The 144179-nt window shown below is 39.0% G+C and overlaps 1 protein-coding gene across 3 annotated transcripts; it reads right to left on the bottom strand.

Moving 5' to 3' along the window:
* Positions 1-63726: 63726 nt before the first annotated feature.
* LOC149190684 (cell division control protein 2 homolog A) lies at positions 63727-113720 on the bottom strand. 3 transcript variants are annotated; one of them, XM_089412239.1, is made up of 9 exons: positions 113455-113720; positions 112369-112446; positions 111877-112061; positions 104037-104157; positions 98675-98833; positions 98385-98548; positions 98148-98235; positions 64298-64351; positions 63727-64173 (listed from the first exon to the last, which is right to left on the bottom strand). In XM_089412239.1, the coding sequence occupies exons 2-9, from the start codon at positions 112375-112377 to the stop codon at positions 64084-64086; spliced, it is 870 nt and encodes a 289-aa protein (XP_089268365.1). In that variant the 5' UTR covers positions 112378-112446; positions 113455-113720; the 3' UTR covers positions 63727-64083. The 3 variants fall into 3 exon arrangements, with proteins under 3 accessions (XP_089268365.1, XP_089268364.1, XP_089268367.1); XM_089412238.1 differs by having other exon boundaries at positions 98675-98848; positions 113455-113715; XM_089412241.1 differs by lacking the exons at positions 63727-64173; positions 64298-64351 and adding an exon at positions 82112-82141 and having other exon boundaries at positions 98675-98848; positions 113455-113712.
* Between the last annotated feature and the right edge of the window lie 30459 nt (positions 113721-144179).

Here is a 144179-nt window from a genome sequence, read left to right as displayed (position 1 = left end):
ACTGACATTATCACAGTGTGCCACAATAAGGAATGCCTCGATGAACTTAAATCAATTTACCACACCAAGGTAATACTTTTAAATTTAATAATTTTTTAATTTAATCATTTCATCTTTGTTGCAATGTGTAGTAATTGGTGCTCCATCCTTTGACAATTTCTTTCTATATTATCCTATTGTGGTGCGTCCAACAAAGGTATGTGTCAGTTCTTGGGTTTCAATTATACGCCAACAAAATTGTGGAAGAAATGTCAACATATTGTGGTGTTCCCAACAATGGCATGCGCAAATTCTTGGGTTTCAATTGTACACCAACAAAACTGTGGAAGATTTTATATATATTAAGTTAATTTACTTCCAGGCACCCTAGAGCTTTATTTATTTGGAAGTCACCAAGGTGTTCTTGTGTCGACTCCCTAGTAAAGTTTATATTATTTTAAAAATATAATTTTTATTGAGTGAAAAACATGTCCTGTATCTAATGCATTCTTGTTAGGCACCCTTGTGATCACTTATTTTTGGAAGCACCGAAGTTTTTTATTTAAAAATTATATTTAGCATTTTTTGTATTAATAAATAGTATCGGTGGACATGATTACAAGCTACTGATGCTTAAGTTTAAATGATATGAATTGGGGTATTGGAGATGAAGTGTCTTGTGTATGCTATATAAAAATATATATAAGGAAATATTTTCATTTTTATAATAATATCGGATATCGATAAGGAAATACTTTTATTTTTATAATAATATTGGATATCGATATTGTTATGTAAAGATGCCCAATGGCGTTCATATGAATTACCTTGATAAAGTTATATAAAAATATGCATTCAAACCATTTTTTTTTTCAATAATATATGATATTGGTCTCTCCTCGATGTTTCTATTACTAGGAACACATCGGAGTGTTCTTATGATGGTGCCCCAATAATGTTTATATTGGTTTTTAAAAATAATTTTTTAATTGAATAATCAAAAAATGCCTATTATGTTCGATGCATTCTTGTTATGTGGCCCAGTGCATTCATGTTTTGCTAAAGCACCGAAATATTTTTTTAAATGATATTTTTGTATTTTGATATTTTGATATTCGTGCACATGTTTAATGAGGAGGCATCAGTCTCTTATGTAACTAAGTGCTTTGATGTGTTGTTCCAATTTGTAGCGCGCCAATGAAAACATATGCTAAGACCTGCGGTCATCCCCCTCCTCTAGCAACATATGCTACATAAATAAAGGATGGATAAATTTATTTTTATTTATTTATTTTCGGGGGTGGGGTTCTGTTGAAGCCCCGAAAATCGGGTCGACAACAAGGGGGATACCCACCCGGTCCGGACCTTGGTTGGCAGCTCCTTATCCGTTTGGTATAGCGGGTCCGACTGGGGATAATGGGACCAGTTTCCCAATCTAAGGCTGTGTGTGTGTGTGCAGAGTTGGATGTTGCTGATCTAAGAATACTTTGAGGCTAATCTAATTCAAACTTTTAAACTAAATCTATGCTATTGTAATCTAATGAAAAACAGCACATCTAATCTATGCTAACCGGGGTGTATTTCTTCTATTATGCGATCTAAAAAGATTTCAGACAATAACTGGTAATAAAGATCATTCAGCTATCATAAGAATAGAAATCAATTAAGATGAACTACTTTGCATAAAAAGTTAAGCAAAACAGTTGTGAACAGCATATCGCATAATAAGTTATTCATATATCAGACATAAATAAATGGCTCCACCGTACAAAAGTGCCAAATGGTAACTCACACATTCATGCAATAACATATAAACAACTAAAGCTGTATATCACTTTAAGAATATAAGCAGAAATGGCCAAGAGATAAAAGTACCATTTATGACTGATCCTACTCATAAGCTTCAAGCAACAATGATTTATCTCTCCTTGCTCTAACATCTACTAAGAGTACAGAAGTGCAACATCAGTAGCAGATATCAAATGCAAACATTAATAAACCTTGATCCATCCATTCATCAAAACCCCCTCCGAGGGTGCAAAAGTGCATGTTCTGAGGACAAGTTTTTGACAAATTTCTGGACCCTTCTCCAAATGCATGAGAAGGGTTTAAATACTGCTAACTAATTAACTTAATTACATAAGTTTAGGATACGGTTTAAATGACCGCCCTTCTTCTAAAGCAAAACTATTTCTAAAAATTGAATCTAATTCCTAACTATTTCTGCATTTGCTCCTTAAATGTTGCGAGCATTCAACATTCGCCTGGGAAGAGTCGGTTGGTTGCCTTCTGCTTTTGTTTGAGTTATGAAAATAGAAATGGCAAGCGCTGATATCACTTTTTAGTACACTAGAAGATATTTTTGAGAATTATCTTCTGGTTGGGCGAATTTACTGCGTATATACTTGGCAACAACCCAAATTTCCCTCAAACTACTTCTGCTTTTGCTATTTCGGGCTTTTCTGGTGCGTTTTCCTTCTTCAGCGCCTTTTTCCTTTACCGGGTAGAAGTTTCAGGATTTTTTGTAAACATGCTGCTTTTGTGAGCTTTCTGAGCCTGAATGTTGAATCACCTATCGACCTCAGCATCTGTTGAGTGATACTCTCGAATCTGTGGTTCTGTTGCATGCGGTATCTGTTCATGAAGGCATCTCTTCTCTATTCTCCGAGCATTGACGCTTTCCTCTTTTCCTTAGATGTTTCCTGCTCATTGCTTCATAATGTTTCCTGTTTTTCATTCCTGCAGTTCACGCAAAGGAAAAGAGTAATGATAATAAATACTGATACGAAAGCTCTAACCTCTATGAATGTATAAAATCATGACACCCATCGTGAACTGACTCTTCGAAAAACACAAAACCGTCCTTCATTAACACTTTGGCATATGTTCATTAATTTCTTTTAAGGCGCGCGCCTAATTTATGGTTTACGGACAGCTTTCCTTGAATGTTGAGCCGAGGAAATTTGCAATGGGCGATAGCAGCATCGCGTCATCGCATTACCTAGATATGTCATCGCAAATTTTTTCAGATCGGATTATCGCAGATAGCATTTATCGCAGATCGCAGATATCGCTAGATCGCAGCATCGCGGATCGCAGATATCGCCAGATCGCAGCATCGCGGATCGCATGAGTCATTAAATCATTGTGTGCTGCTTATGCGATATTACGATATGCGACGTCGCACATCGGCCGTCGGAGATTTCTTAAGATTTTCATCTAAGAGCGCTTCTTAATGTGTGCGATGCGGTGAATTTCGCGTCGCTTCTTCGCAGTTTTTTATTATGCACATAAGGGGATGTTTTATCTTCTCCACGCGATGCGACATAATTTCAAGGAGTAGAATACAAAAAGTTTTATAAAATGTTTTTTGGATTTTTTACTAAGGGTCCCCATTTGCTTAGTGTTATTGCTAATACTAAACAAAGAGGGGGGTTGTTGGTGGCCACAACAATGGCGATTCACTTGGAAGAACCAGTTATCTCTGCTTTTCTATTGAATTTTTCTAAACTTTCAAAACAGAAAAATTTTCATAAATCTAAGCTTTGTTATGGATAGATAGAGTACATTATGCCTTATCCTATCAATGATATTTTGTTTCAACCTCTTTCTATTCTAATTGTTTGCTTCCTCAGGCTTGTCCTTGTACTTACATCAGCCACTACTTGGTCTTTTTAAAGATAAAATAAAGTCTTCTCTGTGTGCTGGCTTTAAAATATGCTCATTTGTCGTAGGTAGAGCCTCTGCTGCCAACAGGCGTCCATAGCCTCGACAGGGTTACCTGTTACCCAGCAATGATCCTTTATCCCGCTTAAGGCTATCTACAACCTTCGAAGAAAAATCCACATCGACACTTTTTCCTTTTTTATTCTCAAAGAACAATGTCTTGGTTTGGTAGCCAAAATTATGACACAGTCATTCACTTGATTTACACTTTTGCTGAACAAGCTGGCTCGTGATGAGACCCCTTGTCTTTTGATTACAACAATCTTGAGTCGTTGCCCTGTTTTGGTGGACAGTATTGGCAAAGTCAGCAAGTTATAATATCTGTGATCATGATAAGCCGGCTCGGGATGAAACCTCTTATTCTTTGAGATATGGTGTTTCTCGGATTGTTCCTCTGAATGCTGCGATTTTCTTTAGCGGGGAGGAAGTCATTGTTTTTCCTTAAGAAAACTCTGGACGACAATAATAGAGTTTGAAAACAGCAATCCTACAGAGAAGCCTTATTTTTCTATTGATACCTTTCATTGTGCTGATATAAAACAATTCCTTCGCTAAAGGTTGCTTTCATCAAATTTTTTGAAGTTGAAGCTAGTATCATATCTAGGCTAAAGTTTTTAACTGTATCTGTCAATAATAAAAATCAGATTTTCAAAAAAATTTGCTACTTATACAAGCGAAAACTCAAAATCTGAAAGAGAATTGGTGTCTTTTCCGTGAATACTTGTAGTAACCACTTACAACTGGTTTTATTATGAAAAAGAAAAGAAAAACTATTCTAAAAAATAGAAGAATAATCTTCTATGGAAAATATATTTTAAGGATTTGTCCATTAACAGGCAAAGAATCCCTTCTACCTGCTAAATCCCGCAACACAAACGTTGATGGACCTATGACTTCAACAATCTGAAAAGGACCAAGCCACATCTTTTGAAATTTCGTATGTTTGCTCTTTTCTTCATGAGCCTTATCCCATTTCAAAACTAAATCTCCCATCTGAAAACTTTTTCTGGTCATTATGCTAGAATAAAAAGAGGATTTTATTAGCGCTTGGTGATGAGCATGGGTTTTCTTAGCTTGTTCTCATCGTTCTTCTAATTTAATTATTTCCATTTGTCTTAGTTGTAGGGAGGAAGTAGATACTTCATTGATGTATTGTACTAAAGACAAAGAGGGAATGACTAAAGGAGTTGGAAGAACCACTTCTTTCCCATAAACTAAATTAAAGGGAGAAGTGCCGATTGAAGCTTTCTTCGTTATTCTATCTGCCCATAAAGCATTTACCAAAGCTTTGTGCCAATTCTTTTGGTTCTGGTCAACTGTTCTTTTAATAATCCTGATTAGGTTTTTATTTGTTGACTCAGCTAACCCATTACCTTGCGGATAGTAGTTGGCCGAATATTTCAGTTTGAACCCTCTTTTAAGTGCAAACTCAGTCATTGCATTTCCAGAAAAGTATGATGCATTATCAAACATTAAAGCCGTTGGCAATCCAAACCTAGTGATTATAAATTGATCTATGAATTCAATAATATTTTCAGATTTAGCTGTCTTGAGAGGAACTGCTTCTACCCATTTAGTAAAATAATCTATTGCCGTGAGGATGTATCTATGCTGCTTAGAAGAGTGAGGAACGATCTCACCTATTACGTCCAAGCCCCACTGACTAAATGGTTGCTCGATGTTTACCGGCTGTAGTGGCAGGGACGGCTTCGTTTGTCTTCCAGCAGTTGCTTGGCAGACTTGACATTTCCTTACGTAACTGTGAGAATCTTTGAACAGCGTAGGCCAGTAATATCCTGCACGTAAGATCTTATGTGCAGTAGCATCTCCAGCATAGTGTCCGCCTGCTGGTCCGTCGTGGAGTTCCTGCAAAACTTTTTCAGCTTCAGTTTTCTCAAGACATCTAAGAAGAACAGAATCATAATTCTTTCTAAAAAGAACATCATTTATGAGCTGATATTGTTTAGCTTTCAATCTCAGAGCTCTTTTCTTAGTGTGATCTAGGTGTGATGGAGCATATCCGTTCTTAAGATAATAAATGATGTCAGCATATAATGATTCTGCATCGTTTAGGCTTACCTCATACAGTTGTACCTGTTCAGATGAATTTTCGGAAATCTGCGATGCTCCGGCCCACATTTTGCAGAAGCCTTGACCTCTTACAATGTTTGCTGGCTTGATCTCAAGGTCGTATTCCTGTAAAGCAGTGATCCAATTTGCTCTTTTCTCACCCACATCCTTCTGTACTAGAAGATTTCTTACCGCTGGAAACGGTACTATGATCTTAGTATGGGTTTTAAGTAGGAAAGGTCTGAAATATTTGACCGCTTTGAAAACAGCATATGCCTATTTCTCCACGTCTGAATAGTTGAGCTCAGCACCTTGTAAATTTGAGCTAAAAAATGCGATTGGAGCTTCCGCTTTTTCTTGATTTGCTTGAGTTAGAATCGCAGCATATGATTTCTCTAAGGCAAATGTGTATAAGATAAAAGATTCTGAAAAATTCGGGGTTGCTAAAGATGGAGCATTAATGATAGCTTGTTTGATCAGGTTGAATGCTTCATGTTCATCTTGACCCCATTTAAAATTTGAATTCTTTTTAATCATGGTTTGCAAAGGAGACACAATTCGTGAAAAATCTGGGACAAATCTCTTTAAAAAATTGATTTAACCAAGGAAAGATTGCATGGCTTTTTTATTATGAGGTAGGGATATTTCAGAAATTTCTTTGATTCTGTCAGGCTCGATGTGAATACCAGATTTTGACACTATGAATCCTAGAAGTTTCCCTTCACTTAGTGCGAAAAAAGATTTCTTTGGGTTAAGTGAAATCCCATACCCTAAACATCGTTGAAAGATCTGTTTTAAGTCTCTGAGATGGTCGCTTCGCTTCTTGGAGTACATTGTTATATCATCTAAATAAATTACTACGGATTTATTGACTAAACCCTTGAATGCGATGTCCATGGCTCTCTGAAATGTAGCACCGGCATTGATCAAACCAAATGGCATCTTCCGATATGCGTATGTGCCCCATTTAGTTCTGAATGTGGTTTTCAACTGATCATCGGGATGTACTAGCACTTGATTATATCCTGAAAATCAATCCAAGAAAGACATCAGTTCTGAGCCTGCTACTGCCTGTAATATCTGCTCCATAGGTGGGAGAGGAAAATTGTCTTTTAGACAGGCTTTGTTGAGATTCCGAAAATCGATGCAGCTTCTAATATCTCCGTTTTTCTTTCTAAAGAGTACCATATTGGAGACCCATTTGGAATGTCTGACAGGGAAAATTATTCTGGCTTTTAACAACTTATTTAGCTCGGTTTTTATCTGATTTTCTAAATTGGGGTGGATCTTTCTCAGTTTCTGTTGGACAGGTTTTTCGTAGTCAATCATAGGAATAGTGTGCTGAATGATAGAAGTGTCGTATGTTTTCAGCTCATCGTAATTCCAGGCAAAAACATTTTTATACTGTCTTAAAAGACGAATATATGCTAGTTTTTCTTCAGGGGCTAAGCCGATGCCTAAATTAATGTTTTGTGGTTTATCATCGGTTCCTAGGTTTACTAATTCGTAGTTCAGAGTTGAACTGCAGAGCTTTGAATTGGCAAACCTTTTAAACCGATTTTTCAAATCGTATAAGTCTTCTAACTTAACCACTGATTTAGGTATAGCATTATCAGTGCCATTTTGTTGTATTTGTCGATCGTGATGGTCTTCGTCAATTATCTGATTGGAGTAGGATCCTTCGGAAGTGAGAAAATTTACAATATCGGGATCGTCATTGAATACTCTCCAATTTGTAATGTTGTCAGGGATGGATGGTCTGAAGATTAATTCTATTGAGAATCTATCTGGAATGAACTCTTCGGAGGGAATAAGCCTAGAGGCTACGTTAGCCAAAAGGTCTGTGCTTGCGTTTTGGAGTCTCGGGATTGACGAAACATTGAACGCTATGAAATGCTCAGTCAGATCTTGCACTAAAGATTGATAGTGTTTTAAATGACTTGATAGGCAATGAATAGTATTACGTACCTGTTTGACGACGATCTCAGAGTCTCCGAAGACTTGAAGATACTTGACATTCAACCCGATTGCTTTGTATAGGCCTTGCACCAAGGCTTCATATTCTGTTGTATTGTTTGTGCAATCGAATTCGAGTCTGCACGTAAGCATGGTCTTATTTCCTTCTGGACTAATCAGAACGCATCTTGCTCCTGCTCCTTCGTTAGATTTAGAGCCATCAAAATATAATTTCCAAAACAAAGATGTATTTATAGGTTTATCTACAAAATTAACACACTTTGAATTATCAGTTTGGGAAAAAAATTCGACTTGGGACAAAACTGAATTTTCTAAGTAAGGTGATGTATGAGCATTGAAATTGCCGAGAAAAGAATCTACCGAGTAATTGCCTATGATACTGCTGTTATACGCTACTGCTTCATTTTCTCCCTCCAATTCCATTACTATGTACTTCTGGTGTAACTCTCGTTCAACCTTTATTTGATTCGGTTTACCATTGTAGGGTAACCACATGTGTGACCAGTCGGTTGAAAAGTATCCATGGAGTTTCTCAGACCAATCCCTGCTAAGAATCAAGCCATAGAATTATGGGATATCAGCCACTAGAATGTCAATAACCTGACATACTTTTGGGTTGGATGACAATCTTATGGTTACTTGATTAAGTTCACCAATCACTTCGACTTGAGATCGATCAAGCTGAACTATGCGCACTGTGGATTTTTTTGGTTGAACATTTAACTTGGCACATATTGATCTGGGTAAAATATTCGTTGAAGCACCAGAATCTATCAAACAATTGTGCACGTTTTTATTGAAAATTTCATAAGTGAGGAGGAAAGGGGGAGTGTGAGACCTTGATCTCCCTCCAATCAAGGCGATGTCATTTGGATCAATCTTATTGATCATGTTGGTTGGAGGTTTTCCCATGTTGTCGGAAGCTACAGCTGTAGGCAAAGGTGTAATAGGCACGGCATGTAATTCTTTCATGATTATCTTCTGTTGATGTTTCAATTTGCTCAATTCGTAAAGGGTAATATTAGCCCTAGTCTTTTTCATGTCGTCCATAATATTGTATTCCATTTCATCCGACACTATTAGTGTTTTTGATGGAGTTGTCTGATCTGATTGGACCGGGCTAGGTTGAGTCGCTTTAGTGGTCGTTTTTTTTGTTGCGACTTTATCTTTTGCTGCAGAGCTTGTGCTCTTCTGCTTAGGGGTAGTTTGGGGAGGATCAAGTTGATTTTTGCTTCGAGTGCTAACCGGAAATGCTTCTTGATCTTCTTCTTGTGGGAGGATGAAATCCCACATTCCTTGTAATTCCACAACTTCTTTGTCATCAGTCTGCCCTTCGGTGGTACTTTCTTCTTCTTCCTCTTCTTCGGATTCGACATTTGAAATAGCGTTGGGTGGTTTTACATCCATTGAAGGACCTCTTTTAAAAGCTTTGTAGGGCTTTTTCGAAGAAGTTTCTGCTACTTGTTTTTTTATGTCAATCATCTCATTGGACATGGTTATTAATACTTTTTGCAATCCTTCCAAATCGAAAGGGTCTTTCGTTTGTTTCTTCTTGGAGTCTTCCTTGAAGGTGACTTTTTAGACTTGCGTTCCTCTATCGCAGATCTCTTTTCCAGGGCTATTACGCATTTCTCTACTGCTATCGCCTCTGTCAAGTTTTCAACTAAGGTTGTTTTATTTGCCCTATCCACGAAGATTGCTAAGTTTGATGGTAAGGCGGTAATATACCATTCACATCGTACTTCTTCGCTGGGTTGGGAAGCAGTGGGAATTTTGTTGAGGATCTTATTGAACCGTAAATTGAAATCTTTGATGGGTTCTCTAGCCTCGGCTTTAAGATTGGATAGGTCATTGATTAACGTTGCCGTTGATCTGTCATCACCAAACTTGGTAAGGAATTAACTTTGGAAAATGTCCCAACTTGTGATGGACCCGGAGGGTAATGAAAAATACCATGACCCGGTTGTTCCTTGCATTGTGTAGGGAAAAAGCCGAACAACAGCATCTTCGTTAGTAACTCCGTTGAGATTGGCAGAAAGCATGAAATTGTTAATGTGTTCTTCATCTAGCATGCCTGTTTCTGGATTGAATTTGGGTAGCCATTTCTCAGGATGGGTCGGTATTTGACTCAAGGGTGGAGGCATTAAAGTTGCCCCAGGATTATTCCATGGAGACTGGGCCATCGTTGAGTTGCTAGTGAATGAAAGTGCAGAAGATGATACCTGTAGCTGGGAAGATGAAGATACTATGATCGTAGATGATTGAAGAGGGGTTGTGGGAGTTCCAGTAAGCGGATGGATGATGGTTTGGAATGAAGATGCGGGTGGCTGACTTCGCGGTGAGGGAGTTGAAATGGAGGATGTAGATGAAAGAGTCTCGCTGTCAGACTCTTGTGGTGTTCTCCTTGCTCTTTTCCTCGTGAGGAGAGGCAATTCAGTTGGTTGGATGCCAAATTTTTCACTCTTTAATCTAGTCAGGGGATGAGCAGGATTGTACTGCGAAGTCACGTTGCTTTGAGATTTATCAGACCTCTGAGTAGAAATGGAAAATCCCTGGAGTTTGTGAATCATAGTTTGAACTTCAGGGGGTTCAATGGTAGATTGGTCTGAAATATTAGGTTGTGTAGCAGCGGTTGATACTCGAGCGACTTCTGACTCTGGATTTAAGCGTACTGGGGAAGTCGGGGGAGTTGATGAGGGCGATTTACTCTCAGAATGGTATTTAGATTTTGATTTAGGTGCCATTCATAGTTCGGCCCTCCTTCTAGCGCCAAATATGTTGAAGCCCCGAAAATCGGGTCGACAACAAGGGGGATACCCACCCGGTCCGGACCTTGGTTGGCAGCTCCTTATCCATTTGGTATAGCGAGTCCGACTGGGGATAATGGGATCAGTTTCCCAATCTAAGGGTGTGTGTGTGTGTGCAGAGTTGGATGTTGCTGATCTAAGAATACTTTGAGGCTAATCTAATTCAAACTTTTAAACTAAATCTATGCTATTGTAATCTAATGAAAAACAGCACATCTAATCTATGCTAACCCAGGGTGTATTTCTTCTATTATGTGATCTAAAAAGATTTCAGACAATAACTGGTAATAAAGATCATTCAGCTATCATAAGAATAGAAATCAATTAAGATGAACTACTTTGCCTAAAAAGTTAGGAAAAACAGTTGTGAACGGCATATCGCATAATAAGTTATTCATATATCAGACATAAATAAATGGCTCCACCGTACAAAAGTGCCAAATGGTAACTCACACATTCATGCAATAACATATAAACAACTAAAGTTGTATATCACTTTAAGAATATAAGCAGAAATGGCCAAGAGATAAAAGTACCATTTATGACTGATCCTATTCATAAGCTTCAAGCAACAATGATTTATCTCTCCTTGCTCTAACATCTACTAAGAGTACAGAAGTGCAACATCAGTAGCAGATATCAAATGCAAACATTAATAAACCTTGATCCATCCATTCATCAAAACCCCCTCCGAGGGTGCAAAAGTGCATGTTCTGAGGACAAGTTTTTGACAAATATCTGGACCCTTCTCCAAATGCATGAGAAGGGTTTAAATACTGCTAACTAATTAACTTAATTACATAAGTTTAGGATACGGTTTAAATGACCGCCCTTCTTCTAAAGCAAAACTATTTCTAAAAATTGAATCTAATTCCTAACTATTTCTGCATTTGCTCCTTAAATGTTGCGAGCATTCAACATTCGCCTGGGAAGAGTCGGCTGGTTGCCTTCTGCTTTTGTTTGAGCTATGAAAATAGAAATGGCAAGCGCTGGTATCACATTTTAGTACACTAGAAGATATTTTTGAGAATTATCTTCTGGTTGGGCGAATTTACTGCGTATATACTTGGCAACAACCCAAATTTCCCTCAAACTGCTTCTGCTTTTGCTATTTCGAGCTTTTCTGGTGCGTTTTCCTTCTTCAGCGCCTTTTTCCTTTACCGGGTAGAAGTTTCAGGATTTTTTGTAAACATGCTGCTTTTGTGAGCTTTCTGACCCTGAATGTTGAATCACCTATCGACCTCAGCATTTGTTGAGTGATACTCTCGAATCTGTGGTTCTGTTGCATGCGGTATCTGTTCATGAAGGCATCTCTTCTCTATTCTCCGAGCATTGACACTTTCCTCTTTTCCTTAGATGTTTCCTGCTCATTGCTTCATAATGTTTCCTGTTTTTCATTCCTACAGTTCACGCAAAGGAAAAGAGTAATGATAATAAATACTGATACGAAAGCTCTAACCTCTATGAATGTATAAAATCATGACACCCATCGTGAACTGACTCTTCGAAAAACACAAAACCGTCCTTCATTAACACTTTGGCATATGTTCATTAATTTCTTTTAAGGCGCGCGCCTAATTTATGGTTTACGGACAGCTTTCCTTGAATGTTGAGCCGAGGAAATTTGCTATGGGCGATAGCAGCATCGCGTCATTGCATTACCTAGATATGTCATCGCAAATTTTTTCAGATCGGATTATCGCAGATCGCAGATAGCATTTATCGCAGATATCGCCAGATCACAGCATCGCGGATCGCATGAGTCATTAAATCATTGTGTGCTGCTTATGCGATATTGCGATATGCGACATCGCACATCGGCCGTCGGAGATTTCTTAAGATTTTCATCTAAGAGCGCTTCTTAATGTGTGCGATGCGATGAATTTCGCGTCGCTTCTTCGCAGTTTTTTATTATGCACATAAGGGGATGTTTTATCTTCTCCACGCGATGCGACATAATTTCTAGGAGTGGAATAAAAAAAAGTTTTATAAAATGTTTTTTGGATTTTTTACTAAGGGTCCCCATTTGCTTAGTGTTATTGCTAATACTAAACAAAGAGGGGGGTTGTTGGTGGCCACAACAGGTTCATAAAAGCCTTTGTTTCAAAGTATTATCCTTGTAGTGAAAGGTTAAATTTTCTATGGCTTATGAATTCCATACCACTGGCTTGGTTACTCTTAAAATGGGTCCAAATCAAACATTTATGATGAGAGATGGCACATAATAAGTGGCAAGTGTTAGATAATTGTTAATAAATGCACATGTTCTTTTGAAATTCATAATTTGCCATATGTTAGGTTCCCACCATCACTTATAATTTCACTTCACAAAAATGGAAGTGTGGTGTTAATCACTTTAACAAGGTCTAAAGGCAAGAGCTCTCCCTAGAGTTGTGATTGTTTTGATCCAAGTCACATTACGCCAAGTATGCACACCTAAAGAGAGTTCTAATAATTTTACTATTGTAATGTGCAGGTTGCAAATGCATGCTACATTTAATTTTCCTCTCATAAATGAGAAGACTAAGGACAATGAAAGGATTAACTGCTATCCTTAGGTTTTCTCTCCATTCGTAAGGGAACAACAATAAAATAGGATCAATGTCAATGGCAATGAGCCTACTACACCAATTTACATGAACATTCTATGGTAAGTGGTAAGGAAGGAGAGGCACCTGAAATACCCGTGGGACTGCCACGTGGTTCATAGTGGTTTCATACACACCACTTTTTGGACCCCCCATCTGCGTTAACCTTCAAGAGGTCGAGGGGGGCTAAACATCGTTCCATTCCATTGATTTTGGCGGGGATGGTCTCATTCGTCCAGAAGTGTTATTTCTTTATTAAAAAACGGCATAACATACCTTTGCTAATTTTAATCAAGCTTTAAGGATAATAAACAAAATAATTTAGGCGGCATTTTGGTTGGTGTGCCCTTTTGAGGATTTTTTTCATTTATTTTTCTTTAAATACTTTTTCTTTTATTCCTATTATCATTTTTCTCTATTTTTCTTTTTTTTTCTATTTTTTTATTTTCTTTTTCTTTTCTTCTTTTTCTATTTTCTTTTTCTTTTATTTTTCTTTTTAACAGCGAAACAACTCAAAATGAAAATTAATTTACAACGTCTCACTGGGATAAATGGCTAGATAATCATACCTAACATGTGATATAACAATTTGAGATCTATTTATATAATGATTGTTGAGATTCTAAAAAAGAAATTCTAGGGTTTTGGAGTTGAACCTTAGTAGAAGTAAAAAGCTCTGATAAATGATGACAATATGATGATTTGAGATATGTGTAAGATTGTTGAAATCTTAATTTTGGTTAGGATTAATGTTTGATTGAAAATATAGGGTTTGCAACTAACCCTAGTAGAAGTTGGTCACGTTAATGACTAATTTGTGATTGGCTTTGATTGATTCTCTTGTATAAATCTAGGATTTGTATGGAACCCTAGTGGAAATGAAACCCTAGTGGAAAATCTAACATATGTATTCTGAAAGTTGTTAGATGCCTTGTACATCTATATTTGTTTGAATTGTTTCTAGGGTTTGCTATTGTTGTAGTAGGGTATGTTACACCTTTGAAAGAAACATTGAAACCCTATATGGAATGAAAGTTGTTATGAAATAGTCTAGGGTTTATGACAAAGCCCCTAGCAAGAAGTTGAAGAGTATATGTCTCTTGTTTGTAATTAAGCTTGGGTATCTGATATGTATAAAGTCGAAATGCTTTCGTGATTTGGTTGTACTTGTTATCTAAGTTGTGTAGGTACACAATATTCAATATGGTGAAGATGCTCGTTGATGTGATAAGCATGATGGGGACGATGATAACTCTAATGAAAATGTTGAAAGCCACGAAAAATTCTTCGATAAAGAAAAGAAGAAGTTGGTCTCCTTAAGGAAACCTGAATAGAAGAGATCTCCCTAATATTAAGAGGGAGTTTGAATAAAGAGATGCTCCCTGATTGAGAGGGAGGGCATAGCTTGCTTTTGGTTGAAGAATGAATTTCGTAGGATATGTTACTGCATGAGAAGTAGAAAAGAAAGTGTATTATTGAGGAATATTTTGTCATAGATTCAGTTAATAGTCCTACTATGAAAAATTGAGAAGAAACATCAAGTTGTCTGAAATACCTCGGAGGTTTGTATTTGATTATGTACATATGAAAGCATATTATTGATTGGGGTTGTGTTTATACTTGTGAATCTCTCGAAGGTTTGATAGCATGTTGGTTACCAATCAGTTTGATTGGGAAAGATTGGTCATCCTTGATTTGTTGGTTCAAGGATTTTTGAGGCTTTGTGAGTGAGGCATTTCCTGGGAGGATATCTGGTCAGCACGTTGTGTTGATGTCTAGGTCCCCAGGTTGGAAAGGTGGTGTTGATTATAGAGCTCTGTTTTTTGATACACACCTGGATCTTTGGAGCTATGCCATAAATAGAATTGGATTCCCCTTTAGGAAAATAACAATATCTATAAGATCAACTCTCAAACTTCTCTATAATTAAGATTCAAGAAAGTTTTCCGCTCTTCTCATAATACTATTCACTAAAATATCAATCTTCATGATTTTAATTTCTTTACGACAATCAATTAAAAGTCATGTAAATTTCATTGTAAATGGAATTCTCACGTGACATTTCCCTAAATTCACTACAAATCAGAGAATCTATGCGCAAGTATTTTACTCTCTTTTATCTTTATATGAAGGATATATTTAAAAATATATATATTGAGTGCACAATAACTTGGAGTGTGTACTTTTATTAAAACAAAACTTGATATTTCTACAAAATTGTTCAATCAATTGTACATTTGATGTATAAGTACTCACAAATTTGCTTTGCAGTCAACCCTTTTCTTCATTGTCAAAAAAGTAAGTAGTCTCAAACTTTGCAGTCAAACCTTTTCTTCATTGTCTTAATGTCTTATGTACTGAATGGGTTCAATTTTGTTCTTTTTTTTGCAACAAAACAATTGAAAATTAACATTTCGTAGCTTAAATAGCTATGATGCACGTTGTTGTGGGTATGGTTCCTTCTACGATGTAATTATGTTCATTTCTTTTAACATCTCCCTATACACATTTTTGGACATTCCTACCAACATCTACTTGGTTTCCCCTCATTTGTATTTTGAAATTCGCAACCTTCCTAAATAATGAAAAGCACAATAAAAAATACTTAAATCGACTTGGTTTCCCCTTATTTCTCTTTTGGAATTTGCATGATCTTCCATAAAAAAACATATTCAACAATCATACTTTTTAAATGATATTTTTTTGTTATTGTAACTTTTTGCTATTGCAAATCTCACAAGGCGGTCATTGCTTTGAGAGCACTTCCTATAAAAATATGACCACTATAAAGTCTTTGCTTGTAGATTTCTCTTCTATACGTCACCCATCCAAAATTTGGCAAAATAATGGAGAAGGGTTGAAATTTTAATTTATAAACATAAATTTATAAATAAATAAAAAAAATCCCCTTTTTTCTTTTCTTTTATTTTGTATATTTTGTCTCATTATTATTTTATTTTATGTTTTCCCTTTTTTTTTTACAGTGGGAAAACCTATCATAAACGTGCACATTACCTCACTTTAATAGTACGCATTTTCTTATAAGAATGCTAGTTTTTGCTAAATTTAAAAATGCATTGCTATAGAATTTAAATCACAAAATGCAAATATAAACCTCTTCAAAAATTTAATTGCAAAGGTTTTGCATAAAGGACGCAAAAATGGAGGCCAAGCTTCAACCAATTTAGTTATTGATGCACTAATCCATTTTTTATGTAAATTAGCACTAGTGCATATGAATTAATTAAGCACACCAATCACATTTACAAGCCCTTTGACATTCATTTTTAAGTTATATCATTCTATGCTTCCCAAACTTTCATTTAACAATAAACTCATAAATTGATGATGGTTTTGGTTCAAATGCAAAGAAAATGGTTTATAATATCAAATGGTCAAACCTTCAATTTCGGGCTCATTCCATATTGTTACAACTTATTCAAGTTTTCTCCCACCATTTGCAACAAGTACAAAAAAATATTTATGATTTGATTTGTATGATTGAATTTATGTTATTTATATATTTCCATTTTGAATAATTGTTCATTGAATTTTACAAGATCATGATTCAAAATCCAGTTTACTTTCCCAAGGTATTCCACGTATGCCAACATGGAAAGCCACTTTACCCTACCAATTGTAGAATGGCGTCTTCCAGAATCTAGACTCAATCAATAGTACTATGCCGTGAATTTGATCTCTTTCCTGACACCCCAGTTACAATAAATTACATGTGCATTAAATATATATATATATATGCAACTACATTTATCAAACATAACATTAATATTACCATGATAATCTCGTGCGTCAACTCAAGTAAATAGGATGTCGAACATCCTCTTGAATCCATCTCTGCATATGGATATTGTAAAATATTGAGGACAATATTTTCCTCTCTAAATAAACAAATACAAATATTTATACCAACTGTGAGACATGTCCACTTTATCTTGCCCTTCTTGACCAACAACTACCTTCACAAGTGAATACATGCAAAAGGAAGTGAGGTATTACCCGTCATGTCACAACCTCAAAAAAAATAAAGTGGAGAGCTCTCACTAAATGGGAATAATAGCCTCAAATCAAAAATAGAACAGCGATGATCTAGAGAAAAAGCAAGCGCGTTAGAAAAATATCTTTGACTACCAAATCAATCGGGGACTTTGAACTAAACTGTATACATAATACATCAAAGCACAACTAATATGTTGGTCATTGGATGTTAGTGTGCCTATATAAAAGCACAACTAATATGTTGACCATTGGATGTTAGTGTCCCTATGTGGTGAGATTAAGGGACAAGCGCCATTTGTTTACAAGCATATAAATGTGTAAGAAGAAAATGAGTTATGTTTGACCATAAACATATCTAAATTATTGAAGTTATATATGATACACCACAAAGAGTTAGTGATGTTGTAAGAGCAACATAAGAATCTGGGTTACCTTCTCTTCATACTGTGCAAATATGGATGTGTTGTTGCGTGAACCAATGCACATTTAGTGTGATAGATGGTCCATGGGTAAGAAAACATAGCCTCACATCTCTTCATTGCTCAAGTTTCCTTATTTTTGACTTGTTCCCTATATGCAATTACCTTTTTCTATGACATTAAATAAGTATATATCTTAACAATAAGTACAATTGTTCATTAATGGACTCTATATATTAATTGTTACCACACAATCAATTGTGATGATGCACTTTATAGTGTCAAGGATGACAAATAGTTATATCAGAGGAAAATCCCATGGTTTCATTGCATGTTTATATATGCCTTGATTACTATTTGTTTGACTCTTAAGCATGGACACATTCATTACTTCAATTAAAAAAAGCCATGAATAAAACATCCATAGTGAGCAAAGGAAATCATCTCAACTAGGTTATCAAAGTAAGGAATTGAATAAGATCATTGTTAGGGTCCAATCCTAACCTCTTTATTTATGTAATAAGCCCAATGAACTGAATCATGGTCATAGTTAGTTAGAGAGTAAATAAATCCCACATTAATAATTGTAAGTGGTTGACGCGCATTAGAGAAAGGGGACCACAGTTAGTTGCAAACGGGTCACAATTAATAAATAAAGTGGTTAACTAGTGTTATGCAAGGGACCACTAGTAGTTAGGGTTTTGGATGTCATTTAGTTATAAATAGTCTTAGTTAGTAAAGGAAAGATCATCGAGTCTTATTGTAATTGAGCTTTGCTTTGCTGGAGATTGCCCCCTCGAAGAGGCAAGTGAACAGTGAATCTATTTATGAATAATAAAATACTTGTTTTTTGTCATTTTACTCTGTGTTCTGGGCTATATTTCTTCGCATTTTTGGTATTCTGGAATTTCTCGTAGGTTAAGAGCATAACAAGTGGTATCAGAGCACTTTCTAGGGTTGGTTGTACCTCCAATTATCACAAAAAAAAATTAAGGCTAGAGATGTGTTTCGACATTTTTAAACCACGGGATATGTCATTGAGCGCATAAACCTGCAAATTTGGGGAGGCATGCACGCAGGAACTACAAGAGGTGGTCATGTTTGTTGGACTCCCTTGTAACCCCTATGGGTACCCCTTTGAGTAGTAGTGCATTAGACAGAACTACACACACACTACACTTCCACATACCCTTGGGTATATCGGAAGCCCCCTAGGCTCACCTGAAACCTAGCCTTAGATAATTCGTTGGTCGTCTTGCTACTACAGTACGCTAAGAACAACACTCGAGGATATTACTCACACGTAAAATACAGTAGTCGAGTAGTACGGTTAAGGGTACATTCGATCCTCCTTAGTTAGCACCTTGAAAGATTGGGCCGAGTACTATTGTTGGACCATAGTTCCCTATGCTATCTGAAGATAGCCCACAACCTTATCTTCCAGATCAGATCCAGCAGTTAGGGTTTTGTAGCCGCACTGCAAATGGCATCCAACTGTCGTCATTGTACAAATCAGATCCAATAGTTGGGATTTTGTCGCCGTCGTGCAACACATTCAATAGTTGGAGTTTCATAGTACCGATCGAACTCTTTGTGAAGTGAGGCTCACTGCTACTACAGTCTGGGCCCTACTTTCACAGGACATTGGGCAAGATCAAGTTTTCTGGAATTCAGCCACTGCAGTATTGATCAACGAGGAGTAAAATGGAAAGACTTTTGATTGCTTTTGTTTTTTTCTCTGGTACCTGCAAAACTAAAATAGATTGAACTGCAACTAACTATCTTGCTGAAATGGAAATGCGAAATTGAAATGAAAGCATGAAATGACTAATCAATTTTGCTCAAATGAAATTGCAGGAATGAAATGCTAGGCTACGCTTGCAGAATTGAAATGCTAATCTACACTTGCAGAAATGAAATTGCGGAATTGAAATGTTAATCTATGAAAGCGAGAAATGCTAATCTATGAAAGCGGGAAATACTAATCTACTTTTGCAGAAACAAAATTGCATCATGGAAATGAAATAAACTACTTAGCAGAAGGTTGTAGCAGAAAATAGAAGAAAAACAGCAATCACCAATACTCTGACGCTTCCCCGGCAACGGCGCCAAAAATATGGTGGGCTCCAGTATTGCAGCAATAATGTTGCAACTCCTGGGACTCCCTTCTTTACTTTTATCAACCTGGTAGTTCGTAACAAACTTGGAAGCGACGGTGCTGTATGCACAAGTACTAGCTCTTGTCGCAGCTGTCACTTGGTCAGCTGGCATAAGTTCGCTAGGGGCTTAAGCCAACTTCTATAGGCTCTTAGAAGAAGATTTTTAACTGATAGATGGAAGCTAACTCAAAAGAAACTGATCTACTTGCAGAAAGAAACTAAAAGCCAAAAAGTAGCAAAAACCCTAGCAAACCCTAATGTTACCAACGAGTCCTACTGATGCAAAGGAGAAGATGTAAACTATTGAAAAATATGCCATTACTCCTACAAAGGTAAAATGCACATGCCTATGCTGTCTCTATCTGAAGAACACATCCTTTTGTATTTTTGAATAAGTTATTTGAGTTATCATGCAGATGCTTTTAACTGGATTTTTACTGTGCAAGGGCGAATCAAGGAGGAGAAAGGCTTGGAAAAGGTTGGGAAGGTTCAGCAGGGGTCTAAGGAGTCCCTAACACCCTTCCGGAGAGTTTCACAAAGTTTGGCTACCAAGAAACCTCATTTGTGAGCTTCTACAGGAAGTCTGCAGGGGTTCTACGGGATGTTTCAGGAATTTCTACAGGATGTTCAGAATTTCTACAGGATGTTCTAAGGTTGGATTTTGGATGATGGGTGAGTGAAAGAGGATGCATGAATGGATAGGGAGGTAGGGTAGGGATCTGAAATGACTCAGTGACCGAGGGATGAAGTGATGAGAGGGTGTGGGAAGCTAACTTGTCTTAAAGAAGGCTGAGGCAATGGAAGAGCAAGAAGGTAGGGTTACGTAGGCAGAAAAGTAGTTGTGAGACGAGGGACCTAACTTGGAGATGGAGTAGTTGGCCTGGACGAAGCTTAGATGGATGAGAGAGTGATGGAGATGCACCGCACAGTGTATACTTAACCAAATCAACCACGTCCTGCACACAATCAAAATATTAACCAGTCTATCCTAACTGTCAACGAAACCAATGAACAGCAGTGTTATTTCTAAAGAGAACCATGTACAGCACTTAAGCAAAGAAACATTCCAAAAGATCTGAACGCATGACTAACTCCTACAAATGAAAACATTGCACCAAAGATTGCATGGGTAAGCAAACTAGTGTTTTTGTTGGGCAGCATTGTCTGCAATTCCAGCCCCTAGAAAGAGGTGAAAATGAGAGTGCAGGCAACCCTTTTCTGGAGCTTTTATCAATTCTTATCTCGTTAATCTATTCTAGACATTCGAAGCAACTCTATTCTTCAACAATGACCTACTTAACCACACAATGAAATCTAGCTCAACAAACTGCGTTTCAAATGCATACAAGGAAAATCATAATGCTGAAAGGAAAGATATCAATACAAAGAAGGAGGCCCTAGGCTCTCAGGTTGGGCCCAACCCCGAGAGCTATGGCTCCTCGAAAAAACTCAGAGCTGATATCAAATCTGACTGCTTCCCATTAAAAAATAATAATCATAAGTCAAGAGTCATGCCAATAATGGCTACAAAAGAACAAAACAGAGCTAGCAGCTTGTAGTGCAGAATGTGCAAAAGTTTTTCAAAAGTCCCTCTCGAAGGCTGAAGCCTTCACATTTATACACCACGAGGCCCTAGCTGGCCTCCTAAATCTATGGGACTTGGCTGACCAAACTGGGAGTGAACAGCTGCTTCCACAAAATCTGTTTGGCTGCCTTCTAGATCCGGTTTTCGTGGCCTTTAGAGCTCGGAGTTGGGGGTGAAGATCCCGAGGGAGGCTATTTAATGCCATAGACAACCCCCCCTACGAATCCTCAACCCAAGCTTGGTTGTCTCCTAGCCCTTGTCTGCTCGGTTTTGCTCCAACATGTGTCAAAAAATCCTGAAATGAGCACGTGTTAGCCACCTAGGAATAGTGACTACCCTTATTCGTACAAATGACATAAACATACTAAAAAATGATGCAGAAGTTATGAAAAATGAAGGATTGAGCAAGGGTAGTTAGGCCAAATGAGCCCAAAATGTTACCAAATTTGGGGCTCATCATCAACCCCCTGCTAAAATGATTGCTCATCCCTGAGCAACTAATCTAGCTCCTCGTCCTTCACTGCTTTCACCACCACTCTCACATCCCAGGCTTCTGAAGTAGTATCCTCCTCACTGTTATGGAACCCAGCCTTCCTTTCCACCTCTTCCCACTGCTTATGCTCTTCTTTTTCTGTGCTGCCTTCCATCAATCCCAAAAGCAAAGGTGGGCTTAGCTTGAGGCCAATCCCGCTGGCTTGGAGGTTCTGTATGGACTTCTTGTAGAGGGGCACCCGTACTAGAGCTTCCCTCATTCGAGTTGGAGTGTGATATTCCCTGATTTTGAGGCTGTGGGACAATGTGTTCCACCGGCGGGTGCAAGCATGAACACAATTGTCCCCTAATAATCGCTCCATATCCTCGAAATGTGTTATGGCCTGAGCCTGCTGATCCATGTATTTTAATAAAGCCTGAGAGTCAGTTGCTAAGTGTTGGTGGGCTGATATCAATGCAGTGGGGTCCCCTGGCTCTGCTCTAATCAGCAGTGGTTCATGTAACTCTCGGTTCATGACCTCTTTGACCTCTGCTGCTCTCTTTTCTTCATGGTTCAACCATGAGGTAAATGCCATCAACTGCATATCTCCCACAACTGTGTTGGGATCCCATGAAGTTACATTAGGAAGGGCCAAATTATGGAGGTAGAACTCCGATAGCTTGGCCTTGTCCTCTGTTGAACTGCTATTGCATAAATCTGTGAACTGCTGGGGGTCTTGGATTTGGGAGATACCCCTCTGTGCCAATGCATTAATTTGGAATTGCAGCCACTGGTCCCGTAGGTATAGGCCATAAGATTTGGCTGGCTGTCTACATTGTAGAGCATCCATGGCCCAACTGGCCATGCAGGCCAGTTGTGCCTCTTTTTGTTGCAACTGCTGTTTGAGAGCTTGTATCTCGATTTGTGCTTGCAATTCCCTTTCCTGTAGATGCTGGTTTAGTTCCCCAAGACCAACTTGCATTCCTTCTTTGCCTTGAGGTTCTGCTGTAGTGCCCTCTGATGTTGTGCCCCTTTCTTTCCTCTGTTCCTGTAGCTGCAGTTTGAGTTTCTCATTCTCTTCCTGTAGGAATACCCGCTGGCAGTTTCCCACGTGTTTTGCCATAGCTAATTCTCTTCTTGCCTCCTTGAGTTGTTCCTCCAAGGGGCCTATATCTGCTACTCCTTTAGATTTAGCTATCCTCATCCATGTGTGGGTTCTCACTCTTTCTTCCTCCAACGCAAAGAAAAGCGGCACTGTGAATTTCTGTGGTATAATTTTTCCAGCCTCCAAAAAGTTATAATAAGAGCTCAAGCTTGGCTGGGGACTAGGTTCCGGAATATGCTCTACCTCTTCTTCCCTCCGTGGCTCTACCCCTTCTTCCCTTGGTGGTGATGTGGCTGCCTCTCCCTCCATTCTTTCGGTCTCCTTGAGCCTGGCCAATGTTTCCTGTAGAACGGCCTCAGCATCCTGTAGAGGGGTTTTTGAAGCTAACCTTTCCATTCTCTCCTTCCAGGCAGTTGTCTTCGGGCTCCCCCACTCATAAGTGACTGATATTTTTGAGGGGGACCTCTCCCTTGGCGAGGTAGGGGTGTCTTCTATGGTAATTGGGTCGCTGGATGGAGGTTGGGGCCTGCCTGTTTTGATTCTTACACTTCTCCTTGCTTTGAAATACAGAGGGGTCTCCCTCTTTCGTTTTTCCTTTGGCTTGGGAGGGGTACTTAGGGTGGCCAGCACAGTTGCTGCCTCCCTAGCAAGGATTTCGGCCGTCTTCCCCTTCTGTTTTCCTTTCTCAGGGCTTCCTGTAGAAAGCCCTGTAGCGGCTGATTTCTGGCTTCCTGTAGAAGTCGTTTTTAATTTTCCTGTAGACACAGCTGGCACCGTTTTAGCCTGCTTGGCTGAGGGTGCTTTGTCTTTTGACTTTGCTGAGGCTGCCTTAGAGGTGCCTTCACTGATGTGGACTTGTTCAGTCCTTTCCACCCTGCTCTGTAATCTTTTCTCCCTGGGTGTTAATGTGGGTTTGTCATCCTCTGTTTTGGCAGCCTGGTGTTTCTCTTGTTTCCCCTTGTGCTCTTTCTTTGGTGCTTTGGCCATGGTTTCTCGGCCTTTTCCTTTCTTCTCTGTTTGAATTGGTTCCTTCTCCTCGCTGCTGGAGGAGGTGAGCTCCTCAGCCAAAATTCGGATGTCATCATCCTTAGTCAAATTTCGAAAGGCTTCCCAGGAGAGAGGGACGGTGTACGTGTGGAGTGCATCCTCCACGAGGAGCTTAATGAGCCCATGATGGGCTACCTGGTCTGGCGTTCCCTCTCTTAATTTGGTGGCACATTCAGTCATGGACTGCAGGAGGAAGTAAGGAATGCTCAACTTGTTTTCTGAGGGTAGGTCCATTTGGTGCCTAAGTTCTGTGAGCAGCCGGAAATGGTATCCATACACGATGCTGAATCGCCCCTCGCATGTGATATACTTCATAATTTGGAGGCTGACCTCACTCCAGAGCGGCTGTAGGCTGGCTCTTCGAACTCCGTTCTTGTCCTCTGAGAATTGCTCCTCCGGCAGAAAGAACTCCTTCTTAGCCTTCTGGCCCAGTTTTCTCTCCTCCTTATCCCAAGGTACCCCCATCGGGAGATCAGTGACCCTGCTAATGAACTGTGGGGTGAGTCTGAGGGTCAAACCTCTGAAATTGACAACGGCCAGCGTTTTTGACTTTGGCTGCAAAGCTCGCAGGAATTCTTCTGCAACCTCGTCATCGTAACCTTGAAGTTTGTCACAGAATGACATCCACCGGGCACGAGAGAACAGTTCTACCACCTCAGGGGTTTCCCGTAGCTTCTTTGAGTCTGTAGGCTCTTTCCTAATGAACCCACCCGGCATGGTAAAAGCTTGTTGTGTTGGTCTGAGCTGGCTGGCGCGTATAAAAAGATGGACCTTTGGGATTTCCTTAGACAGAGCGCAGAGTTACGCCTCTATCATGCACACAGTTGATAAATTCACGACTGTCTACAGGTGAGCCTTGACAGTGGCTCAATCATGAACCAAACCCTGTAGAAAACCCCGCATACACACTACGACGACAATTCTCATGCAGAAGTAAGACGACGCTTGCAAATTCATGCACAGACTGTAATTCTACCCTTTTAAGACGTCGACTTCACCACCCTTCGAACCAATTGCATGGGAGGACTATGTTCAGGCTTACCTCGTTCCAAACTTGCCACCTTTGACGTGAATAGTTTAATTTCCTCCGTAGCGTTGAGCTTCCTGTAGCGCAGCTTCCTGTAGAAGTCGTGCACGGGTTCTGGAGAGCGCTTCAGTGGTTCTGGGCCTTCTGTGCAACCACCGGACGTTTGAACAGGCCGAGGACTCGGAGTAACAGCCTTCAGGAAATTTCGGATGCGTACTCGACTGCAAAGCGGTTGAGGATAAATGAGTGGAGTGCCATACGCGATCCAGCCGGTGGATTTGAATCCCTGCGGAATTCGTGGCGCGGGGGTGAGCTGTCCCCGCCGGCCCGTTGGACGACGTCACCTGCTATCATTCCACTGTAAGTCTGCCTGACCGCCGAATCATTCCCTGCATATCTACCGCCGCCATTTCTGTTAGATCGCCGCTTCTCTCCGACTGGACGCTTCCCACGTGTCCATTTCCTGTCTTGTTTGACACAACCAACGCTTTTCGGATCGGACGAGACCATCGGACTGGTTGTGGTGGCCAGTTGAATGGCTACCCGACTTGCTCAACCCATTCATTTTCATATTCACACACATTTTAGAGCATTGTTCATGTAATTTGACGAAACAGGGTGAGGCACTTACCTGTGCGGCCGCGACGTTATTTTCATGCTTCAGGACGAGGGTGACGGATCCGCTTGCTGCTGCTTCATGCACAGGCACGGGAGCTCCTTCTTGCTGACTGCTGCTGGTTACGAGACCGGTTGCCTGGCTGCGGATGGTGCATGCGCCAGCTTTATGAGTTGCAGGTTCCTTCATGGTGTATGCTCTAGCCGGATCAACTGCTACAGGATTCCTGTAGGATATCCTGTAGCCGTTTCTCCTCCTAGGGTGCATGCCGAAACGGTGGAATCACGGTCACGGTTGCAGGGTCCTCGGATTGCCTTGATAAGTAGCGCATTGGGCCTCTGCATGCTTTATTCCATTTGAGAATTGTTTCTTCTGAGAATCCAACGTTCTGGTTTGACTGTGCAGGTATTTCCATTGTATGGCAGCAGGGGTGGTAGAAGGAGGCGACAGCAGTGGGTGATGGAGAAAAACATTGGTTGCATGCCTCCTGATTGGACTTCGGGCTTCACATTCTTCTACACAGTCGGTCCTGGGTCATCCAAAGATTCTACAGGAAGTTTCCTGTAGAAATACAGAACTTCCTGTAGAAAGTCCTGTAGCTTCCTGTAGAAGGCTAAACTGTGACCAAATCGTGCCCAGACCTTGGAAGAGATGAGTGTTTCTGGAGGGAGTGCTGGTGAGGTCACCTGGTAGCGTGGTAGGGACCCTTGTCCTTGAGTTGAGAGACCTCCTTTTCTGCATGGAATACCTGCAACCTGCATGAATTGTCAAATCTTGAGCCTGTTTTCCTGTTTCTGCCTCCTTCTTTTCTGTTTTCTTTTTCTTTGTTTGTTTTTTCTTTTTTCTTTTTTTTTTTTTTGGGAGACAGCAGGGGCGCCTCAGTGAGGTTTTCACCCCTACCATCTGCCTTGAGCGCCTCAGAGAGGTTTTCACCCAAGGGTCTTTTTTATTCAAAAATTTTCAGAGAGACAGCAGGGGCGCCTCAATGAGGTTTTCACCCCTACCATCTGCCTTGGGAGCCTCAGAAAGGTTTTCAACCAAGGATCTTTATTTATTTATTTTTTTTTTTTTTTTTTTTTTTTTTTTGATGCTCAGGGTATGCCCAAAACAGAGGCAGAACCCTTCTCTATGACCAGCACTGATTTTTCCACAGTTTTGATGAATTCTTGCCTCGAAAGAGGTTTCCTGTAGATCTTTAGTCGATGTCCATTGACGAGCATGGGGATGGCTTCCTCATCAATGGTCCGAATAAGAACAGACCCATTGTCATTACACTTCTCCACTGCATATGGTCCCAGCCATCTTGTTCTCAGCTTCCCCTTAAAATCCTTATGTCTGGAATCATACAACAGCGCCCAATCTCCCGGCTGGAATTGCTTGTCATTGAGGTGTCGGTCATGCCATACCTTCCTCTGAAGTTGAACCACTTATGAGTGGAGAAGGGCCTGCATTCGGTGCTCGTCTAACCCATTCAGCTGCAATAAACTTTCTTGCTGGGCATGGCTAAGATCTAGGTCCAGCTGAGCTGCCATCCTTAATGTGTTGTATTCAAACTCAATTGACAGCAAATCTCTCTTCCCATAGACCAGCTCATAAGGTGTGAAGCCGGTTGTGGTCTTCCAAGTGGTGTTGTAAGCCCAAGTGGCCTCAACCAGGCGATCTTCCCAATCTTTTTTACTGTTGCTCACCACCTTAGTCAAGATCCCTTCTAATGCTCTATTGGTGACTTCCACCTGCCCATTTGCTTGAGGATGATAGGGGGTGGAAGTCCTATGCTTGATCTTGTGATGAGCGAGTAGGTCTTCAATTAAGTTGGAGGTGAACTGGCTTCCTTGATCGGTGACTAGCTCTCTTGGGTAGACAAATTTGTAGAAGATGTTTTCTCTTAAAAACTCAGCCACCTTTTCTTCTGTTGCTGCTTTGATTGCCTTGGTTTCTGCCCACTTTGTCAGATAGTCTGTGCACACAATGATGTAAGACCTTTGCCTTGAAGGAGGATTGATAGGACCCACAAAATCCATACCCCACTTCTCAAATGGCTCAAGAGTCACTTGAGGTTGGAGAGGCATTTCGTCCCTTGGAGTCGGTTTCCCCATCCTTTGGCATCGGTCACATTGGCTGATATATCTTCTGACATCTTGATGAAGCGTGGGCCAATAGTAGCCTGCCTGTAGAATTTTGAAGGCAGTTCTCTTGGCTGCAAAATGTCCTCCACAAGGCCCGTCATGACAGGTTAGGAGGATGTCAAAGACTTCCTCCTCCCTTACACAACGCCTTAAGATCTGATCGGGGCCAAGCTTGAACAGGTTGCCCCCGATCCAAGTGAATGAGGCACTCTTCTTTACGATTCTGCTCTTCTCTTTTGAGGATAGGTGCGGAGGGAACTGTGCTGAGACAAGGTAGTTTGCTATATCAGCAAACCATGGAGAGAGTACTGAGATAGCAAACAGATGTTCATCTGGCATCTGGTCATCCACTGTTCCATCCTCACCTGCAGGTAAATCCAATCTAGACAAGAAGTCAGCAACAACATTTTCTTTACCTGGTTTGTCAACGATAGTCAAATCAAACTGCTGCAACAAAAGTAACCATCTAATAATACGAGCATTCACATCCGGTTTATTGATTAAATATCTAATTGCAGCAAGATCAGTATGTACAAATGTTTGATAGCCAGTGATGTAGTGTCGGAACTTGTTCAGGGCATGGACCACGGCCAAGAATTCTTTCTCAGTTACAGTATAATTCAGTTCTGCCTTGGATAAGTTTTTGCTGACAAAGTATATGGCGTATGGAATTTTTTGTTCAACTTGTCCTAAGGCTGCCCCTATGGCTTTGTTCGAGGCATCAGTGTGGATGTGGAAAGGTAGGGCCCAATTTGGACCTCTCAAGATTGGGGCAGACACCAACTTATCCTTTAATTCATTCAGAGCCCTCTGACAATCGTCAGTCCATTTAAACTCAACATTTTTCGCTAAGAGGCCAAACAATGGCGAGGCTAGCTTGCTGAAGTCTTTAATGAATCTTCTATAATATCCTGCCAAGCCTAAGAAACTTCGAACATCTCTTACCTTCTGAGGGGGTGGAACCTTTTTTATGAGAGCAATTTTGTTAGGATCCACCTGTAACCCTTGGCGAGAAATGGTATGTCCTAGCACGGTCCCTTCAGTCATCAAGAATTCACATTTTTCAGGACTAAGTGACAGGTTCATCTCAATGCACTTGGTTAGGACTTTTCCCAGATTGGAAAATGCTTCCTGGAAGTTGGACCCATAAGGAGTGAAGTCATCCATATAGATCTCCACCGAATCATGGACCAGCTCAGAAAAGATGCTCAAGATGGCTCTCTGGAAGGTGGGAGGAGCATTGCATAGCCCAAAGGGAAGAACTCGGTAAGCAAAGGTACCCCAAGGACAAGTGAAGGTGGTCTTATCTTGGTCTTCTGGGCTGATTTGGATCTGATTATACCCGCTAAACCCATCTAGGAAAGAGAAAAACTTCTTCCCTGCCAGTCCATGCAACACTTGATCTATGAAGGGTAGAGGAAAGTGGTCTTTCTTGGTGGCTTTGTTCAGTTCTCGGTAGTCCACACAAATTCTCCACTTCCCATTTTTCTTGGGAACCAACACCAGAGGGGACACCCACTTGCTATCCGAGATGGGGTAGATGAATCCTGCATCCAACAATCTTTGCAATTCTTCTTTGACAATGTCCTTAAGGGCTGGATTCATTCTCCTTTGAGGTTGCCTATGTTGGGTTGTGTTATATTCTTTCCACGTAGTTAATAGGGGGTTTGAAGGGCACCCGTAACCCCACTTTATGGGGTCCGGGGCAGCGCCCCGGAAAATTTTGGTTTTGGACCATATGTTAGGTTGGGCGGACCCACCTATGGTTTTGTGCATGATTTTCGCACATGTTTTTTGGACGCGATGGTTTTCGGTCCATGGTATTGGATGCTTCGGCATGTATAAATATGTATTGTAACGTTGAAAGGAACATAATGAAAAATCAAGCTGGTAGTCCCGATTTTGGGATCCAGGGAAAAATCTCTGTGCATATGTGTTTTATGGGTTATGCTCTTGCATTGTTTATTTTCTTTGTTTAAGAATTCGTATGCAGGTAATTTCTGTACAGGGTTAAAACCTACATTTGGTATCAGAGCTGTTTTGGCTTCAAGGGGACGCCTTTGCTGCTGAGGGGTTTTGCTCGGGCCTGTGGTAGACCCTGTTCAGTGGGAGATCTGCGAGATCGATTCTGGTGGTGAAAGAAGATGGCGAGCAGTGGAAAGATAGAGATTGAGAAGTTCAATGGTCAGAATTTTGAGTTGTGGAAACTTAAGATGGAGGATCTGTTGGTGGATAAAGATCAGTGGATCGCGGTAGATCCGGGTACTAAACCATCGGGAGTGACCGATGAAGAATGGAAGAAGTTGGATCGGAAGGCAAAGAGCACAATACGATTGTGTGTCTCGGATTCAGTATTGCTAAATGTATCAGGGGAAGCTACGGAAAAAGCTTTGTGGGTCAAGTTAGGGACTTTGTACCAATCTAAGTCTCTGGTGAATAAATTGTTCCTGCGGAAAAAGCTGTATAACCTGAGGATGAAAGATGGAGACTCAGTGACAGAGCATCTGAATGCGTTTAATACTGTGGTAAGTCAGTTATTATCTATTGATATTAAAATTTCAGATGAAGATAAGTGCATCAGTCTGTTGTGTTCTCTACCAGATTCGTGGGATAGTCTGGTTATTGCAATAGGTAGCAATGCAACTGCTTTGCAGTTTGATGAAATAGTCTCAGCCTTGTTGACGGAGGAGATGAGACGGAAAAATATGGACAACCAGAATGGTGATGCCTTGTCTGTACGAGGACGGTCCCAGAACAGAAACAAAAATAAGTCATCGAGTGGGAGATCTAAATCTAGAGGGAGATCTAAATCTCCAGGAAAACCTACAAAGGTGGTGTGCTAGAAATGCGGAAAGGAAGGGCACTTTAGAAGGGATTGTAAATCTAAAGCTCCTGATAAAGGAAAGGGATCTGATGATGCTCCTTCTGCAGAGGCGAAAACCATCTCAGATGAAGGTGGGGATGTGTACTTGGCTTCTTCAAGTACACATGTAGATCATGAGGCATGGTTGATTGACTCAGGTGCATCCTTTCACTTCACTCCCCATAGAGAGTGGTTATGCGAGTATGAGAAATACGATGGTGGTGATGTCTTCTTAGGAGATGATAGGAAGGCTAGAATCATTGGTCGGGGAAAAGTAAAGTTGAAGTTGCAAGGTGGAAGGGTTAGAACACTTCCGGATGTTCTACATATTCCTGCATTGGCTAGAAATCTGATTTCTGTAAGCAAGTTGGATGATGCAGGTGTAAAGACGGTGTTCGAGAAAGATACCTGCAAGATGGTTCGAGGAGCACTGATATTAATGCGGGGAGTTCGGATTGGAACTTTGTACAAGCTGCAAGGTAGCATTGTTGTTGATGGGTGCAATAGTTCTATGGTTCCTGAAAATGGAGTAGAGAATCTAGTGGTCTCTGGAGAGAAGACCATGTTGTGGCATCAAAGGCTTGGACATAATGGAGAGAAGGGCCTTCGAATACTTCATGGTAAAGGTATGGTAGAAGGTATGAATAATAGCTCTCTGGATTTTGATTTCTGGTGAAAATTGTGTATATGGGAAGCAGAATCGGGTGAGTTTCCCCTCTGGTGGTAAGAGGACGAAACAGATATTAGAGCTTGTGCACAGTGATGTGTTTGGACCTGTGAAGGTTCCATCACTGGGTAAGTCTGTGTACTATGTATCATTCATAGATGACTTCTCAAGGAATACATGGATATATTTTCTTAAGAAGAAATCTGAAGTCTTTGACAGGTTTAAAGAATTTAAGGCTCTGGTGGAAAATCAGAAAGAGAAGAAGATAAAGGTGTTGAGGACAGATAATGGTGGAGAATTTTGCAGCAAGGAATTTGAAGAATTTTGTAAGAAGTGTGGTATAGCACGGCAGAAGACTACTCCATATACACCTCAGCAAAATGGAGTCGCAGAAAGAATGAACAAGACGTTGATGGAAAGGGCAAGAAGCATGCTCAGTGGTGCCGGGTTAGGACAGGAATTCTGGGCAGAGGCGGTGGATACTGCATGTTACCTGATCAACAGATCACCTTCATCAGCGTTGGAGGATAAGACTCCACAAGAAGTATGGACTGGTAAGAAACCCTCTCTTTCACATCTAAGGGTATTTCGATGTGATGCATATGTACATGTTCCAAAGGAGAAACGAACCAAGTTGGATAGTAAATCTGAAAAGTGCATCTTTATTGGGCATAAGGATGGTTTAAAGGGTTATAAGCTTTGGAACCCAGTCACACGGAAGGTTGTGTACAGCCGAGATGTGTCGTTCAGAGAGATAAAAGATGTTATTCAACATGAAGTCCAACCAAAGGAACCTGAGAAGATAGAGTTTGAGCCAAAGGAGGAAGAATCAGACTCTGCAGCAGAGGAGGAATCAGAAGATGAAGAGCCACAAACTCCGGCTGTGAGAAGATCAGTTCGAGAAAGAAGGCAGCCAGAAAGGTATAGTCCATCTGCTTTCAGTTCAAATTTTTCTTTGTCTGTTACTGATAATGATCCCAGAACTGTGAAGGAAGCAGTGGATTCAGAGGATGGAAAACTCTGGAAAGAGGCCATGGTCGATGAAATGGCATCTTTGCACAAAAATGAGGCTTGGGATCTGGTGGAGTTGCCGGCTGGAAAGAAACCCATTGGCAGCAAATGGGTGTTCAAGAAGAAGACAAATGCAGAAGGAAAGGTGGAGAAATACAAAGCTCGGTTGGTAGCAAAAGGTTATTCCCAGGTGCTGGGAATTGATTTTGGTGATATTTTTTCTCCTGTTGCCAAGGTAACTTCTATTAGATTACTTTTATCTGTTGCTGCTGCTTTTGATTTTGAGGTAGAACAGATGGATGTGAAGACAGCATTTCTTCACGGGGATTTGGAAGAGGAAATCTACATGAAGCAACCTGAAGGCTTTGCGGTGAAGGGTAAGAAAGAACTGGTATGCAAGTTAAAGAAGTCTCTGTATGGGTTAAAACAGTCACCAAGGATGTGGTATCAGAAATTTGATACATTTATACGGGGACTTGGCTTCACCAGAAGCAAAGCAGATCATTGTGTGTATTTTAAATTAATTGGTGACCATATTATTTATCTGGTCTTGTATGTGGATGATATGTTGCTGGTTGGAAATGACAAAGAAATTATCCAGGATTTAAAGACCCAATTGTCCTCCAAATTCGACATGAAAGATCTTGGTGCTGCAAACTATATTTTGGGCATGGAAATTAAAAGAGATCGGTCAAAGAGGAAGCTCTGGTTAAACCAGAGGAAGTATGTCGAGACAATACTCCAGAGGTTTAATATGCAGGATAGTAAACCGGTGAAGGTTCCTATTCCTGTAGGTGTGAGGTTATCTGCTGAACAGTGTCCCAAGACACAAGAAGAGGAAGAGGACATGTCCCATGTTCCATATGCAAGTGCAGTGGGTAGCCTAATGTATGCAATGGTCTGTACTAGACCAGACATTGCACATGCAGTGGGAGTATTGAGCAGGTTTATGTCAAAACCTGGGAAGGAGCACTGGACAGCAGTGAAGCGGGTTTTCAGGTATTTGCGTGGCACTAGTGATTATGGTTTGTGCTACCAAGGAAGACCAGGATTGGACAGAGTGTTGGATATTCATGGCTTTGTTGATGCAGACTGGGCAGGAGATCTGGATCAGAGAAGATCTACAAGTGGGTATGTGTTTAACCTATTTGGAGGTGCAGTCAGTTGGATGAGTAAGAAACAATCTGTAGTGGCACTATCAACTACAGAGGTAGAATACATGGCAGCCACTCATGCAAGCAAGGAAGCAGTTTGGTTGCAGAGATTGTGTTCAAGTATGGGGTTAGTACAGGGAGCTATAAGAATAGACTGTGATAGCCAAAGTGCAATTTTCTTGGCAAAGAACCCTGCGTATCATTCAAAGACAAAGCACATTGATGTTCAATATCACTTTGTGAGGGATATGATAGAAAACAGAAAGGTGTTGCTGGTAAAGGTGGACACTTTGAAGAATACTGCAAATGCATTGACAAAATCTGTGAGCTCTGAGAAGTTCTCTTGGTGTAGAGAAGCAATGGGAATCTCAGGGCTGAAAAAATGACTAAGCTCTCCTGTGGCCCCCTGTGAAAAGAAAACAACAAGTGGGAGATTGTTGGGTTGTGTTATATTCTTTCCACGTAGTTAATAGGGGGTTTGAAGGGCACCCGTAACCCCACTTTATGGGGTCCGGGGCAGCGCCCCGGAAAATTTTGGTTTTGGACCATATGTTAGGTTGGGTGGACCCACCTATGGTTTTGTGCATGATTTTCGCACATGTTTTTTGGACGCGATGGTTTTCGGTCCATGGTATTGAATGCTTCGGCATGTATAAATATGTATTGTAACATTAAAAGGAACATAATGAAAAATCAAGCTAGTAGTCCCGGTTTTGGGATCCAGGGAAAAATTTTTGTGCATATGTGTTTTATGGGTTATGCTCTCGCATTGTTTATTTTCTTTGTTTAAGAATTCGTATGCAGGTAATTTCTGTACAGGGTTAAAACCTACAGCCTAACCGGTTTACAATCTTCTTTGATGTAGATGTGATGGGTACAGACTGAAGGATGGACTCCTTTCATCTCCTTATAGCTCCAAGCAAAAGCATCTAGATGACTGGCCAACAGACTACACAGCTCCTTTTCCTGGGAAGGAGATAGGGGAGATAGGGAGGAGCTGATCTTTAATGTTCTCTCAGGGCCAAACTCCACATTTTTGACTCTGGGAGTGATTGGATTGGTCACACAAAGGTCCACTAAGGTGCTGACTTGGGTATCCTCCACCAATTTCTCTAAGGACAATGCACTGGGAGGTGGATTCTGAATCAAGGTCTCAATCAAATCATCCTCGGTTTGAGGACCTCCCCTGGTGGTTTCTAGGGTGCAGAGTACACCTCATCCTCTTCTCCTTCTTCCAACCAAAGTGGTAAGTCATGCTCTAATAGAGGTTGGGCAGGAGGGTATAGGACTAGCTGCTTGGACATAGGACCATTTTTGATGGTCATGTTTCCTGCTCGGCAGCTTATGTAAGCATCCGCAGTGGCTAACCAAGGCCTTCCTAAAATAAGGGGGTATCCAGTAAGCTTTGCCTTTGGTTGAAGAACCAAGAAGTCCGCAGGGTACTCCCAAGAGTCAACAGAGACCAAGACATCCTCCACAATCCCTTCGGGAGTCACAGTGGAGCGATCTGCTAGCTGCAGGACTGTCGAGGTCTTTCTTAAGGAACCCTGAAGGTTGAGTTTGAGCATGGTGTCCCTGGTCATCACATTAATGGCAGCCCCTAAATCAATCAAAGTGTGGGGTATGATGGTGCCATTGATGTGGACATCAACTACAAGACTCCCAGGATCCAGATACTTTGGACAGATAACTTGCCCCAACATAAGATCAGACAGTTGTCCTATGACATTGATGGTTGAGGCATCTCTTTTTCGCCTGCCTGGGTGCCTGAAACACTTTTCCTTAACCAATTTGTTGTATATCGGTACATCTTTGATGGCTTGGAGAAGTGGTATTTTCACACACAACTGCTTGAGTTCTCCCAGAAGCTCATTCTCTTCTGGGTTGGGTTGTGTGGTTGTTGTTAGTCTCTCAGGAAAGGGTGGAATGGCTTTTGGTTCACTTTCCTGTTTGTCTTCCTCGTCCTCTAGGGGAGGAGGTTGGCGATCCAGAAGAGTCTTTCCAGATCGCAGGTTGATCTCCTGGATCTCCACAGCATAGGTAGGGCATGTTGTTTCCCCAGTATATACCTGTTGGGCCTGTCGGTTGTTGGGGTTCGGGTTCGGTTGAGCAGGCATTTGGGGTTGTCTTGGAGGAGCAGGAGGTAATGGTTGTGGCTGAGCTGGTGGTGGAGGCAAAATGGCGGGAGGAGTGTTGTACTGGGGCCTCCACCCCGGTTGAGGTGCATTCCACTGAGGCTGTGGCTAGACATGTGGGTGAAACGAATGAGTAGTGGGCTGAGTATGGTATTGAGGTGGGTAAGACCATGGAGGAGGCACAGACCAGGAAGGATGAGCAGGGGGACCCCAGGAAGGCATAGGAGCAGATTGGTTGGGGCTATAATAAGCTTGGGATGTCCCTTGCATCCCCTGCTGGTAAGGTCTAGGTCCATGTGGCCTCCTTTGGTTGAGGAAGTAGAGAGGTTCAGTGGGTGCCTCCGTTCCTTGGTACATGGCTTTAAGCTCAGGTAAGGTTGGGCATTGGTTTGTGGGGTGGTCCTCCTCACAAACGAAACATACCTCTACTGAATGTAATGGGCACTCGTTCTTAGGGTGCTTCCTTGTACACCTGGGGCAGAAGATGGCCAAAGCCCTCTCAGCTTCCTCTTTCTTTTGTTGGATTCGGAATGTATCAAGTTGCATGGCAATGGTCTGTCTCACCTCACTTTTGAGGTCCTCCAGCTGATTTGCAAACTCATGCTTGGAGAAAGTAGTACTAGCTGAAAGGGGGTTTCCTCTACCTCTTTTCCGGGCTGCCCTAGAGTGGTTTCTAAACACAGTCTTTATATCCTCATAAGGTAGTTGGTAAATATCTCCTCCCGCTAGCATGTGAAGGGTATCTAGAAGGTCTTCAGGGACTCCTCGGAGCAGGACCAACTTGAGAGAATCAGGGTCAAGTGTGCACCTGGCCCGTTTATAGCTAAGTTGGAACCTTTCCTCATAATCTTCTAAAGACTCATCGTTTCCCATGGTCATCCGAAATATTTCTCCCTTGGCTTCCTTGGACCTACAGTAGTCCCGGTACTTGATATTGAAAGCTTTCTGAATCTGAGCCCAAGTGGTGATACTGTTCCTAGGTAAGCCCATGAACCAGCGTAATGCTGCATCCTTGAGGGTAGAGGGAAAGAGTTTCAGTTTTTGCTCATCTTCGGTATAGTCATAGGTTCGACAAAAGACAGCAAATTCAAACAGGAAGGTATCAGGGTCTTCAGTAGTCAGTCCATGGAAGTGAGGTAAAGCGGAGGGGCTTATGTTTTTCATTTTCATGTCTCCATTGGTCTCTCGGATGGGAAAGGCACCTTCTATTCTCTCATCTTCTCTTCTATTGTCAGCCATGGCTTCAGATGGAGTGTTCTCTAACTCTTCTTCTGTTATAGGATCTTCGTATATCTCAGGAGGCTCGCCTATAGGTTCTTCTGGATCACTGTCACCAAAGAAGAGAGAAGGGTGACTCAGTGAAGTGGTGGGGGTGTTGGGTAAGAATTTGCCTGTTTTATCTCGGTTTCTACGAGGCATGAAATGGAAAGACTTTTGATTGCTTTTGTTTTTTTCTCTGGTACCTGCAAAACTAAAATAGATTGAACTGCAACTAACTATCTTGCTGAAATGGAAATGCGGAATTGAAATGAAAGCATGAAATGACTAATCTATTTTGCTCAAATGAAATTGCAGAAATGAAATGCTAGGCTACGCTTGCAGAATTGAAATGCTAATCTACGCTTGCAGAAATGAAACTGCGGAATTGAAATGTTAATCTATGAAAGCGAGAAATGCTAATCTATGAAAGCGGGAAATACTAATCTACTTTTGCAGAAACAAAATTGCATCATGGAAATGAAATAAACTACTTAGCAGAAGGTTGTAGCAGAAAATAGAAGAAAAACAGCAATCACCAATACTCTGACGCTTCCCCGGCAACGGCGCCAAAAATATGGTGGGCTCCAGTATTGCAGCAATAATGCTGCAACTCCTGGGACTCCCTTCTTTACTTTTATCAACCCCGTAGTTCGTAACAAACTTGGAAGCGACGGTGCTGTATGCACAAGTACTAGCTCTTGTCGCAGCTGTCACTTGGTCAGCTGGCATAAGTCCGCTAGGGGCTTAAGATAACTTCTATAGGCTCTTAGAAGAAGCTTTTTAACTGATAGATGGAAGCTAACTCAAAAGAAACTGATCTACTTGCAGAAAGAAACTAAAAGCCAAAAAGTAGCAAAAACCCTAGCAAACCCTAATGTTACCAGCTAGTCCTACTGATGCAAAGGAGAAGATGCAAACTATTGAAAAAGATGCCATTACTCCTACAAAGGTAAAATGCACATGCCTATGCTGTCTCTATCTGAAGAACACATCTTTTTGTATTTTTGAATAAGTTATTTGAGTTATCATGCAGATGCTTTTAACTGGCTTTTTACTGTGCAAGGGCGAATCAAGGAGGAGAAAGGCTTGGAAAAGGTTGGGAAGGTTCAGCAGGGGTCTAAGGAGTCCCTAACACCCTTCCGGAGAGTTTCACAAAGTTTGGCTACCAAGAAACCTCATTTGTGAGCTTCTACAGGAAGTCTGCAGGGGTTCTACAGGATGTTTCAGGAATTTCTACAGGATGTTCAGAATTTCTACAGGATGTTCTAAGGTTGGATTTTGGATGATGGGTGAGTGAAAGAGGATGCATGAATGGATAGGGAGGTAGGGTAGGGGTCTGAAATGACTCAGTGACCGAGGGATGAAGTGATGAGAGGGTGTGGGAAGCTAACTTGTCTTAAAGAAGGCTGAGGCAATGGAAGAGCAAGAAGGTAGGGTTACGTGGGCAGAAAAGTAGTTGTGAGACGAGGGACCTAACTTGGAGATGGAGTAGTTGGCCTGGACGAAGCTTAGATGGACGAGAGAGTGATGGAGATGCACCGCACAGTGTATACTTAACCAAATCAACCACGTCCTGCACACAATCAAAATATTAACCAGTCTATCCTAACTGTCAACGAAACCAATGAACAGCAGCGTTATTTCTAAAGAGAACCATGTACAGCACTTAAGCAAAGAAACATTCCAAAAGATCTGAACGCATGACTAACTCCTACAAATGAAAACATTGCACCAAAGATTGCATGGGTAAGCAAACTAGTGTTTTTGTTGGGCAGCACTGTCTGCAATTCCAGCCCCTAGAAAGAGGTGAAAATGAGAGTGCAGGCAACCCTTTTCTGGAGCTTTTATCAATTCTTATCTCGTTAATCTATTCTAGACATCTGAAGCAACTCTATTCTTCAACAATGACCTACTTAACCACACAACGAAATCTAGCTCAACAAACTGCGTTTCAAATGCATACAAGGAAAATCATAATGCTGAAAGGAAAGATATCAATACAAAGAAGGAGGCCCTAGGCTCTCAAGTTGGGCCCAACCCCGAGAGCTATGGCTCCTCGAAAAAACTCAGAGCTGATATCAAATCTGACTGCTTCCCATTAAAAAATAATAATCATAAGTCAAGAGTCATGCCAATAATGGCTACAAAAGAACAAAACAGAGCTAGCAGCTTGTAGTGCAGAATGTGCAAAAGTTTTTCAAAAGTCCCTCTCGAAGGCTGAAGCCTTCACATTTATACACCACGAGGCCCTAGCTGGCCTCCTAAATCTATGGGACTTGGCTGACCAAACTGGGAGTGAACAGCTGCTTCCACAAAATCTGTTTGGCTGCCTTCTAGATCCGGTTTTGGTGGCCTTTGGAGCTCGGAGTTGGGGGTGAAGATCCTGAGGGAGGCTATTTAATGCCATAGACAACCCCCCCTACGAATCCTCAACCCAAGCTTGGTTGTCTCCTAGCCCTTGTCTGCTCGGTTTTGCTCCAACATGTGTCAAAAAATCCTGAAATGAGCACGTGTTAGCCACCTAGGAATAGTGACTACCCTTATTCGTACAAATGACATAAACATACTAAAAAATGATGCAGAAGTTATGAAAAATGAAGGATTGAGCAAGGGTAGTTAGGCCAAATGAGCCCAAAATGTTACCAAATTTGGGGCTCATCAGAAGGCCATTATGAATTTTTGGTCATGCCATTTGGTCTTTGTAATGCTCCATCTACTTTTCAAAGCCTCATGAACCACCTGCTGAAACCATATCTCCAAAAATTTGTCCTCGTCTTCTTTGATGACATTCTCATCTACAGCCTAACCTGGGACAAACATCTTCAACATGTAGACTTGATCTTGCAACTGCTCTGGAATCACAAATTATTTGTCAAATTGTCCAAGTGCTCTTTTGGCATGGAAGAAGTCAAGTATTTGGGACACAATGTGTGTCGTGGAGGAGTGTGGGTTGATCCAAAAAAGATAAAGTCAATTCAAGATTGGCCCCAACCAAAAACGCTGAAGAGTTTGAGGGGATTCCTGGGTCTCACTGGCTACTATCACACATTTATCCGCAATTATGGTTGCATTGCTAGATCCCTCACTAATATTCTCAAGAAAAATTCATTTCTCTGGACTGATCTCAGCAGGCGTTCGTGGTTCTCAAACAGGGCATGTGCTCCACTCCCATATTGGCCCTACGAGACTTCACCAAATCTTTTGTGATTGAATGTGATGCTTCTGGTACTGGTATTGGTGTTGTATTGATGCAGGAAGGTCGACCATTAGCCTTCACCATCCAACAACTGAGTGGAAAACATCTATGCCAATCTACCTATGAGAAAGAAATGATGGCCATATTACATGCAGTAGACACCTGGCGACCATACTTGATTGGGACGGCGTTTCCAAATCCGCACAAACCATCAAAGCCTAAAACATTTTTTGGAGAAACATCTATCATCGCCACAGCAAAATAAATGGCTAGCCAAAATGCTAGGATATGATTATGAAATAATTTACAAGAAAGGGCGTGACAATGTAGTAGTAGACGTTTTCTCGCGCCAATTCGAGGATGAAAGCACCCTGCTATCAATCTCTTTGCCCATACCAGATTGGATTAAAGGAGGCCCGCAAGGAATGGTTTTCACACCCCTCTCTCTCCCAAATTATTAATAACTTCGAAGAAGATCCTAATTCCTCAACCGACTACTCTCGGAAGGCTAATATTCTTCGCTACAAGGATCGAGTAGTTATATCGCCGACATCCACCCTCAATACCCGCATTTTGGAAGAGTTGCACTCATCTCCAACTGCATGGAATTCAAGCTTTCAGAAGACTTATGCTCGCGCTCATCATTCTTTCTTTTGGACTGGCATGAAAATCAACATTCTTATTTTTGTAGTTGAATGTGATGTGTGTCAACACAACAAAGGAGAAATGGTCAAATTACTCGGAACCTTACGGCCATTGCCACTCCCTGCCTCTGTCTAGACGGATGTTTCCATGGATTTCATCACTGGTCTCCCAAAGTTAGGAAACAAATCCTTCATCATGGTGGTTGTGGACATACTTTCTAAATATGTTCATTTTTGCGCTCTACCCCACTCATTTACCCCAACTTTGGTGGCTCAAGATTTCATGGACCAGATCTTCAAACTGCATGGCATGACAACTTCCATTATGTCTAATCGCGACTCCACTTTCACCAGAAAGTTTTTGCAAGAACTTTTCAAGCTACAAGGCACGCAACTCCAACTAAGTACTGCCTATCATCCCCAAACCGATGGTCAAACAGAAGCGGTCAATAGATGTTTGGAGACATATCTAAGGTGCTTCACTTCAGAAAAACAGCATCAATGGGTATAGTGGCTACCTGTAATTGAATGGTCGTATAATACTAACTATCATGAAGCCACCAAGATGACTCCATACGAGGAAATGTATAGCCAACTCCCACCTTCACCTATTTCTTATATCCCTAGATGTTCTAAGGTGTGGCAGTTGATCAACTCCTACAGAACCATGTCGCCATGATAGCTCATCTCAAGATAATCTACATCAATCTCGTAGTCGAATGAAGCAACAAGCAAACCAGCATCGTTCTGACGCACATTTCAAGAAGGGGGTCAAGTATTCTTACGACTGCAACCTTATAAGAAAACATCTCTCAAAGAAAAAGGTTGCAAGGAACTAGCACCAACATTCTATGGACCTTATCAGATACTTCAGCTCATTGGAGCAGTTGCCTACAAATTGGCCTTGCCACGAACTTCAAAAATCCATCTATTTTTCCATGTCTCATGCCTCAAGAAAGTGGTGGGGAACAATTGCATAATTCAAACCAATGTACTCGAATTGGATGAGGAAGGCTCACTCTGGCTCCAACCAGAACAAACCCTCGATACTCGTGAAAGACATCTCTGTGGCTACACGATCAAGGAAGTCCTCGTCAAATGGAAAAACACCTCTCCAAAATATGCGACCTGGGAACCAGCCACTATTCTTTAGCAGTTTCCGCAGCTTCAACCTTGAGGACAAGGCTTCTTTTGATGGGGGAGGGCATGTTAGGGTCCAACCCTAACCCCTTTATTTATGTAATAAGCCCAATGGGCCAAGTCATAGTCATAGTTAGTTAGAGAGTAAATAAAGCCCGCATTAATAATTGTAAGTGGTTGACCCGCATTAGAGAAAAGGGACCATAGTTAGTTGTAAACAGACCATAGTTAATAAATAAAGTGGTTAACCCGTGTTATGCAAGGGACCACTAGTAGTTAGGGTTTTGGATGTCATTTAGCTATAAATAGTCTTAGTTAGTAAAGGAAATATCATCGAGTTTTATTGTAATCGAACTCTGCTCTTCTGGAGGTTGCCCCCTCAAAGATGCAAGTGAACATTGAATCTATTTCTGAATAATAAAATACTTGTGGTTTTTTCTCATTTTATTCCGTGTTTTGGGCTATATTTCTTCGCATTTCTAGTATTCTGGAATTTCTCACAAGTCTAGAGCATAACAATCATCCCAAGTTTTGAGGTAATAACAGCAAATCAGGACAAAGCAATGAAAACTCAAGGGACTCATCATCATCCAACTAAAATCAAAGCATAAATCAAACAGTGACCTAGTGTAATGTCTCTGACCACTTAGGAGACTTAAAACGAAGTTTGCTATCCTAGTGTGGGTCCCGTAGGCTAAAGCGGGAAAATATTTAATAAAGGGGACTTAAATTTTCTAAGGAAAACATTATAAACTCTAAAAAGGAGAAAGGGTGATATTCCCCATGCAAGCGAAAAAAACAAATATTACAAAGTGACTTTATAAAATAAATTTAATAAAGAGAGGGTGAAAAGGTGGCTCTAAGTTCATTAAAGAAGGAAATGAAAAGACTCTCATCGTTCGTGCATTTGATTTTTTAGAGAAAGAGCTCTTGAAGAGAGTTTGAAGGAGAAGATTAAGATTTTGAAACCCTAGTCACCATAGTAGACTTTGGTGTTGAAACTAGACACCCTAGTTTGGCTTTGAAAAAAGATATCACCCAAGTTTCACCACTGAGTTTCAATGGATAAAAAGATTTGCAGTGAATATTGATATTGGATGTAAACTAGCGTCAGGATTCATCACATTAGATTTAGGATTTCTACATTTTGAACTTGCTTGTGCAGTTCATCATTAGGAAAAAGAATGTGAAGAAAAATGACAATGCAATAGGGAAATAAATAAGAAATCAAAAGGAGAAAATATCGACCAAAAAGAAGATAAAAATAGAAGCCAAAGGTTAGAATTGGATAATAAGGGGACAAACAGTGGTTTTTAATTTTGGTAAGAAATAGTTATTATTTAACAAAACAATAATTATAATTAAATGAATATAAAAATGGATTACATTAGATTAAATATTAAAATTAATGAATATAAATTATTACATACAAATTAATATCAATTTTTTTATTTATTTTAATAATTAAGGGTGGGGAATATTTATAATGTATTAAGGAATATGAATTAATATGAAATGTATGATTAATGTTGTTAACATTATTTAAAATTGAAATATATATATATATAAAAGAGGTAGAGTAGGATAGGGAATGTATTATGAAAATAGGGAAAAGGGATAAGAAAACCATCAAAGATTTTTTTTTAAATGTTTTAGTAAAGAGAAGGAATTTAGGAAGTGGTAGGTTGAAGATAAGGGTGGGAATCTAGTTTTCACTAATTTTTCACCCATCATCTCTATTTAGGTTATTAGGGTGCTTGTCAATTTCAATATATTCCTTTAATTTCTTGTGGTGGTAATGGTCAATTTTAGCTAGTATGCTGACATTTTCAATACAAATGTGATGGTTTGTCTTAAGGGAGTGCTTTACAAGAGCATAGGACCGAGAACTGTTGTGTTTTATGTCAGCACAATGCTCTTAAATTCTAATTTTAAGGGAGCGACTTGTTTCACCCACATAGGATTTGTCGCAAGAACAAGGGATCAAGGCATTTCACTGATGTTTTTTTTTCTCATAAATCTTCTCTTACAAGTGATGGCCAGGGACAAATCTGGAAGTTTTGTGAATGAGAAGAGGGACCAATAAGTTGCAGACGTCAACTCTCAAGGAGAACAAGTTTCATAATTCACAAGCCAAGATTCTCATTGTTTTGAAGTTCAAATATGTAAGGCAAGCACAACTCGAGTTTCATTGTGTTCTTGTGCTACAGGTGGTCTCTGTTAAGTCGATTTTTATCCTTGGAGGGGCAACTCAAGCTCCTGGTAAAAACCTCAAGTTTCTTTACAGATGGATGAGTCTCCCATATTACATTGGGATGTGTATAGGTCATTGAGTTAGGTGCATCATTTGTGGGGCCTATTCTCTATTGTTATCAGACCCCACACTCCTCTGTTGGGCGTGGGGATTATACCTAGTGTGCGGATGTAAATTAATCTGGTTCTGAAGGTTTGTGGGCCTTATTTGAGACTTTGGTAGGCCGTATTACCACTATTGGACGTAGTTGTGATTTACACTATTGTGTGGAGGATATATGGACCGTGTGGGCCGAGTTAACATAAGGAACAAGTGTGAAGAAATTGAGTGTATCAGTTAGGATCCCAGGACAAGCTTCACTACCTGTTGTGTGTATAATCTTGGTAGGATTAGAGGTTGTAACAATAAGCTAATTCATGGTATAATTGGGGACAGTCACCTGGGAATTTTCCTTGTTGAAAGTCACGTCGGAAGTGGTCCAAACTTTGAAGAAGTGTTTTCGATCAGTATACTAGGTTCTATCCTTCTATTTTTCCTCATAAATCTTGGTGTTGTCAAATACAAAAATTGTGTGCTTCCAGAATCTATTTCCTTGTGATATTGTGTTGAGTTGGTGGTCAAAATTATATGTATCATTTCTATGTTATTTGTTAACTATCGTAAGATAACACCTACAGTGGCATCCATTTGACGTGTTTGACAAAATTTCTCGCTGAAATATTCACTAAAAAACTCATAAATTTATGGTCAATTGAAAAGTTTCCTTGTTTCTAATTTTATAGTGGTATCAAAGCCTTAATCTTGGCTCAACCATGGGTTGTTGTTTAAAAATCAAAGCTCAAGAGTTTAGTAGCATCCTAACACTGGTTACATGACATAAGAAAATCCTTACACAGGGATAACATATAAAAGAAGAAACACCTACAGAGAACCAACTTCCCTTACAAAAGAAGATATCCATGATACTAAGAGTCAGAGGATACCAGGGAGGGAAGGGGAGATAGAGGAAACACCTAAATTTGAAGGGTCATACAAGGGTGAAAGGGAGGAACAAAATTTTAAAAGCCTGTTAAAGGCAATAAATGACCTAGATAAGGGCCAAAAAGAGATGGTAGAATTGATAAAAGGGATGACCAACACAATGTCCTCCACTAGGAAGGAGCCATTGAATGGAGAAGGGTCCAACGATGTTGAGGGCATTCATGCTCGTACCCATTTGCATAGCCATTCTCACATTGCTAGTAAAATGCCAAGACCCAATATGTCTCCTTTTTACAAGAGACAACAAAGGACTTAACAGAGCAAGCTAATTTGGGAATCCCTTATACAGAGTATATGGAGCAGTACCAAGCACTGGGACGGGATTTTTGTGTTGCTATGAATTTTATTGATTTATTCCACCTTCAGTTCAAGAGCAAGCCTAAACCTTTCCAGATGATCCCAAGGCAGAATTAAGAGTCGCATTGGGGAAGGTCACCATCCCTTGTTTTGATGGGTCGTCCAAATGTTCAGCTCGATCATGGGTACAGAAATTGGACACCTATTTTCAGTTGCATCAGATGACAGAGGAGGAGGTTATCAAATTGGCCACCTTGCACTTGGATGGTGAGGCCCATGAGTGGTGGTACCATGGGTTGGTGACTATGGGCCATAACAACATCACCTCATACACAGAGTTCACTCAATGACTTATTGAGCGGTTTGACAGGAAGGATCTAGAGCTTCATTTTAGAGACATGACACAGATCAAGTAGACAAGTAGTCTAAAGGCTTATATTGCAGAGTTTCAGAGGTTGGCGGTCATGGTCACGGACATCTCAAAGGCCAAATTGGTGATGATTTTTGTAGAGGGGTTGGCAGAACCTCTACATGGATGGGTTAAGAGTTTTGAACCCACCACCCTTCGTGTGGCTATCAACAAAACTACGGACTTGCAGGACATTGCTTCTGTTAGCACTTCGTAATTCCTCCAAGCTGAGGAGAGGAACCCAGAGGTAACCACAAACCTCTTTTGGTTGAATGATTGGTCTTCTTCAACCTGAGGGGTCTCCCTCACTGAGCAGACTCAAAGATAAAACTTTTGAATATGATTTTTTGACAGAGACTAGTTCTAAAAATGTTTGATTTTTGGTATGGGGTAGTAGAGGGTTCTAGGAAAACACTAGTGATGCGATCATGACCTTCCTAGTCCAACATGCTGATGTATCTCCAACCAATTTCATGTACAGAGGCTCAATTAATATGGTTTTCGGATTGAATGACAAATCATAGTATAGTGAAGATGGGGATATCAAGACATTCATTAGAAATAGAAAAATAACTAACAGTTCATTACTACAACTTAGATAAATGACTATCAAGAAGAAAACACAAAATTGTCAAAGGCATACATATTCCATTTGCAAATTGAAATATTTGGCACAGCTAGACATGAGCATATGAAATTAATTCAAGTGTAACTGTTCCATACACCTTCAAATCAGTTTGATAAGATAACACAACAAGTATAATATATGACTAAGAAGAAACAATATCTGAAACATCTATACCATTAGTATCTCTGTAATCCATCAGAATCTCTTCAACATTCAAGCACATGCATTAACATATATCACTACAACAAACTGCAATAGTTTCCCATCAACAATGAAACCATAAACCCACCTTTTCCATATTCATTAACCAAATATATAGTTCATACATAGGATAACATCATGTCTAAATTCAATGCACATTCAATCCAACAGAGGATCGATCTAAAAACTAAAAGGAGGAAAAATGTTGTTTTTCCAAATACTTTTCCTCAAAATCATAAAACATAAAAGTGTTTTGTATCTCTAAAAAAAAAATTCTAAATAGAAAACCAACATATCTCTGAACATGATCAACATGAAGTAAAATAGTAAAAAGCACAAAGTTGCTTTCTGAGTGTGCAAAAGGTTGCGCAGCATCCAAAACTTTGGGCTTCTGAAACTAGCACATGGCGGGCTGCTGAGGAAGTGAGATAGATTCCACATATACTCCATGTCATCCTCTTGAAAACCTGACAAGTGGCTTCCCTCCAGCATGCGTGTAGTAGTGTGGGCATGGACTGCGTAGCGCCTGCGTAGCAGATTTTCAATAGGCCATATCTCCCAAACAATAATACTTGTGTAAAAAATGAAGGAGGTTATTGTATATGATAGTTTTTGAAGATAAACCTCTCTCAGTTTCTCTAAATTATTTCCCATCTTCCTAGAAAATACTCTGCAAAACAATGACTTAAAATAGAGTATTTGTGCAGTCCAAAAAATTGGCTTTGAAGATGCAATAAAATCTCCCGATCCGTGACACCTGTGCAAAATCTGGAAGAGGCTATTGTGCTCTGATCTGTGCTTAAGAAAAACCTCTTTCCGTTTTCCAAAATTCTCCTCCATGTGGTCAAAAACCGTTCTGCAAAATGGTGACTAAAACAATCAAATTCAGAGGAAATTGCATTGCAAAGTGTAGAAACCCTCTTGGCATGAGCATAAAGCATGGGAAATCATTAAAATGTTGGGAGTATAATGTCTCTTAGGTGATGTGAGGGTTGCATGTTATACATGAGGATTGTACATGTGATGAGTATAGGGGAGTGGTAGTGGTGTCATGGGGAGAGGTTTAGAACGAAGGGAGGGAAAGGAAATGAAATGTGAATAAGATGTAAATGATATGTGAAAAGTGGATAGGATGTAGATGATATATGAAGGTATGTATGAAGGGAAATAGGGAAACAGGGTAGCAAATAAAAAGAAGCATGACTTGACTGTACAAACATACACGACCATAACTCCCATTGACTGCAACAATTTCAGAATTTGAATAAACCCTTCATGCAAGACACTCAAAGATGTCGAACATCGATCTGGAGGATATCATCGCAGTAGCAGTGATAGGCTCAACTACCCCAAACTAAAAATTAAAGGATAGGAAAAAACATTTGACGATAAAACTTATGACCCTAACAGCTTCCAAGAATAAATTCACTCCTAAACCTTCTTTCCCTCAGAAAGGTAAAGAAGTCAAGCCCCTTCAAAAGGAGTGGACCGGGAAACCGAAGATGGATGAGGAGACCCAGAAAAAGCTAAGGAAGAAAACGTTGTGTTTCAACTCTCAAGAGCCATGGGCACTAGGGCACGTGTGCTAGCAAGGACAAAGTGGGCAAGGCCCACTATATCGACGTGTATTTGAAGAGATATAGTGATGATGGGGATGAGCTAGTACAGGGACATGCACAAGGACAGATGCACCAAACAACTAGGGGTGAGTCTTCACATATTGATGGCAAATCTCCTACTATTTCTTCTATGTCAAGATTCACTAGATGTCACACCTTCAGAGTTAGAGGGCTTATAGCAAGGCATAAGGTGATAGTATTAATTGATAATGGGGCTTCCCACAATTTTATAGATGCAGAGATGGTGGAATAGAGAGAGATCCCCACTTAGTATTTCAATGGATTTATAGTTTCCATTCCCAAGAAACATCAAATGGACTGTAACAGATACATCCCCAAATTACAACTCACCATGGGTAACTATAAAGTGACAGAGGATTTCTTTGTGGTGAATGAACTGGCCTTACTACATCGAGAAGTACACCACAGAACAACGAAACATGGAAATGGAGTTCAACAACCCCGTAGATGGAAGGAGTGTAGTTTTGAGGGCCATGCATCAATACCTGCCAAAGCTAGTTTCATCCAACCATATGGAGGCAATTTTGAGGCGAGGTGATATTGAGTGGGCAGTAGAGTGCCTTATTATAGATAACAGCTAGCCAGAGTTTTTGATTAAAGTTGTCATTGATGCCAATATGGCATTGTTGGAGATGGAAAATGTCCTAACCCTTGTGATGGATGAATAACCCTTTTGAGATGTTGCGCTAACCTCACTGAAGACTCTTTATGCAAACCCTAGGAGAAATTCCTATGTGCATATGTCCATGATACTCTAACCCTAGGGCAATTAATAAAGTTGAAAAAATCCTTGATGACAAGCCCTAGCTTCATGATGCCCTAGCCTTGCTAAAATGCCCATGAAACCCTAGCTCTATCTAAACAATGGATAGTTCTAGATTATTGATGCCTAATGTAATTCAATGGAGCCCTAAATGCCTTGTTGAAGGTGACCTAATCCTAATAAGCTTGAAGGCCTAAGTCTATGAATAAGGCGCCCTAGCACTGTCCAAAACATAAAATACTAAAGATTGTCAAGGATAAAATAATGATGACAGTTCACAAAATATAATTTTATTGATGGAAAAATGACCTTATTTAATGGTGGAATTGACATAGGCTCGTAGAACACATTGAGCTCTTTCCAACGAGTTATTACTCACCTTCTAACTCTTCGTAGGCTAGGATAAATTGAATTTATAAGATAGAAAAATCATAATATTTGATCAGCCGACTTATGTAGACTTGTGATCCTTGACCAAGTGACGTGACTCTTCATTACAAGCCAAAACTAGCATATATTCACGTCAAAACTCACCGTTCCAATAATCAATTCAGTGAAGAATTTAGAGATAAGAAGAAGAAGCAAGACAGGTGGCCGAGGAGGACGTTGAGATCACAATTTGGGCATTTGCAGTGTTAAAATATCTCTTAGGCATGGATCTGCACCTGTGACAAGTGTGTGTGGACAGTGATGCAAGAGGCTCAGACTTTAACCTTTTTAAAGCTCGGATTACAGATTTGTAGAAGCTCAAAGTTACAGTGCTATGGGCAGTGGCTCAGATTAGTGGAATAGTCAAAAGAAGCTCGGACCAATAATATACCTTACAATCTCGGACTTGTGGTCATTGTTTGGGCTAAATTTCAACATTGAACAAGGAACTCGGACTACTGAACAGTGAAATAAACACCTTGGAACTGCAAGTTTGGGGAGGCTTGGATTATTTGCAAAGGACATGTCACCCTTCGACCTGAGGTAGTCTCTTGTAGAAGCTCGGAGCTACAGCAATTTGGACAGACCTGGATCTGGAGTCACTCGGAGCAGTGACAAGTGTGTGGACAGCCACCTGAGAGGAGACATGGACTTGTGAATAAAACTCAGTTCCTCATACAAAACTAATAACCTCGGCAACTCGAACTATATCTCTATGGTAGCTTGGATTGTTGAAGCTCGACTCGGATTTGCAATCCAATGGACATTTGCAAAGGCATCAAAACCTGTGACCACATACACTTGTGGAGGGCTCAGACCTGAGGATGGACAGTGGACACTTACCTTTTGGAGCTTAGACAGTCTACCTGGAAGTTAGGAAGAGTGTGAAGTTGGGATAGAAATAAGGGTTGTCACAAAGTGAAGGAAGAAGGGTTAATACATTGGAGATTGGGTGCTTAAGTAATGCGTTAACAACTTCGGAGCAGTTTGTGGAGCAATTTACTGTAGCGATGTTGAAGTCATTTGGATGATGTTTTGAAGTAGTTTTTGAAGCCTTTAAAGTGATTAAAGGCCCCTTGTTGAAGTAACCTTTGAAGACTTGTGAAGGACTTGTTAAAACATCTTTGTCTACAACTGGAGCACTATTGAAGAACTATAGAAGACCCTTTGCAGCAGACATTGAAGAGTTGACACCTTGTTGTGGCAGTCCCTAGAGCATTGTTGGAAACATTCTTTCGAGAACCATTGTAGACCTCGTTGGTTGAAAACTTTGTGAAGCACTTAAAGAATTGGTTGGTGCAGACCTTGAGTAACTTATTGAAGATTCTTGGAGATCATGATGAAGCCCTCATAATGTGGCCTTCATAAATTTGTTTGGGTAACATGAAGAGTTGTGGAGACACCTTCTGAAAAGATAAAGTTGGCATTGATGAGCTAAGTGCTTTGAAGATCGATTGAGGGCATTGTTGAAGGTGAATATATTGTCAAGGCTTATTGTAGAAGATATTAGGAGCCTTAAAGAACCATTGACCTTATCTTGAAGAATTGGTGCATAGGTTTGGAGCCCTAGAGGATAGGAGTCCTCAAGAAGATTGGGTTGGAACCTGTACCAGTGAGAGGGTTGGAGCCTTAAAGGTCGGTGCCTCATAGAGACAAGGTTGGAGCCTTGGGAAGATAGGGTTTGAGCCCTAGAGGTTGGAATATCCTGAAGTCCAAGTCAGTGCTTGGAAAAGTACAGGTTGTAGCCTCGGGAAGATAGGGTTTGAGCCCTAGAGGTTGGAGTCTCCTGAAGTCCAAGTCAGTGCTTGGAAAAGTACAGGTTGGAGCCTAGTGGATTGGAGATTGGTGTCTTCATCTAGGATTGCAACCCTAAGAATTATTGTACCTGATTCTTTGTAAAGAAGAGGATTGAAGTCCTCATTATTTTTTATTAATAAAATAATTTATTCTATATTGTTCATTTTGTGTTCTAGTTATAAGTGATCTAAAAACTGGTAAAATAACAATTGTAAAAGAAATATTGATTCACCCCTCCCCCACTTAGTATTTCCAACAATTGGAATCAAAGCCAGTGCCTTCACACATAGCCTAACAGCTTGAAGGTAGATCCTTATAACATAATGGAAAATTCGAGGAAGAAGGTTTGCAAACCCATTGAAGATGTCACCTCCTCAATGGATAATCAAATTGGGAAAGCTCCATTATTCAATGGAAACTTTGAAATATGGAAGGCAAGAATAAAGAATTTATTAATTCCTCAAAGTTTTGAAGTCTAGGAATTAGCGATTACAGAAAGTGCAATGGAAAAAGAGTCCAAGGAATATAATGCAAGAGCGATAAAGGCAATCTTGAGTGGGCTACCAAATCCTATAAAGACCAAAGTGAAAAAATGTTCTTCAGCAAAAGATATGTGAGAAAAACTTCAAGATCTTCACTGAAAAGGAGCATTAATCATAACCTCCAATCAAGAAGATGATGAAAAGCAAGAAGTAAATCCAGAACCCATAAAGGAAGCTGAAAACAAAAGTGAAGACATCAAGACCAAGGAAGACCTAGAAGATGAAGAAAATGAAGAAGATTTCAAGCCAAAACTTGTAGCTGCCTAAAAGAGATACGCAGTTCGAAAAAGGAAAATGAGGAGCTCAACAAGCATGAGAAAGATGGTGACCATGACCTTGACAAGACAAGGAAGTAGTTCTTTTCAAGCTTCAGGTACAAGAAAGAGATGAGGAGCTCACCAAGTTAAAGGAGGAATTGCATCAAAACAAGAAAAGGCATCATGAAGAAGTCATCTCCATGACAAATCAATTAGATAAAGCAAAGAAAAGAGAAGAAAAATTGTCAAGACATCTTGAACAAAGACATGAAGACTTGAACAAACTTGAATGAAAAATTGGTCAATACAAGGAAGATGTCTCCTTTAAATCTCAGCTAGAAGAATCCAATAAACAAGCACAAGGAGTTGAAAAGGTGACGGAAGTTTTGACCCCCCTGGAAGAACAAGTTGGTGAAGCAGAAAAGGAAATAAATTTCATGACATGCCAACTAGAAGAAAAGGATGAAGACATCACCAAATTAACATTAGAAATCACCTCACTTGAGGCCCAATCATGTGAAGCAACGAGAATTAAGGAAGAAATGGAGAACCATCTTGCAAAGAAGGATGAAGAATGCAAGATGACGAAAGAAGAAATTAATCTCCTAAGAAAAGACACAAATCATCTGAACAAGAGTCTAAAGAGCTCTCAAACCCTAGATGACATTCTAAGTCATCAAAGATCTCTTCTTAATAAATCAGGTCTTGGTTATGCAGGAGACCCCTCGAACAGAAATGATGCAAACCCTAATGCTTCAAACAACAAGGATGTGGTGAAGCTTGGAAGAAATATTGATGTCCCTAGTTCCAGCAAAAGCAAGGAGAAGAGTCAAGATGGGATTGGAACAAACCCTACTCCAAGAAGATATGCAGATGGTATCAAGAATGCAAGAGGCAATAAATTTGATCAAAGGATCCCAAGACATAATGACTTTAGAAGAACATCAGAGAAATCTCCATCCTCCAAGTACCGAAGTATATTTTTTGGTTATTGTTATTCTTGTACAAATTTTGGGCATATGGCAAAGGATTGTAGAGCATACCACAAGGAAAAATATAATGGTCCCCATCAGTCTCCTAGAAGTAGCTTTTCAAGAAGAATTCATGCTTCTTCATTGATGAACAAGATGTAATGCTTCAAATGACATAACATTAGACATATGGCTCGTGATTGTAACTTGACTTGGGTCCCTAAACACGCTGAAAACATGACTACCATGCCAGAAAAGAAAGTCGCAAAAGTTAGGATATGCACCTGCACCTATGACAAGTGTTAAAATATCTCTTAAGCTCGGATATGCACCTGTGACAAGTGTGTGAAGGATGTAATGCAAGAGGCTCGGACTTTACCCTTTTTAAAGCTCGAATTACAGATTTGTAGAAGCTCAAAGTTACAGTCTTGTGGTAGTGGCTTAGATTAGTGGAAGAGTCACAAGAAGATCGGACTAATAATATACCTTCCAGTCTCGGACTTGTGGTCATTGTTTAACTCAGAGTACGGAACAATGACATAAATACTTCGGACCTGCAAGCTTGGAGACGCTCGGATTATTTGCCAAGGACTTGTCACCCTCATACCTAAGGTAGTCCCCTGTAGAAGCTCAGAGCTACAGTGATTTGGAGAGGCTCGGATCTGCAGTCACTCGGACCAGTGACAAGTGTGTGGACAGCGACCCGAGAGGAGACTCGGACCTGTGAATAAAACTTAGTTCCTCAAACAAAACTAATAACCTTAGCACCTCGAACTATATCTCTGTGCTAGATTGGATTGTTGAAGCTCGGCTCGGATTTGCAGTCCTGTGGACATTTTCAAAGGCATCGAAACCTGTGATCACATACACTTGTGGAGGGCACGAACATGAGGTTAGTTCCAGTCTTCGCAGCCTGTCACCAGGGATCAAAATGGGCTCTTTCTATGTCTGGTTTTCAGAGATGTTTTGCACATGATCTTCAGTGCAAATCATATCCTAAGTATTTCCATTAGAAGAAGCTTAGAAAAATATTTCCAACGGTATATCACACTCCCGTAATTGGTTTCTGGATCAAAAGATATGATCGAAATGAATGAGTGATTCTTGGTTATGCATGTTTTGAGGTCAGTCGCTGCACACAATGACAAGTTTAGTACAAGATCAATTTCTGAAATAATGGTAAGGAATTTTTCGAAAGTGGAAGATTTTTTTGTCCATCACATACCAAATAACAAAAACCTCCTTCAGTTTATGCACAGGTGCTACTATGTGGGAGATATGCAGTGATATTTGGGGCCTACATTAAAACAAAGCAAATTTTTCATATTTTTTATTGTTTTAGTCATTTTAGTGCGGTGCCACTTTACAACAAATGGAAAGTAGTTTTGAAAAACCCAAGGAGGTTTTTGTTAACCACGAGCCATATAACAAAACCTCTTTCAGTTTATTCACAGGGTCGTGAATTTGAATATGTGACTAGATCTTTACAGCTCATTTTGACAGATTTAAGTTTTTAATGATTTTATGTTTTAAAGATGATTTTGTGGCACAGATTCCGAGCAACTGAAAACGAATTTCCAGAATTTGAGAGAGGTTTTTCTCCAACATGACCTTATCTACAAAAACCTCTTTTAGTTTTGTAACAGGTGCCATGGTTTAAGATATACGAGTTCATCTTGAACACCTATTTTCAAAAATTCGATCCAAGTTTAAAGTAACTGATTCTATTTTGAAGAAGATGGTTGAACTCAATTCCCTTAATACAAGGATGAGTTAAATGTATAAATTTTATGAATTTCATAGTGTAGAGGTTCGATTTTGGCAGCAGAGAGGTTGTCTTGGCTTTGTGTAGAAATTTTCTTGAATATCATTTTAATAAAACAGTCTTTTGCCCTTTAGATCTAGGATTCATCACGGTGCTGATGTTTAGTATGTTTTTCCTGTAATTCATTTACACATTATGTTTTTTCTGCCTTGTTACAGCATTATCTAAGTAATATGTTAAGAATTCATCTGTAATGATGCTCCTTTCATGATGATTTTGTTGTTAGTTGTAATGGTTGTCTTAGCAGAATTCATCCTTGGCTAGATGCTCTGTTTTGTTGAGCAACCTCGTGATTCTCTTTCATCTAAAGTTGTTGTTGCAGATTCATCCTTTCTCTGATGCTTGCAGGGCAGCGGGCTTTCTCCCCTATACTTCACTTGGCTGAACATGGCACTTAATTTGCCCCAAGTTTGCCGGGAGAAACTGACATTGATTCCATAGTCCAAATCATCATTTCTCTTGTTGTTTCAACCCAAAACAAATCCAATCAAATCCTTTGAGCTACTATACCTAGCCTAAAACCCATATTTGATTTAGTGATCTTGACTGAGTTTCACAAAGAGAGAGCCCTCTCCCGACCTAGTAGAGCTAACTACCAGGTTAAGCGTGGTTTAATGTTACCCTAGACCTGCCTTCCTTCAGCCTGAGGTAGATCCAGGCTCTAACAGGTTGGACAGTGAACACTTACCTTTTGGAATTCGGACAGCCTGCTTGGAAGCTAGCAAGAGTGCAAAGTTGGGATAGAAATAAGGGTTGTCACAAAGTGAAGGAAGAAGGGTTGATACATTGGCTATTAAGTGTTGAAGTGATGCGTTAAGATCTTTGGAGAAGTTTGTGGAGCAATTTCTTGTAGTGAGGTTGAAGTCATTTGGATGATGTTATAAAGTAGTGTTTGAAGCCTTTAAAGTGATTAAAGGCCCCTTGTTGAAGCAACCTTTGAAGACTTGTCAAGGACTTTTTAAAACATCTTTGTCTACAATTGGAGCACTATTGAATAACTATAGAAGACCCTTTGCATCAGACATTGAAAAGTTTACACCTTGTTGAGGCAGTCCCCAAAGCATTGTTGGAGACATTCTTTCGAGAATCATTGCAGACCTCCTTGGTTGAAAACTTTGTGAAGCACTTAAAGAATTGGTTGGTGCAGACCTTGAGTGACTTATTGAAGATTCTTAGAGATCATGATGAAGTCCTCATAATGTGGCCTTGAAGAATTGTATTTGGATAACATGAAGAATTGTGGAGACACCTTCTGAGAAGATAAAGTTGTCATTGATGAGCTAAATGCTTTGAAGATCGATTGAGGGCTTATTGCAGAAGATATTGGAGCATAAGGTTGGAGCCCTAAAGGTTGGTGTCTCGTAGAAACAAGGTTGGAGCCTTGGGAAGATAGGGTTAAAGCCTCGTTACATCCAAGTCAGTGTTTGGCAAAGTACAATTTGGAGCCTAGTGGATTGAAGATAGGTGTCTTCATCTAGGGTTGGAGCCCTAAGCATTATTGTACCTGATTCATTGTAAAGAAAAGGTTTGAAGTCCTCGTTATTTCTAATTAATAAAATCATTTATTCTATATATTGTTCATTTTGTGTTCTAGTTATAAGTGATCTAAAAACTGGTAAAATTACAACTGTAAAAGAAATATTGATTCACCAACCCTCTCTGTGTTTCCAAGAAGAGCAATGGCAACAGCACCTAAACAACATTCAGGTATTACTTCATAAACATCATAAAGTTTTTGTTGACATTCCTCTAAGCAAGCCACCAGACAAAGGTTTTGAACATGTCATTGAACTTGAGTAGGGTGTGGAGGCAGTGATAGCCACTCCCTATAGGCATCCCAAGGTCTATAAAGATGAGATAGAGAAGGCCATCAACGAGTTGTTGAGGATGGGCCATATTCGACCAAGCTCTGGTTTGTTCGCTTCTTTGTTAGTGATGGCTAAGAAGAAAGATGGCGCCTTGCGGATGTGTATCAACCATCGAGCTCTCAACAATAAAACAAGCAAGAACCAATATCCTATTCCCATGATCGATGAACTGATGGATGCTTTGAAAGGGGCCAAATATTTTCCAAATATTGATCTTTGACCTGGCTATCATCATATCTAGGTTTGGGAGTAAGATATCCCAGAGACAGCGTTTTGATGCCACTATGGGCACTAGGAGTTTTTGGTTATGCCATTTGGGCTAATAAATGCTCCTGCGACTTTCCAATCTTGTATGAACCATGTGTTCAATAACCAGTTGCAGAAGAATTTGTTGGTCTTCTTCAATGACATTGGTCTACAGCAAGAGATGGGAAGACCACCTAACGCACTTGGACGAGGTGTTGGTAATTCTGGAGAAGGAATTATATGCAAAGGAGTCCAAATGTGATTTTAGCACATGACAGAGATGCTCTATCTCCATGTTAAATTTGGCAACTAGGGCCAAACTCCACATGGGTCATCTTATTTATGACAACGAATATTTTTATTGGGTTCCTTTCTCCGAGAAGTGTAGGATTGATCTAGAGATCATTCGATTCTAACATGTACAAATGAAGTTATGAATTTGTACATTCAATCTGGGATGGGTGACCTCCCAGGATGTCCTGGTTACCGGGTGCAAGCGCCGAAAGTGATGATTAACGCTATGTGATTCATTTCACTAGTTTCAATCCCACTTCTTCACCCCTGTGAGCATCACCCGGTGCAATGAGTGCTAAGTGGACTATTCAAAAATCATGAGAAATTAGTTGATTACAACTACCTCCCATGGAAATGGTCATAGATAAATAACATTCTTAACACAATTGAATCCCAAAAATGATATCTAATATGGACAAATTGTCAAGGTCGGCCAGCAAACTTATGTAGGCTCAAAGCCCAACAGTGACGTCTATTCATCCTCAACGTTTGCTATAAACACATGATGCCACATCCTCATTTGGACACACTCATCTTCACACATCTCTCTCTCTCCTCATCTGATTGGGTATGCATTTCTAGGCAACATCTCTCTCCACACATGCGAAAGAAAGAAGGGCAATTTACTGTTTCAGCGTTGACCAAGTTTGACCGAATTTTCAGAGGTTGTTTTTTGGTTGCATTGACCAAGCGTTGACCTGTTTTGCAGCGATTTTGGGTGGAGGAATTTTGTCCCAGCAGGCCGCATTTCTGGGCACAAAAATTGAGGCAATTCGTTGATTTTTTACCAACATTGACTGTGGTTAGGGCTGACCACAGATTGACTATTTGACCAAATTTTGAATGGGTTGATTTCGAACTATTTTGAGGGTTGTTTCATCTTGTTGTTTGGAAGTCGAAGTTCACTGAAGTTGATCAAATCTTTGAGGGTCAAATCTGCCCTATTGACCAGTGTTGACTTTTCTGATTAGGGCTCTTTTACTGATGTTATAAATTATTAGAATTTGTAAATTGTACTCTCTCTCTGCTGAACTACTGAAGACTAAAAGAAGAATTGATCAAGGGTTTCCCCACATTGGGGTTTGTCCCTGGCTGGGGCCACATCTTGTGTCCTCTTGTCTTGGCTTGACTTCTACTTTTTATGTTTATGTTCTATCTGCACTTTACTATCATGTTGATGTGATTGCTAAACTGGATATTGATATTGGGCTAATAAAGATAATGAAGTAAAATTGCTCTAAAGCATAGAACATACCATTGTTGCCTAAAATTAATACTCTGGCATGTGATTGGTCGTGATGGGGTACAAGTGCATCAGGGGAAAATATGAGCAATCACTGTGGGTGCCCCACCCCAAATAATGTCACGGAACTGAAGAGCTCACTTGGTCTTTGCACTTACTAAAGGAAATTTATTAAGTGGTTTTCACAGTTAATAGCTCCTCTTACAGAGCTCACTAAGAAGAGAGCATTTAGTTAGTTAGAGAAAGAACAAGAAACATTTGAGAGGATGAAGGAGTTGATGAGCACATGCCATGTGTTTGCTTTACCAGATTCCACCCAACTATTCGTGCTGGAATGCGACGCTTCAGGGACAAGAATAGGAGCAGTTCTTATGCAAAATCAGCACCCCATAGCGTTTGAAAGTCGCAAGCTTAGATATTATGAGTTGCACTATTCGATCTATGATAAGGAGATGTTGGCCATAATGCATGCATTGGCCAAATTCACGCAGTGTCTAATGGAAAGCATATTTAAGGTAAAAATTGGCCATAATAGCTTGAAGTTCACCATGGCGCAAAAGGCACTGAGTGAGATGCAGTAAAATGGATTAGCAAGTTGCAGACCTATGACTTTGATATAGAGTACGTCAAAGGTAAGAACAACATAGTGGTCGACGCACTATAGAGAATGCCACCCACCTTCTCACTCATAGAGATCACTGAAGATTAGAAGTTGTTGCTACTGGTGGAGTATTCGAGGAATAAATTTGCTTGCGAGATTCTGGAAGGGTTGATCCTTGATGACAAGTATCGAGTTATGAATGACATTATTTACTATAAGGATCGAGTATATCTAGTGTCAGAATCAAAACTCGAAGAGAAAATTATGCAAGTCCCGCACAGCTCACCCTTAGCAGGGCATTAGAGATATTTTAAGACCTACATGATGATTAGGGAGAGGTTCACCTGGAAAGGCCTCAAGATCGATGTGTTGAGGTTCGGAGTGCAACACTTGCTAGCAAAATAAGGCAGAGCACACCCATCCAGCCGATTTACTATAGCCACTCCCCATCCCAGAGCAAAAGTGGGAGAGCGTTTCCATGGACTTTATCACTGGCTTACCTCCAGCCCAAGGGAAAAGAACACATATATGTAGTGATAGATCGACTCACAAAGTTTGCTCACTCCTTTGCCATATCATCAAAGTATGCAGCATCACAAGTGATAGAGTTATTTTTCAAAGAGGTCTTCAGATTACATGGGTTATCGAAGACCATTATCAGTGATAGAAATAGCAAATTCATGGGCGGCTTCTAGCAAGAGCTTTTCAGACTTGTAGGGACAAAGATGACTCCGAGCACCAACAACCATCCAAACAATGATGTGCAGAGCGAGATAGTGAACAAGTGGTTGGAAGGCTATCTCCGAAATTATATAATCGGCCAACAAAAGGCATGGGTAAAGTGGTTGCATTTGGGAGAGCACTGTTATAATACCACTTTCACATGTACATTCGCATGACTCCCTTCAGAGCATTATATACATTTGACAACTCGACATTTGCAGACAAGATATTTGGGGATATGCGGGCACCTCTGACCAAGGATTAGATTCAAGAGAGGCAAGACATTTTGAAAGCCCTCAAGGTCAACTTACACACGGACAAGAAACAACAGAAATTGTATGCAGACAAGCACAAGGTTGATCATAGCTTTGAAGTGGGAGACATGGTAAACCTATGTCTTCAACCCCATAGGCAAACATCATTAAAAACAAAGGGAGTGAAAAAGTTGAAACCCAAGTTCTACAGGTCATTCGAGATCTTGAGACGAGTTGGGGAAGTGGCCTACGAACTCGAGTTCACTGAAGGATGTAAAATTCATAACGTCTTTCGTGCTTTGTGCGTTAAAAAGGCCCTAGGGCAACATGTTGTTACATATGCAGAACTTCCACCATTAGACAAAGAAAATCTTGGTTCCGGAAAATATCCTAGAAACAAGGGAGAGGAAGTTGTGCAATAGGTCAATAAAGGAGGGCATGATAAAGCAAAAAGATCTACCTGTGGAAGATGCCACCTGGGAGGGTCAATAAGTGCGCAAATATCCTAAGTTAAAATTGCTCGAGGGAAAACAATTTTGGGCAAGGAGAACTGTAATGTCCCCGACCACTTAGGAGACTTGTGACGAAATCCGCTAGCCTAATGTGTGTCCCATAGGCTAAAGCGAAGAGATATTTAATAAAGGGACTTAAATTGCCCAAGGAAAACATTATGAAGTCTAAAAAGAAGAAAGGGTGATATTCCTTAGGCAAGTGAAAAAAGTCACTTTAACTTTATAAAGAGAAATATCGTAAAGTGACTTTATAAAGTTAATTTAATAAAGGGAAGGTGAAAAGGTGACCCTAATTTCATAAAAGAAGAAAAATGAGACTTTCATTATTCTTGCATTTGAGTTTTTTTGGAGAAAGTGCTCTTGAAGAGAGTTTGAAGGAGAAGCTTAGGGTTTTGGAACCCTAGCCACCATAGCAAACTTTGGCGTTAAAACTAGACACCTTAGTTTGGATTTAAGAACGAAATCAGTCGTATTTCACCACTGAACTTCAATGGAGAAAAGGATTTGCAGTAAATATTAATATTTTGAGGCGTTATCAGTTAATTTTATTCACTGATGTTTTTTACATAAATCTTATCTTACAAGTGATGGCCATGGAAAAATCTGGAAGTTATGTGAATGAGAATAAGGACCATTGAAAGTTGCAGATGCCAACTCTCAAAGAGAACGAGTTTCATCATTCACAAGCGAAGATTCTCACTGTTCTGAAGTTCAAATCTGTAAGGAAGACACAGCTCGAGTTTCATTGTGTTCTTGTGCTGGAGAAGTGGTCTCTGTTAAATCAGATTTTATCCTTGGAGGGGCATCGAGCTCCTGGTCAAAACCTCCAGTTTCTTTACAGCTGAACGAACCATATTTTCTTGGGCTGTTTACAGGTGGGCTGAGTTAAGCATATCATTTGTGGGGCCTATTCTCTTTGTAACTGGACTCCACACTCATCTGCTGGACATGGGGCCTGTACCTAGTGTGTGGATGTCAATTAATCTGGTTTTGAAGGTTTGTGGGCCTTATTTGAGACTTTGGTAAGTTGTATTACCACAGCTGAACGTAGCTGTGATTTACACTATTGCGTGGAGGATATATGGACCCTTTGGGGCTAGTTAACATAAAGAACAAGTGTGAAGAAATTGTGTGTATCATTTAGGAGCCCAGGGCAAGTTTCACTGACTGCTGTGCGTGTAATCTTGTTAGGATTTAGGCTTGTAAATCTTGCTGCTGTCAAATACAAGAAACTGTGTGCTTCCAGAATCTATTTCATTGTGATATTGTGTTGAGTTGGTGGTCAAAATTATATGTATCAGCTGTATGTAAATTTCTGAGTAATGAATATATCAGATTGAACTCTTTTGGGGCTTCAATGGTATGTTATTTGTTCACTGTCGTAAGATAATAGCTCCAGCAGCATCTATGTGATGTGTTTGACAAAATTTCTAGCTGAAATATTCACCGGAAAACTCAGAAATTTGTCAATTGGGAAGTTTCCTTGTTTGGAATTTTACACCTAGTTATAAGCAATCAAGTGCAAGCAAGACATTGATGATCAAAACAAGAGCATTCAATGATTGCATAAGGTTTGTATTTAAGATAAGATGCCCTCATTGTTTTACTGTGTGCCTTGAAAATGAGTAAAAAGGGGTATTGGTGTGAAACAAAATTCATGTATATGGGAATATGCTACTTGGTTTATTTGTGAATACAAAAATTTGCAGGCAAAGCTTCATGGAATCAATGCTGAAATGAGGGTCAATCATGACACCACAACCAGACATTAAGAGGATACTGGGAACAATTCTCCACCAAATAGACCACGAACTATTTTCATTGGTAAATGATTTGTTAGGTGAAGGGACTATCAAACCACCTAATTATCAAGGCTAGAACCAATGGGAGATTATTATTCACTTTTTGGAGAGGGTATTGGAAAATTCAACAGAGAAGGAAATACAACACTTGGTTTATTTAGAAAAGCAAAAATGGAGAAGGAAAGCTTCAGAATCACAACATCTCAACCAGATGTTAATAGGAGATCGAGAACAAGCAAAGAGCACTTTGAGTACTTGCAACACTCTTCTAGATCGCGTCACCATTCAATCACAAACTATCAGTGACTGTGAGGGAACTTTCAACAAAGGCAAAGTTTAAATAATCAAACAAGCTCTTGCCCATCTAATCCTTTAAAGAAAGCCAATCACTTTAGAAAACATGCACCTAAACTCAAAGGAACAAATCTTCAGGGAACATGCTCCTAAACTCAAAGGAGCAACTCTTCAGGAAACATGCACCTAACCTCAAAGAAGCAACTAACAGTGTCAACGCTTTTAAAACTTCACACAACTTGCTCATAACCAAAACAACTTTAGCAAGAAGACATGTCAATCACCAATGAAACAATGTAAGAACCTAAATTCATGCAGAATTGCTTACACAAACAAGAGAATGCCATATCCGTGGTGGAAAAAAAATGATCACCTACTTAGCCAACCTCTTCTGAAGAAGCGCAGGATCACATGAAGCAACGAGCAGGGATCATCCCCATCATTAATCCAAAGAGCTCAATAATGCAGTGATACCCATGAGCAAACAACACCAACAATGAGCTATCCATGTAGATCAAGATAATCACAGTTACTTCATCATCAATGCAAACATATAGTGCATGAAATCCATTGAAGAAAAGACAACAATATCATAGAAGATACCCTTATTCTCAACAAGGCACCCTTAGCATTCATTCAACAAGGAATACGATGTCACTAAAAGCCTTTGTAAAATCATCACAAACAAGCAGGTTTAAATTTTGAAATATAACTGGAAAACAACTATGCCTCCCAATCAAAAACATACTTCAAAAACAGAGTCACGAGGATATATCATATTGCAAATTTTAACAAGACTTCTTGCTCAGCAACAAACATCATTTATATACAACATTTCACCTTTTTCTATGGGCTGGACTTTTGAGAAAAGTTTTGTGGTTAGAATCCAGAATAAGCATTCTCATTCACAGTTCACCATTGGAACCTTGAATGATTCAAAGCAAGGGTTCCATCACCATTGAGATGTTATCATCAAAACCAGCATAAAAACCTCTTGAATATCATATCCTCTACACATCACCATAACAAGTAAATACTCGCACTATAAAGCATAGAAAACCAGATTGCACAATATTATAAAATACCCAGTCAGTAACAACAGATGGCAAAGAATTTCAAATGATCAGTCATATTTGACAATCGTAAACAACTTAATTTCCAAATAAAGTTTTGTTCAATAGTCTTGAAGAACTAGAACCACCACAATCCAGCTACACCAAAGGTGCAAATCCTTAACAAGTGTGGCAAAATATTTAAAAAAAAACATCGTATACTTAATCATGTTACTTATACAGGTTTCCATCTAGTTTACCAGCCTCCAAAGAGCAACTCACTGGTGAGATGATGCAGGCTACGCTACAACAGGCCAATAATCTTTTTATCCCCACAGCTAATATACAGGTCAGGGTACAAAACCTAGATCTTTGAAATACTCGTGCTCCAGAGCACTACGAGCAGTGATGCGTCTACTGGGCTCCAGGCACAACATTTTCTGGGAGGGAACATGGTGGCAGAAAAACAAAGAAACAAACAGCAAAGTTGTCAGCATTAAGAAAAATTGTTACCTGACATCCTTTGATCATATTCCAAAGAACAAAGATAATGTTTGTCCTCACCGAGAGAAGATCAATTCCTGCTGGCTCAAGACCTGGAACCACAGTTGCCAAATCCTGTTGAATGCAAAACAAGTGAAGAAAGTTTTAAATCATGCATCAATATCACCATGTCTCCCATATGTATTTCAAATGGAAATAAAACTTGAATGTCCACTGAGTTCAATAGAAAAAAAGTAAATGTTATTGATGGGATGATCTATGCAAGAATAATCATAGAGCTAATTAAGATCAATGATGCTTGGCCAAATTAAGATCCCTGCCGAGTGTTGTGCAAAAGTTATGCAATACAATGGAACCCCAACTTCCCTCTCTTCAAGCCCATAACTTCACCCCAACTTCCCTCACTTCTGAAGATCTTGCAGTTTCACCTTGTATAAGGCCCAAAACATGATGCATAGTCTTAATCATTACTCCTATCAAGAAGCCCTCTTCTAACCTCCTCTAACAGGGGACTGGCAATTAATTTAGGAAATCATCATTTAATGCAGTGCAGAAATTCCATTATTTGCATTCAAAGGGGAGAACATGCAACTCACAGATGCATCAAACATGGAAAATAACACTGGGAGCAGCAGACTTGTGTGAAGTTCAAATGAACTAGAAGCCCAACATGCCCCTCATAGTCATTGCTCTATTTATGGAACAATTTACTAGTAGAATAGTATTTCATTTGTCACTTGGAACAGGCATTGAAAGTCAAGTGGATGGATAAGCTCTTCTGGGACTCCTGGACTGCACCTTTTTGAAAATCGGTAAGGTGGGACCTCCTGGAGAAGTTTTAAGTTAGTAAGACTTTGTTTTGTTTGGCTAGCGTACTAAGGGCCATCTACCATTATTGAACTATTTTTTAAGATCCTTTAAAGTTTCAAGTAAAAAGGAAAAAGAAACGGCTGCTCTTTTCCAGCATACTGGAAAACAGCCAAAATAAGAGCAATCTCTGACTGTCCAAAAACACCAAAAAACTCATTTCCAAAATTCCTACACCTTTGTCTAACTGCAAACACATCTGATGTCAATTGGGTCTAGCTCCACTGTTAGGTGGAATGATTGTTATCCTCCCTACAATGGTTCTATTCCCGCCAATGACATGTTGATATGGCCTTTGGCCCTAAGGAATTTTCTTAAGCCTGGGTGCCATCCTCAGAATGAGGCAAAGTTCCCTGGGTTTTCTCAGGATATATTTTGCAAAAAGCATTTTAGTCAATTGGGTCTAGCCCAGGCAATTGAGGAGGAATGTTATCCCTCCACACCCAGGACCAATTCTCACAAGTGACATGTTGACCTCTTAATGAATGTATTGGTGATTGCCCCGAGCCCCAAACAAATTTGCTTCACCCTGGATACCATCCTCAGAATGAGAGGAAGTGCCAGGACTTATATTCCAAAAAAATTGTAAATTGGGGCTACGCTGGGTGGTTGTGAGGAGTGTTAACCTTCCAACCCAAGAGTAATTCCCACAAGTGACACATTCAGCACTTGATGACCATATTGTTGTCACAGTCTTCACTCCTGTGTTGACAAAGCCTCAAACTTCTGCAGAGTCAGGTTTTCCCTCACCTCATGGGGTTTCACCAGGATGTTTATTTCACAAGAAATAAAAATAGATAACAAAAAAAAGAACTGAAACATATCTGTACAAATGGAAAATAGTTTACAAGACATGGCTGGTTCTTAATAATAAGGTGCTAGCATGTGATAATCATCGAAGTTAAGAAAGATGTGGACCATCCAGATGCCATTTCTGTTATCCTTGTGATGAAACTGTTAACCACTCTCTTTCTTGGGCTTATATTGGATGGGTCTGGAAAGAGCTGAGGTTTTGACAGGTTTGAGATTGGTTTGCAGTGGAAACTTGATGGTGCTCTTAGAGAGGTTTATCATTCCAATACAATTAGCTATCCAAAATTTTAATATTTTGAAAATTTTCCCACAGAAGAATGTTGATAAGGCTCCCAGGCAGGTCGTACAGGAGGTAATTGATAGAACCAGCTCTTGGTTATATTTCGATGGGGCTGCTCAGGGAAACCCATTGGTTTGTGGAGCTGGAGGTATTGAGTTTATATCTGAATATCACTGGCTGAAGTTTAGACCTGGTTTGGTTCTCGATACCAACAACTTTGCTGAGATTACCACTCTAAAACTGTCTCTGCTTCTAGCAGCTGAAGGGGGTGCATCAGACCTTCAAGTTTTTGGTGATTTAATGCTAGTGATCAAGTAGTTAACAAGGGAAAATCAGACAGAAAACTATATACTTCGACCAATTTTAGAGGAGATTGTCTCTATAAAATCTGTTTTCACTTCAGTCTCCTTTCAGCATAAATTAGGAAACATCCTAAGCTGGGACATTATAATAGATATGTAGTGGTGATAAAATGATGTCTTATAATATCTGTAAGTAGTTAGAATGGTAGATTTTTGCAGAAGGGATCCCTTATGTGGGCAATGGGCGTAGATGTATATTCATTGCAAGTACTGTATTTGACATTTTTAAAGATGTCCTGACAACAACATCTGCAGAACGTAATCCCCTTTCTATCAAATTATGATTTGTTTCCACAGGTGATATACATATATAATTTGCAATTTTTTCTTAATCAGCAAATGGGGATTGCAGTTGATTTTGTATCCTATATTTCAACTTCACAACCTACTTGCTTAGGATTTCATGAGCATAACAATGTATGCATCATAGGTTTTACATATACATTAAATCAATAGAAATCTTCACAATATTTGGGAAGATAATAACTAATCCAGAAATCTGAATACAATACAACAACGGAAATAGTCAAACTCCATCCCCCCACCATTACCACCACAGAAACCAAAAGAAAATTGTATATATAGGGCAAGGCATTTGGCCAAACTGTCAATAGATTACATTGTCAAAACCAACTTGCCTACATATTTAACCCATTCCTGAGTAGATGGTCAACTATATTGTATACTAGTAATTGTGGGAAATTAAATTGACTAAATGAACGAAATCAATCAAGACTTCTAAATATAATGGATAGGTTGCTGCTCAAAATTGGGCTGATGTACAAAAAGAACAAAAGTTTAGAAGAAATGAATATCTTCTGTCTAAATGAATACCTTTCCTACATATGTTTTAATAATTGATCTAGATTATTTCCATGTCAACCAAACTAGTTGCATGTGCCAACAGTAAAATTTAATGAAATACTGATTTTTCAATGCAGGGCCGAACAGTACTGAATTAATCATAGCTGTTGTCACAAACAGCAATAGCATTTATTTCAATTCAACGGCAGCCATATTAATCACCAATGACAGCTATACTCCTGCGAAACAATTTCTGTACTATATATTAAATAACAGCTATATAATGCATTAATTATAGCTATACTAGGCACATTAGCAACAGCAACAATTGCAGTCTTTATTAAAATGAAAAGAGTATTTTTACAAAACAAGAATGATATTTATAAATTCATTATCAGTCGAGAGAAGGCAGCCTACACTTAATGCAGGCTACCAACTTGAATTTATTGCAAGGTTGGCTTGGTAGATGCTCTTGTGTGAAAAATCACAGTCTTGGAATCAAATCTGATTGAGTCACTCATTACCACCATCCTCCTAGAAAACTGGGGAATAGAGAGAGAATTCCAAGGGCGAGCTGGCATGGTACCAATGTCCTTAACTGGAATGCTTGATACACAGGCAGAGAGGGAATATATTTCGCCAAGCGAATTAAAAAAAATAAAAAATAAAAAATATGTGCACTGCCCTAACAAATTGAGATGGCCTATCACAAAAGATATATGGATATATATTTAATAGATGCAGCTAACAATTTTCCTACCATTCTTTGCACATTGCCACTTTTAATATAAGTGCAGAAGTAGATACATGTACCTTCTTGCGCAAAAATTATCTTATTATTTATTGTCCTTGATTTACATCACCATGAGCTGTAGCTAGGCCCTAGAACTTACACCAAGCTAAGGTATAATACCTTTCAGCTGGCTAACACTTTCAGGGGCAACAGCATTATCTTGACAAATCCAGGGCAGGGCAGATGCCATTACGCTGATTACCACCTCCAAAAGATGTCAATTGCATCATATTAGCATGTACCATTTACTTTCCTTCTATAGTAAGAGTGATGATGAGCATGCTAATTGTATCCAGAAGCAGACGAAGTGATTTTTATCACACAGATAGATGCAATGAACACAAAGTTATGATGAACAAGTGTGATTGATAGACGGGAGTCTATCCAATCCTACTTCATGAGGATTACAAAAATGAAGAATGATCTTCTATATATTGGAGAGGTTGTTGCTGTCAAGGAGCTCACTCTCATTGCTCTTGGAGGTCTCACAAGAGCATGGGATGTGTTTAACACCACTATTCTTAACAATGACAGGATTCCTAGTTTCGATGAATTATTGGCTAGATGCACACAAGAAGAGACAAGGATGATGGAGAGAGACAAGCCTTCAAATGGAAATGAACCTACTGCTTTCTCCACTCATGCAAAGAGGAAGAACAATGCTGGTCCAAAGAGACAAGGTCAAGGATTCAAGCAGGGATTCAAAGAAGGAAGAAAAGGAAGGTGCTACAATTGCAACAGGTTTGGCCACTATGCTAGAGAGTGTCCTCACAAGAAGGATACTCCACGGGATGACAACAACAACAACAACAATCACAACAATTTCAAAGGCAATGGCAATCAAAGGAACAACAGGTTCAACAACAAAGGAAAGAGGAATGCTCCCGCTGCTCGATATGGTAATGGTCGACCTCCCAAAAGGACGAGAAATTCCAAGTATGAGGAAACTAATGTTGTAGAAAAACAAAAAGAATTTTATCTTATTTCCGCCCTCACTACTGCCTCTCCTTCGGACACTTTGGATCATTGGTTGATTGATAGTAGTGCCTCAAGGCACTTCACGGGGTACCAGGAGGCCCTCTTAAATTTGATTGAAAAGAAGACTAATTTGGAGATCATGTAGGAATTTACAGGGTAAGTTCCTCAGACAGAACACCAAACGACAGCGCTCACAAACAGATCACAGATCAATACACCAGTATTTTGATGTGGTTAAAACCCTCAAAGAGGGAAATAGTCCACGGCCTGAGCCAACGCAGCCACTTCAGGCAATTTATTAATAAAAGAATGAAAATTTACATATGCTTCTCTCATAGACGGATTTCCCTACAAATGACCCTCCATGCGCTTTAAATAGAAATCATGGACCAATCGGGTGTTAAGCCACGGATCAAGTGTCGGTAATACCAAGGAGAGAATGAACCGTCGGATTGTAAGTTACAAAATGTACAAGGTAAAGAAACACACTTTACCTAACTTTGTACCTAACTCTATACTAGACCAAGTTGTATTTAACTATTTCCTATGTGTCGGAATATCCTAACATCCCCCCTTAAAAACAACTTGGGATAGGATTGAAGGATTTACAAATATGACACAATAGGAGAAAGAAGGAGGCACTAGAGCCTATCCCCCCTTAGTGACAACTTCCTGAACTCCAACCATAAATCAAAGTTTAGTGAACTTCGCCTCTGTGAGAGCCTTTGTAAAGATGTCTGCAACTTGATCATTTGTTGAACAATATTGTAATTCAAGAACATGGTCACGAAGGAGCTTTTTGATGAAGTGCATGTAAAGTTCAATGTGTTTGCTGCGCTGATGTTGGACTGGATCTTTGCATAGCTGAATGGCACTTTGATTATCACACCAAAGTGTAGTCGGATGTTGCTGCTGAAATCCAAACTCTGACAGGATCTGACGAAGCCACAAGTCTTCCTTACTAGCTTCTACAGCACCACGATACTCTGCTTCTGCTGAAGAAAGAGAAATGGCACCTTGTTTCTTGCAAGCCCATGTAATAGGTCCTGAACCAAGAGTGAACACATAACCTGCAGTAGACTTCTGATCATCAGAGTCACCAGCCCAATCGGAATCAGTGAAACCAACCAATAGAGGAGCTGCTTCGGCACTGTAATGAATCCCAAACTGAACTGTACCTCGAACATAACGAAGTATTCTTTTAGCTGCTTTCCAATGACTTTCATGTGGGTTTTGCATAAACCAAGCAACAAGGCCAACGGCAAAGGAAAGGTCAGGACGAGTATGGGTTAGATACAAAAGTTTTCCTACAAGTTGACAGTATAAGGTAGCATCAACTTCAGGAGAAGTACAAGTGATTGAAAGTTTAACTCCAGACTGAAAGGGAGAAGGGGTTGGCTTACAGTCTTCCATGTGAAAGTGGCGTAGAATATCACATGCATACTTGGACTGAGAAAGGGAAATACCTTCCTTGGATTGCAAGACTTGAAGACCGAGAAAATAATGTAAGTGTGCTAAGTCTGTCATTTCAAACTTCCTTTTAAGGCTAGACTTCACATGGTTTATAAGGTTGGGATCACTACCAGTCAGGATAAGATCATCAACATAAAGAACAAGAATGATAAGAGACTTGCCCACTTTCTTGGTGTAGACAGTATTGTCAAAATGACACCTAGAAAAGCCATTTTCTAAAAGAAAGTTATCCATTTTGGCATACCAAGCTCGAGGAGCTTGCTTGAGACCATAAAGGGATTTCTTAAGCCGACATACAAGGCTGGAGTCTGTTTGTATAAAGCCAATGGGTTGTTCCATATAGATTTCTTCATGCAAGTCCCCATGCAAGAAGGCAGATTTAACATCCATCTGATGGACTTCCCATTTGAAAGAGGCAACAAGGGAAAAAACAAGGCGGATAGAGTTCATTTTGGCAACAGGGGAGAAGGTTTCAGTATAGTCAATGCCTTCAACTTGTGAAAAACCCTTAGCAACAAGACGAGCTTTATGTTTATCAACTTTCCCATCTGGTCCATACTTGGTTTTGTAAACCCATTTGCATCTAACAAGTTTTCGTCCCTTTGGTAGAGGAACAAGATCCCATGTATCATTTGCCAATAATGAATGATATTCTTCATTCATAGCTGCTTCCCAATCTGGATGGCCTGAAGCTTCTGCAAAGGTGTCAGGATCATAATTCACTGAAGCTTGAGCCAGTAAAGAAGAGGCTCTCTCGAACTGAGAACGTGTACGTCGCTGATCTGTAGGATCACCGGCAAGATCACCTGCTGCATCCCGAGTAGCACGGACCCATTTTGGAAGCTGAGGAGCTGAAGGAGGATCCTGAGAAGGTGGGGGAGGATTTTCATCCTCGCTTTCATCATCTGAAGAAGAAATATTTTCAAAAGTAGAAGAGATAGGGAGAGGTGGCACATCCGCGGAACTAGGCTTGCAGGCCGATATATTTTCAGCAAACTTTACATCTCTTCTAATGATAACATTTTTGGACTTAAGTGGAATAAGTCTATATCCTTTGACATCTTCAGAATATCCAACAAAAATACATTTTTCACTCTTAGGTTCTAAAGCTTTATGTTTCTCATCTAGAATATGGGCCCATGCTTCACTTCCAAAAACACGGAAGTGACTTACATCTGGTTTGATTGAGCTCCATGCTTCTTCTGGAGTGATATTCTTTAAAATCTTAGTAAGAGTGTGATTTATTATGTAATTTGCACAGTTAATTGCTTCTGCCCAATAATTAAGACTAAGTCCTTTAGATTGAAGCATACAATTAGCCATTTCCTTTAAGGTGCGATTCTTCCTTTCAGCTACACCATTTTGTTGTGGAGTATATGGAACAGTATGTTGCATTTGAATTCCATTCTCAGTGCAAAAGTTGATGAATGTGTTTTTAACATATTCTCCGCCATTATCAGATCTTAGCTTAAGAATTTGATGTCCAGATTGTTTTTCAACAAAGGCCTTAAAGGCCAAGAACATGTTAAATACTTCACTCTTGAGTTTTGAGAAGTATACCCAAGTGCGTCTGGAGAAATCATCAATGAAAGTTAAGAAATACTTGTAGCCAGAGAATGAAGCAACTGGAAGTGGACCACATAAATCACTATGCACGAGCTGAAAGGGGCTGAGGCGTGCCAAGAGGCACGTTTTTCAAAACTGTCCCGATGATGTTTTCCGAGTACACATCCGGAACAAACACCATCTCTGCAAGATACCATGGGAAGACCTGTCACCATATTTTCTTTACATAGATTCTGAAGAGAGCGATAGTTTAAGTGACCAAATCGCTCATGCCAAAGTTTGCTCACTTCATCATTATGAGCAACAAATACTGAGGGAAGATTTGATGACCCAAAGTTGTGAAACTTATACAACCTTGTAGAATCATCAACAATGCCAGTAGCTAAAATCTATCTAGGATCTCTTAGGTCCTTAATTACAACATCGTGAGGTGAAAATTCAACGATTTTACCTTCACCTGAATGGGTTATCTGATATACAGATAGAAGGTTGCGGGATAAGGTTGGAACACATAATACATCATTAAACTGACCATTGTCTAGATGAACAATTCCAATCCCTACAACACTAAGAGATCTATCATCACCAACATATATATTTTTGGTGTTACAATCATTTAAAGAAGAAAACATGGCTTTGTTTTTGGTCATGTGATAAGAAGCTCCAGAATCAATGAGCCACTCATGAGAATGAGAAGAAGAAGATACAATCAGTGCATAGCCAGACCGAGAAGCTTGACAACCACATGCAGAAAGTGCCATTCCTAAAGATGAAGTTGAAGTTGAAGATTGCTCCAAATGGATGTTATGCTTTTTCATTGCTGCTTCCAAGGCTTCCATCTTCTTAAAGCATTTGGATTCTAAGTGGCCATCTCGATTACAAAAGTTGCAATGTCTATCAGTCTTCTTCCCTTTGTTTTTATTTTTCTTATCATTTTGTTGAAATGATTTTTCATTTTGAGGCTGAAATTGCTTAGGACCCTTGTTTGGTTTAGGACCATTCTTTTTAGGATACAACTTCTTAGGATTCTTTGGATTTGGTTGCTGCTGGGCGACTAATGCTTTCTTAGAAGAGTTTCCAAGATGAAGAAGACCAAGGTGTAAGAGTTTTTCTTGTTCTCTTATTAAAGAATCACAAAAGGAATCAAAGGAAGGGGACTTGTAGGTTTGTCCTTGCGAAATGAAGGCTTCTCTTGTAGAATGGAAGGTGGAAACAAACACAGAATAGGCTGGTCCCAACTTAGTAAGAATGGAGTAGATAAGGCTACTATCTTCTTTCTTAACCTTAACACCTTCCAAGAGAAGTCTAAGGGTCTTGAACTTGGACAAAAAATCTTCAATGCAAGAAAAATTATTAGGGTCCAATGTAAGCAATTCATTTTCAAGTTGATGGGCTTTAAGTTCATTTTTAATTCCATAGACTTTAGTAATCTGTTGCAGTGCTTCATCGGGAGTATCAAGTTCTGCAATATGGAATCTAAGATCTGGAGAAATAGACATTCCTATCAACCCACGTGCTTGGTCTTGCCTATTTTCCCATTTAGCTGCCTTGTCTTCATCTTTCGGTTTGGTCTCTTGGCCTGTGGCTATTCTGTAAAGACCTTTACTTCTAAGTAAATCCACAATGTAGGACCACCATTGGAAGTAGTTAGTGCTATCAAGAATGACTTGGCATGGACTTTCCATTTTTAACAGAAATTGAAGCTGTAGATGCTGAAACTAAGTGTACCAATGGAAAGATCTCGAAAAATTAGGCTGTTTCAAAAAAAACGGTTTTGAAAACGGCTTCCGGATGAAGAAGTTATGGCTTTTTGAAAAAAATTTGATGAAGTCGCCGACGAAGTGCGGGAATGTGCGGAAATGAAAAATCCGCCCCCAAAAAATGGAGACTTGAACCCAAGACCTCTACTCTCATAAATTAGCTTTGCACCAAGTGAGCTATACAAAAAGTTTGAGAGAGAGAGAGCGGGGGGGTTGATGCTTTGGGTTGCTTCCTTGCTTTGAGAAAGCTCTTTTTCCCTACAAAACAAAAAACACAAAACCCAACACGGACATACAAAAAAAAACGAACGTTGCGGCTCGAAGTTAGCTTTAGCCGGAAACTAGATATTTTCAAAAATAAACAAAGTTAGCTTTAGCCGGAAACTAAATATTTTCGTCAATGTTTCTGATTTTCCGAGATCACACTAAGGCGCAGTGGAAAAGAGCATACGCATGAGAAAAATCCTTCCTTTCTGTTTCTGATTTGCCCAGATCGCACAGAGTCGCAGGGCAAAGAGCATACGCAAAAATGAAAGGTATAGATCCGATAATAAAAAAAGCTAAATAAACCGAAAACCGAAATAAACAGAGAGAAAATAACTGTAAACTGCAAATAAACACTGTATACCTCCAGATCTTAAAAATGACGCAGCTAGGGCTACCAGAAACCTTTTCGCGTGAAACGAAAGGGGTTCCTCACTAGAACAGATGCTCCCAACACAACAGAGCAGTCCTCTCGGCCCGAAAGCAGTCAGAAACAGTAGATCTAGGAAACAGTAGTCGGATTCAGTTCTACCGGCTTCAGATCTGGATCACCAACAGACGCGGCCCTCAAATAGCTCTGATACCATGTAGGAATTTACAGGGTAAGTTCCTCAGACAGAACACCAAAGGACACTGCTCACAAACAGATCACAGATCAATACACCAGTATTTTGACGTGGTTAAAACCCTCAAAGAGGGAAACAGTCCACGGCCTGAGCCAACGCGGCCACTTCAGGCAATTTATTAATAAAAGAATGAAAATTTACATATGCTTCTCTCATAGACGGATTTCCCTACAAATGACCCTCCATGCTCTTTAAATAGAAATCATGGACCAATCGGGTGTTAAGCCACGGATCAAGTGTCGGTAATACCGAGGAGAGAATGAACCGTCGGATCACTACATATCGTGACCGTCGGATTGTAAGTTACAAAATGTACAAGGTAAAGAAACACACTTTACCTAACTCTATACTAGACCAAGTTGTACTTAACTATTTCCTATGTGTCGGAATATCCTAACAGATCATACTTGGAGAAAATGCCACCTACCCTGTGAAAGAGATAGGAACTGTCATTCTTCACTTAAATCAATGTCAAACCCTTCATCTACAAGAAGTATTGTATGTACCTGATTTGAAGAAGAACCTGTTGTCTATTTCTGCAATGGAAGATAAAGGTTTCAAGGTAGCATTCATTGATGTAAAGGTACGTATTTGGCAAAGAAACCCTAAAGATGCATTTACACTTGGATTTAGGGTTGAAGGTCTCTATCAAGTTGAAGTAAGTCCTTTGGGAGCTATGACTTGAGATACTTCTCTTCAATTTGAATTATGGCAACGAAGATTTGTGATGGTCACAGGTATGCCCGAGTTCAACATGAACCATGAAGGAGTTTGTCATGGTTGTGCAACTGGGGAACTTACAAGGGGACCATTCCCCTCGAGTGAGAGTCAAACTATGGACATTCTTCAATTAGTCCATTCTAATCTATCAAGTATGTTGCCTATAACATCATTAGGAAGATACTTTTACTATGCAATTTTTGTGGATAACTTCTCTCGCAAAACGTGGATCTATTTCTTAAATAAGAAGGATGAAGTGTTCAAATGGTTTCGTTCTTTCAAAGCTTTGGTGGAGAATGAAACAAGGAAGAAGATCAAAAAATTGAGGACCGAAAATGGAACTGAATATGAATCAAATGAATTCAATGACTTTCGTAGAGGCTGGCATTAAGAGGGAGACAATCGTTGCATACACTCCTGAGCAAGATGGTGTTGCTGAAAGGAAGTAACAAACAATCATGGAAGCTACTCGTGCCATGCTCCATGATCAAGGTCTACCAAATTTCTTATGGGGAGAAGTTGCCAACATTGTCATATATGTTCAAAATATGAGCATGCATCAAGCATTGGACTTCAAGACCCCCGAAGAAGTTTTCACTAGTAAGAAACCTGATGTATCTCATTTTAGAATATTTGGATGTCCCGTATATTTTCATGTGCCTAAAGAGAAAAGAAACAAGTTAGAAGCATCTAGGAAGAAAAGAATATTTGTGGGCTACAGTGAAACTTCGAAGGCTTATAGAATCTATGTACCTGGTCAAAGAGAAGTGGAAATAAGCCATGATGTCACTTTCGATGAAGATTCTACCCTTGGGAAAGCCAAAGATCTTCCTATCCCAAAGAAGGACAATGATGATGTCACAGGAAAACAAGATGAATCTCTCCACCTCAAGGAAAAGTCCTTTGTGGCTCAAAGATACTCTCAAAGATGCTAAAAGGCATATTGCTCCAAGAGGGGCATTTCGTGAAAGCAAGAAGCCGAACAAGCACCAAGGGCACTTAGCTACTATGAGTACTATCGTTCAATCTAAGTCGTGTACATTCAAAGAAGCCGTGAAACACCAAGTATGGAAGGGTGCAATGAATGAGGAGTACGAATCAATCATGAAGAATGATGTTTGGGATGTGGTTCCTAAACCCAAGTGGTCACCTCAAAATGGCTTTACAAAATCAAACATGGCGCTGATGGGAGTGCTGAAAAATACAAGGTTGGGTTCGTTGCTCGAGGCTTCTCTCAAAAGGAAGGAGTGGACTATGACAAGAAATTTGCACTGGTTGCCTAATACACCATTATCTGATCTATTTTTGCTCTTGTTGCCTCTCAAGGATGGAGCCTACACCAAATGGATGTTGCCTCTCGATCTTCATAATGACGTGTGTAATCATCATTTTATGTAATTGATGTAAAGAAGAAAATAAAATTATTTTGTAAAGCTTGAGTCATGGGTTTCATGCTATAGGACTTTTCTTTTATAGTTAAGGCTCCCATTGTGGGCCTTTAGGGTTAGTCATCAAGTCATCAAGTCTATTGAGTCAATGTCAAAGCTTGAAGCCCCATTTGGGCATATTATACATTTTAAAATTGAAGTTAATTGTATCACAAACCCTCCAAGACCTTGTCACAAGCTATGCCTCGTGTCAACCTTCAAATGGAGATAAAGATGTTTCTAGTAGGGCAAGTCGGCCTACCCTTTGCACAAGTCGGCTTATTTCTATAGGCTGATCACTATATATTGAGGTATCTCGACCTCCATTTGGACATTCACTCGACCAAGCGGGAAAGAGAGAAATAGAAGTGTGAAGATCTCAAGAAGAGTCCTATCACCAAGATTGTTTTTCCGATATGTTCTTGGGTTAACACCACACGTGTGAGGATCTAGTGCTATCTACTACAAGAAGGACTGAGATATCACAGTCATATTGAGAGGGCAAATTTAGGGAGAAAAAAAAGTGATTCTCAAGTCAAGTTGAAGGAGAAAGAGTCTCCATCTAAAGCGAAGGGAATCAAGGTGTTATTCTCTCTCACATGCCACATCTAGGGTTTCTGAAGTAGGGTCAAGAGTTGCAGATATGAACCAAGGGACCGAAATCTAAAGGATAGCCGAGATAGTGGGAGAAGGCGAAATTTTGACCATCGTTGACTCAAGGAAGAAATCAAACTAAGAAGGCTTGTGACTTGGTCTTGGAGAGGTTGTTGTGTCAAGGGTCATGGTCTTGGTTTTCGTCAATTGAAGTATCTATAAGAAGAAGAATTCATTTGGGTTTTCCTCTCAAGTTGGAGAGGTTTTGGCTCTGGCTAATCACCTACATTTTGTGTCTCTTGTCTCTTTATTATTTATGCTTTGGTAGTTGTTTGATGAAGAATAACACTATAATAATTTAAGCAAGGAGAAGATCCTAATCTAAAGCAGTAAAAAGCATTCACAAGCAATTATCATCAAAGAGAAATATTTTAATCTTAATGCGCCATAGATTTCTCAACATGGCCTTCCTTGTGCATTTTACAAGACCATGTGGAAACCAAATGGTGATAATTATTTTCATTTTGCAGCTTGGGTCTTCACTTTTGGTAGACTTTTCTAAATCCCTCAATTGGGAATAGGTTTTCATATTATCAAAAATGTCATCAGAGACACCATTAGGTCATGGAAGCCCATTTCAATACTCATTGTCGGCTACAAGATCATGGCTAATCAATGACTTTGAGGATCCAAATTGTGGCACAAAAGGTTGTTCAATAAGAACAAACATGTTTTGTGTAGGGGTGCTTACTATAGACACTATGGTTTCGACATGGGAAGCCTTAGAGTGAGACTATGAGACCAGCTTGCAATCTCTTTTTTCTAAAGATTTATTTTGGTCAAACCCTATGATCGAGTGGATGACTTTCATCACTTATCACTTGGATGTTGATTAGTGTGGAATATGGACCAAGTTGTGTGTCCATGGTGAACAATTTGTTCACTAATGCATCAGATTGTGTATCAGTCTACAACTCATTATCCCCTTTGATTTTGCTTCACCAATATATTCACTAGGAGTGACCCTTAGGACCTTATTTGTATGTTTTGAAAACTAATGCCTTCAGTTATTTATTGGAAGTAGCCCATCTTCGAGGACAAGGGGATATTGCTCCCAAATAGCTCTATCAACAACCATTTCGCTCATGATTCTCTTATGTCGATTAATCTTGATAAGGGTTCTGTTGGTAGGGTGAGGTTGTCCTCCTTAGTAGATTCCATCAACTTGGACATTTGACCTAGGGTGAGTATTATATATTTAGGCATTTCCTTTGGTGTGGATCTTCAATCAACGTTTGTGGAAATGGTGTATTTTGTGGTTACAAAGAAAACTTCATGTTTAGCATCATAAGGGCCTCCATATGTTAGGACATTGACCATGATTAGATGGATCCTACAAGCTTCGAATATATATTATCTTTCCTATTGGTTGCCTAGTAAAGCACAATTGTGGAGATTGGAGGAGATCTTGAGACCATAGCTATGGTCTAAGTATGGAAGACAAGTGCCTTCCTTTGGTCTATTTGGACGAATCGCAACAATAACAAGGGTTTAGTTTGATGGACGTTGTCACTCAAGGTTTCATTCTTCCCATCAAATGCTCAGTGACATGTTTGGACTCTGGAGGGTGATGCTCCATGGAAAAGAAAAAAAAATCGACAAGGTGTGGGGACTTTTGGTTTGTATGATATCATCTCTTCCCCCAAATTATTCCATATTCTAAGAGCCTTTATATTCAAGAGTATCTAGTCAGCATGGAAAGCAATGGTAATTTTCGTTAGGTGGAATATTTTAAGTGGTAAGGCAAGTTAGGATCTGGCATGGAAGATTTAAGGTGCTTACATTACGAACGTATCTCATTCTTTGGGTCACTAGTTATCATATTTTGGGAAGACTTGTGGGATGCAATGACTCAATCGAAGAAGGATTAGTGCTCCTTGGCTCAAGAGAATATCTCTATTGCCCCTCATAAACATTTGATTACAAAGTTGATAGGGGTCAGTTCTCAATGGGATTTGTTCAAAATGAACATTGGAATGTCAAGGCCATTTTCAAGGGATCAAGGGGGGGAACATTGGCAAGCCATTGTGATAGTATGACTTTCATTAAGTTTATTTCATATTGCATCAATGACATCCACTAGCCACAGTGCTCAAAGCAAGATGTATTTTAGTTGGTCCATCCACTATCTTATAAGTTTGAGAATATTTACACAATTTGTTATCTACTAGAGAATCCCCTCTAAAGGCCAAATTAACAAATAATAGGCTTTATAATGGTCTTTGTCATGCTTGTGACTTGTCACCATTTTGATATGGTGAAGCACGTCTTTTGGAAATGTTTGTTGCTAGGCATTGTTGGGTGTTCATTCAAGACCATTACTGTGTTCTTCTTAGGGGTCAAGTTACTTGGTGTGTTGCGTTATTTGGTGAACGCAATTATTTGGCTCACTCATTCATCATTGGGGATTTGGAAATGCTTGTCAGTTTTTGCTTCATTCACCTTCTTAAATATCAAGTGTAACTTTGTTTTTGTGAATGAGGTTTTCCCTCTACCCACTTTTATGTGTTACATGGCATGATACATCACTAATTATTAGCAAAAGAGGCATTGTTGATCAAAGAAGCTCAAGCTTTAGGTTCTTAGCTTATTCAAATTTTATTTTAGCTCTAATGGCTTTTTGGAAGAGGGTACAAAGTCCATTGTATATACCTCTATTACTAGAAACATGATAGGAACTCGCATTTCCCATAGAAAATAGCTAAGAAACAAAATAGGACAGAAAACACCATTTTCTACTGTCATTTCAGTTTCTAAGCACCTAAACATGTTTCTTAGTAAACAATGCTAAACAACCCTTGTTTCTCTTCCATTTTAATATAAAGGGCAAAGTGGGTGAGTGTTTGAATATTGTTTAAATATAACCAAGAAATAGAAACGGATACAAAGAATTTGATTCTTGTCTAATAACTGCGCTTTTAGTCTTGCTTTTTATACATATATTAAATATGGCTAGTCAAACACTTGTTGACTTGCATTCATATTCATACCACCATACACAATACTTCTATTCTTTTGCATTTTTGTTGTTTCACATCCTTCCTCAATACTTTTGTTTTTATATTGTTTCATGTCCTGTACTTTTGTCTTTCTATGGTTTCATGTCCTTGTCTACCTTTGTCTTAGAATTACTTTGTGTGTAGTTAAGGGACAAAAAACTCTAGTTATGAATCAATGAGACAAACTCCTTGCTTGCTCTCTAATTATGGAACCTAAAAGATGTTCCTATAGGCCATAGGGGAATCTTCACCTCAAAAATTGCATTGAAGCTCATGGAGAAATCGAGTGGACAATTCTTACAAATGTATGTTTCAAAGTAAAAAAATTAGACCTCACATGTCCAACCCTTTTGGGTTTTTGATTTACTAGGATCTCTCTCATTGGTTGTCAATGCTAGCATGCAATAACATGTAAGTCTCAATATGCTAGATATTTATGTCAACAATGCAACTACAAGGAAGAAATGCCTCATGCTAACATCATATTGAATGGTTACGAGCGAAGTATATACTTGCTTGATAAAACTCTCTTCCACATCCACTCCTAAATACCATTTGCAAATTTCTAATTGAAATTAATAGTAGATAAAGATAAAAATAAAACCATTGCAAATATTCACCTTGCGAAATTGAGCCAATAAATATTCATGTACTTGAAAATAATGTTAATCCAAATTGATGTTGATGAACTCTTATAGCTTAACAATCATTTTACCCTTCTTGTTAGTAGGCATAAAGTGTACACAATAGAAAGATAATATGGGCTAAAACCAATTGTAACTTCCATCAGGCTACCTAAGATTCATGCAACAAATACTAAGCTATATGACCAATTAGGTTCAAAATAACAATGCTCTTCCTCCTCTATAGAATAACATAATATCCTATAGATATTATGAGATCATGAAACCGTGCTTGGTATTGAGGGAATACTTGGTGATCTTTGGTGATAATGTTGTTTTCTAAAATCCATTTAATATTATATTCTACATGCTTATTAGATAATATGTTTGGGTCCTAATTACTTTCTGTAATGTGGGTTAGTAAATTTTAACAAAGGTTTAGATGATGGAACAAATGTCCATTGTTTTCTTAGGGCAAAGATATAGTTGATGGACAAATTTAACAAATCAATGAACAAGTTTTGTTTTGTTTCGTATCTCTCAATATTTCATGTATGTGAAACCTATCAACTATGTTTGTAGTTGTGTTTCTATTTCTCAATTTATTATCTAAATTGGGTTTCAATTTGGCCACTTCCATCTTACAAAAAAAAATCTCACTACTTCAATGGAAGAAGATTTGCAACATGTTTCCAAAGCAAGTCCAACCATAGATTAAAAGTACAAGGCTTCTTTACAAAGAACTCACTAACCTTAATCATTAGCATCAAAAGCTTATGACATGGGAAAAGTGAAATGCAATAATGTCCTAAGGAATCAGTGCATTAACCTTGTTAACAATGGCCATTGATTTGAAAGATTCCCTCCTTCCATTTCACCATTATTGAAGCAATATCTGGATAAGTTGCAAATAATATGAAGTAAAGACTTTTTCCTTCAAGAAAGTATATAAATCTCACTAGAAGAATTCGAAGTAGAAAAAATAAGTTCTAGAGAAAGTGTATGTAAGATTCCAAGCCACACGCACAATGTAAGTGTTTGCCATTATTAATCATGAAGCTATACAACTTCTCTTCAAGAAAGTTTGGCCAACAAAAAAAATCAACTTAGATTTGCCTTTTTAAGTACTTAATATAACAAGCAAGCATTATGTCAATAGCACCAGTGTTAAATGCATGAATACCAAATCTGATTTATATCCTAAGCAATTTATACCCAAAAAAAATGTTTAGCCCAATGACATATTTTCTGAATTGTCAAGTAAAAATACACTAGTATTTAACAATAAAATTTGCAACTGAAGCACAGGTAGAAAATCAATCACACAACAGAAAATTATAAAACCTACAATTTATTCTTCATTTTATTTCTCAGAATAACTGAGAGCTTCCTTATATGAAAAATGGCCCATGGGGAATTACAAAATTTTATACAACAACAAAACCTAGAAAATCTCAACCCGCTAGAAAAAACCTACTAGAGTTCTTGTACTCATTATCATCATTGCATTCTTCTTTATACATGTCTTGGAGACATTTGGGTTCATGAAGAAGCCTTGGGAGCTACATGCTAAGCTTCATGAGGAAACCCTACAAAAAGATAATGGCAAAGAGAGATGTCTTGCATGCTCTTAGAGAGATTGCTCCTATGTGATGCTAGGGCTTTTGCTTGTGATGACAAAGGGTTTTGCTATACATGTAAACCCTAGAGAAGAACATGATATTGAAAATGACAATGGTTGTTACAGCTCTTGATATAGAACTAGGGTTTCTACCTTAGAAGAAGAAATGGAGAGTGGAGCTAACACCTTGCTTGGTTTTGGAATCTTATTGTTTTGGGATGTAAGGCTAGGGAAACATCCCTAGGATGGACATGTAGATGTCAAGGCTAGTACTAGAGTTGTCTTACCATGTACTTGTGGTGCAACATGGCTAGGATTTGCAAACCCTAAGGAAGGAAATTAAACTAGTGTGAATAGCTTGTTTGATAAACACTTGTTGATAAAACTAGGGAGAACTTGCCGATGTTGATGCTTGCTTGCTTGTTGGAGATCTTTTGTGGCGTTTTGGGTTTTCGTGGTTTGCCTAGCTTGGGTTTTTGAGAGGTTTTGGAGAGTTTGAAAGATGGTAACAACTTTGTGATATAGTGGTATATACATGTACTACATTCTCTTTTTGTAGCTAGGTTGAGCCTAGGTTGAGGCCACCTCATATATTGGATGGAAAAACAATCTACCCAAATGGGATGCTATCACCAAGATTGTGTAAAGCTCGTTCGAGCTTGGACACCCCTTGAGATAGTTTAATTCACCCAAAGTGGCTTCCATCTCAACACCTCCCCATGAGGCTTGAACCTAAGACCTATTGGAGACTAAAGTTTAAGCCCCACTCAAGCCAATTGGTCTACACCCCATGGGTTACATGTACCGCATTTTTTTACATGTATACATATATGAAGTTTCCAACTATTCAATACTTATGGAATTGCAGATTTTATTTCCATCTTTTATTGCCTTCCTAGTTGTGTAATTTCCAGCACTTTTTCATTCGTAATTGACATATTTGAGAGCTGGAATTGTCATATTTTAAAACTGAAATTGCAAGTGAATAACACAAAATTGGAAGAAAGGGAGCAAATTTTCTGCCATAAAAACATGTTGTATTAAAATCATTTTCATATCTTCTTTATGCTTGGAAAAGTGTGTTGTAAGGCTAGAACTTGTTGCCATATGTTTGGTATCTTTTCTCTTGGGCTGCCTAGTGTTTTGGGTTTAAGTATTGATGAAATCCTTTGTCTATTGTTGTATACTAATCCTTCATATCAGCCCTAGGGCTTAAATTCATAGAGACTAGACCCACAACACCTCTAGTGTGAGCATGAAGTTAAATTTCCTTGACCTCAACACCTAGTTAATTAATTCCCAACCCCAATCCTTCATTCATTAAATTTAGAAATTACAAGGGCGCTCCCTTCCTATGATAATAGCCCACTAGGCAAAATACTACAACAAGAGCCTGGAACTAAGTGAGTTGATCAAAACCTAAAGAAATCTTGTTGGTTGATCTGAATCTCCCCCGTTGCCACTAACACATTCCCCAAACCCTACACACTTGAATGGAAGTCCTTGTCCATTCAATCATTGAAATTTCAATATCATTGTGTCTTGTGTGTCTTCTCCCTTAGTCTAGCCTTCCTTTTATAAGTTTGAATTATTGACTGAAACCACAACCCTAATCTCCAAAGTGATTGACGATTGAGATTAGATCTCAACATCACTTGAGATCAACGATTGAGATTCATCTAATTCACTAATGCAAATAACCTTTGCATTTCATTAGATTAACTCACCTTATCTTATAAAAAAGGATTACTTTAATAACTAAAGCAACTACTAAGGTTAAGGATATATTAGGTAACTTCCACGCGCCTAAACACTCAAGCTTGTGCAGCAATACCCGCACTAGCGACAATCAACACTCCCTCTTAGCGAATAATGTACTTTCTAAAGAGCTATCTAGAACTGGTTGTCCCTCTAGTTTTGGAACAATGTCCCATTAATCATCTTCTACCATGGGGATTTCCTCCAAACCTCTTGGTCTATTGCCTCTTCAAGGACTCTACTCATCAATGCCATATAGTTTGGAAACTTCTTCAAAGGCCTACTCTACTTGAATGTGATCCTAGAAGCCTCCACATGCTCTTGAGCATCCCTCAATGTCTACTCAAACCACCTAGGTCTCCTAACAAATTTAGTAGGTGCTACTAACACCTCCCCATTTGAAGGTTGACTCCCAAAACTAGAAGCATGTGCATGTTGCTCTACCTAGGTCCTCTATCATTGTTTGTAGCAACTCATGAGGCTTCCTGGATGCCAATTCTCCTTGAATCTAACAACCTTGCTCACAATCGTCTTCGTTTGCGCTGGTAAGAAAATCTTGTAAGCTTTTGAGGTCTCATTGTACACAATAAAAATCCCCTTCTGTCTTGAAGGTTCTAGCTTCATCCTTTTCTCTGTAGGAACATGGATGTATACTAGACAACCAAAGATGCGCAAGTGTTATATCTTTAGCTTCACCCTTGTAAATGCCTCTACGAGATTCTTCTCAACCAATATATTGTGAGGACTTATGTTCTACACATACATTGTTGTGTTACACGCCTCTATCCAAAGAAACATAGGAAATAACTAGTCATGTGGCATAGCCTTAGCAAAACCAATGATGGACCAATTCTTTCTCTTTACATACCCATTTTGTTGAGGGTTGTATGAGATAGTCATCCCATACTTATCTCCCTCTTAATACCTATCTCTTTGTAGAAATCTTTAAAGTCATTAGAGTCGTACTCTCCTCCATTGTCTAACCTCAAGACATTGATCCTCTTACCTATATGCTACTCCACCTAGGCCTTGAACTCCCAAAATTGACTAAAGACCTCATCCCTAGTCTTCATAAAGAAGATCCAACTTTTCCTAGATTGGTCATCAATGAATGTGACATAATATATTGCTTCCAATATCGATGCCATTGACATTGACCCACATACATCTAAGTGAATGATATCCAATATCCCCTTGGACCTACTCTCACTGCTCAAAAAACAAACTTGGCATTCTTACCAAGTGCACACCCTTTTCTACTTCTCAATGTTGAACTCTATAAGAACAATGACAATCTTCCTATAGTGCAAGTGTCTCATCTTCCTATGTCATAGCTCACACAAGTTGTCATTTTCATGTATCAACACCCAAACAAGTTTTCATGTCCACATGTACAAGTTGCTCTCTCTAACCCCAATGACCATTGTTGTGTGTCTTAGCTGGACTCCTCTAAACAAATGAGCACTTGCCCATTCATGAACATGACCTCATATCCTCTGTCACTGAGATATAGAGTAAGTTCTTCTTCAATCCTAGTACAAACAGCATGCCATTGGCTTCTAATGTTCCTCCTCATCCCAGCTTAAACTTTATGGCTCCAACCCCCTTCACTGCATACTTGGCATCATTACCAAGCTCCACATGTAAATTTGAGTCTCTCTTTGCTAAATTTCTAAATAGCTCTCATGCCTCTATCATATGGTTTGATGGACCACTATCCAAGTACCAAGAATTCCTTGCAATGGTGTTGGTATATAAACAAGAGACAAATGAGAAGTCCTTCTCGAGCTTCACTATAAACTCATTGAGTTCAACCATGTTGTCGTCTTTTGTGACTTCCTTTTCCCCTTCTTCAGACGCTGTGAAGCATATTACCTTTGAAACCCTTCCCTTTGCCCTTCTTGGCCATATTGACCAGAGCTAGGTTCCCTATCCATCTCCCTACCTATTGGCATTAGACTCCTCTCAAGTCTCTTCTTGGATGCGATCATCCCAAAGCCTCTCCTAATTAGGAAGTTTCTCCCGGGTGTAGATTTTGACAAATGGTTCCCAATGACTTTGGAAAACCATTCAATGCCACATTCATGAGTTATATGTCCTTCACTTTCTCCCCAATGGTTGCAAGTTGATCCAGTGTTTGGGTGATCCTCATGAAGTAACAGGGAACATTATTAAACCTTGACATCTTCATGGACCTGAGCCTATTTCTTAATGTCAGGCCAGGGTAACTCCACATTGAACAAGAGAGAAAACTGAGTGATATTATTCATTAGGTAACTCATGTTTATATACAAGAATAAAAACGGATCAGTTCATCTTCTAGATGACTGTCCAGTTCACCCATCCATTTCGGATTAGGTGTCAACATTCCCCCCCTTAATCTGAAGGGATGTTGGTGAGTCCAAGCATCGTTCTGAATCTTTCAAGCTTTTCTCTTCCAAGCGCTTTGGTGAAGATGTCTGCAATTTGCTCGTTTGTGGAACAATGACGGAGATGGATTGTTTTGGCCTCAACATGATGTCGGATCGGATGATATTTAGTATTGATGTGCTTAGTACGATCATGGAACTTTGGATTCTTGGCCAACTTTATTGCAGATGTGTTATCAATCATGAGTGGAGTAGATTGTATTTGTTTTATTTGCAAATCTTCAAGAATTTTCCTGAGCCACACAATTTCTTTCGTTGCTTTAGCTGCTACCACGTATTCTGCTTCTGTTGTGGAATCTGTTGGTACTGATTGTTTGCGTGATCTCCAGGAGACAACTCCTGATCCAAGACTCATAGCATATCCTGAAGTAGATACCCCAGTTTCTTTGTCTCCATCGAAGTCTGAATCAGAGTATCCAATCAAGTTGAAGACGTCCACCTGTGTATACTTGATTCCAAGGTCTTGAGTTCCCTTCAAGTACCTTAGAACTCTTTTTGCAGCAGACCAATGTCCCTCACAAGGCTTTTGCATAAACCTGGAGAGGATTCCAACAGCAAATGAAATGTCTGGTCTGGTAGTAGTGAGGTAGATGAGACTTCCTACAAGCTATCTATACTTTGTTGCATCCTCAAACTCCTTTCCTTCAATAGATGTGAGCTTCAAGTTTTGTTCCATTGGAGTAGAAAGGGGATTGCACTCTGTCATGCCAAATCGGTTTAACAAATCTCCAATGTATTTCTTTTGAGAAAGAAATATGGACTTTGGATGTTGGGTTACTTCAATGCCAAGATAATAATGAACATAGCCCAAATCAGTCATTTCAAAAAATTTTCCTAATTCTTTCTTTATGGATGCAATATAGCTTTCATTGTTCCCTGTCATTAAAAGATCATCTACATATACCACAAGATATACAATTGTTTTGCCAATTTTCTTGACAAATAAAGTTGCATCATCAAGATCAAAATGTTTGAAGTTGAGTTTCAGAAGATGCTCAGTTAGTTTTTCATACCAGGCTCGTGGTGCTTGTTTGAGGCCATACAAGGACTTCACAAGTTTGCATACTTTGTGTTCATGTCCTTTCATAGCAAATCCTTCAGGCTGGGACATAAAAACATTCTCTTTTAAATCTCCATTCAAGAATGCAGTTTTTACATCCATTTGATGGACTTTCCAACCGTTCTGAGCAGCTAGTGCAAAGAGTGTCCGGATGGTGGCCCATTTTGCTGTGGGAGCAAAAGTTTCCTCATAATCGACCCCTTCCTTCTGTGCAAAACCTTTTGCCACAAGCCTAGCTTTGTGCTTGTCAAGTGAGCCATCAGCTTTGTACTTGTTCTTGTAGACCCACTTGCAGCCAATAGGTTTGGTTCCAAATGGAGAATCAACCAGCTTCCAAGTGCCATTCTTTATGAGGGCATCATACTCCTTCTGCATCGCTTCTTTCCATTCATCGTGAGAAGTAGCTTCTTTAAAGGAAGTTGGTTCAAAATCTGTAGACAAGTTCAATTCACAATCATAAGTAACATCCATATCAACAGGTGAATTAGAGTTATCTACATCACCTCCATCTTGTTGGTTTGTATTTCTGGTTCCTGTTTTTCCAATTTCATCAGGATGAACACTTTCAAGTGTCTTTGTCAGCCACTTTGGGGGACCTTTCTGAGATGGTCCAGGCTGTTCTGTTGATTGAGTTGGGACTGAATCAAGATTAAGTCTCCCAATTCTATCAATTACATCACTTAAAGCATCATCCGTTGTTGGAGTGTCATGCAGGGGAAATTGTTCTTCAGAAGAAGATTCCACATGTTGATCTAGTATAGGAATCCCCCCTTCAAGATGTGGAATCTGATTATCAAACTCTTGAAATGATTTCGGTTTTGTGAATCTATCCAAGCGATCAAGTTGCCGCTCAACAACACTGTCAGATTTGGATGATTCAAGAAAAATGACATCTCTAGATAAAACAAACTTTTTATTTACTTCATCATAGAGGCGGTATGCTTTAGATGTGTTTGAATACCCCAGGAAGATACACTTACGACTTCTAGCACCAAGTTTGTTTCTATGTACCTTTGGTATTAAAGCATAACAGGTGGAACCAAAAATCCTGAGATGTTTTACCGAAGGAACATGTCCATACCACAATTCATAAGGAGTCTTGTTTCTTATAGCACTAGATGGACATCTATTCTTTATATATGCAGCACATAGAACAGCATCAGCCCAAAACATTGTCTTTACATTTTTGAAGAAAAGCATGGATCGTACCATATTCAAAATTGTTCTGTTCATTCTTTCAGCTACACCATTCTGTTGAGGATTATAAGGCACAGTTGTTTGATGTTTAATCCCATGTTGGCGAAGATAGTGTTCAAATTCATTTGATGTATATTCTTTTCCATTATCAATGCAAATAGACCCAATATGAGATTGTGCATCATTTTCAATCCATTTATGAAAATTCTTGAATGTTTGAAAAGCATCAGATTTGTTCTTCAAAAAATAAACCCAACACATTCTGGTGTAATCATCAATAAATGTCATGATATATTTATTTCCATTTGCAGAAGGAACAGGCATTGGACCACATAAATCTGAATGAATAAGTTCAAGCTTCCTATGTGCTCTTGAATGTGAATCATGAAAAGACTGTTTGCTATGCTTTCCTAGAATGCAAGCATCACATTGTTTATGTTTTCTAGGAATTGTAGGCAAACCAGCAACACCATTTTTCTTCAACAAGCGGAGACTATCATAGTTTAAATGTCCAAATCTAGCATGCCATAATAAACTTGATGGAAGTGCACCTTCTTCATGATGAGAAATATATGAGAAATGTTGTGCATGAGCATAGGTTCCTTGCAGTTTAAGAAGTCTTTCTTCTTCTATACCCCTCATGACAAGTGAGTGGTCAGATGCCTTTCTTACCTCAAGCTTGCCATCAAACATGTGAATGGAGTGACCTTGCTGGCGGATGTGGACCAGGGACAGCAAGTTTCTCTTGCGCTGTGGGAGATATAGAACATGATCCAGAAGAAAGTCTAGAAGACCAGGCAGTTTAAGCCTGATTGTGCCAAGCCCTGATGGCTTGATTTTTGACTGATCTGCAAAGTATATTGCTCCATCAACATTGTCAGTGAAATCTTCAAAGAAATCTTTCCTATGAGTCATATGACAGGTTGCTCCTGAATCAAGCAACCAGTCATTTTTTGAAGAAGCAAGTGAAGCATTAAACAAATCTTCATTTACTCCAATGTTACATTGTGCCTCAATATAGTGAGCGGATTCAGGTGCTTTACCTTTGTCTGTGTCATCAGTTTTACCTTTCTGCTGATTTCTTCTCTGCTCAACTTTGTCCCATGGTAGCTTGCATGTAGAAGCATCATGTGATCCATTTCGTTTGCAGCGAATGCAATGCAGATCTTCCTTTTCTGCTTGAGAATGTCTGCCCCCCCTGCCTCTGAAGTATTTTCCTCTTCCTCTTCGTCCACCTCTTCCTCTTGTAGAATCTTGAGCAGGATGCTTTTCTTTATGAGCAAGGCAAACAGTCTCTTCAGAAGATTCAGGGACTGTTTTCTTTCCAAAGGCTTTCTCTCTTTCAGCAAACTTTTTCACAAGAGACTCAAAGGTTATGTCTTTAAGATTTCCATTTGCTTGTAAAGACTCAAGATAATTAGAGTAGGTAGGATAGAGTGCTTTGAGAAAGGCAATAAGAGAGATATCCAGCTCAACCTTAGTGGATTTAATATCATGCATTATAGACTTTATTTCAGATGCAAGAGCAAGGGGGTCATTATTTTTCAGTTCAAGAGTGAAGAGTTTAATCATGAGCTGAACAACTTCAAGTGCAGAGTGTGAATCATAGAGTTCTTTCAGCTTTTGTAAAGCTTCAAAGGCAGTGGAATAGGATGAAATATGACGACTTACTTCTTCATTTACAGATGTTGCGATCAATGCATAGGCTTTGTTATTCTTGTTTTCCCAGATGACAAGTTCTTTATCTGATGTAGGCTGCACAGGGTCTTTGTCTTCTTCTCCGACACACACTCCTTTCCACAGCTCATTGTAGATGAGGGTGTGTTTTACCATCCGAAACCATTCTGAATAGTTCTCCTTGCCAGTGAGAACTATTCCTACCATAGAAATGATTGAATGCATTTTGTAAAAAAAAACTTCTGCTGATAAAAAAATATTCTGCTGATATACAGTGAAACCAATGTTGCACGAAGCGAGAGCGAAACGGAAGCGCGGAAGCGGAAGCGGGAGCGCGGAAGCGTCATTTTCCAAAAATCTAGGAAGCGAAGCGTCCGCGGAAGCGTCTGCTATATATATATATATTTTTTTATATTTTTTTGCATTTATACTCAAAACGAACATCCCAAATACCAAATTAATTGTAGAAGACATGAAAACATGCATATTTTTGCATAAATCAAGATTTACAATATTTTATCAAAATTATATCTTATTATCCCGTTAATAATTTATCTTATTATCAGGTTAATAATTTTTAATAATTAAATTGAAAATTTGAAAAATTTATTCCAAAATATACACATTTATTCAACATAAAAATAAATTTTATTAAAATAATATATTCGCACATTCCAAATAAACACATTTATAACAAATTTTATGTAGATAAATATGGAAAAAAGAAGAATTTAGTTTATTCGAAATAAATACATTGATACTAATTTTTATGTAAATAAATAGGGAGAAAAAGAAGAATATAGTTTTTTTAAGCTTTTTCGAGAGAGCAATGTTTAGAAAATTTCCGTTGTATGATAGGATACGATCCCCTCAAGTTCAGTGGCAAAGCACGATTATGATTTTGGTATAAAAGTGTCAGTGCTTTTAATGGTAATATATTCACACATTCCAAATAAACACATTTATAATAATTTTTATGTAAATAAATATGGAAAAAGCAAGAATTTAGTTTTTTCCAGAGAGCAATGTTAAGAAAATTTCCGTTGTATAATAGGATATGATCCCCTTAATTTCAGCATCAAAGCGCGATTATCCAAAAAGCTTCCGTGCTTTGGGAAGCAGAAAGCAGCTCCCAGAATTCTTTTATTTATTATAAGAAAACCCCGAAGCAGACGATTCCATAAACACTGCCTGCTGCGTGTGCTCTTGTGAATGTGGTTTTCTAGTGGTAATACTCTTGTTGTGTATTCTTGTCTCTGTTTTGCGAAATAGTCTCTCTCCGTTGATATGGCTGGAATAATAGTATATCAAACTTTTTCTGCTAACTGGAAATGCCAGCATCTGCTTATTATTTCGTTATGGCTCTGTGTATTTCTTACTTTGATGGAATGCATGTATGCTGCTAATTCGGCGCTTCGGGGCCCACGCTTCCTAAAAACCAGGAAGCGCTTTAAAAAAGATGAATCGCGCTTCGGAATTTTCGGAATCGCGCTTCCGGGGGCGCTTCCTGAACGCTTCCGTACGGAGCACGCTTCCGGCCTAGGATCCGGGGGGGGGGGGGGGGGCGCTTCCTGCAACTATGAGTGAAACTGTACTCAAAAGGGCATTCTTAAAAATTTCAAATCTCTTCCAATAAATGCCTCAATACTTCAAGCTGCAACATATTTTCTCCAAATTTATTTCTTTAAATCCCTCCAAAAGCATCCAGTATTACAAATATTAAGTATCACTTCAAAATGTAGTAAATGCCCATAAAATATTACATATTACATCAACCTTTTAAATGCACTACAAGTCAGATTAACAAACTATGTAGGAGCTTGATGTCAATGCTCTCACAAAAAAATCGAAACATGAATTCTTTCACCTTCGAACGCAGAATATGGAAACATGTTCACCATCTCTCCTTTTCACCACCCAACTGTCGTACTTTGCAACCCCCAAGGTAGCCGCTTCTTGTCCTCCAACGAGAACAATGTTACAAACCAGTGGAAGTGCTGGCTCTTCGACTTCACACGATAACCGACAGCGCACCTGGGCAACGAATTCTCCTTTTGCAGAAGGAGAATAGACAGTTTATCTCAAACGCAAAAATCTCAAAATCTCAAACGCACCAACGGACAGCAAAATCTCAAACGCACCATACAGGCCACGGACAGCAAAATCTCAAACGCACCATACATAGTCTTTGAAGTCACATACAGTTCAAACACATGTAGCAGTTTAAAATGCACCAGGTCACGACCTTAAAAGACATTCAACGCATAACATATAACACAACACAATCTCCCCTGGCAGACGCACCAAATGAGATGGCGGCTTTAAAATGGTGTAAAATATAAATTTCAATATCACTTGTTCAGGTCTCACCCCAACCGTTACTGTCTCGAGCACCCGTTTGGTAAGCGAGCTCCACAGCTCTTATACAGTCCTCTTCTGCAATGCGAATCCTTCTCCATTGCAGCCCCTCTCAATCTCGGTCTTCCACAGGTCTTGCAGCAACACTCAATTGAGATTTGAAAAAAAAACGGTGGTGGGTATTTTAGAGACCGCAGACATGGCTGCCATGACCGAATACGAAGTCCAGGCAAAGCGTCCTCAAGGAGCGTTAGAATGGGTGAACTATTGTGTAATCAAAGCGAAAAGAGAGAAGATTGTAGATGGAGGTGATGTAGGAATTCTAATGACTGTAAGCGCCAACGACAGAAACAAAATTCCTCCGCAAACTCACGGTTTCAAAAGGGACACATTACGCTTTCTTCGCCCTTAGTAGACAAAACAGCAGCAAGACCTGGGCGTATGGAAAAAACGGAATTTCACACAGTCAGGATGCGCAGAGAATGAAACGTTCAGGCATGGCCAGGCATTGATTCTTTCTGCGCCAGGCAGAGGCAGAGCAGCGCAGGACAGAGCAGCACAGTGCTCAGGGCAAGAGTTACAACCTATTTTGGGACCTGTGCTCTGATACCATGTCAGGCCAGGGTAACTCCACATTGAACAAGAGAGAAAACTGAGTGATATTATTCATTAGGTAACTCATGTTTATATACAAGAATAAAAACGGATCAGTTCATCTTCTAGATGACTGTCCAGTTCACCCATCCGTTTCGGATTAGGTGTCAACACTTAAGATCATCTTCATGTTCATGGTGTCACTCTAGAATGGGTCCACTAGAGCTTTAAACATCTCCCTTACTTTTGGAACCCTTCCCTCTGTCCTTCTTTGACATACTGACCAGGGCCAGGTTCTCCTCTCCATCTCCCTACATGTTTGCTTTAGAATACTATCAAATCTCTTCTTGGATGCAATCATTGAGCCGAGAGGCTCATTCTGCAGCCCAGTATGATGTGTAATGGTGTATGTCCATCATCAAAGTTGAAATTTTGCTCATGTCGGCCAAAATAAAAAATCTAAAAATTAAAAATCTAAAAATTAAAAAAATAAATAAATAAATAACTATACAAAACATTTAAATAATGTTGACTCAATAAAAAAATTTGCACATGAAGAAATTGGATCCCCCTCGGCTCATGTTAGATCCGTATTTAAGATGGATCTATGTTGGTACTAAAGCCTCTCCCAATTGGGAAGTTTCTCCTACGTGCAAATTCCTTTGAAAAATGATTCATATGACTTGCAAAAACCATTCAATGACACATTCACAAGCTCTTTGTCCTCCACTTTCTCCCCGATGGTTGTAACGTGATCCTATTCTAGGTGATCCTCATGAAGTAACAGTGGTAACATTATCAAGCCTTGACATCAAGATGAATCTAAGTGTGTTTCTTAAGATCATCTTTCTATTCATGTGGTTACTCTAGAACAGGTCCTCTAGAGTTTTGATTTGGAAAGGACATTATGAACATTGTTGATTTACAAAAATTTCACTTATGCATACACACACACACACACACACAAATTTTGCAGACATCGTGTCGGCAAAAAAATCACCGAGAGATAGGAAAAGAAAATATTGCAAAATATAAACAAATGCAAAAAAATAGAAAAATATCGCGATAAGGCAATATTTTCGATCATCTCACGAGAACGTTACGACACCTAAGAGAGTATTTTGAGACATTCGTGATCGAAAAGATCACAATATTTTCGAAATATATTATCATTGCCACGAGAAAAAATGGAAAACCACAATAATATCGTAATGTTTGCAACAGTTATACATCACAATAACATTGCCACATTGTGATTATTGACAAGCGGCGATTTTATCAACCAAAAAAGGGGGAAAATTGTAAAAATAAAGATAGAATCACAATAAAATCCTAAAAACCACAACTCAGTCCAAAAAATCGCCTAATGTCACTTTTTTGTACTTTTTATTTTGCAGACTTTTACCAATTTTTACAGAAATTTTCTCAATTTTTATGATTTTTTCATTTTTTGGACCCTTGCTGATTTTATCCCATAGCTGATTTCAGCATCATTGATACACACACACCCTTGAAGAACCCCAACATTATAATTACATCTATATAATATTATATAAATATAAAATTTATCGCTTAAATTCTCCATATGAACATAAAATTATATATTATATTATATAGTAAAATATTATTACATTATCTTTTTAATATTAATATAAATATATATATATATATTATTATTATTAATAAAATATATGTTAATTTATGTTTTATTTTAAAGATTATAATATATATACATGAATTTAATGGTGAACCTCATTCAAACCTTATCAAACGATTCGAATTCAAATCAAAGTTAATTGTTGTTGAACTCAAATTTGAACCCGAACCATGTCCCATAGCTCGCAACCACACCCATTCTAAAAACCACATACCTTGGCAACTTACTTCTGTGGTAAATATGCCAAAATCCCATTCAGCCCATGTATGTAATATTGGGTTGATATCTTCCGATTGGGGCTATGTTCATACCCTTCATCTTTTGTAGCAAGCCTTTCGTAGTTGGATCCTTGCATGGAGATAGCATCCCCATGTCCTAGTCACAATCACTTGTTCTTTTCTTCAATTTCCTCAAACTTGCATCACACTGCAAATCTATACACATAGGTAGAGACATTTTTCTCACATGCATCGAGACAATCCATTCTTATATGAAATCACTTATCCACATTTTACCTCGCTTTCTCTGATGGTCCCTAGCCATTGTCAACTTTACATGCAATTACTTTGACATTTATCCAATATATCTTACCAGCTCAAGTTATTCTATTTTTTAATCCAATAGATTGAAAAATCATAACAGCAACCTGGCCTTTTGTCACACCTTTAATACCCCTACCAGTTTATGATGTAAATATGTGTACCTTGATATTAGGCTAGTGAATCGGAGTCATTTTGCGGGCCTATATGTGCAAATGTATATATGTTTTATATTTTGGAGCTAGCATGCCTACACATAGATGTCGATTTTTGTTTATGTGGCAAGAGGGCCAGGATTATAAATACGATGCAACTGATGTGCTTATTTTTATAATAAAGTAATATAAAATAGGTTGGCTGTGAAGCCCACTCCACGGAAAAGAGTATTGGGGGTAATGCAACTCCATTGTGACAAGCAAAGAGATGTTGGATGGCAAGTGGTGGTCATAGGGACACCTAGGGCCCACATGGCTTCCGTGTGCCACATGGCCGAGAAAGGCCATGCAATGATGGGCAGTATACACACACACAAGGCTCACCAATTGGTTGCTCAGGACCAAAAGTCCAAACTATCCTCTAAACAGTCATCAGAATCATAATATTCATTCTCCTCATAATCAGGATGCCTCTGGGCAAGTGTGTGTGTGTGTGTGTATGCACAGACACAGACTTGCCTAGAGGCATCCTGATTATTAGGAGGATGAATACTACGATTTTGATGACTGTTCAAAGGATAGTTTGGACTTTTGGTCCTGAGCAACCAGTTGGAGAGCCCTGAGATTGGATTCTGATACCAAATGTAAGTTGTTTCGCTTTGTGGCCTGGAAGGTGCCTGAATAGCCCTAAAGAAACATGACTGTTGGGTTGGCACCTTGGCAGTGGATGGCCTAGAGGGTGGTTGGAGCCCTAGAGCAACATGACAGTTGGGTTGTCACCTTGGTCGTGGAGGTACAATTATTTCTAGTTTACCCTTGCCTATGGAATTATAGCCATGCCTCAGGTGTGACCTGTAGTTGAAATCCATAAACCACGTGATCTCTTGCAAGGCGGAACATGGAGGGCCCATAGCCACTCAGACTATTTTTTACAAGATAAGTGTTCCATTCTATGTGCCATATTAATTACTGAATTTATGTTGAATTCTATGTAGTGTCTATGTTTATGCGTTTGTCTGTAACTTCATATGCATTCGTATGTTTGATTGTAAATCCTAAAGTGGGCATACGTTGCATTAATTGAATATAATGAGAGGCATCAATCTGTATGAATCCATCTGTGAACCTTAGTTAGGGTTTGATGTTAATGTGCTCAAACGTGCATAAATTAACTGCTAATTTTGTTGTATGATTAATTATTTCAAGTCCATGTAAGTTAAATAATAATATTCAATCAATTGGAATGCATTCATGTTAACCAGAAATTTTCCCTTTTCCAGAATGTTCAGGGCATGGTTATGGTTTTCGCTTCCATGGAGAAATCACGTGTTTTAAGTGTTGTGGATGTGGTAGCGTTGCCCAGCAAGAGGCTGGGGACGTTACACACCAATTTCACATGTGTTCTAATTTACAACTAACTAAGCAGGCTCATGGTAAACAATACATGTGACCAATAACATGCTTTATATTACAATGTTGATGCTACACCATTGTGCTTATACCATAGAGATCATTTTATTTATCTGGCATATTTTAATGATCCTCTACATCCATATATGACTCATTTCTTGTTCATCTGAGGGATGCAACTTCTTGAACTTCAGGTTATAACTTAACTCACCCCTCGAGTGGAATCTAGAACATAACAGAATTAGTAGTAAAAGATTCAACAAAAAAATTGTTTTCTAAGGATGCCCAAATACAGTAAAACTACATAGGTAAATTACACCTTATAACGTGCATGGACATTGGTACACCTAGGCCTACAGCCAAAGACATGGAAAAGCAATGAAGGTGTCAATATTGATGGTTGCATTGGAAACCTTTCCACAACAGTACATGGAATAAAGAAATACCTTGGCTGGCCACTTTGGGAAGGCTGACTTGAAGTCAGGCAGAGAGGTGACTCCTGGCCATGTTTCTTCATTTGGCGTCCCCAGCACTCTTGGAACACATTACAAGACAAACCTAGTCATTGAAGAATAACTTCCAATGTGTCTTAAAAGCAGCATACATATTGAGAATGTGCTGAATTTCTAAGAAGCAAAATAAAGCTATTGAAGCAAAAAGCATATGAAATCGTCTAAAGCTACCTAAATATCTTAAAGAGCTCATCAATCTCTGAGTCTCCTGGGAAAAGTGGTCGCTGATTAACCATTTCAGCAAAGATACATCCAACAGACCAAACATCAACAGGAGTCGAATAATGTCGGGAACCAAGTAAGATCTCTGGTGCACGATACCACAATGTAACCACCTGGGGGAAAACACATTAAAATTATTCTTCAGGGAGATGCTGAAGGTTTAACATACAAATTCCATTTATTGATACAAATTCCAAATGTACAGACAAACCTCTCTCTAGCTGAAGAACTGAATTTACCTCATGAGTAAAGGTCCTCACTGGAATTCCAAATGCCCTGGCAAGTCCAAAGTCAGCAAGTTTCAAGGCGTTGGTTTTGCGGTCAATAAGCAAATTTTGCGGCTTCAGATCACGATGAAGAACTCGATGCGAATGACAATAGGCAATGCCACGCAGAATCTGATACAGAAATGTCTACAAGGTAAAATCAAATCTGTCAGAATTTTAACCTTCCTTTAAGTTTGTTATGAAATTAGTGCTATAGTGGTCTAGAGAACCTAGATCCCAAACAAGACAGTAACAATAAATCAAGAAAGCCAAATGAAGAGAAAGAGTGAAACTATAGCATTTTTAACAGCATTGCTTGAAAAATTATTGCAAGAGGTTCACTGAAATTAGTTAAATATGAAAGACCAGATCAACCGACATATGCAGTAATTCATGAGTGTCACTTCACACAAAAGAAAAAAATGTCTGTTAGTCTATCAGAACTGCAATAGCAATCACAAAAAGGAAAAATGCAACAATAGAGTTCCTTCTCTCAGAATCACAATGAAAGAAAAGCCAGCATCCAGCATCTTCAAATCTATGATAAGCGCATGAATCTGTAAAAATTTATGTATGCAGTAAGGACAGTCTGTAAAAAAATAAGTTTCTCCATATTTGAATTGTCGTTTATATAACCATGTTTTCTTCATTAGTTTTAACAATTTTAACTAATTGTCCAAATCATTTAATCAGGAAAGGATAATGATAAACCATGTTATTTTATGCATAGATGTGCAACAAAAATGCTTGTCATATGTATTGAAAATTCACTCGCCTAACATGTATTTTACTGAAAACATGATACTGGAATTAATCATTCAAGTAATCAACCTATCACTAGGGATGGAAGAGAAGGAACTAGTGGATTTCTCACAAGATCACTTGGAGAATCTGTGTGAGGGTTACATCTTTCCATCGCAGAAAGAAGTATTTGAAGAATGGAGTGGAAAGGGGAACTGCTATATTGAAGATAAAAACTTGAAAGGAAGGATTATTTGTTCTGATACAAAACTAGACATTGGTGATGGTTTTTCATGTTCGAATATGAAGGGGCGACTTATGGGAACAGAGATCCCATTGGTGTCTGGCAGGACTGAATTGGGGATAAGATAGAGAGTTGGCATGGGGCTGATTCAATGAAGAGGCATGCTCAATCCAGAAGGTGGATTACCTTTGGGACCTTCCACAAGTAAAGACTCTGCAGAGGGGATCATCATGGCAGGGAATGCCCAGTCACAAAGGACCACAGTTCAGGAAGACGCCATTCATGAGAAGACAATCACAATATTGAGCAATGAGAGGCTTCAGTCTCCTTCTCAAGGTTCAGCTAGCAGGGTTTTATCAAAAGGACAACAATTCAAAGGCAAAGAGGGTTTTGGAATCACATTCATAGACAGAGCAAGTCAAAGACCTCAACTATCTAAACAAACTATTAGAGGTGGGAAAGGCTCTCACAAAACTCTTTGAATCTTTCAGCTTTCATTGCAAATGCTAGTAGTGTAGTTTTCGATGAAATTAGACAAACAGACACTGAGGGGTTGAAGATGGGAACAAAGATGTGTTAGGTGACAAACTAAGCCTGGTGAATCGAAGTTAAGTCTATCAAGAGGAAGGAAAATCATCTCAATGGAGGAGAGGATTAGGGAAAACGGAACCAAGAAAGGGCCACCTGTTTCATCATGGGAAGGAAAGGATGAAGCTATCCATAAATCCTGAATATTATAAATGAGAAAGCCTTCCTATAATCTTTGATTGCTCAGATGATAAGACTCCAAGGAAAATCGCAAAGAACTTCAACACAATGAGTGGAAAAAGCGTGAAAGAGGAAATTGGGCTATTCACCAACCTTCTCTCTAGAAGCAAGAGACCAAATTACTTTCATTTTTAGAAGTAGATAAAGTCACACTTAGGGATGGTCATTATGTGTTCCCTTTGAACAAATGGACTCCCTGCTTTGATCCTCGAAGGAAAGAGAACATAAATCACCTATATGGATTGAATTACCCAACATAACTTTAGAGATCTAGGATGGAGATGTTTATGGGGCCATCAGAGATAGAATTGGCATATTATTTGTTAGGAATGAGAGAACCAAGAGGATGGAGAATACCTCCATGACCAAGATTCTGGTAGATTTAGATATAGGAGATTGTCTTTCAGGTGGAATCAATAGAGGTAGAAGGGCAAACTTTCAAACAGACACCAACCTATGCAAACATTCCTTTGCAGATGATGCCAGCAATACAAGCATCTAAAGCATGCATGCCCTAAGAAAACAGAGGACGTCTTCTTGGATTATATGCACTTCATACTCAGTCCTGCAAGATATGACAGGAGTTTGTTCAAATCCTTTAGGGTGTAGAACCTACAGGACCAAGATCCACAAGGAACACATGAAGAGGAAGGGAAGAATCCAAAGAATGCAGTTTGTAAAGCAAGGGATGATATATATGAAACCACAGGAGGCACAAGGGACCTTGCTAGAGTCAAACAGGCAAGTTATTAAAAACTGAGGAAATTAGGGAGCTTCAATTGGAATTGGATCTGATTATGCAGAGAAAATGACTCAAAAAGGGAAGGAGATATCAAACGCACCAACATACTATCTTTATGAAATTCAAGAACTGGAGTCTTCAAGGATGTATGACGAACTTACAAAGATTGGGAAATGGAGGAGGCTCATATGCCTTGGATTGAGACAGCAGTAGCTACATCTCCCATTGAACTAAACAACAATGCCCAGTAATTGATGGGGACCAAGTTGAGCTAAAGGAGCCTCATTCCCCTGCTAGGGAAACAAAAAAAAACCAATAACTGAAAGGTGGTCGTGGAAAGGACTCAGAAAATTTCTTCCTTTGAATAGAGCTCAAGAGTGGATGGTATTAATATAGGAAACCGTTACAAACATTGTCATCTTGGATCTAGAAGCCAAAGGCAGGAGCCTAATGGCAAGGATAATATGGGAGGGGGTTTGGTACAAGATTTTGGAGGTGGGCAGGCGAAGTCTAGTCACGGAAGGAAGTAGTATTTACAATTGGCAAAGTAAAAAATAGATGAGGAACTTCAGTCAAGAAGGCAGCAGTCCATAAAAGAGGCCCTTGGAGTAGAGATGGCCTCCCAAAAAAGGAAGAAATGATGGCCAAAGGTGTATGGAGATACCCCAAAAAAGGAACCCCCTTACAATTAACATGTTCAAGAGTATAAGCCAAATGTAATATTCATGCAAAAGACTCTTGGCACCATTGCATGGTCGGCAGTTTGTAGCTTCCAGTGCAAAGAGAAGGTTTAGGGGATTAGAAATTGTGTGGAATTCCTCTTACAAACTCAAAAATTGAACTCAACCATAGTTTGCAATTTAGAAAATAAAATTAAGATCTCAATCGCAACATAAATTTTGTCAATTGTCATGGTCTTGGCCACAAAAGGAAAGAACATTGGCTAAATGTTCTTTCAAGGCAGGCCTTTCCCTTCCCAGGAAGTGGTGTGCAAAGAAAACATGTTTAAGGTATTGAAAAGAAGTGAAATTTGGGGCCAACAGGGTAGCATTGATGCTTTTGCAGGGCTTTTTACTCACTTTCTCACTCATCTGTTTGAGGAGAAAGGATTGGTCGATGCAAAACCCACTAAGCTCAAACTCACTTGCAGGAATAAGAGATTCACTTGCAGGAAATGAGAGATTAGGAAGGCAGGTTGTGGCTAGCCACCTAGATAGGCTCTTGTTCATTAACAACCTTTTGATTGGTTTAGGAAGGTAAAGATTCCGGGTAGGGGTAGAAGGAGCATCTCATCACTTCCCTATCATTCTACAAATGGATTATAATGTATGGAAGCCCCCTACACCCTTCAATTCAATGCCTATTGGTTGGATAACAAGAGGTATACAACCCTGGTCTCCAAGGAGTGGAAGCCTTAAGCCTTGTGACCCAAGATAAAGATATTTTGCCATAAAAGCTTTCCAGGTACCTGGAATAAAAATCCTGACAACGATCTAGATCGGTAATCATACCACTCAAGCAAAAACAAGAGAAGGGATTGAAATTCATGTGGAGGTATTATATGATCAATTGAAGGAGGCAGGTATCAGAAGGCCTATGGAAGGATATGGAGAAAGCATGCACAAGGATCCAACTTTTAGGTTAGGAAGAAACGTTTTGGGAACATGTTGTTACTTGGCCCAGAGAAAGAATTTTCCTTTAAGTCATCTAAGGTTAAAGGTGCCAAATTAAACGCAACGGCAAGGATATGTTAAAGTTAAATTGTGAAGGTCAATATTTTATAATTAAATTAGGGGAAAACATTGTTTTTAAATATAATCAATGTTCAAGTCAAAAAATTTAGATTAATTGATGTGAAGAAATAGAAAAATCAAGTCAAACTTTAGATTGGTTGATGTAAACAAATAGAAAAATTAAAGGCCATAATATATTAAGCATCAGACCTATAGACAAGCTTGGCCAACAGATGTAATGCATATGAAATACTATATGTGCACTATGTACAACAATAATACTTGTCCACTAGATGTCTCATCAGTATAGCATGCCACTGGATGAAGATTCAAATGATGCAATTGAATCTTCTCAATATTCCCTTGTAAAAGATGATGTTCCATAAGATTTTAATTATGAAATGTTGATGTTCCCATTCTGTGACTTGTTATATAAATTATTCTCTCACAGTGTAGCAACATTTTTCTCCAGTCCAACCCAATAATCTTGAGAGAAAGTGATGGGCTTCATGAAAAGATACAAACCCCAATTGAATGTCTCATCAGATAAATGCAGCTGGAAGAACATGTAAATGAGACATTTGAATGATTTTTTATGTCAATGCCATTCCTTTGAATCTTTTCCATTTTCCCTTTTAAATGAAGTTGTTTCAGAAGGATTTAATTATGAGATATTCCCTTTATGTGTAACTTGTTTTGACTTGTTAAATAAATTATTCTTTCATGGTTTGAAAACATTTCTCAATTCCTTGAGAGGAAGGGAAGGGATTTGTAGAAAAGTACAAACTCCAATTGAAGTAAATGGGAAAGAAATAATGGCTCTTCAAAACTTGCAAAGCACAAAACTAAGATATGCAAAGAGGATATATGTATTAACCTGTAATATGTTAAAGCGTTATAAATCTTTTTGGCTCAAGGCATTCATAATACAATGGTTTATAGTTATCAAATAAAAGCAAAACCTTGAGTCCTTTTTAGAATGGTTGAAGCAATCAAATGCAAAAACACTTATTTCAATCATATCTAATTGTTAACAATGACTTATCAATGGATCTTCATCGGGAAGCCATACTACTTCGAAGAAAAAGGAGGAAAGATCTCACCTACTTTGATTAGACGAGGATCCTTTGCTAGCTCAGGGCAAGAATCCATATGCTTCTTGAGGTCCAAGTCCAAATACTCGAAAACTAAATAGAGCCGCTTTTCACTATGGACAACATCTTGCAACCTAGAAATAATGAAAAGACAATTTTCAAAAAACAATCAGTGTATAAATAAGAAAAAACAAAGATAGGACAATTATCAACATCGGTCTATTACAACTTGCACCAATTGACAAAAAAAATCTTAAGCATTTAAGTTGTAAGAGTAGCCTCTTCCAAGATATTGAAATAATATATTCATGCAATACTTTCAGAATAAATAAAAGTGATGTGTCTTTTAAGTCACTAAAGGAACTTTCATTGGTGAACAATGAGGAACTTCAATAAGCAGTAGGAAAGAAAACCAAGAAAATACTCTACAATAGCCAAACTTTCCAAACCTCTTCCCATTATAGAAATGATTGTTGCCTCTTAGTTGCCTTCATCTCATTTCCAGTTTTCTACTGAATTGCACAACTTAGAACAATTTTTCCCTTTTCCTGTATAGCCTCTTGCTTGTTCATAGATTCTTATATCTCAAAACTCAAATTGTGGCAACACCACAACTGTTTCCAAGAAATCATTTGAAAACTTGCTAATTCTCAAGAGCCCGGTGTTGCTACCAGGGCCCTTGTACAAAAATACTCATGGAAGTTTCAAATCTTTTGTATCTGGATTAAAATCCTTAACATTGGTCCCCAAGATGTCTAATGGAATGACTCAGCATTCAAAGTTTCTAATTGATTAGAAAGTGAAACAGAGCAATCACAAACAAGTTGTTTTCCCTTACTATGTATTAACTGTTTCTCATAATGCATAAATAGAAGGATTTTGTCGTTTAACCAAGAATTGGCAAACATTGTATGTTAGAGGGTAAATTTGAAATACAGGAATACACAATACACGAAGGCATCCAAAGTCATGACAAAATCATAATTTCCACTTTCTAGCTCATGAATGTTGAATTAAAAGATTGAGCCTAACTTAATCTATATGTTTCCCCATTTTTTCAAATTTCCTTTCACTCCCTCAATTTCTACAAATCACAAATGGAAAGCCTTCGAGTCATTAATAAATCAATTACTGAAGCTTACCATTTAAGCACTGGAGTTTTGCCTAAATTATTTCCAACCTTAGTCATTTCATGAACTTTTACTACAAGGTGAGACTAAAGTAAAGACAAGAAAAATAAGCTTATTTAAAGAACAATAAACAAACATCCAAACAAGAAACATTACTCAAATATGGACCACACAAAACAAGAGCTTTCCAAAATGCTTATTACCTATTGGTGATTTCTACTTGAATTAGAAGCATTTATTCATGGTTAATGATACAAACTTTCTAAAATAAATCTTCCTATTTTAATACCATGATACTTAAAATGGCAAGTAATTGTTTTAATAAAAGAATAATCCCAAGTTATCATTTACTCCCCATATCATGCAAACATATTTAAATAAAGTTGCTCAACCTCAACAACCAGCAAAATCAAGAATTGTGTAGGAAGTCTTCCTAAAACTGCTCAAGCTACCAACGTGTAGTTAGATGTAACTTTGACATTTGTTGACATCTAATCTTTAGGATTAGGTAAATCCATGTAAATAGTGTAAATAGTAAAATAAAGGGAATTGGAAGACGGAGAGACATTGGGAGATGAAACTCAATAGTCTACTCTCTATGTATATATGCATGTTCTATCTTAATGCAAAATAACAATTCAATATGTGGAGTTACTCCTGGCTTGACATGGTATCAGAGCCAACCCCCACTTTTAGCATTTTTTGCCTTGTAACTCCTATATAATGCCATTATTCTGTGTGGTATTGTCCCTATGGTCATTTTTGTCCTCTATCCCTGTGAGTTTGAGTTGGGCGTTAATTTCAAGCTTGTTCATTGACTGTGGCATGCGCTAATTTACTCTTGTAATGCGTTGAGATTATTTGTGAACGTTGCGTTGAACTCCTGGTATGTTGGTCATTCCTGCATTGTGTTGGCTCGTACTCATCTTTGTGCGATGAAATTGTAAACTCTAGAAACTATGTGAGTGTTTTAATGTTGAATGTTGAGACCATGTTGAACCGTTGAATGTCGCGAATGGTGTTGCGTTGTATGCGGAAGTCATGGTATGTATATTCGAATCCTTTGCTGGTGCGGTGAGCGTGGATCAAGGTACCCTGGTCATACACGTGAGGTTTGGTGCATAAATTGAAAGACGAACCTATTCTTTGTGTCAAATGGTCGATTTGTTGTGGATTGTCAAGACTATGACTTAACGCTAGTGGAAACTCCTACAAATTGGTCGAAAAGTTGATTGAAATCATGACTGTGCACCCGTGGTGTCAAGCCGGATGCAGTGAACTTGACGTGAATTTGTTTGGTATGTCAACATTACCATGCAATGATGTGCGTTCTGCCCTATGTTGAAGTTTTTTTGTGGATGTGTTGAATATGTTTTTTGGAATGATGTATTGATATGAAAACCGAATGGTATTTTTAATGGTGAAGTGTGATGGAACGTATGTTGTCTTTTAATGGTGAATAGTCATATATTAGTGCGTGCGGTGCTCACATATGTTAAGTGGATTAGAGTGAAGAACCCTTTATGTGTTGGTTATGTTTCATGCATTAAAAAAAATCTATATGTTGAGCCATATATAATGGGCATATAATATATGAAGTGCGTTGAATGAAATAGATATGCCACAGTATATTAAGGAGTGGTGTCATATTATATTGAAGAGTGGTCACATGTTATATATGCCTATATTAAAAGCTGTGTTTTTTATATGTTAAACCAATTTCTTACCTTATCAAGGTAGCGAAATAAGGCTGTAATTATTTTGGAAACCAAAAACAAATGATTTTTTTTATGCATTCACTCATCTCCATTGTGGGAGTAGTTCTATCTGGCAAAGAGAACTATCATGAGTGGTCCACGAAGATAAAACACACGTTGATTTTCAATGAGTTGTGGAAAGGAGTTTGTGAAGGTGAAGGAGACAATGCACCAGAAAAGCCCACTTCAGACAAGGAGCTTGCCATTTGGGAAAACAAGAAAAGTGAAGCCTATGCCTTGATTGCAACATCCATAAATGAAGAGGTGAGTCGTCATATTTCTCCATTTTCAAATGTCTTTGAAGCCTTAAAGAAGTTGAAGGAATTGTATGACTCACATTTTGAACTTGATGTTGTTCAATTGATGATCAAGTTGTTCAATCTTGAATTGAAAAATTATGACCCTCTTGTGATCCATTATGATCCATTATGCATGACATAAAAGCCACTCGTGTTGAAATAGATATTCCTCTCATAGCTTATGTCAAGGCACTATATCCCACCTATTTACATTATCTTGAGTCATTGCAAACAAGTGGCAACCTTAAGGACATTACCTGTAACTCCCTTGAGAAGAAGTTTGTTGAGAGAGATAAGGTTTTTGGAAAAAAGACAACTCCTCAATCTATTGAAGAAGTTGTGTGCCTTGCACAAAAAGAGAAGAATCATGCACAAGATTTTTCTAGAGGAAGAGGGGACCGAAGAGGAAGAGGAAGGAAGAATTTTAGAGGCAGGGGAGCAGACTTTTCCAAGGAGAAAGGTTTGATCTTCGTTGCATTATGATGCAATAGAGATGGACATGATGCTTCCACATGTCAGCTACCTTGGGCAAAATCAAGCAAAAAAGAAATGAAGGAAAAGGTAAAACACCTGACAAAGGGAAAGGTAAAGCACCCGAATCTACTCATTATGTTGTGGCACATGGCAACATTGGAGTAACTAAAGACTTATTCAATGATTCACTTGCTTCATGGAAATATGTTTGGTTGCTTGATTCAGGAGCAACTTGCCACATGACTTTCAGGAGAGATGTCTTTGAAGAATTCACTGACAATGTTGATGGAGCAGTATACTTTGCAAACAAGTCAAAACTCAAGCTATTAGGGCTTGGCACCATGAGGCTCAAACTGCCTGGTCTTTCAAACTTTCTTCTACATGATGTTCTATACCTTCTGGAGTTGAGGAGAAACTTGATGTCTTTGGTCGAGTCTTTTATGGCATGCTAGATTTGGACACTTGAAATATGACAGACTTTGTTTGTTGAAGAAAAATGTTGTTACTGGTTTGCCTACAATTCCTAGGAAACTTAAGCAATGTGATGCTTGTACCAAATTTTCCAAAATGATATCTCTAGAAATGTTTACAGTAGAACTTCATAGAACAGTGTAGATAAGTCAACAGATAGAATGAAAAAAAGAAGAAATGCATTGGCCAAACAATAAAGGTACAAGGAAAACCTTTCAGGATTTTGGTATCAATATGTGAACTTGTGCCTAGTAGTCTAATTTTTTTTTAAACAAAAAATTAGAAGCATCGTCTTTGAAGAAAAAACAATGATGAACTCATCAATGGCTTGTCAAATCAATGAAAGGAAGTAGATAATAATATATAGCCCCCACCAAGTTTCAAACTCTACCAATGACATGCTCAAGCTTGTGTTTGTGCACCAACACACATAACAATGGGATGGGGCCAAGTGCCAATCCTAGGAGACTTAGATGGAATAGTGCTGATGATTCTCCATAATGTTAAATCCGGGAACACTAGCCTCATCATGATAAGATAAAGCTAGTTCAGCCCAAAAATCAAAACAATAATGAACAAATCAAACACTTATATTAGGGTGTAATCACAAAATGAAAAGTAAAAAACAAGAATAATAATAATAATAGAATAATATTAACAACAAAGAAGGATGGAGAGTTGTTTGCATTCCAAAAATTTACATTCCCCCAAACATTAACCAGTCAGATTGGTAAAGTTGGAATAATATGAAAGATGGGCTTGCACGGCTGGTAGCATTTAAAATGCCATGGGCAGATTTCACATGACTATCAGGCAGAGATCCAACAACAACAATGAATAATCACCTCTCCATAGTTACTACAGCCTACTGTGTTGTGTTGTGCTTCCAGCAATATAAACAGTTAAGATGTGAGCAATAATTTAATACAGCAAGATAAACTATTCAGATATGAGAGCCCCAAGGGTTAGCTCAATTGGTCGAGGTCCCGTTGCTAAAGCACCTCGCCATTGGGAGGTCACACAGGGTCAATTTTCCTCAACGCCCTCAGGGTTAGGGTCTGATTAGTATGGCCGGCAGGATGTGATCCCTTCGGGTGGATCTGCCTGGATTTTCGTCGAAGAGCCAAAAAAAAAAATCAGATACGAGCAATAATTTAAAACACTGATATGGGGCATCGGCAGACATTAGAAGCCCCATACAGAAGGGCATATAGAAAACTTTTAATCACAGTAACTGAAATTCAAAATTAAAAATGAATTGCAAATAAAGAAAATTAAATCTGGTCAGACAGATTATTTTACTATCATAAACTGATGCTTTTTCTTCTACTCTAAAGGTTCCTTAAGCCCCATGAAATTTGAATTAATTTAATAATTCACAGACATTAATTTCAACTCATATGTCTAGGCAATGCATTCTCCATCCTGTAGAACCTATAATAGCAGAGCTATATTTGAGAAGTTTGCAAAACAATGCACTAAAAAATAAAAATAAAATAAAAAACTTGTTACCTAATAACTGAATTCGCAGAACCAATCATCAATTAATATTACCCTCTAATCATTTGAGTCAAAATTACCCCACATTTGCTGATAATGGACTATGATCGTGCATTGAAGTACAGAGTCCAGACTAACAAAGGCATAATCCACATTCTAGCTGGATGGCGATAAACTAGCAAAAAATTACACTTTACAACTTCACTTAAACATGAGAAAAATCTAATCCAAGTGTGTATTATTGAATGGCTTTCTCCAACTCCACACATAAGGAGGAGAATATAAAGAGAAAATCCAGAATAAACCAGGAATACCACCAGAGGCACACTAAATCTTGCTCTACAGGCCATATGGGAAGTCAATTTTTAACTATCAAACTATGGAGGTTATTTCACAAAAATAACATCAGATGAATACAAAGGTCCAATGGCATCTAGAAAGCTCCTTCATCTTTTAAATCCAGAGTGTTCAGTTCATTTGCCCTCAACAATAGCTTTGCAGTCAAAAGATAGACTCTTATTAGACCACTTCATTTTCACAGATAGGTGTGTTACTTATGAAAAAACTGAAACTCTTAGCATGCATTGTGGGATGTGGGGTAAAACAAAGATCCCAGGAATGGATAGTGGCTCACAACTCCTCACTCTTTGTTGGCTCCCTCAATTGTAAAGGGGCTATTCTTGGCAATAAGTGGATAATTAGACAGGCAGTGAGGAGTATATGCGACAACATGCAATTATCAGGCATCTTCTTCCTGTGGGAAGAAGATGCCAGGAAACCTCTAAAAAAAATTCACAATGCTGTTAATAGAGATTGTTGCTGTTAATAGTATCGTGCTAGGATAGGTATTTTCAAGGAGTGGACTCCCTGACAATGGATGCTAAGGCAAACACGTTAGCTTTTCTCACATATATTGATAGGTAGAGCTTACATGTCTCCTTCGTTACCCAGCAATGAATGTTGCACGCTGTATATTTTTCCATCTGCACTAATGGAATATAAGATGCACTCTTTTCAAAAAAGAACGAGACGCCCTACTCTTTTGTAAAATTTTGAGATCTCAACTAATATAATTCTACAGAATCCACCGCCCAACATGCTTGGACCTAACGACGGGGTATAAAGAGTTTCAAAAAGAGACCAAGGGTCCATTCCCACGGGCATCCCAACACCTAGGTGTAGCCAAGGGGATCCAGGCATGTAATGGTAGGTGTTAAACTTATGTCATGGCGCGGCATGATCCTATCAAGATGATGCAAACTTGACCATCCTAATGAAGGATGGGTCCACTTTACTACATCAAGGACCTAAGCCTATCAGCATGTTCTGTTTATAGCCTGCCATTTTCCAAAAGGAACCCAGGTCAGTAGATAATTTTTACAGTGGAAAAATAGGGGTCAGTTATTTTATTTCTGTGAGGCAGTAGTCAGGCCCAGTGCCAATACATATAAAGATATAAACCGAGGGGCAAGTACCTAGCAAGTCAGATTTTCTGGAGAAGCCTTGCCGATATAGCCAAGGCTTGTATGTATATGTAATATAAAAATAAATGTCATTTTATTTCTGATAATATATACAGAATCAACAAACAAAACCGTTTGCAGACAAGGCTACAAACACTGAATATACAAACTTTTCTTACTGGAATATAGAGTATCCCGAGTTTTAGGAATAAAATTAGGTGTATGATGCCATCATGAAAACTTGAAAGGGATGCACAATCAAATATATAAATCACATTGTGATTGCAAAGTTATCTGCCGAGTGTATTATTTGAAAAGGCAAGTTACAACTAGCCGCATCTTCAGCCTACCAAAGTAGGTTTAGTCTGAGTCAGCTGTTTTTTTCCAGAGAAATATAACCCCTCACTCACCCACATATTTAGCATCCCAAGTGAGGATGCTGGTGACTTGCCAGCCCTGCAGATGGAGGATCGTTGTAACCACCAACCAAAAATAACTGATAACCCCAAGAATCTCAATGGGATTTGATCTCGAGACCTCCTCGAACTTTAGCACGAGAGCATCTACCAACCAAGCTAACCCTTTAGACTAGTCTGAGTTACCTATTGGCAACTAACAAGCAATCATGAGTTCAATTCCTGCATCACTAGTAGTACGGTCTACATACTTGGCAAAGGGCAATGTCGTATTCCACAGTTTATTGTTCAGATTTTATAACAAGCTTTCTCAACGGAATAAAAAGAGATTGAAGATACACACCTTACGATGTTCCCATGTTGCATTTCTTTAAGAAGAGAAATTTCTCTAATCGCAGTGCTTGGTACACCCTCATCTTCTTGCTCCAAACGAATTTTCTTGAGAGCTATGGTCTCATTTGTCAAGCGATCACGAGCCTTGTAAACCACACCATATGTTCCTTCTCCTATCTTCTCAACTTTCTCATACTGGAAATTTCAAGAAAATATAAAATAGAATTTTAATAAAGAACAGGAAAAGAATCCCAAAATTTACTGTTTAAATCAGCAGCATGTATTTGAATAACTATTTAAGGTATATATTCGTCAAATGGTGCAAAATAAAGAATGGCCAGCCTGCAATAGTTTCTCGAAGAAATTTATTTAGAATTTGAATTTCAACTAAAATAATCATAAACATAAAATAATGAACAATTTAGAACCTCAAGATTGTTTTATAGATATAATGAGGAAAATCATTTGCTATTTAAACGAATTGCAGCGTCAGTTTAGTGACCTGTTCCATTCAGCCTGATTCAAGATCCCGTTCTGTTCGACTTTTTCTCTGCACCCGTCGGAATATTTAGAGAGAAATCTGCAGTGAAAGCAGCTTCCGGCGTTAGACATTTGCGAAAGATTTCCGAAATTGAGGTTCAGGATTAATTAGCAACGCAGTACCAATTTATTATTGTAATTATAGAAGCCCTGGACCTGGATCTGCATGTACAGGTAATCAGATGATAGGACAATGGAAAGCGCCGTCTTCGATAAGATTATTGGTCAGGTATTTGATAATATTAAATAATATTCCAACAGTACTATAAATGACCTCTGCAGCGATGAATGAAGCAGTAACTGTACGCCGATCTCGGGGAAAAAATAATCTAATGACGAAAACTAAACAACTGAAATTACATAAAGAACCTTCCTGAGATATAGCAGGATGCGGATAAGGCAGAATCCTCGCTTTCAAAGATTTAAAGAAACACGACTAACATTAATTGATAGAGATATTATATAATAGAAATAATAGTAGAGTTCTCAAGAAGCGTGTCTTCGTCAATCGACCAAGTTTTCAGTTGACAGAAGTCGGATTCGGTCTCGCAAAGATAATGCCGCGAAGCCTCCGTCGCTGACAAGGCCTATAGATGTCTGGAATTTCCATCCGCCAATAGACGGAAATAAGCAAAACCTGCCGTGCTACTTTGAGCGCGGAAATAGCAAAGTAAGCGTATGTTCTAGCTACAGGGGGATCGAACAACATTCTGTCAAGTGAGACGAACAGAATCTTGTAGACGTACTGCCAATTGACAGAAACGTGAAAGAAAGACGCCCGGTTTCATATCACACTAAAAGCCGTCAAAGCAAGGCAGAATATCAATGACAACCTAGCTTTTTACTGACGTCGAAGCAGCGTCCGTTGACAGAAAAGAGAAGAAAGAGAAGGCACGAAAGCCAGCCTTCCAGCAAAAGATGAAGATTCTGACAAACACCGTTCTACAGACTCAAAGAAGCAGAGAAAATGAAAGAAAGAAAAGCAGATTTCAGCAAATCTGACTCACAATGCCGTCAATTGAATTAGCAGAAAATAAGCATAACATACCTCTAGATTCAAAGATTCAGACACGCATTCTCGAAGAACTCCAACGCCGGTGCAGAGCGAGCGAGAGAACGAGGGATTTAAATGAATGAGAATCGGCAAATTTGATGGAGAATGAGGATCTGTTCGACTACGGATTGTGGTTTTTCTTTAATAGAAGCGAGGGTTCTGGCGGGAGCACACCCAAAGAAAACAACACGAGGTTATCACTGGACCGTACCCTTACCCTTTACGCTCGCCTCGCCCTCGCCCTCAATTGCATTTGCCTCCCGCTCTCTTCCTCCATTCGCAGTTACTATGCGCGCCATTCCCCCGGTCGCATCGGGCGCTCCGCATATGATCGGGGCTTAGCATCACGGACGATCGGGAAATTCAAAACCTGTCAGATTAACCATCGTTAACGATTCTTCCGGTCAACTGAATCCGACGGTTTAAACGGAGTCGGCACCTACTTGGCTGTTGGACTCCTCACGCAGACCGTAGGATGAGCCGTGTAGATATGCGGCGCAGATTTTATTTTGTTTGTTTCTGTGGTGGGACCTTTTCGGCGTTAAAAGAGCGACAGCGTAGTACCTAGTAGATGAAAGCCTAGTTGCCTGGTCCCATTCCACGTCTGAATGATTTTTTTTAATTTGTAAAGCGTGGGGGTCCCATGAAAGGGGCTTTTCGGTGGAAAAGGCAGCGCCCCACCTAATAATAATAAAAATTTAAATGAAATACATATTAGGAGCATGATAGTGTGTGGTCAAACAGAAAAAAGACACAAGCCGGACTTGAGCCTCTTACTGGATGTGATTTTGAGACTCATGAAAGAAATGGTTATATAAGGCAACCACACATGGAAATGTGGTTTTTATTTAATGACTTCATATTTTCTTAAAAGATAGACTTTATATGTACAAGGACTATGAAATGTATTAGTTGGTCAAAGCAAAGGTGATTTTTGTACGTTTCGATCGAGGCAAATTTAGTAATATGGAGCTTCCATTTCTCACCTTAACATGTACATCACATTCTTTCGTGGTATTTGGTATTTCTCAAACTTATAGCCATTTTACCATGCTTTTTTAACCTATTCTAATGCTAATGAGCCTCCACATATATTTTGAGCCTCAACATTAGATTATCTATTCTAATGTCAGTGAGCCTCAACATATATTTTGATTGGGATTCAAATAGAGGTAACGCAACTACTTTTGATGGGGACAGAGTTTTTGATAATTATGAAGACGTAAAGAGGTTTATGATTCAATAGTAATATGAGAGCCTTTGCTTTGGGCACTGGTTCTAATGCATTGGGAGCCAAAGCTCACTAAACTTTACATATGGTCTTAAGTAGAGACTTTTTAATAAGTCTATGGTGAGTTGAGACTATAAAACTAGATCAAGTGGTGTTATGGTCTTTTTCTTCCAACTCGAAGCTCACAATCTTGTTATTATAATTATATGTAACATGTTCATTCATGTGCACTTTCCCTCATTTAAAGGATGGTACCTAGGGTATACCCTATATTCATGAGGGCATTAGGCCATATCTTCTCCTTCCAACTTGAAGCTCACAATCTTATTGTTATCATTATATGTAACATGTTCACTCATGTGTATTTTCCCTCATTTAAAGGATGGTACTTAGGGTATACCTTATATTCATGAGGGCATAAGGCCATGTCAACAACTCATGAATGGATCATAGGTAACTCACCAATAATCAATTCACCAAGAACAAACATATTACAAAGTGAGATTTGAACCTAAATAGAAAGAATAACATTTTTTCTCATAATTGCTTGAGTTACAACTAATTGACATATATATATAGAGAGAGAGAGAGAGAGATTTATATGTATATTGAGAAAAAATGTTTTAGTTTTCTAACACTCTAACTAAAAATCAAATGAGATTCATCATATCACATTTTTCCAATCCGAATAAAAGATTATTATCAAATTTGAAAAATAGAAAATATATATATATTAAGTTTAATGTTTGTTTTTTCTAATACTTGAAAACTTTAAAAGATTTTTTAAAATAATAACAAATTAGTTGCATATCAAAATGTTTTAATTGTTATGTGGACCCAATAATTCTAAATATACAAATTTGAGAAGAAAATAGTGTGAATTGTTGCAAAAGAAATGACTATGGTAGTGGTTATGATGAGGAAGAAGGTCTCATTTTTCTTTTAAATGTTTTTTGATAGATGAGGCACAAATTAAGCTAGAAATTATATTCAAACTCGAGGATATGGATGGCCTATTCTAATGGCAATGATCCCCCTGAGCCCCAAAATGCATTACACTTAGTTAAGATTCAAATAGAAGCAAGACAACTACCTATGATGGAAACCAAGCTTCTGAACATGATGAAAGGCCTAAAAGGGTTCATTATTCAACAACAATGTTAGAGCCCTTTCATCTAGCATTAGTTCTAATGCGTCATGAGATGGAGTTCATCAAACTTTATATAGAATTTCAAGTAGACTTCTTAATAAGTCCATGGTGAGTGGAGAGCAAAAGACTCTCTTTTCCAGGAAAAACCTCGCAAATACTTCCCCTCATTCAAAAGACGGTGCTTAAGGTAAATGCTAAATTCTTTAAGGTACATAACCATGTTAACAACTCACTTACTTATCAACAATCAACTTCACTAGAAGTCAACATGTCATAAAGTGGAAAGTAACCTTTTTTCTTCACAAACACTTAAAATACACATAATTACCATATATACTATGAAGATAACAAAGTTCATCGTAAACAATTAAATTACATATGATTAAAATTTTTTTTTTTTTTTTTTAATCAAATTAAATTTACCTTATTGCACTTTTCACTTATAACAAATGTAATATGCAACATTGTTTCTTAGTGCATGCTCTTATGCAAAAAGTAATTGATAATTTTAAATAATAATAATAATAAGTTTATTGATAATTTAAAATATATATAAAACATATATCTAAAATAAATATATTTTAGTATAATTTTAGATTAATATAATATTGAAAACTAATATAAAAAATTAACGCAATAATTTTTTTTATAGAAATGTTATAAAATAAAATATTTTGGTTTTGAAATGAGTTATGGTTTTTGGACAAATGGTATTGATAAGCCTACTAGCCTATGATATTATAAAAAAACCTAAATTATTATGATATTTCGCAAATATAAACCTTTTTTTAGATATTTTATTTCTTAATATAATTTGTATATTTTATAATTCAATTTAAAACTAGATAAAAATAATAGTCATCAATTAAAAAATATATATATATAATATAATATTTATTTTTTTATTTTGTTGAAATTTTTCAATTTTAATTAAAAGTTAAATTTTTTATTTTTATTTAAAAAAAAACAATATAACCCAATTTCAACCCCTATAAACAAAAAAATTATTATTATTCAACGTTAATATATATACAACATTAACTAATTTGTTTAAATTTAATTTGTTTTCACCGCTAAAAGAAGCATATAGTCTACGCATAGGCACAAACTAATTAATAACACCAGCTCATAGAGAAGTAATCGACTCAGTGCAATGTCTCATAATGATATATGTGTATTTAATTGCTTTAAGATATAACAGAAAGAACGGATAATTTATATTTATATATATATAAAGAAAGTAAGCATGGTTTGCCAATGTGCACTTGATCTCCGTTGCCATACATGGGATGATTTGTAGTACCTAGTGTGATGTATTATCTCTATGTTATTGTACCATTGATGTGATGTGTATATATGTGTGTGTTAGGTGTGGTCTAGTTTTTATTTAAATGTTTAAAAAGCATATGAAAGTTTTGAGATAGATTTTGGTGGGTAAGATGTGTCAATCTATGTGTATTGTTAGCCTGATGTATTATAAAATATATATACATTATTGGATATAATTATATATATATATATATATATAATTTTTTGGAATGGATAGTTGTAAAGATTTTGGAGTTTGAGTTGGTCATGTGGTATGTGGTGGGTAGAGGTTGTGTTTTAATTACTTGGCTTTGATATGTATGATGTTATTTTTAAAAAGACTTTTGTATTTTTTATTGTGAGTGTGAATATGGGTCTAGACATGCATTGTGTATGGTTTTGGGTATTGGGTGGCAATGGAGGACCTGCTTGTATGAAACATAATAATGATGGTGTATATCGTTGGCAAATTCATCTAGGATTATCACGGTGATCATATAAACATGTGGACAAATTCAATTAAACAAGAGTTATTCCAAGTTGATGTAGGCTCTGGTACATGATCTCACCCTACCATTTGGTTTGCAATTGAGTGATGTTTACCCTCGAGATTTCCTTGTATTTGCTCTTGTAGTTTTATGGGTGGCTAGTTATTGGCTCTAGTCAAATTTCTTCTAGTCCAATAGTCACAACGATCTCTAGGTTGATTCTGTTAGTTTGGGTTCTTGGGTCGATGGTTGGCTTCTCAGCATCATCCTTATGTGATGTTGGCTCTATCCTCTGATCTCTATGAGATCGAGGGTTCTTTGATGCAGGTAAGCTCTCTCACAGTTTCACAATAGTCTCTGGTTCACCCAAGCCACAACTTCAACCATCTAATTGCAATGGTAATACAAGAGGCTCTTGGATCTAATATAATGGGTACTTGTAGGAGGTACAATGGGCATGTGCAATCCTATCGACATGCCTTTCCATATCCCTAGGGAATGGGTGCTGAGTGAGCTACCAAACATTCCCAAGGGCATGGGTGCGAAGTGAGCTACCAAACATTCATAGGGGCATTTTCAAAAGAGCATCTTCATTAATACTCAAAAGGAAGCTGACACCCTATTCAATTGTATGAGGCAACATCGCCAGCGCACTCCAACTTAACAAATTAGTTCAAAAATTCGAGATTAGGTATAAGATTTTGGGTTTTCTCGGCCTTAAGATACCAAGGTGTTCAAGGCAATGGAATTATACTGGCTTGCTAAAATGCTAGTAGTTATTGCCCTTGGGAATCAAAAAGTTTATAAACTAGAATCACTTTATAGGCTCTAGAGATTGGAGGCCAAATTTACCATCCTCTCTCGAGTTGCATTCAGCCTCAATTTTAGGGTATGTGCAAAAGGTTTTACCAAAGAGGAGGAGGCAATGGAGCTCCTAAGCACCTATGCCTCCAAAGGAACAAGCACCAATCCAATTATCATCAAGAATGAACATGTGTAGTAACCTAACAAAAAGGAAAGAAATAGACAACCTCTCCTCAATCAAACCTCTCTCATATGCCCTCTTAACTCATGACTCTCTGTCTAATTTTATTTCTATCTCTCTGTCACAATGCTCCTCAGTAGTTTGTTGTTTACAAGTGTAGGTACCATTTCTGGCTTTTATATAGTGCAGATGAATTTGCTAAGGATCTCCTTATCTATATGTTAGGATGTTTGGTTTGATTATCTAGACATTTGGTGAGGTGAACTTTATTTGATCGAGGAACTTGCCAGAGAACAATGGCGTGTGTTGCTAGGGTTTGTCAGCCTTCAGACGCCGAGCAGGTCGCTGCCACACTGTTAGATCGTGACTCAGCAACCCTTGGCAACCCTGACTATGGACTAAGGTTGGTTCTGGCTATCTCGACGGATGGGAAAGGCTCGCTCCTCCGGGTCTCTCTATGGAAACGACTGAAATACCTCACTGAATCCCCAAAAACATTCAAGAACAACAGAGACCCTGATTCTTCAATCGGCCTTCCGTTATGGGTCCGCTCTACTCAAGAAGAAGGCCCACAAAGCATCCATAGGTTATTATGCGATGGCTCTTGCGATTGGGTTTTCTCAAGAAAGACGGTGAGAAGGATACTCAAACCTGGAGTTCAAAAAACTACAAGGATATCTGGAACCGTGGATCACACCGACGCCACTCTCCAGCCCATCGATGTGGGCATCAATGGAGTACGCGGAAGACCAGAAGATATGCAAGATGAGGAAGTAAAGCAGCCAATCGTTTGGTGGCATTGTGCACATGGGTTTGAACCCCCAGAGGCAGATCGACCCCCACAACGACCATGGACGACCTCTCCCTACCTGAAACGAGGCATTCCTTGTAGATCAGGACTAGGAATCTTCGTTATGAGCAGACAGATGGTGAATCAGCTCATGCGCTGGCAAGATCCGGCGGTCTGCAAACCTTTTTCCTCTGTCTCCTATAGGCTAGCAGACTTTAAGAAAAAGGGTAAAAGGAAATCCTCCTCGATGGTCATGGTAGCACAGGAGAGGGTATGGGGCTTCCGTCTGGGCGCTCTTCACTCAGATCTACCACCCAACCGAGAACATGATCCCTATGATGGCAAGATTCGCATGGACACAACACTGGGATGGGAAGTGCCACACTTGGAAGGTCTCCTGGATCCAACAAGCGTGTATCTGACAAAAGGCAATGCCAGGCATACTTGTCCAGATCTGCTAAGGCAAGAAACAAACAGCGCACTGAAATGCACAAATCCATCAGATAGCCCAGATCTAGAGAAGCAAGAACCAGATAGAGCACTGATATGCTTGGATATGTCAGATATGGGCACATGGGCGACAGACCGAGCCCCTCCTCAGACAGACCCACACGCTACTGAGGCGGATCTGATACAAATTTTCATTAAAACGCTAGAAGGCAAGCATATTTGTTGGAGGATCTAGAAGGGGTGGAGGATCCAGGATTTAAGGCTTAAAATCCAGAACCACCTCGGTATACCAGCATGCAGGCAAAATCTGATCTACTCAGGTCACAGTTTACAGGATAACCACACACTTCAAGATTATGGCATTGCCACAAACTCGACCATAATGATCAACCTGCGTCTGCGGGGTGGATGTTCTGGAACCAACTCAAAAAGCACAGGCTCTTTCAAGGATGCAGTTAAAGGTAAGGACAAAGCACAAACCAAACCAGCAACACTGCCTGAGCTACCAGGGCCCTACATTGTAGAACAAAAATCTGAGAATCTTGCTCTCACCATTGCAATGCCTGAGGTAACTGATTTGTACTCAGATCTCTATTCCAAAGCAGTTATATGCAGATTTAATGGTTTTTGGCCAAAATCTGATGTTTTGCACCAATGGATATATGTTGCATGGTCACCAAATTGTGAAATATACTTATGCCCCAAGGGGTTTTTTATAGTCAGATTCAGAACAGTACAAGAAAGGGAACATATCCTCAATAAGGGTCCATGGTTCTGGGGCAATGTAGGACTCTTCATGACCCCTTGGTTTCCAGAATTCGATGCCAACACAATGGTAGTAACAAAGATGCCAGTTTGGGTCAGGTTGCACAACCTTCCATTACACTTCTGGCATCATAATGTTTTAATAGCCATAGGGAACTCCCTGGGAAAGTTCCTTAAGATTGACAGGGACAGACTTACAAGGGGAATATTTACTTTTGCCAGGATCTGCATTGAAGTAGATCTTAGCCAGGGACTACCAGACAACATTACATTAAATTTCAATAATACACAGTGGACACAACCTTTAGATTACGAAAATACAGCTTTCTGATGTTGTGGATGTCTACAAACAAGCCACCTCCATAGTGCCTGTCCACAAGCAAAACAAATCCCCAAATGGAACAAGAAGCAACAGAAAAAGCCAAAAGGATGGCAATACACAGCCCCCTTGGATGAAGAAGCAGAAAAAGCAGAAACAGTAGAATATAAAGCAGAAATGGATGTCCAAAAGGCCCAGAACAACACACTCAAGGAGGAGGAAGACCCCAGCAACCCTTTGCAGCAACAAGAATCCCAACTAACAGGAATGGAAATATCTGGCAACAAGCGAACTCATGGATCAGAAGGATCTGATTCTGACAAAGACTCTCCCATAAATACAAATCAACTATCCATTGTAACTGCCACTCCCAACACTAAAGGTTGGCGAAAGGTGGAAAAAAAGAAAGGGTGAAAAGCATAGTTTTTATTTATTTATTTATTTATTTTTAATGTTTTCTGTGAAAACAGGAACAGACCGTATGCATATGCTTTTTAGCATCTACAACATGTAATTTTGTCTTATGAATAAAATTACGATTTTTCCAAGGGGAAAAAAAGATTATCTAGACATTTGGTTGAGGTTTAAGTTCCATTTTAATAACCCTCAACAAATTATAATTATATTCTTTTTTATATCATAATAATGTAAAATCAAACCAACCTTTTATATATAGGATCTTTATACTTACGAGTAGCTTGTTAAATATCGTGTTTTAAATGTTAGATTAAATATGTTATGGTTATTGGAAAATGATGTAATTTTTAAAATCCTAATTTTTGATAAAGAATTAAAAAATAATTGATCGCAATAAATTTCAGCGTTACACAAAAACTTTCACATTATTAAACAAAGTAGTGCTCCACTTCCAGGTTAAGCAAATCTGAGGGTACCCAAACACAGTTTCCCTCTTGTCTCAAACCTGCATCCAAATCTTGTACTCCATACTTCGAAGAGTATGATAGAAAGAGGCCCACACCCCCAAAAAAGAGTCTCACATAGTAAAATAAAAATTTCAAAGAAAAAGAAAGCAATGTTAAATATAATATAATTATTGAACATCATTAATTTGAATGGGAATAGTGTGAGTAGCACAAAAATGTTACATTACCAAGGGTGACAAGAGCAGTACGAGGGGGGGTAATCTATCACCCCAATGGGAATACCCCTTCTCCTAGGATCTAAGAATCTCCACAAACAACCAAGCAAAAGCCTACACGCTTCTCCAAGGTCTCTCTCTAGTTACAAAGAGAAACATTCAAGACCTCATTATCATTGGTGACTCTGTCATTCTTTTGTGCCACCTCATCAATTTCTCTATTCCATCTAACATCAAACTCCAAGTTATTGTAAAAAGGATCTATCATATACTACAAAACTTTCACTCCAAAGCATTTATTAATGTCCATAGGCACAACAAGAAGAAGGTGGACCTCCTCGCAAATGAGGGGGTCCATCTCGCAAAAGGAAACCTTAAAGTGGATGGGATTCTAAGTTCATCCCTAATTCCTTAAGCCTGCCTGCAAACCATTTTTGTGAGTGTTAGTTTTAGTTGGTGGTTTTTGGAGGTTCTACAAGCCAACATTTTTAGAGCATTGTAACGCCCTTTTGCTTACTCTAAGGTGTAGTTTTGTATCACAATTTAGAATTTTATTGCTTACCATGGTGTTGATTAGTCTGGACCAATAGGAAATACTTGTAAAGGTTATACAGTTGTGCCCCCCCAACACAGATTTTATGAAATATAAATATATTTTCAGACTAGAGTGAGGTTGTACGTACTAGGTTAGCCCACAGGTATACTCCCTTAAGAGTTCACAAGGCTCAAAGCCATTACAACAATATTCATCAAGGCATTATAAACTCATCATGTCACTAGTGGGGATTTGAAACTAGGTGGGGAAGATAACAACCATTTTGTTCAACCACCCGAGATAACCCCAATTGACAAAAGCACACAAATGTTACGTTAAATAAAGTACAAATAACTAAACTTATTATTTAAAAAAAAAGTATAACAAATTGCTAAAATGTTGTTATTGGTTTTTGTTTAAGGTTATTGAGCTATAATAATTGATTGATTACTAATTCATTCATACTTTTCAATTTGATTATATAATTTTGGCCATCTTTATTAAGAAATATATATAAAAATTTAATCATAAATAAAATAAAACAAAACTTATTCTTTCAAATTTGATTAAACAATAACTTTGAGGTTACGATCTTGTTGTCTCCAAAAAATTGTTTCTGACTAAGAATCTTACCTTATGTAAAGTTTGAACAAAATAATTTTTACATTGTGAATCTTATTTAACCAAAGTAATTTTAGCTCATTTCTCTAATGGAGATGCTACTAACAAAATAAGTTTGAAACTGACTCACCGCCTCATCGTTGGTCAAAAGTTATCCTATAACACATTGTTGTATCCCTACATTAACATTGTTGCTCTAACTTTGGCTCTGATTATTTTTTATGTATGTTTGCTCTTATATATGCCTTTGTTGTTGGTGCCACTAGATCCAATGCTTCATTGACTAACAATCAAGGTTACTCTTGGTGGTATAAAAATGTATGTTTTTGGAGGAGGTGGTGTAGGATCAATAGATTAAACATCTGCCTTAGATGTTGCTACTATTGGATCCTCATTTATGACCATCCTTCCTTTGTCACATGACCATAGTTTATCCATCTCAGCCACTAACAAGGACAATACTTTTCATCGATATCACACGTAAATCATTACAAAATTCATTTTGCTAAATATTGTTCAATTATAAGCATATTACAGTCTTTGTGCACTATTTATTTTCCTATACAAGCCATGCTTTGAAAAAAAATAATCTCGTTGATTATGTTTTAAGTATCTCATTCTCCTCTTTCAATTGCATTGCTTCATTCTCGCCTTTGGATTTGGAAGTGCCCTTCCCTCTTAATGATCGGGCATCCCATAGTTTTTCTTTCTTTAATCTCTTAGACCCCCATCCTAGGTAGTATGTTGAATTCAATGTTCACTGCTAGTGTAATCTAACCTCTAAGTATACAAGAATAGGATGTCATGATCAGTGTAAATGAGTTGGGAATTTGATTCTCCCTCCTTGAGAACATCAAAACTTCAACACTGTAGTTGAACAAAATAATCAGTTTAATTTTGTGCCACAACTCGAATCACATGGAAACAATAATCTTGGGTGGATATATGGGCATGTAACAACACAACATTTAAATTGGACAAGTTGTGATGATGCTGGGCTTGCATTACCTCCCCTATCATGGTGCATCCTTGTCCCTCCCTTGAACAACCTATGCCCGCGAATCTAGATGAATCTTAGTTCTTGTTTGAATAATACCCATTGGGAACAAATCTCCTCTTGCTTGTTCCTAAGGGCCTTAATTTCTATGTGCAAGGAATTGACGTTGTTTTCAATTGTCTTGAGGCATATTCAAGACAAAGATGCTAAAGAAGGTAATATTATGAAATAAGAAACTTTAAAAAGTGAGAGAGTGGAGTGAGACCCGAGAAATTTTGGACATTTGTCTTGACCGTTTGGAATATAACCCCTATAGTTATCATAACAAAGATTGAAGTAGTTCAAACAACTATCAAAGTCAGCATAAACAAATTTTCACCTCATCTTGTTATTTGTTATATGAGCTTAAAAAACAAAGAATTGGGAAACCTTCATTGACATATATATGGACAAATTTGTATCTTCTGCATCGACACTACTAAGTCAAAGCATTTCAAAACTAAGAAGAAAACATGGCCAAAACTTAGAAAATAGAGCAAAAGTATCAAGGATGTTGCTTTTCTTCTTATCATATGTGTCGTTCACATCATTAGTATAATATGAATATAGAAGCCCATCTACCCACTCCTAATCGATCCTTGTGATAAGTTGCTAAACCTATAAGGCCATGACAAGCTAGAGTTGCACATCATATATCTTGTTACAAAATATTACCTGCAACATGTATTTGAAAAAGTATGCAATGTAAAATTATAGGTTGGTATCATGTGTTGATGGTGTAGAATTAGATAACCACTTTAATCGATGTCACTTAAGCATGAGATCCCTCCAAGGATAACCAACCTTCCTTACTGGCTAGCTAGGGTGAGTACCTAAACAACAAAAATTAAGAGATAAGACCAGCGAATCCTTAGCAATCAATTATGTTGATTTTAAGTCTCGATCTGGACTTGTAACTACTACTTTTGTCACCCTTTAATCAGTCTTGATCTAGGAAACAAACTATGCACTAGTTGTTTCAAACCACCAACCACTTAGCTAAGGAACACAACCACTTGTTGTGCATGATTAGAATTGATGTCTTTCAATTAATACACATTTATGATGATGTGAACCCATTGCATGAAAACACTCACTCCTTCATGGGCCATTTTGTAAGGCTTACATCCCATGGAGATCCGCACTTATATGTCTTTGACACAGTTCTATGCAACATGGATAGGGTTGTATATAGTCAATTGCCAACAATTTATGTCCATTTGAACCAAAACCACAATCAAAGTGTAATGAAAACTACAAATCGAATGGCACAAAGGCATGCATGTCTGAATCGAGGATTTGTGGGCAAGGTTGCAAATCACATATCAAATAGAGGCATAGAGGTGCCATACATATATGAACACAATCATTCTACCTTCACATATAAATGTCTACACATATCATGGCCCCACTTTTCATTAAACAAATTTCAATTTAAAATAAATAAATAAACTACTTCTCATAATGCTTCAAAGTTTCATTGAATACAAAGTAGTAATAGGTAGCGCCACATATACAATTTTAGAAAATTGCTTCTCAAGTCCCGCGGGGTGCATCAAAAAGAAAATTAAATTCTCAAGTCCCTCGGGGTGCATCAGATATAGAAAGATTTTCAAAGTCCTTTTGGTTAGCATTAGATACATAGTCAGTGGATATAGAGCAATCGTGCAATTGGTCATTGCCATCTAATCATTTCAATGCTTCTACTAATTTTCCACATATACATTAGTACCTTTCTCATCATTTATATCACCAATTCCAGGGTTGAATTTTGTATTGGACATTATAGCAAAACTTTCTCAAAAGATTTTACCAATTATAATAATGTCATACCTTGTTGTTAGTTATAGCATGGATTACGGTTAACCTTTGAGATATATCCAACATCACTCAAAGTATAATTTCCCATGGTGACCTACACTTATTTGTGTCTCGCACAGTTCTGCATAACTTGGGTCGATGCATAATTTATGTCCAACAAAACAGGCCTAATAGTCATTGACGATAGTTTGACTAAATTACACCTATATAGTGTTATCAATATGGTTCTTGAAATCATTTGTGAGATATTAATTGTTAATCATACCAATTTGTTATTTGTAAAAGAAAACCCAATAAAAAACATAATTAGAGATAAAACTTATTTTAAAATAATTACTTCTCAACAAAGACATCCACCATTAGCATAACACTTCTTCACTAATAAATTGCTGCTATATTCAAATGATATTTGATATCAATCACAACATTATAAATATACCAAAATTACATATATAATCAACTAATATCTATAACAAATTATTATTATCCTTCTTAATTTTATTAAACAAACTAATTACAAGCCTACCCAGTAGTTTCACAACCTTCTTTGAAGGCCGAAGAAATTTTCTTCAATAATTAAATCATGCACTATTATCCATGTTTAGCATTCTTTTGAGAATGGACAACACTCTAAAACACCATAACACTAACCTGGTAATTATTAGTAACAAGAGCCATGTGGTGGCAATGTCACTGCTCTTGTACATTGTTGCCACGTGGCTTCTGTTTGGTAGTAACATGGGAACTTTGACAAATTTTGGAATTCTAAAATAAATAAGATTTTATTTTCAATACAAGATTAAAATTAGACTACTAAAATTATGTGACTTGGCCAAATTTTGTTCTCACAAAAAGCCAAATAAAAAAATAAATATTTAGTGTTTTGTTTTTGGTTTTTTTGTAATTGTCTCTTTGTTTGAGAAAGTAGCATATTTTATATTTGGAAAACAAATTCTCTAGTGCAAAAAAACACATATGCTAAGTTATGGAAAGCAAATTCTTTATGCAAAATATAACTATAGTCGAGTTGTTCATAACTAAAACTCAAAATAGACTTAAGAATCTTGTGTGTGTGTTTCCATATTTAGAAACAAGCCCAATCAAAACCTCATAAGACTACAAGGTATGGCAAATATATGAACTGTCAAAATCAATAACAGAGAAAATATTATTAAAGCAAGGATTCTTGTAACAATACAAAAGTTCACAAAGTATTTTTAGCGGGCTTGTTTACAAAAGCTAAAGCACATGAGTTTTAGATTTATATTCACTTTTCAAACAATCTTGTACAACATTGTATTCAAATTTAACTTTTATGAAAAGGATAAGGCAACATATATATGTGAATTTGTTGAAGTCTAACTAATGCATAACTTGCAAATTTCAAGTGGCAAGTAAACAAGGTATAAACTATTCCTGCACAAAAAGATAGCAATGATTCTTGAAACAAGGTTACAAAGGCATCTTGTGATCCACAGTGAAATTGAGCCATTTAAAAACCAAAAATTCATTATAGTTTTAATCTTCGCATTTGTGCACATAACTCAGATATAAAATAAAAATATTGTACCAAAAGACAGAATAAACAAATCCACTGGATGTTGACACACGAACAATATGAATTAACACATGAGAGTAAATAGATTGAGCATATGAATTAACACACGAGAGTAAATAGATTGAGCATTTGTCAATAACAACAATTGTAGCGATATCATATTACATTTGTCTACAAGGAGAAAAAAAGAAGAAGTAACAATGTAGCTATAAGATTCGTTACTTTAGTACATAGGGAAAAAAACATTGTCTCCTTTGGTGTTTGTTTGCTAAACAAAAACATATCTGGTACAAATTTGTACAAGAACAACATTATGCAATGAATATGCATGTCATTGTCACTGGTACTGGAAAAGTTCTTCTGCAATTGACAGAGTTTTTCCAAGTGGCATTGCAACAAAATTTGGGTTTGTCCAAGTTAATCTGTGACAATGAGCAAGAGATAAATATTAGTGCAATAAAACAAATGCTAATACAAGATTTATGTTATTCAAAGTATTCAATAAATAAATGAACTTATCAATGATGCATAGGAAGACACATACATTAAGAGTAGTCAAGCCATAGGAATCACAATTGAACAAAAGTTATTTTAGAGTAGCTTGATGTCAACAATTATGTTATTGATTGTCAAAGTGAAAATTCCATGAACAGACAACTTTCACAGATTGAACACTGTGGATGATATGTTTTCCATATATTCTTGGAAACTTGTGTTAGCAATTATTGGACAGAGTTGTTGGAGTTGTGGCATTTGCAATTTGCAATCTATTTTGTTGTCACATGTCTCTAGTATGCAATCGACAGTCGGACGATATGTAGTTGTTGTATTTTCTTTGCACAACATGCAATTCGCTGAATTTGGAAGCATGGGATTTGAACATTGAGCACATATTTGCTCATAAGGTGGTGAGAAAACATTATTTTCTTTGAGTGTCCCTTGCACCTATTTCAAAAATGACTTTAATTATTAAGGTTTGATATGATTTGATAGACAAAATATAAGAATTTTGAACAAAAGACTAGATGTCCATAGCATGCAAAATGCAAAAGCAATTAAATACCTATGTTGTTGATTTAATGAACGACAACATATGTTCTGTTGCACAACTATCATTAAGAACATCAATGAAAGTTATTGTTGCAGGTCGTAGCATTTGGCATCCTTTTGGGCCATTTGTGACAATATTCATCAGCACTCAAACAACCTAGTGTGGATGAAGGTTTTTAATTTGGAAGCAATGTACTAATTCCTAGAACCTTGGTGGTGGCTGTGATTGCTTGTTATGAGCTCTAGAACCTTGGTGGTGGCTGTGATTGCTTGTTATGAGCTCTAGAGCCTTGGCAGTGGCTACGGCCAATCTACGAAATTACATAATCTAAAATCTAAAATTTAAATATGTAAAAAAATTAAAATCCACTAAGAATTTGCCAAGAACGGTTGTGATAATACTTTGTATAAAAAATAAAAATCAGTGCCAAACTGCAATGGCATAATAAATGACAAACATTGAATATATCCACAACAATCAAATTGAGCACAAGTGAGATAAATAAATTTGTATTGCTAGTAAATAATCTTCTGACATTTTCATACAACGATGAATATTGGTGGGATTCTATGAAAATAATTTCGCTGTGATGGCCAATATAATTTTGCCTAAGACTTTCATAAGGAATCCATTTCAGAAAAACAATTACAAATCTAGGAACAAAACCATTCATGTTCTGTACAATAAATAAGCCATTGTACATATGTCGGTTGAGATAAACTGTGAGTGAAACATTCCAGAAGTTATTCCATCTGATATTATTCCAAAAAAAATAGATAGTGTTCAACAAATCATACCAAGATTTCATAATTACAATAATGAGGCCGAGATTTTTTGTTTCAAGGATCTGACTTTCAAAATACCAAGACAAAAAAAGAAAACAAAATAAAATAAAAATGCCTGCCATTATTTAAATTCTTAAAAACTGATCTATAACACGAGCTTCCATGACAGATTTTCATATTATAGCAAAGGCATGAAATGAATCATAAAATGGCAACAACTTCTAGTTGCACAACAAGTCCTTTTATTACAAATAGGAAAAGTAGGCAACAAATAAAAGATGTGCACGAGTCTTGATCATAGAATAAAATCACACAACCCCGTTCAAGTAGTCCAAAAGCCCGCGATATTCATATTTCAAAATAAGGTGAGGGAAATTCCATCTCTGAGCCTCTACGCTAGCTTGGCCAGCACACAAGTTCCAGATTTGGTAGTTGGTGTCCAAGGAGATTCTACATTCCATACTAGTCCTTGGCGATGAAGCACGAAGGTACGCGAGGTTTCTGTTTTGGACTCTACTCGAGCCATAATTAGGTAAGTTCACCGGGAATGTGCAGCGGAGAGAGACACTGAGCTGGTAGCCCAACCTTAAAACAGAGAGAGATGACCTAACTAAAGGGAAATAAAGAAATCAAGCTCCTTTCATTCCTCTTCTAACGACAACCACTAGCTTGGCAACCCCAACCCCCTCAAGTGCAAAACTTACATACTCGTTCCAAAAAGGGTTACAGTCATCGACAAGAAAAAGCGATTAGAACAACTAACCTTTTTGACCGAAAAAACCACTATATTTGACACACTTTGACTGCTTAACAAAATGCCCACCAATTGTTGCAACCATGACTAAGAACTTGCAACATAATCCAGTTAAGAATCAAGCAGCAAAAATTTCAAAATAGCAACCAAAAAATCTCAAAAGAACAGGAAAACGAAATAGAAAAAACACCTTGCAAATTGTTGCTGCCTCTATTTCTCGTTTCTCACACAATCAACAGACAACTCTTGAGAATACCCTAGCTTTCTCCAAACCACTACACACCTAAATTTCTTTTCGGCACTGGCACAACAAAATGAAGAAACTTTTTAGCTTTAGTCACACTAAACATTGCTCACTTGAATCCCTAATGCTCAAACACCAAGCCTTTTTACCAGCAACCACACTGTGCAGTGTGAGGGACGAGGGCTCAACGAAAAGAAACACAATACGAGGGTTCAACGAACACAAACACAATTGAAAACCCAAGGCAATTAAATGACATCTAATAGTGAACAAAACAAAGCTAGAATTCAATGCCGAGGATGCTCCGAAGCTCCAAGAAATATTTTCCATTGCCACAAAGCAATCGACAAACACTTCTCACCTAAACAACAAGAAGCAAAAATGAAGCCTCTACACTAGTAATGACACTGTGTAGAGGGAGGGACGAGGGCTCAACGAATAGAAAGACAATTAAAAACACAAGACAATTGAATTAGATCTGATAGCGAATACAACAGAGGCAAATGAATGTGAATTCAATGTCAAGGACGCTCTAGAGGTCTGAGAAAAGCAATCAACAATATGCAACACCTACCATTACACGCCCTTGTGTTTAAACTTATGATCACTCTATCCTTCGATTCAAAGCGCCAAACCAAATTCCAATACACCTGTACCAACAATAAATGTGTTACCATATCACCTACCCCTCTGTCCTCCCATTGAAAGCATCAAACCATATTCTGAATAGAACAAAGTCCAATGTGTTTAAACTTATTACTACTCTATGCGTCGAACAATATTTCAATACACCTGTATTAGCAATAAATGTGTTACCAAATCGCCTGCCCCTCTATCCTTCGGTTGAAAGCGTTGAACCATATTCCATTACACCTGTACCAACAACATTTAACAACGCGCTATATGCCACCCTTTTCACCAATATTGAAGCCACTAAATCACGCGTAATCCTCACACCGAACCATATCCCAAATAAAAAATCTCGTCATTTTTAATATTGCCACCCTCCACCTGTACTAGCAATACTTAAGCTAGGACAGGCATTAGGACAGAAGCTGACGTATAGCCTCGGTCGTTGGAGCCATGGTGCCGGCGACGGGCTTACATCAGCCTCAGAAACAATAGGAAAATCAATTCTTAACTTTGGAGACAAAAAAAAAAGATTTCACTGCACAGACAAAAATAATAGCCCTCCACCTGATCTGAACTGGAGCAGATTAGTAATGCTATGCTAATTCCCCATTCGAAAATAAACCCAAGATGCTTATCATTTTCTTTTTCAAGTGCTTAAGGATCCAAAACTTTTGCATAATCAACAGATTCCCATGAGAGTTTCTTATGTAAATGTTATAAACAATTTAACATAAAAAAAACATATGTTGAACAACAACAACATAATAGCAAAGAACATCAAAATATAACACACAACAAGCAAATGATAAATGAGTTCATCCCTCCTAGGCTACGTCTCCTTGGTCTAACTTCCAATGGCTTGGGCCTCTCTATTGTGCTCAAATTACATCAAAAGTGTGTTTATAATGCTCAAATGCCTTTGAAACCTGTCTCAATGAGTTCAGGATACCCAAAAATGCTATAATTGACTTTTTTTGCATCCAATTTGGATAAGAACTAAAGGAGTTATGACTTCTCCTAGTTCTTCCTCTATTCGTTCCACAAAATGCTCTAAAACCGGCAGAAAACTACAAATTAGCCTCAAAATCTACTAACCAGGCAAGAATTTCTCCGCACCGCGGGCCATATCATGTTGGTTGTATCGCAAATCGCAATCGGTGATGTAAGGTGGTGATAAACTGCGGGACTCTACCATCTTGTGCGATTGTGATTTACCACATCGCAATCGAGGTTGATATCGCATTGCAACCCAACCCTTGCCGGGGTCGATTCTTGTTGCTGTTGTGATTGTGATATGCGATGACATCGCATCACAACTCCCAACCTTGCCGGTGCTGGGGCCAATATCTGTTCGTCGATCCTTTCCTGCGATTTGCGATATGCAATATTGCAAATCACAATTGGCTCTGCCTGGGGGGGTTGATTATTAACCCGAACCACTTACCGTTGCGATATGCGATATGCAAGGGCCAATGGCGGGCTACCACTTGGCGCCTCCTTATTCGTTGAAGACCTTGCCACATCATCCTAATCCTGCCATGTAGGCAAGTCAAATTTGAACTTTGACTTGCTCTAACTTCTGCATACGAACTCGAATTTGAGTGTCATTCACACCGTTGGATTCAGAATGACGAGCTCTTCAATTTGAAGCTAAGTTTGACAAGATTCTGACACTTTGATTTTTGAGCATAATTCTAAGCACCTGATCACTCCTCCCCACTAGAAGCCTTTTGGACCCTAAAAGGATCACTTTCAGTTATTGAACAGATGAGGGTATTGTTCCCTCACCTTCCCCACTTCAATCCATTTGGCCTTTGATGGATGTGTACCTTTGAGACCCACTTGAAAATAATCAATATTTCCCCTTTTAGTTGACCTTGTCCTTATGTCAAGTATAGTGTCTTGTTGAAGCACATTAAGGAATTCTGGAGAAAATTCTTCAACAGATGGAATTTGAGCATTCTCTCCTTGATCTTCAGGCAGAGGAGATTCATACAATCTCAAATTTTCAACATTAACAACGGAATAGATTTGCATATATGAAAGCAAATCAAGCATGAAAGCATGATTACCAATCTTTTCCAAAATTTTAAATGGACCATAACGAATTGGTTTCAGTTTTTTACCTTCACCTTGAAGCCTTTCCTTGCTAATGAATAGCCAAACTTCATCACCTACTTGAAACTAATGATCCACACGATGCTTATCATGCCTTGCCTTATACTTTCCTCGACTCTTTTCTAATTGTTCTTGAACTGTTTGATGAATCAACTAAATTTGATCAATGAATTTCTTTGCTCTGTATATGTCACTATGTCCATCTACAACTACATCTTTCTCAAAGATGAAATCCAAAGGTGATTTAGGCAAATAACCAAGACATGCTTCAAAAGGCGAAGTTAGAGTAGAAGAGTGTTTTGCTCGGTTGTAAGCATGTTGAATATAATGCAATTGTTCATCCCACAACTTAGGATGTTTGTTGCAATATCCTCTTAGCAAATGAATGATTGTCCTGTTAATCACTTTAGTTTGACCATCTGTTTGTGGATGGAAGGCTGTACTTTTCTTCAACTTGGTGTCCATCAAGTTCCATAAACTTGACCAAAAATTCCCAACAAATCGAGAATCATGATCACTTACAATAAATGTAGGTAATCTAAAATGAACCCATACATTTTGAAAGAAAAGTTGAGTTTTTTGTTCAGCTATAATTTGCTTTTTACAAGGCATTAACATGCACATCTTGTTGAACCTATCCACAACTACATACAAATAATCATGACCTTTCCTTGACAAAGGAATACCTCCTACAAAATCCATAGAAACACTTTCCCATGGTCGTGAAGGCACTGGAAGTGGTGTGTACAATCCTAGTTTCCTATTACTAGGCTTATTGACTGCACACAATGAACAACCTCTTATAAAACGTGACATACTTTCAAGCATACGAGGCCAATAAAAATACCTCTGAAGATTTGCCATTGTTTTACTTACACTGAAATGTCCAACAATAAGAGAAGTGTGCACTTCCCTTGTGACATTTACTCTCTCTCCCTATGGAACACAAAGTTTTCCCAAATGAGACAACATATTATCATGTACATGGTAGTCTAATTCCTCAACTTGGTGGCCTTGACTCAAGTTTAAATATACCTCTTGAAAGTCAGCATCCTATGCATATTGTTCAACATAACTTTAAGGCAAAACAAAATTATTCTTGAGTAAAATGGCTACATTTACAACCGTCAAGAAATCATATCAACAACTCTGTTATAAATTCCTTTGTTGTACCTTATTACCAGTGGAATTGATGTAAAATTCTCATCTAATGAAAGTGCCTTGACTGCTGCAATTTAGTTTGATATTGCATATATTGCGGAGGCTGATGATCGGTGTGAATAATGGTTTCTTTTCCCATCAAATAATGCTTCCATTTCTTCACACTTTGCACCAATGCATAAAGCTCTTTATCATACGTAGGATAATAAATAACATCACCATTAAAAATTTCAGAATGAAATGAAATGGGCTTACCATGTTGTAAAAGAACTGCACCCATGACGTAGTCACTTGCATCTGTTTGTATTTCAAAGGGTTGTTTCAAATCTAGCAATGCTAAAACTAGGGCTGAACTGATCTTTTGTTTCAAGCATCGAGTACTTTTTGTTGTTTGCCTCCCTATTGGAAGACAACCTTCACGTTGGTCTATGCATATAGTGGAGCTTCTATGGAGGAGAAATTGGCAATAAACTTCCTCCAGTACCGCGCTGCTCCTAAAAAACTCCTTACTTCTATCACTAATTTGGGTGTTGACCAATTCGTAATTACCTAAACTTTAGAGGGGTTAATCTTCAGCTCACCTCCTCCAACTATGTGGCCCTGTTGATGGTGCTAGACCTGCCAACATGTTAAGGGGATCTCCCCAGTAAGAAGTCCCGAATAGACCTCAGACCGTTTGGTGTAGGAGTCACAGCAGTGGGTCATAAGGTAATGCCTTGACCGTGATGTCGCACAGAGGCAAGTAAGATAAATTTGTCAGTAGCAAGGGTGTGACTGCTCAGTGAGTCAAGGAAGATGTATGAGAGGTTCAAACACAAAAAGGGAGAGATAAGGATGAAGGTGAGTTCTAGGTTGAAAGGGATCAGTCCCAACTCAGCTAGGAACACACAACACAAAAGGACACACATCGCTTCCGGTGGAGCAGTCCACTCAGATGTGGTAGTCACAACGTACAAGGTAAGATAACACATACAACACTCACGGATTAGTCTGAATGAGTGCAATGGTTGTTACAATAAGGTTCATGTGAAAGGTCTGTCTGATGTTCGGCATAGCAGTCGACACAGACAGTGACAACATTAACATCATATACAACACATTTGCAACAAGATTCATATAATTACATGTGAATCAGTTCATACACAAAAATGTAAGTTAAACAACATATATCATTAAGGCAACTGGAGCAGTCCAACTACAATAACAACATATGCATGAAAATGTGCTGGCTCTTATTATATAAAAGTGTAAGTTCCAATCATACAATACATCCATGTAAACCTGCTAGCCCCATCAGTGAAACGTTACAGCCACATCCGCCTGCTCCTCCAAAGAGATGTACTAGCTCCATGCAGTGGAGAAGCCAAGGCACGTTACAATACTATCCAAGCCTTCTTCAAGATAGTATTAGTAGAAGCTTGGCTGACCAAAAGCCTCTACAATGAGTTATGAGGGACTATTTATAGCAAAGGGTGGGGTGACCCTTGACATTCCCCTTTGTGACAGTTCAACTACCCTCATGACTCTTCACCTACTCTATGACTGTTACATCCAACCATTGACACTTGACTTACACTTGACATGACTCAACATTACAATGCACATGTACTCATGTGAGATAACATGGCTTGAGCAAGCCTTGCAAGACATCACTGACACTCAGTCCATTGTGATGAGACCAACTCTTTAACATGCTTGTGATGGTGAAGGTGGTGAGCTGATGGCAGGCTTGGTCGTCCGTGATGGCATTCATGCACCTCATGGTGACATTTTGTTGAAGCGAACTCTTGCCTCTGTTGGAACCATTATATTGGTTCGGCCCCTTCATCCAACTCGCCTGTTAACATGCACATGGTCTTCCTGGGTACAGTTGAACCGGCAACACACTGATGCATAGTGTCCGTGTTGATATTCAAGTGTGTATTGGTGGTCATGCACATCAACTTGCCGAAGTACATGTTCAGCCCTAGTTGGATTTGCTTCTTGTCTTCGCCTTGGTGAGTGTGTTGAATGGGTTGGATTGCATGCGTGTGCTCAATGACATGCATGTTGTTGAATCCCTTGCATGCGATAAACAACACTGCTCACCATGTCTACTCTGTGTCAGCTGCTGGGATGGATCCTTAACTTGTATGAGCGCAGTTTCATCCGTGAGTGCATGTTGCGCCCACTGTTGTTCATGTTCCTATTGCAACTCATTCGTTTGTCTGTGCAGCTTCATGTTCTTCCTAAGTTGTTGCTTCAACACATGCAACTCCTTATTTGTTCCATCTTCTGCCTTAGCACGATCTTCATTTCGTGCTATCACTTCATAGCAGGAGTCTCCAAAGTTGCTTTCATCATCAATGACCTGCTTGAGCTTGCAACCTTGTTCCACCTCCGTGTTTTCAACAACCCTCCCCTTGCATTCGTTGCATTTGGTATGTTGTCTTCAACTGCTGTTCATGATGTTGCTTGATGTGATGCTACTTCTGTCATATCTTGATGTCCTTGTCTATGAACAACTTGATGTCTTCGTGGGTAGGCAATTCCATGGACACTTGATCGAATGCATCCCCAAGTGTGCTATGGATGTTGTCTTCGTCTTTGCTCTCCTATAAACCATTGCACCACTGTTGAGAGGTAAATGAACACCTGGGATACCTGGAGACATGGCAACACTCATGGCAAGCAATCTATCAGTCGAAAACCAAAATGAACATGAGAACTGACTTGCAACATACCTGGGTGCATGATCATGAAGGTTGCACAATTTCGGTTGGGAGGTTGGGAGACCGACTGCCAAGATTGCACAACACACAGTCTGGGCTGTTGGGAGACTAGATGATTGTTGGAACTGCGCAATGCACAGTCCAGTTTGGCTGCTGACTGCTGGGATTATGCAATGCATAATTCCAGCTGAGAAGGACTACTGGCCTAGGGACATATTTGCACAATTTCTTGGGCCAAGCAGCCACTGTCCTCCAGAAATGCGCAAAATAGTCCTGGAGGCCAGTGCTGGGCAGGAATGCGCAAATCTGGAGAGGAAGGTGAGCCTTCCTTCCCCAGATTGCACAATGCAGCCTTAGTGAAGGCAGAGTCCGGGCCAAGGTTGGCCCGACTCACCAACGGGCAACTGAAAGCAACTAAGACAGTAAATGCATGGCGACATTAAGTGATAGCAAAAGTGATTGATAGTGCATGCAAAACATGAATGAAAGATTCAGAAAACATATCAACATACATGTGGGCAAGGCAGTTCGCCGGTTGGGTGAACGTCCGTGCAAAACAGTTTCATGCATGTGACAGTAGTGAGATAGAAACGAAAACTGAAACAGAGCTAGGACAAGCTAGTATATATGTAAACAACAACAAGCGTTCAAAGAAATCAAGCAAACAATACTCCCACAAGTGAAAACACAGCGACAAAAATGCGGCACAAGGAATGGGAAGCGGGCTTACCCCAAAACAATTGAGTTGAATGTGCCAACTGCTCCTAGATGTGATGTGGGATGTTAGAGTTGCAAGGTTGATGTGAGGAATGAGCTCTGCAACGTCTGATTGATGAGTTTTGATGACATCAAGGTTGTGATGCGCATGCCATGAATCTAGGGGAAGTGACACTTGATGGGAGGCTTCAGAATTGCTCCTTGCATGTAACCTCCAACTACTAAACATAGATCCCTGAAAAAAGGAATGCCTTTGCATGTTGTCTTGGGAGAAGCAACCCATGCATGCAAGTTTGTTTTGCTCAGTCCCGGAGGGAACCGGTCAACTTAGTTGCACATGCAAGAGACTGCTAGAGAAAAATGTGCATTTCTAGCTGGGAGCTGGGCTGGCTGCCCAAGAGATTTGCAATTTATGGGTAGAGTAGCTGACTACTGCCCAAATTTGCACAAATTCTGGGCTGAGCAGCCTTGTTGGGGAAATTTTCATAAATCCTGCTGGGAGTGTTGACAGGCAGGATTGCGCAATCCTGGAGCCGAGCAGGTTGTTAGAGAGGATTGCGCAATTTCAGGAGGGAAGGCTGGTTGCCCTCCAGAAATGCGTAATTTTCAAGGGGAAGTTACTCAGATTGCAGCTGAACCAAGTCCGGGTGAACAACCTGTGAGGGGAATGGAACAAGTTGTGACCGACAGGCTTCCTTTATGCAAGAAAGACACTGAAGCTTATGAACTTGACGAAGCAAGGCAAGCTGTTGTGAAGGTTGGAAGGGAGGCACCAAAACCAGGGCAAGGAAAAATTTTGGAGGGTGGTCGTAGCCGCTACAACACTTGGTGACACATTGCTAGAACTCCAACTCTCTGAATGGACCTTGTTTGTGAAAAGCAAGTTTAACACCTCCAAAATTATTGTTCGTTTTCAGCTCATCTTGGTTTCACACTAACTTGATTGTAAGATGTAGCATCTGCCAAACCCTTGGTCGATTGACACACATTCCAAGTCAAGGCAACACAGTTGTTTCGATTGGGGTTGAGGGGTATATAGGTGCACAAGCAGTATAGTCATCAGAGTCTTAGTTTCATCTCTGGTGTTGCTCCACTGCCAGTAGGCCTGGATAGTACCCCGGTGGAGTCACATAGGAACACAAGCATGGCTCCATTGCCAGCGAGCCTGGTCAGTACCCCAGCGGAGTTACTTGCATCGTCTCCCTACGCAGGAAGCCTTTCTCTTCTTTTGCCTTATTCATTTTTCATTTTTCATTTTTGACTTTTCATGTTTTTTCATTTTTCACTGTGCATAACACTTATTCATTTCAGAGGTGGAAGAGGGATCCCGACTTATTGAGAGCAGAAGAGGTTGTTCCAGCAGAGAAGTAGTTTATTGTATCTCTGACATGCCTATTAAGGTTTTCCCCCTTACCTTACTCTACTTGACTGAGCTGACAAGGGTTAACCCAAAAACAATCGACTAGAGAAGGTGACACTAGTTAGCGCGCAAGTGTTGTGTTTACACCAAGGTTCACTTCGAACAGTACGTATTTTCCTTCGACATATCATGGACTAAAAGTAACAAGCTCATCATACAAAGGCAAGATGACAGATAACCAAGTAGTGATAGCTGTACAAGCCCTCTTGTACTTTACCCAGCTTGCTTCAAGAGTCATACATGGTTTCATGCAAAACTAACCTATGAACGAAACAAGCAAACAAACTAACAATCATCAAAGCAAAGTAAGAGCAGAAGCAAAAAATGAAAGCAAAGCAAGTAAGCAAACAAGCAAACAAATCATGTAAGAAAACAAGCATGCAAGAAAACAACTGAAAGCAAACACTACTCCTACTCCTACACTAATGGTACATGGGCCTGATCACGTGAAGTGATACTTCCAATGCAGCCACTGGCGCATTGGTAGACCCATGTTGGTGAAGGCTTGGTTCGCGAGCAACCCAGTTGTGCGAACTAGCAAGCAAGAAAGATATAACAATGAAGACAACCACACTTCGTGATTCAAAGTGCCCACGAGACATAAGTGAGTGCATGTGCATGACGGGCAATTCGCGGACTTATCATGGTGTTGTGTGACACTACGTGCAACTTTGAAGCATAAGCACACTCTTGACTGTGACATGCAAGCAAACGAAAGAAACAAAGATAACTTGCGTCGTGCACGAGTGCTTGCAATGTAAGACTCCTATAATGCATGAGCAATAGGATTGTGTATTTTGAGTGGAGGAAGTAAAATATGAGTGTTAGATTGATCTTGAGTGCATACAGATGAGTGATGAGGAGCCTTGAGTGTTTGAACAATTTCCTGATCGGAAGCGAAACCAACCTCAGGACAGCGAGGGCCTGACATAACCATTAGCTCGGGCTGAAGTGCCTCGACGGTCTGTGGGGTTTCGACTTCGTTAACAGATGAATCTTCGTAGACGAGTGGCTTAGATGGATTAACAACGAGTGAATCAACATCGTGATTGGATGATGAGGTGAAGGGATCGTTACAACCAAGATTAGAAAATTCAGGATGTTGGTCGGCATCCTCATGGTTTGATGAATCACACAGAGGGGTAGATGAGGAGGAAGGATGTTCACCCACTGCGTTTCCGAAAAAAGCAGATGAAGGATCAAGTGGATTTCCAATGAATGATTGGTCCTCTCCATTGTTGGATGATGGGCTAACATACGGGGTGTCCTGCGAAAGATCAACAATGGGTGCATCCGTGGATGAAGACACAAATGCAAAATCATGGATGGAAAGTTCACCAATGATGTTAGGAAAGAACAGAGGGGGCTTGGACAGAAGGGAGTCATCCTTCGTCGAGTGTTGATGCTCAAGATCCCACTCATACTCTTCATGAATGATAACACATGTTGGTTGTGCAACACCAACTTTGTCAGTGGGTTGTTCCTCATTCACAATAAGTGAAGAGTCCGAAATGGATGAACATAAGACAATATCATCTGGAGGAGCGCCCGGGTGTGAAGACGGAGGTCATAGAAAAGAATGCATATGAGGACTCGAAGGACTCACAACCAAATCTGCGCGAAAATTGAGTGAAGTGATGTTGGGAGGGTGTGAAGGATGAACAGGTGTGTGAGCATGATCATCAACACCACTGGGCAATGGTGGAGCTGGTGAATAAGAGGAAGGCGGACAATCAGTTGAGACAGTGCCCACTTCCACATGAGATTGCGCAGCTCCATCAACGAAGAACGTTGAGTGAGGCTTGACCTCAAACTTTCTCTTGGGACTGGAAAATTTCTTAAGGTAGTACTCGAATGGTCCCAAAGATAAGCAAATATCATCTGGCTCCTTGGAGCTTGAGACTGCAAGTCACGGAAGCGTTTCCAAAAATCAATAATGGATTCATGCGGAGCCCTCTGTTGCTGTAACAATTTCCGGTCAAGATGGTCTGGATCAAAATGATAGATCGTGCCTTCAATAAGATCATAGAAGTGCTCAAATGAGTGCACAATGTCAGTGGGTAGGTTGAGCACCCAATAAAATGGAGATTCTTGAAGTGTATATGCAAGCAGCAAACCAGCCTGTTCGTCAGAAAACTCATCTTCCTCATGAATCATGGAAAGAAAGTTATGTAAGTGCTCAGGCCAGGCCACTTCACCTTCACCATCATACGTGTGAGTGGACAAGAGATTGAAAAGCTTCCTCGAGATGGAGACATCTTCACAATTCAAAAAACACCTCGAGGGAAGAAGAGTGAAAGACTCCATGAAAGATATGTAAAGGTTCAAAACTAGATGAGAGGACACGGCTTGTCATCAGGCCCTCCTTTTAGTGCCAAAAATGTTGACAGTACTGGACTCGCCAACATGTCAAGGGGATCTCCCCGGTAAGAAGTCCCAATTAGACCTCAAACCGTTTGGTGTAGGAGTCCTAGCAGTGGGTCGTAAGGTAATTCCTTGACTGTAATGTCGCACAGAGGCAAGTAAGATAACTCCGTCAGTAGCAAGGGTGTGACTGTTGTAGTGAGTCCAGGAAGATGTATGAGAGGTTCTAACACAAAAAGGGGGAGACAAGGGTGAAGGTGAGTTCCAGGTTGAAAGGGATCAGTCCCAACTCGACTAGTAACACACAACACAAAAGGATATACAAAGTTTTCGGCGGAGTAGTCCACTCGGATGTGGTAGTCACAACGTACAAGGTAAGATAACACGTACAACACTCACAGATCAGTCCGAACGAGTGTAACAATTGTTACAACAAGGTTCATGTGAAAGGTCTGTCTGGTGTCTGGCAAAGCAGTCGACACAGACGGTGACAACATTAACAACATATACAACACATTTGCAACAAGATTCATATAATTGCATGTGAATCAGTTCATACACAAATACGTAAGTTAAACAACATATCATTAAGGCAACCGGAGCAGTCCAACTACAATAACAACATATGCATGAAAATGTGTTGGCTCTTATTATATAAAAGTGTAAGTTCCAATCATACAATACATCCATGTAAACCTGCTAGCCCCATCAGTGAAACATTACAACCACATCCGCTTGCTCCTCCAAAGAGATATACTAGCTCCATGCAGTGGAGAAGCCAAGGCGCGTTACAATACTGTCCAAGCCTTCTTCAAGATAGTCTTAGTAGAATCTTGGCTGACCAAAAGCCTCTACAATGAGTTATGAGGGACTATTTATAGCAAAGGGTGGGGTGACCTTTGACATTCCCCTTTGTGACAGTTCAACTACCCTCATGACTCTTCACCTACTCTATGACTGTTACATCCAACCATTGACACTTTACTTACACTTGACATGACTCAACATTACAATGCACATGTACTCATGTGAGACAACATGGCTTGAGCAAGCCTTGCAAGACATCACTGACACTCAGTCCGTTGTGGTGAGACCAACTCTTTGACATGCTTGTGATGGTGAAGGTGGTGAGTTGATGCCAAGCTTGGTCGTCTGTGATGGTGTTCATGCACCTCATGGTGACATCTTGCTAAAGCAAACTCTTACCTCCATTGCTTCTTGGGTACGGTTCAACCGACAACACACTGATGCATAGTATCCGTGTTGATCTTCAAGTGTGTGCTAGTGGTCATGCACATCAACTTTCCGAAATACATGTTCAGCCTCAGTTGGACTTGCTTCTTGTCTTCACCTTGGTGAGTGTGTTGAATGGGTTGGATTGCATGCGTGCGCTCACTTGACATGCATGTTGTTGAATCCCTTGCATGTGATAAACAACAATGCTCACCATGTCTGCTCTGTGTCAGCTGTTGGGATGGATCCTTAACTTGTACAGGCGCAGTTTCATCCGTGAGTGCATGTTGCACCCATTATTATTCCTGTTCATGTTGCAACTCATTCGTCTGTCTATGCAGCTTTATGTTCTTCCTAAGTTGTTGCTTCAGCACACGCAACTCCTTCTTTGTTCCATCTTCTGCCTTCGCGCGATCTTCATGTTGTGTTATCACTTCATAGCTGGAGTCTCCAAAGTTGCTTTCATCATCAATGGACCTGCTTGAGCTTACAACCTTGTTCCACCTCCGTGTTGTCAACAACCCTCCTCTTGCATTCGTTGCATTTGGTATGTTGTCTTCAGCTATTGTTCATGATGTTTCTCATTGTGATGTTGTTGTTGTCATATCTTGATGTCCTTGTCTACGAACAACTTGATGTCTTCGTGGGTAGGCAAATCCATGGACACTTGATCGACTGCATCCCCAAGTGTGCTTTGAACAGTGTCTTCGTCTCTGCTCTCCTGGAAACCATTGCACCTGTACTACTGAGAGGCAAATGAACATCTGGGATACCTGGAGACATGGCAACACTCACGGCAAGCAATTTGCTAGTTGAAAACCAAAATGAACATGAGAATTGACTTGCAACATACCTGGGTGCTTGATCATGAAGGTTGCGCAATTTCAGCCGGGAGGTCGGGAGACCGACTTCCAATATTGCACAAGGCATAGTCTAGGTTGTTGGGAGATTGGATGACTGCTGGAACTACGCAATGCACAGTCCAGTCTGGCTGTTGATTGCTTGGATTGCGCAATGCACAATTCTAGCTGGGAAGGACTGTTGGCCTAGGGACAAATTTGCGCAATTTCTTGGGCCAAGCAACCACTGTCCCCCAAAAATGCGTAAAACACCTAGTGCTGGGCATGAATGCACAAATCTGGAGAGGAAGGAGAGCCTTCCTTCCCCAAATTGCGCAATGCAGCCTTGGTGAAGGCAAAGTCTGGGCCAAGGTTGGCCCAACTCGCTGACGAGCAACTGAAAGCAACTAAGAAAGTGAATGCATGGTGAAACTAAGTGATAGCAGAAGTGATTGACAATGCATGCAAAACATGAATGAAAGATTCAACAAACAGATCAACATGCATGTGGGTGAGGCAGTTCGCCGGTTAGG

This window comes from Pinus tabuliformis, chromosome 3_1, assembly GCF_031772625.1.
Source record: "Pinus tabuliformis cultivar Carrire ecotype Pingquan chromosome 3_1, CPIR1, whole genome shotgun sequence".
Classification (NCBI taxonomy): domain Eukaryota; kingdom Viridiplantae; phylum Streptophyta; class Pinopsida; order Pinales; family Pinaceae; genus Pinus; species Pinus tabuliformis.
This window is presented reverse-complemented; position numbering and strand designations above follow the sequence as displayed.

Bases quoted from the DNA above. Each gene is read 5' to 3' on its own strand.
- LOC149190684 (XM_089412238.1), bottom strand. The intron at 104,158-111,876 runs GTGTGTATCTTC...CATTATTTCTAG, and splicing joins CAACATGGGAACATCGTAAG to GTTGCAAGATGTTGTCCATA. The intron at 64,352-98,147 runs GTATTTCTTTAT...TGCATTCAACAG, and splicing joins TCCCAAAGTGGCCAGCCAAG to GATTTGGCAACTGTGGTTCC.